Source organism: Oncorhynchus kisutch, linkage group LG10, assembly GCF_002021735.2.
Source record: "Oncorhynchus kisutch isolate 150728-3 linkage group LG10, Okis_V2, whole genome shotgun sequence".
Taxonomy (NCBI): domain Eukaryota; kingdom Metazoa; phylum Chordata; class Actinopteri; order Salmoniformes; family Salmonidae; genus Oncorhynchus; species Oncorhynchus kisutch.
In genome coordinates this window covers 55,133,196-55,277,374 of record NC_034183.2, presented here as the reverse complement: position 1 = coordinate 55,277,374, position 144,179 = coordinate 55,133,196, and the positions used below count along the sequence as shown (strand labels likewise).

General features: G+C 42.2%; 5 protein-coding genes across 9 annotated transcripts in view; 2 read left to right on the top strand and 3 right to left on the bottom strand.

The window, feature by feature from the left end:
* Positions 1 to 36,408: 36,408 nt before the first annotated feature.
* On the bottom strand, positions 36,409 to 45,004 carry mrm2 (mitochondrial rRNA methyltransferase 2). 4 transcript variants are annotated; one of them, XM_031834078.1, is made up of 4 exons: positions 44,590 to 45,004; positions 38,061 to 38,339; positions 37,394 to 37,473; positions 36,409 to 37,222 (listed from the first exon to the last, which is right to left on the bottom strand). In XM_031834078.1, exons 1-4 carry the CDS (start codon positions 44,888 to 44,890, stop codon positions 37,130 to 37,132), a joined length of 753 nt encoding a protein of 250 aa, XP_031689938.1. In that variant the 5' UTR covers positions 44,891 to 45,004; the 3' UTR covers positions 36,409 to 37,129. The 4 variants fall into 4 exon arrangements, with proteins under 4 accessions (XP_031689938.1, XP_020342152.1, XP_020342153.1 ...); XM_020486563.2 differs by having other exon boundaries at positions 37,437 to 37,473; positions 37,910 to 38,339; positions 44,590 to 45,003; XM_020486564.2 differs by having other exon boundaries at positions 37,910 to 38,339; positions 44,590 to 45,002.
* Positions 45,005 to 45,850: 846 nt separating this feature from the next.
* LOC109893363 (7,8-dihydro-8-oxoguanine triphosphatase-like) lies at positions 45,851 to 47,011 on the top strand. Its single transcript, XM_031832810.1, is given in 5 exon segments — positions 45,851 to 45,994; positions 46,256 to 46,309; positions 46,311 to 46,331; positions 46,333 to 46,397; positions 46,589 to 47,011. Coding segments are annotated over 5 exon segments (438 nt in total). The 5' UTR covers position 45,851; the 3' UTR covers positions 46,744 to 47,011.
* A 4,077-nt stretch (positions 47,012 to 51,088) lies between these two features.
* On the bottom strand, positions 51,089 to 67,375 carry snx8a (sorting nexin 8a). The gene is made up of 13 exons (XM_020486560.2): positions 67,125 to 67,375; positions 61,727 to 61,854; positions 60,914 to 61,043; positions 57,749 to 57,939; positions 57,120 to 57,240; positions 55,368 to 55,504; positions 55,148 to 55,228; positions 54,894 to 55,054; positions 54,522 to 54,651; positions 54,368 to 54,436; positions 53,899 to 54,048; positions 53,239 to 53,388; positions 51,089 to 53,049 (listed from the first exon to the last, which is right to left on the bottom strand). The coding sequence occupies exons 1-13, from the start codon at positions 67,144 to 67,146 to the stop codon at positions 52,960 to 52,962; spliced, it is 1,560 nt and encodes a 519-aa protein (XP_020342149.1). The 5' UTR covers positions 67,147 to 67,375; the 3' UTR covers positions 51,089 to 52,959.
* Positions 67,376 to 69,305: 1,930 nt separating this feature from the next.
* Positions 69,306 to 129,537, top strand: LOC109893361 (protein tweety homolog 3-like). 2 transcript variants are annotated; one of them, XM_031834077.1, is made up of 14 exons: positions 69,306 to 70,366; positions 87,813 to 87,982; positions 102,415 to 102,526; positions 102,764 to 102,984; positions 104,071 to 104,166; positions 108,054 to 108,126; positions 108,696 to 108,771; positions 111,754 to 111,809; positions 113,041 to 113,133; positions 114,111 to 114,203; positions 117,203 to 117,339; positions 119,405 to 119,581; positions 120,217 to 120,295; positions 120,761 to 120,868. In XM_031834077.1, exons 1-14 carry the CDS (start codon positions 70,241 to 70,243, stop codon positions 120,842 to 120,844), a joined length of 1,593 nt encoding a protein of 530 aa, XP_031689937.1. In that variant the 5' UTR covers positions 69,306 to 70,240; the 3' UTR covers positions 120,845 to 120,868. The 2 variants fall into 2 exon arrangements, with proteins under 2 accessions (XP_031689937.1, XP_020342148.1); XM_020486559.2 differs by lacking the exon at positions 120,761 to 120,868 and adding an exon at positions 125,852 to 129,537 and having other exon boundaries at positions 69,308 to 70,366.
* Positions 129,538 to 139,289: 9,752 nt separating this feature from the next.
* The window catches only part of LOC109891936 (beta-1,3-N-acetylglucosaminyltransferase lunatic fringe-like), an 8,012-nt gene continuing 3,122 nt past the window's right edge, over positions 139,290 to 144,179 (bottom strand). The window contains exons 2-7 of the mRNA XM_031834076.1: positions 142,266 to 142,314; positions 141,854 to 141,956; positions 141,584 to 141,737; positions 141,192 to 141,443; positions 140,994 to 141,079; positions 139,290 to 140,855 (exon numbers count right to left, since the gene is read on the bottom strand). Coding sequence (XP_031689936.1) covers positions 140,789 to 140,855; positions 140,994 to 141,079; positions 141,192 to 141,443; positions 141,584 to 141,737; positions 141,854 to 141,956; positions 142,266 to 142,314 — 711 coding nt within the window. The 3' untranslated portion in view covers positions 139,290 to 140,788. The remainder of the gene's footprint in view (positions 140,856 to 140,993; positions 141,080 to 141,191; positions 141,444 to 141,583; positions 141,738 to 141,853; positions 141,957 to 142,265; positions 142,315 to 144,179) is intronic.

The window sequence follows — 144,179 nt, the reverse complement described above, 5'->3', positions numbered from 1 at the left end:
GGCAAACTTTAAATGACACTTTTTATGGATATCTTTAAGAAATGGCTTTCTTCTTGCCACTCTTCCATAAAGGCCAGATTTGTGCAATATACGACTGATTGTTGTCCTATGGACAGAGTCTCCCACCTCAGCTGTAGATCTCTGCAGTTCATCCAGAGTGATCATGGCCTCTTGGCTGCATCTCTGATCAGTCTTCTCCTTGTATGAGCTGAAAGTTTAGAGGGACGGCCAGGTCTTGGTATATTTGCAGTGGTCTGATACTCCTTCCATTTCAATATTATCGCTTGCACAGTGCTCCTTGGGATGTTTAAAGCTTGGGAAATCTTTTTGTATCCAAATCCGGCGTTAAACTTCTTCACAACAGCATCTCGGACCTGCCTGGTGTGTTCCTTGTTCTTCATGATGCTCTCTGCGCTTTTAACGGACCTCTGAGACTATCACAGTGCAGGTGCATTTATACAGAGACTTGATTACACACAGGTGGATTGTATTTATCATCATTAGTCATTTAGGTCAACATTGGATCATTCAGAGATCCTCACTGAACGTCTGGAGAGAGTTTGCTGCACTGAAAGTAAAGGGGCTGAATAATTTTGCACGCCCAATTTTTCAGTTTTTGATTTGTTAAAAAAGTTTGAAATATCCAATAAATGTCGTTCCACTTCATGATTGTGTCCCACTTGTTGTTGATTCTTCACAAAAAAATACAGTTTTATATCTTTACGTTTGAAGCCTGAAATGTGGCAAAAGGTCGCAAAGTTCAAGGGGGCCGAATACTTTCGCAAGGCACTGTAGCTGCCACCGATCCATGTTTCAGTTTTCCTTTTGTTTTGTCTGTTTTACACACCTGGTTACCATCTCATGATTATGTTCCTTATTTAACCCTCTGGTTTCCCTTTCTGTTTTGTGCGTGATTGTCTTTTGTGTGTTGGAGTTCGTATCCTGTTTTGTATTTGTTTTATAACGGAATTTTTGTTCTGTTCTCGGATGGAGTAATACAGTGGTTTTTACTCTTACCTGTGTCCTGCGCCTGACTCCTTCGCTATCCTCTAGATAGACTCTGACAGCGGTATGCAAATTCGAGTGGGTCTAGGGTTTCTTGGATAATAGTGTTAATGTGAGTGCTACGGGTCTGTAGTCATTTAGGCAGGTTACCTTAATGCTCTTGGGCACAGGTTCTATGGTGGTCTGCTTCAAGCATGTTGGTATTACAGACTCAATCAGGGACATGTTGAAAATGTCAGTGAAGACACCTGACAGTTGGTCAGCACATGCCCGGAGCACACGTCCTGGTAATCCATCTGGCCTAGCAGCCATGTGAATGTTGACCTTTTTAAAGGTCTTACTTACTTCGGCTACGGAGAACATGATCACACAGTCGTCCGGAACAGCTGATACTCTAACGCATGCCTCAGTGTTGCTTGTCTCGAAGCCAGCATGGAAGTGATTTAGCTCGTCTGGTAGTCTCGTGTCACTGGGCAGCTCGTGGCTGTGCTTCTCTGTGTAGTCTGTAATAGTTTGCAGGCCCTGCCACATCCGACGAGCGTCATAGGCGGTGTAGTACGATTCAATCTTAGCCCTGTATTGGAGCTTTGCTTGTTTGATGGTTCGTCTGAGTGTATAGCAGGATTTCTTATTAGCTTCCGGGTTAGAGTCCCGCACCTTGAAAGCGGCAGCTCTACCCTTTAGCTCAGTGCGAATGTTGCCTGTAATCCATGGCTTCTGGTTGTGGTATGTACGTACAGTCACTGTGGGGACGTTCTCAATGCACTAATTGATAAAGCGATGTGACGGATGTGGTGTACTCCTCAATGCCATCGGAAGAATCCCGGAACATGTTCCAGTCTGTGATAGCAAAACAGTCTTGTAGTTTATCATCTGCTTCATCTGACCACTTTTTTATAGACCGAGTCACTGGTGCTTCCTGCTTTAATTTTTGCTTGTAAGCAGGAATCAGGGGGATAGAATTAGGATCAGATTTTCCAAATGGAGGGCGAGGGCGAGCTTTGTACTTGTCTCTGTGCGTGGAGTAAAGGTAATCTAGACATTTTTTCTCTCTGGTTGCGCATTTACCATGCTGATAGAAATTAGGTAAAACTGATTTAAGTTTCCCTGCATTAAAGTCCCCGGCCACTAGGAGCACCACCTCTTGGGGAGCGGTTTCCTGTTTGCTTATATCCTTATACAGCTGACTGAGTGTGGTCTCAGTGCCAGCATCAGTCTCTGGTGGTAAATAAACAGCCACGAAAAAAGAGAACTCTCTCATCAGGCAAGCAAAAACTCTACATCAGGCAAGCAAAATCTAGAGACTTCCTTAGATTTCATGCACCAGCTGTTATTTAGAAATATACACAGACCCCCCCCCCCCCCCCCCCCTCGTCTTACCGGAGTGTGCTGCTCTATCTAGCCGGTGCAACGTATATCCCGCTAGCTGAATGTTTTCCATCATTCAGCCACAATTCGGTGAATCATAAGATATTACAATTGTTGATGTCCTGTTGGTAGGATATTCATCTGAAGTACATCCTGTGCATCCTGCTTGTTGAAGAAGAAAAAATCTTAGTCTTATCCGAGGTGAGTGATCGCTGTCCTTTGCCGTAAAATACAGTGGCAGAAACAACAGCTAAAAATAACATGAGCGAAAACACATAATAGCACAATTGGTTAGGCATCCGTAAAACTGCTGCCATTTCTTCCTTTGTGTTTGAAATTCACTGCTCTCCTGAGGGACCTTCCAGATAAAAAAAAATGTGTAGTCATTCAAAAATCAATGAGTGAGTCCATGCAACTTATGTGACTTGGAAGAAATGTTTTACTTCTGAATTTATTTAATAAGCTTGCCATAACAAAGGGGGGTTGAATATTTATTAACTCAAGACACTTCAGCTTTTCATTCTTAATTAATTTGTAAAAATTGTGAAATACATCATTCCACTTTGACATCATGGAGTATTGTGTGTAGGACAGTGAGAAAAAAATCTAAATTTGTCCCAGTTTAAATTTGGGCTATAACACAACACAATTTGGAAAAAGTCAAGGGGTGTTAATACTTTCTGAAGGTACTGTACATACAGCAAAGTCATTATAACATTCCTTATAGCCAGATGTATAATCATCACATACAAGAGTGATGGACAAACTATTCACTTTGAAGATTATCCAGTTTGATTTTATTATTAAAATATTAGAAAACAGATTACAAATTCAATTCTGAGCCCAGAGGTCAAATTCCCTGGACTCTTATGATAGGTTTATGTACTTTCTATACAGTATGCATATTGCCCTCGGTAGTCCTGGGTAATACCAGGAGCATTAACACTCAATTGATATGTCAATGGGGTTTAATAGCGTCGTTGTATAAACCGCGAGGTTCAAAGTGTGGGAATAAAATAGCGGCTTATAGTCCGGCAATTACGGTAGTATGCTGGAGTGATGGAATTCCACAATGATCCTGGATTTGGGTGTCAGTAAAATGTAAACAGTATTGGCAGTGTAGCATGACTATCTCTTTGGTAATTCAGTAACAAATAGTGAACTCAACCTATGGGCAGGCCTGGAGACAATGAATGCCTTCGATGGGGTACTCTGACTGATGCAAAATTCTGAGCTTTTGGAAAGACTAGGTAAGTAAGGACATGGAAGGAGTGTATTTCATTAGAACTGTGTTTGAAACATTGCAGAGCTCACCCGGGCATAGCAATTGTAACATCCAACACAACGCAAGTGATACTGTTGTGCAGAGGAAAGATTCAGCTATGAAGAATAAACAACTCCAATCGATCAAGGTATTGTCAGGGATAAAGAAGCCAGGGCCAAAAACAACCCCACGTGCAGAGAGGGACCCATGGAGCTTCGACCACTTGATAAGTAGGTGCTTTTTACAATTCTGGTTCAGCTTGATAGAGTAGCCCAGGCCAATCAATGGAGCACAGAACAACAACAAGCACAGGTAAATCCACCACTGGCTGCCTCAATGACGTTGAGATTTCAAACTTTGTGATGAGGTCCAGAGTTTCAACTGTCACATCAGCACTTTGCACTGGACTAATCAGCACAAACTGCTTTGTTAACAGCTGTCTTGGGAGGTGCAACGCTCAACTCTTATTTCATTGACCTCTGATTGCAAGGTTTAATTAACTCTGCAGTCCTGATGGTGTCTCCAAAGAGTTCTTCCAATTTTTATGTGGGGAGTGCTTGACAGACAGATTCACTTGAACCTAATTGGTTTTGGCACGATTGCCTATTAGCGATCATATGATTGGCATCAGATAACAAAGTTACTTAGTCTTTTGAGTGATTCAGATCTATCTCTGGGCCTACAATACGTCTTCACATGCCAAGTCATACTGCTGCTCAATTTCAGAATGCGTTGTTATGTCCTCTGAGGCACATTTCAATCACTTTGTGGTTGATGGCCAATATGAAGGAGTCTTTAACCTATACTGGATGTAGGGTCAGGCTATAATCTAACATTTACAGACGCATTTTCCTACTTTGTATCTTTTGAGGAGAGCGACATCCTGACAGACACTTTGATATGGACAGTGTACAAGTGGAGGCAGACAAAATGCATCATACAGGAAGTAGCAGACGCCCTACCTGAGTTTTCTACCAAATAAGCTGGGTAAATACCTTTTGTGTTTGTCCAAATCCCTGCCTTTGGGTATCTTGAAATGCACTTCAATTAAAATGTTCATTATTGATTAAAATATGATTTTGTTTGGGTACGGTTGGCTTTTATGCACAAATAAACCCATCACTCACTGAACTCCCACGAGTGCTCCTGCTGTCTTTTCTGCTAACAGACACTTTGTAAATGATCACTCAGCAACGTAATTACCTAAATCCGGAAAGCGTTTCACTAACGAGACAAATAACTTTTTGAAACTTTGATTCATAGCAACTGTCCCTCAAACCACGCGGGGGAAGTAATAAAGTAAGGAAGCAGTTTAAAAGTTGGGATGTTCTGGTAGAAGGACGCGTCTGACAGAATCTGCCTGAAGGATGGTCGTCCGTAAAGCGGAGTGAGCGGACCTCCCTGGAGGCTGCCGCTATCTGCTGTCCGACGAGCTCTACTGAGAGGATAAGGATAACGTTGCCTGGTGATGCCTCCCTGCACGCCTCCCCCGGGATGCCCTGTGAACAGCCTGTCACAAGTACTGGGCACAGAGGCTCCAACTCACAAATGTCTCTCTTCCATTTACACCAGCCTTTAATATGCATACATTCCATCGTTTTCACAAGATGTAGTGTTCTCTCTTTTGGCTATTTTCAGAAAGTTGACACCTCTATAGCTCACCACCTGGCTGGCATCAGCCATTATATTTTGGTGTGATGATGAGAAAACCTTACCATGGAACCTGATAAACAGGGTGCATCATTTAATTTTCATTCACCCATGTTTACCTGTCTACAAATGGTTTTGCCAGAATATGTGTCTGTTATAGTATGTCTTTGACACTAAACCATAGATTTCACTGACACATACAGTAATGATTGATTCAGGTGTACTGTTGAAATTGTGCTTTAGGTGGGTAAAACAACAACATAAATCTAACTCCCAAGCGTTCAGATCTTGCCTCCAGTATATGACCAGTGAATTGCTTAATAAGGAAAGATGTGAAAACTACCAGATGCCCTAGTAACAGTCCCAAACCCCCATCATATCCACAGCCAGGGCCCAATTAGGGCAGCTTTAGTGACAGGTCCTGCATTACTGGGCTCCACAGAGGAAAAAGAGATCTCCTGGACTGTGTTTATCTCCATTGTCAATTCTTGCTTCCTTGACACCATTAAAAATAGCCTTTGATGGTCTATTAATAAGAGCCAAAACAACATAAGCTGCCTGGCCAATGCATGTTCAATTAGGATTATCCAGAGGAATAATTTATGGGAGTTTGGAGTTCATATCGGAGTTGAAGCTTGTCAAACTGCACAAACTTCCATAAGGCTTTTAGGGGTTCAAATTTGCAATTAACTCAAGCGACAGCGAGGAGAACAATGCACCTACCCAGGTCAGCCTCCCCCTAAAGCTTTTCCATTATTTTAACAAGCAAAACAGCATATTGTGTTAATAGATTTCTTTCCCCAGTCCTCTGGAGCTAGAGTTTCCTGTTGTCAGTCTTCCTGATTATAAAGGAAGACAATTTGAATTAGAGACACTACATTAGTATTCACAATATGTTCCCCAGTAAAACAATGTCTATTCCCCACAATGTCGCACCTTCGACTCACCCCTTACCCCATCTTAAATGTTCACAATACAGCCATTAATTCCCAAATGACTCGCCCTGTTTATAAGATACAACCCGCTGTAAAAGCAACACATCATTGTGTAATCTTGTTGTGAACATTTGGGACTTGTTAGTCCTAACATATGATAAGAACGTTTGGTTTGGTCAACAAGTTGTGTATAGACACACTGTGTGGAAACTTGATCTAAAATTGTATTTTTACATTCAGGGAGGTATAGAGAAAAATGAATGTATAGCATAGCTGGTAAATAAACCCAGCAATATGTTGGAATCTCTCCAATAAGGCTTTCATTTTGTATGATGTTAGCAGAGTCTCTCCGTATGTCGTTGTTCATACAATGAGTCATCTATAGTTTAGCTAGCTTCATGCTGGAAACCAACCCACTGTCAAATACAATTAGATCCCCACAATTCATTTGAATTAATAAGACTCATGGAGAAGCCTGGACTGTGTGACACTAGCATTTCTTACTGTGGTGATGAAACGTTGCGTCTATCGCTCCACTTGTTGTTGAAGCAGATAAGAGCTTTGGAGAGGGGAAAGATCAATCTGAGTGGCATAAACTGGCTCCCAATGTTGGGAAGATGCCTGGTTGTGAACCATGAATCATCAGAACACAATGCTGCATTTAGTTGAGCGACAAGGCAATCCAGTGGGCCTTCAGGATGCCTGCATGCAACCGCTTCACCTGCAATGCTCCTGCCTCATCCTTCACAAGACAACATTCAACAACATGTGTCCTGGTGATGAATCTTTGCAGTACACAAGCAAATGAAAAGGGCCATGATTAATCTTCCGTTTTGAAGTTGGTGAAGTGAGGTTGGTCTGTACTTTGTCCTCATAGTCACTGTTGTTTTACTGTAATTCCACCTGCTGAAATTACAGGATACTGCGGTTTATTGCAATAACCACAGTTACCTTCAGCTGCTACCTACCAGTCAAAGCTCAAGACCCCTGCTGTCAGCCAAAGGCTCCTTCCACGGTGGAACACATTTCACAGTGGGGCCGAGCAGATTCCACCTCACCTCATATTATCTGCGAAAATCCAGTTAACAGCAACAAAAAAACTCAGAGCTTGTACAGTTTAAAAAAGCTATTTGCTCCAAAGCCCACATTCAAAACAAAACCTGCTGTAAATTGTGTCCTGCTCTCGACTCCTCTCTATTCGACTACAAATTCCAGACAACAGACATTGGAATCAACTGGCTGAATGCTAATTTTGCTGCCACTGTTAAATTTGCTATTTGCTAACAGAGAGAATTGGCCCTCTATTTGAATTTTGATGAACACAACCTGTTGGTTTGTGAAGGAATTCCGCTGCATATTTCCCTTACTTCAATCAACGGGCATGTTAGAGTACACCATCCTATAAACAAAAGGGATGTGAATGTACAACTCTGCCTATTGAGACAGGAAAACAACACTTTTACCTGATTTGAAGGAGTCAGAACAGATCTGCTAAACTCCCATTTGAAACCCCGTGGGCAGTCTGGGCTCATTTAACTCTAGACAGCAGCTTCTCATCTAATGTATGAGGATGTACCAACCTCCCGTTAACCTCCATCTTACTGTTACTTTTCATTTAGATAGGAAAACAGACCTAATTGAACCTCCAGGCTGCAGTCAGTACAAATCAATGAATTGTTTAATAGGCAAACAGAGATCACTGATACCGCTCTTAATGGTGTGTGTTGCAACAATAGGGTGGGAAACGACATTGCCGGTTGAGGTGCAAGTCAATCCAGCAGATAAGTGAGTAAAACAAACAAAGAAAATGTTTTCCTGCCTACTTTATCTGAGATGCAAAAACCTGCCTGAAATTGCATAAATAAATCAGTGTTGTAATTACACAAATGTATCCTTCATAACAGCCCTGCATATTGAACACTCCACCCACCAATATTTCGAGCAATATTTCATAGCAGCTCGGTAGGTTGTAACAGATGTTTACATTATTCTCAGATGAACACAGATGGGTTCCAAAAGGGCTCAGGTCCCGTCCCTCTGCAGTATCTCAACTGAAGAGAAATAGTCTCAGTGTTTCGGCCACACAGCATTTGTGAGTTATATTCTTCGAGAATAGATGCAATGTAACTTAAAGCAGGAAAACTTTCAGACGCATGAACAACTGACTTGATCCAGCCATTCAAAATTGACATGAATTATTTAAAAGTTCTGGTTGTCATGTTGTCTGGTAACCTTTGTGTTGACTTGGCGCAGTCTTAAGCAATGACAACATTCTCAACTGTTGGTCTCACCGTTGTGCACATGAGATGAATGTTGTTACCTGGTTCCATCGAATGCCACCTGGCTGAGTTCCCTGGGGACAGTGAACAGAGGGGCGTTTAATACTTGAGCAATTCGCTGAGAGCACAGTCAATTGAAAAATGATTATGTCCCAGCATCTGCAACTTGCTGTCACCATTCAAACAGTGTTACAGCAGCTGGCACGAGGACACCTTGTTTTACAGCTGTGCTTGGAACTCAGAAAGCATTGCTGTCTTTTTGTGTGCATTTGATGAACAAAATATATCTGTAGTCCTCAGCAAATTAACCAGCATATTTGATTACACAACAATCAGCCCTGCATGTTGTAGACATTACATTTGAGTTGTTTTTTTTGTTGAGACATAAAGCCCTTCTAGTGCCTATTACAAATATTAAGCAGAAATACATTCAAGGTAATGCGATGATGGTGGGGCAACTTTCCCAATGGGCACAGACGTCATTTCAACATCTATTCCACGTTGGTTCAACGTAATTTCATTGAAATGACATGGAAACAACATTGATTCAACCAGTGTGTGCCCAGTGGGTTAGCTCACCTAAGCAAGGTCACCCTTTCCACCAGTCAAAGGGGAGGGAGTGTTCACACATCTCCTAGGGACATTTCAAACTGCATTTTTGTTTAAAATACAACACAGAGTGGACAACAAAACAGGATCCGGAGGACATCTCTCATTTCCTTCCTAAGTAAAATGAAAGCCCAACGTACCAGCATTATAGGGCAAGCATTGAAATCTGCTTTAAATGTCAAGAATAATCTGTTTGAAATGGTTTGGAGATGGTTTGGAGGCTTTTGTATCTTCTAATCGAAGGACTTGTATTGCTCCCCTTTGGCTGTCCTTCCACTACAGCTTTGTCATTGTGAGTGACAGGGAAATTATTACACGGTACATAAAAGTGTCTTATCAACCTGAGAACAATTGCCTGCCGAAGAAATAACTTATTTCATGGGAGGAAAGTCGCATGTGATCTCACTTCCATCATTGAACTTAAACTTGAGGAGATGTAACTCCTGAGCCCTCTGTCACCCTTTTTTCATGGCACCTGCAGCTGGGGCCCTGAAATTACTCCTATGTCTTTAGCAGCTCAGGAAGTCTATTCTGCGTTAACACAGCAATCAAAAGCAGAGTAATTTCCATCCCAGGGTTCTCTATCAATCAACAATTCTACCTGATTACTATTGTGTTTTTTTGCATTGCATTTCAATGTGTTCTTTTGTGGAGTCTGCAGCAACGGAGAATCATTTGACACAATTCTGAAGATTTCTATGGGTGTCTGCATGTAGCTGATTCTCATGTCATTTCAGTTTAAGATGCACCAAGTGTCTTTGTATTGTACATCATGCCAGTCTTCTGTTCAAGTCATCAGGACACTGACACATCATAATGGCATGACAATGGGGCTGCTTTTGCTTAAATAAGATCTACTCAAATCACTGTTACTTATCCCAGGTCTCCACAAAGCAGGCCTTGAACATTGGTTTTGAGTTGTGAATAACAAACGCTCATATTTGTATTTTAGGCAGGTGGAAATAAAGGACCAATCTGAGTTTTGGTGTCAGAATAATGATTATATAACACATTTGTCTGTCATGCGTCATACTTCAGGACAGGAGTGGTAAATTAAAACCCATCAAGCATTGCAGCAATATGACAGACAACCACCTCTTGAAGAGCTTAAGTGCTCAATGCAATATGTATGGAAAATATTTTCCACCAGAAGAACATGATGAGCTTTTAAGCAATGGAAAGACATTGAGAAAGTATTAGTGGTTTATGAAATGAGTTTTATAACTGAATACATTATTATGTTTATAGGGAGCAGATGTGGGGATGAATCCTTAACTGACATCCTCATGTCCTCCATTTGCCATGATGTCACTCTGGCATAAGAACAAAGGGAGCCAAGTACTAAGTGTTGACCTCTCTCAGTAACAACATGTACTAAGTGTTGACCTCTCTCAGTAACAACACGCACTAAGTGGTGATCTCTCTCAGTAACAACACGTTCCCCGACCACAACAGCTCTCTCATCAACCTGTACAAAATAATGGACAAATACAGACCTAATTTCTCTGCAACACATTATTATTCTGTAAAACACATTTCCTTAATGTTTCCAGGAACATGACAATATCTCCAACCCTGAAGGAAAGGCATAGACAGTTTTACAGATGGTTCAATAGCCATGTAACAGAGGGGATTGGTGGTGTTAAAATGCATCCATATTAACATTCTGGCTTCTGTACATCCTTCTTTGAGGCATAGAATCTATTTTCTATTCTGTAGCTTTCTCACAGGCACAGCACAACATACTTGTTAATGCATTATCCTGCCAACAACAATAACATGCAAGGTGGGAACATTATACACCAGGCCAACAGCCTAAATTCTTGTGCTGACACATTGTCTATTAACACCTTCTAGGTACTAAACCTCTTTTTACACCTAGTTAGTACTGGACCATTTGGAATCGACAGCGATTGGGCAATAGTTGCTGCATTCTCAAACTATATTCAGCTAAAATTATAATAATTAAATACAGTGTGCAATTTTCTAAAAATATATTTAAGAAATATGTTTCATGAAATACAAGATGCATTTTCATACAGAAAAAAAGGTGTGCACTTTTTAAAATGTAACCTTTATTTAACTGGGAAAGTTAGTTAAGAACAAATTCTTATTTACAATGACGTCCTACCCCGTCCAAACCCTAACTCGGATGACACTGGGCCAACTGTGCACCGCCCTATGGAATTCCCAATCACGGCCGGATGTGATACAGCCTGGAATCGAACCAGGGTCTGTAGTGATGCCCCTAGCACTGAGATGCAGTGCCTTGGACCACCGCGCCACTCAGCAGCCCCCACTTAGAAATGTCCACTGTGCTCTGTCCACATGTACATTTCAAGTGCTAATTCGTTTTTTATCCCACAGTCTGTACCTTCCCTTTCATTTCTCTGTGTACATGTTCAGAAGAGGAACGACAGAGAAAATATATACAAACAGAAGTCAGTGGTGTCTGGTTGCTTCCGAGGTGTATTAGCATAAGCCCATCTGATTGGAATGGAAGACAACACGTAGGAAGAGGCATGGGAAAGATGTGGGCTGTGCCGGTGGTGGGCGGTTGTCAGAAGATATAAATGGTAGTGCGAGTAAGAACCCTTAAACCCTGTGCACACTGGCGGCAGTGGAGCACAAATATAATATATGCAATTCAATGGATACACTTCCACTGACAGAGGGATTACACCGCAGACAAGCCCAGCAGATAGCCTGGAGAGCAGTACTTTCACAGTATTGACCAGTGACTCTCTCTGTTAGCTCTGTCAGTCACCGGGCAGCTTTGCCAGGCATGTGACATCAGTTATAAATTGTGTGACGAGGCATCCTCATGCTAGATTCTATGCCAGATGTAGCATGGTAGAATGTCAAGTGACGTGACTTCAAATGTGTTTTATGAAGTATGACCTTTGTGTGGTTTTGCATTGCAACTCTTCATTTTCACTCATGCTGTAAAAAAGGAGGTCAATACCTTCTCAATATACACAAAATTCCAATCACATATTATAAGTTTACAGGTATGTAGCTAAATGCTTTTTGCTGTCAGATATTAATCACATTTAGAGAAATAGACTTACCTGACTTAGATTTTCCTAACTAATTAATAGATGTCTTATTGGAACAGACACGTATACAACTGAGCTTCACAGCCAATATACAGAAAATACAACTTGAGGTTCACCTTGAAATCCTGACAGATAATTAAGAGTTGTCTCATGTTATTAAAGGTCCAAAGCAGCTGTTTTCATCTCAATATCAAATCATTTCTGGGTAACGATCAAGCTTTAACTTCCTGACTGATGTCTTGAGATGTTGCTTCAATATATCCACATAATGTTCCTTCCTCTTGATACCATCTAGTTTGTGATGTGCACCAGTCCCTCCTGCAGCAAAGCACCCCCACAACATGATGCTGCCACCCCCGTGCTTCACAGTTGGGATGGTGTTCTTCGGCTTGCAAGCCTCCCCTTTTCCTCCAAACATAACGATGGTCATTATGGCCAAACAGTTCTATTTTTGTTACATCAGACCCATGTGTAGTTGCAAATGGTAGTCTGGCTTTTTTTAATGGCGGTTTTGGAGCAGTGGCTTCTTCTTGCTGAGCGGCCTTTCAGGTTATGTCAATATACAGTGGGGCAAAAAAGTATTTAGGCAGCCACCAATTGTGCAAGTTCTACCACTTAAAAAGAGAGAGACCTGTAATTTTCATCATAGGTACACTTCAACTATGACATACAAAATGAGAAAAAAAATCCAGAAAAACACATTGTAGGATTTTTTATGAATTGATTTGCAAATTATGGTGGAAAAGGTCCTTTGCTGTTGTTCTGTGATTGATTTGCAGTTTTCGCACCAAATTACGTACATCTCTAAGAGACAGAATGTGTCTCCTTCCTGAGCGATATGATGGCTGAGTGGTCTCATGGTGTTTATACTTACGTTCTATTGTTTGTACAGATGAACGTGGTACCTTCAGGCATTTGGAAATTGCTCCCAAGGATGAACCAGACTTGTGGAGGTCTACAATATTTTTTTTGAGGTCGTGGCTGATTTCCTTTGATTTTCCCATGATGTCAAGCAAAGAGGCACTGAGTTTGAAGGTAGGCCTTGAAATACATCCACAGGTACACCTCAAATTGACTCAAATTATGTCAGTTAGCCAGAAGCTCCTAAAGCTATGACATAATTTTCTGGAATTATCCAAGCTGTTTAAAGGCACAGTCCTGTATGTAAACTTCTGACCCACTGGAATTGTGATACAGTGAATTATAAGTGAAATAATAACCATTTGAAAGGAAACACTTTGGAGTTTTGGAGTGCAAATGTGAATTGAATGTAGGAGAATATAACGCAATAGATCTGGTAGAAGAAAATACAAAGAAAAAACCAACCGGTCTTTTTCTACCACCATTTTTGAAAGGCAAGAGAAAGGTCATAGTTCTAGTCATTACTCTGGTTGTAACTCCGATAGTGTCCACAAGTGTCAGATGGATAACTTGAAGAATGAGTAAACAACAAGACTTTCAGTGTAATGTCCCAAGGTACATTTGGGCAAATCGTGAAGGAGACATTCGCATTCATATTCAGTATCGTCAAATCTGTATACTTGGACTTTGATTTAGCTTTCCAAGTATCAGTAGCCATATTATAAGTACAACATTTGCAAAATATCCAGTTTTCATTTATAACTCTGAATTTCCTTATAATTTTTGTCCAAAATGAAAAGTCGTACAAGGTTAGTAGCTACATTTTACGGCATATACATGGTTTACTGATACTCCCGTAAAGCCCAGCTCATTGGCTATCTAGCTAGCTTTGTTTGACCCCGATTGATGCTTATTTGACAAAGATACAGTCGTTCAAGTGATGGTCGCCCGTGTCATCGGCGTGCCATGAATGGCGTCGCTCTCTGACCAAATATGGTGTCCTATAGGATATACTACACCCCTAATGAAATAGTGAAGTCTTGTTACCTTCTAGGATCTCTGAGGAATACATACAAACATCATTTGACTTGTTGAAACAACGTTTAGGGTGAGATTTTCACAGATTCCTTTCTTTGCAAATTGAACGAGTGGAAATACAAAATCGATAATGCATGCTATATGGATCTTTTTAGGATATGAAAAAGGATTTTATCTAACAAAACGACACTTCATGTTATCTCTGGGACCCTTTGGGTGATAAATAAGAGAAAGATTTCAGAATGTAAGTACACATTTCACCTTCAGATGTGAATTTATCAAACCTATCGCGATGAAAAAGTATTCTGTTAAGAGCTCTCCTCAAACAATAGCATGGCATTTTTTCGCAGTAATAGCTCCTGTAAATTGGACAGTGCAGTTATATTAACAAGAGTTTAAGCTTTCAGCCGATATAAGACACTTATATGTACCGACATTTGTTATTTCTCAAAAAATCTGCAATCTTGACAACGCGCTGCATGATTTACAACTGTCCCGTTGATGGAACGCCGATCCTTAAGAAGTTTTAACAAGAAATTTGTGGAGTTGTTGAAAAATGAGTTTTAATACACAACTTATGTGTATGTAAACCTCCAACTTCAACTGTATATAAAATACAGGAAAATCACGTTTTTGACTGAACTGGGCCTTTAAGCTTTGTCGTTAGTTGAGTAGATACTCAGAGGGATCTTAGCAAATGTCAATTTGCTGCTAATGTTAGACTTCAAGATTAATTAGAAACGAACGGATTCTGTTAGTGTCGGTGTTACGGATACAGGTATCCTGTGTGTGTGTGTGTGTGTATGTATCCTGTGTTCTTTTCTCTCCTTCTCCCCTCACAGGTGAAAATCATCACTCCCCAATCAGTCACCAATCAATCATCAATCAGAAGACACACCTCCTCCTGTTTCCTACCCAATCACAGTTCCTTTCAGTTCTTTGCTCTAGAGCTTAATCTCTCTGTAAATGCCATATGTCTGTAGATCACTCTGTTTCACTCTCTCCTACTATGTCTCTCTATCGCTCTTTATGTAATGAGCTCTCTTTTGTTTGAGCACCTCCATATCACTTTGTCCTCACCTGTGAGTATTGTTTTTGGTTATGGTGTTTGTTTGCTGGTGGGCAAAGGGGGAACCAAGACAAGTCGCTCATGGGCATACACTACCCGTAGGTAAACTTTGTTAAAAACACTAGTTAGAACTGGACGGACCACCCACTGTATTTTTGGTTAGTTAGTTAGCTGTTGTTGAAATAGGCTAGTCTAGCTTAGGGGTGTTTTGGTGCTTATAGTTTCTTTCCTTGGGTCCAGCTCATCCCCTTTTCCTGCCCCCCCCCCCCCCCCCCCCATTACCGTGTTTTCTAATAAACCATGTGTTTGACGGTAATTTAGTTGTCTGTGGTTATTTCGTTCTCACTAACTTTTTCACTATTTATAATTTGCATGAGTTATGTTACGGGTCTCGTTATCATCTCCCCTAGACTGTCGGGCCAAAAGGGATTCATAACAGTCGGCATTAATAACCAGGATCAAGATCAAGATGTCTGTGGCCAGAACATATGTGATATTTTATTTGCAAAAAATAACAAGTAAAAGTTTGTAAAACATTGAAGGAAACCGCATATCAATTAATCAACTAAATGACAGGCAACCTTATAATACGTGAATCATCAATAATAGTTTATTCATACTTAGTGAAAAGAAAGTTATTGAAATGAATTCAACAATGTCAAAGTATCTTGTGACTTGAGATGAAATATGGTAGATGGCAGTGCACCATAATGCCCATCGTAAAATGAAGTGTTTTGGCTAAGACGTACATGAGTATTTGTAACTGGTCTAATAGGTGGAACAGCAATAGCTGGAACAGTTCATTTTTTATAAACCATGTCTCTCATAGTGAGTTTTTCTGATTTTCTTAGATTCTCTGGGGAAGGGTCAATCAAAGCAACTTCAATCTTCATATATGAATGTTCTGCATGAGCTGTGCCTATTAAAAGTCATACATAATGCATTGAAAATATAGCTGCAAAATTCTGAGAAATAACATTTGAAAATTAGACCGAAGGTCAAAATGGTAACATTGATATAATTTGATGCAGAAATGCTTAACTTCAATTTGAAATGGGAAATATCCGACTGAATATTTGCTTGTGCGTATGCATATGCTGAATAGAAAATCAAAGGGTGCAGTAAGCATGATGAATATAGAAGAGATGTATATATGCCTGACTATTTTCCACCCCCTATTTGTGAATGACCTTTTTTGACCTTGTTTTTCATTTCGTTAAAGAATAGGTCACCATATTCAAAGGGTAGAGACCCCGTTTAAATTAATAATAGCTTTGGTATATTGTAGTTCAGTACAAACTCCTCATTCCACCTTTTTTGACACTTTTCATTTTGTCTTGTTAGAAGGTAGCACAGGTGCATACAAGGGTCTTTACTATTTTATTGGTTGGTCATCTTCATCGTTGCTCAGTCTCAACTAAAGACTCTTCAAAATGAACATTTTGGATTTGGTTCATGGTAGCCTAAATGACCTATTGGGGGCCGGCATAATAGACACGGTATGATATTAGATGATGTCAATCCTGACAACTGAATCATAATAGTTTTCAAGTTTGCTATGTCACTTTCAATTGCCTTGCACCTCACTGCACAACTGTGATTGTCTTGGATGGGAAAGTACTGTTTCATCACCTAGACCGAGAGACAGATTGTTCCCAGCAGGGTATGCAACCCTTTTGCTCTTACCAGCCACAGGGAGAACTAGGCTTTGGTAAAGGGACTAGGATACTACCCTGACATAACCTCACCGATTTTATCCGCACAATTATTGACAGTTATTTATCAAATATGTTTTGTTTCTCTCTGTGTACTCCCCCCACCCCTCGAGACATTAATCCATCCTAGAATAGACAGTCAAATGTTAGATGAGAAAGTTCCCCAGTAACCTAAATGTCAGGCCACCAGTGGTCTAGTTTATTCTGTGTGATATCCTAAAGCATAAAGGAATATAGACTTTAAAATTGAGGTCAAAGTGTCTCCAACTACTCTCAAAGAGGAACTTGGATATATTCTTATCTCAAAGGAGGAGTAGCTTGCACAGCCAAAGTAATGGGGGAAAGGATGAAGATAAACTACAGCTTGTGACCAAAATATACTGTAGAGGTGAGACATTTTCATTAAGATTGGTGTTTTTCATTTTAAAACCACGTAACCACATCCTCTTAAAATAATGGCAGTGCATTGGGAAGATACAGTACTTAGTGTTCCTTCATAAAGTTGACAATATAACAAACATTTATCCTAATGTTCTAGGAATGCCATTTTTTCACTTTTGTAATCTTTTACGTCTGCATTCCTCTTTATCCGAAAAGAAGAATCTGTCCCTGTCTGACGCATTATCTCATAAACAATATGTCATTTATTACGGGTTACATCACACCATAAGAAAATAGGCAACAATATGCCATCAGCTATAAACATTTTCCCTAAAGTTAATCTTCCAAAGGACATGTTACATTTGAGTTGAGACATAAATTAATGTGGTCCTAATTTAGGAACAAAAGCAGCGTAAACTGCTGTAGGACACATTGTTTCGGTCAGCTCATTAATCGGCTGGCAATTAAGGGAACAATTCCCCCCAGGAAGTTTTTTTCTTCAGCAAATGTACAGTATTTCTGCGTCATACTGCACTCTTGGATCTATTAGTCACAGTGTTGTGTGTCAAACAAAAAAATGGCTTTAGCTTGAAGACTTTGATAAGTCAGTCATCATTTCAATTCATGCAAGTAAATTGGAGGCGCTTTTGTGGATTAAGCCAGCTAATGTGTGCAGTGTTCCTCCACTGAGAAATAAACAGAACAAAAAAAAGGTGAGGCGTATCAGACTATATGATTACTAATACGAGCTCCCTTTGGCGATGAACTCCTATATCGATGCCAACATGAACAACAGTATCCAATTAACACCAAGACAGCAAGCACAGGGAACGAGATGGCATTGGCAGGAGAGTATTGAGTGTCCAATGGATCACATTGTTTTTCATTTTTGGCTTTCATTCGGAGCCAATTGGACTTTAATAACAGGGTTTCATTGCAGGGAAATTAAACCCGAAAGCACCAGAGGAGTGGAGTCTGAAAAATGATGAAATTAAATCTGTGAAATTGGTTGACAATTAAAGTAAACAGTGAGCCAAGTCCCACTCAGGCCTTGTTATGGGGAAAGGGCAGTTTGTTATGTGGAATTATATTCCACATTATGGGGAGGCAACTTAAAATCAAAACACCACTAATTGACTACTCTGTGGTGTTGGAGTATGATAATAGTAGCATGTCAGTTCTTTCTGCAGCGATCTTCAGAGGTGTCTATCACCATTTTTGTTTCAGACTCCCTCGACGGGACTTTTCTATGTTGATCCCACATTTGAGTTACGACCGTCTCGGTATTCACTCTGTATTTACTCCTTAAGTGAAAAGTGAAGGTGTGTCAAAACAAAATGTGTATGATAAACTTTAAACCTGTGGTTCTCAATCTCGAAAGAATAAGAAACAAATACAGCTGCAACCCAACTCATCAAGTTATGCTGGAACACTTAATGAGAATAGTTTTACAATAAGCATGCAATTTCACATACTGTAGTAAATGAGAATATGACACGATTTTAATACAGTTCCATGTTTCACATTTGACTATAACTGCGATCCATTGGAGGTACTGTATCACCCTCAGCCCCCTCTCAGTCAATGCCTCAGCATTAGTATGGAAATAGTGAGAGGATCCAAGGATATGACATTTGACTAGAACTGCGATCCATTGGAGGTACTGTATCACCCTCAGCCCCCTCTCAGTCAATGCCTCAGCATTAGTATGGAAATAGTGAGAGGATCCAAGGATATGACATTTGACTATAACTGCGATCCATTGGAGGTACTGTATCACCCTCAGCCCCCTCTCAGTCAATGCCTCAGCATTAGTATGGAAATAGTGAGAGGATCCAAGGATATGACATTTGACTATAACTGCGATCCATTGGAGGTACTGTATCACCCTTAGCCCCCTCTCAGTCAATGCCTCAGCATTAGTATGGAAATAGTGAGAGGATCCAAGGATATGACATTTGACTATAACTGCGATCCATTGGAGGTACTGTATCACCCTCAGCCCCCTCTCAGTCAATGCCTCAGCATTAGTATGGAAATAGTGAGAGGATCCAAGGATATGACATTTGACTATAACTGCGATCCATTGGAGGTACTGTATCACCCTCAGCCCCCTCTCAGTCAATGCCTCAGCATTAGTATGGAAATAGTGAGAGGATCCAAGGATATGACAAGCAGGAACGTCCCTGTAATTAACTCTAATCCGCTTTAGACCTGCTCGCCAATCTGTTCCCCAAGTCTGGTTGGTACATCCAGCATACAAGCTAGTCACAGCAACCTGCACATTTCAACAATGATTTGAGCATGATTCATACAACACAGAAAGCTGCGTACAAATTGTAAACATGGGCAACTTGTTCACCCTTCGTATCTGTGGTGTGGAGTCTGCAATAACTAGGTCCTGGGCTTAATGAGAACAATAGCAGGATGTTCAAGATTGCACCATATATATACTACCTTGGCAACATTGAGTTCCACTGATGATTGTTCGTACATAACACTTCTGAAACGCAAAATGTTTGTAATTAGCTGTTGTTGACAGAGACACTGGCTGCTATTTTTTTCTTCATAATATTTTTAACACTGGCACTCAAAAGACTGTTGTTTGTGGCATTTGAAAGTACCCAGGACATGGACCTTCTCAAAGCCATATTTATATTTAATCATAGGGTTCCGTTAGAGGTGAAGGTGTGTAGAAATGCCTAGCTCCTAATTACAGACTGTGAAAGCCCCGTAGCACCTAGATGACACTAGTGTCGTTCACTGTTAGACATAATTAGAATTTAGCAAAGGCAATAAAGAGGGCCTGTACGTCTGCCCAAGTTTCATTTGGTTTGAGAAAATATGGTTGGGTTCACAAACCCAACACGTTCAAATAAAATTAAAACATTTTTTAAATAAAATATTCCATCCCTGTTTCCTTTTTGCATTCTACAGACTAAACATCATCATCACCATCATCAGTGCCTGCAGGCCGTTGTTTATTTCAACCACTCTCTTGTGTGCCATCGCTGTATTAAGTATGTTTTTAGGTCAACTACTGCCGTAGTGTCTGTGTGCTTTATTTTAGGACAAAGGTGACCACAACCTCTACTTTGACAGGGTGAAGAGTGCAGTGCTTGTTGGCCCACTTGGTCCTCTGAGCCCGAACAAAGTGCATGGCTGTGGAGCCTGAGATGTAGTTCCTGGATGATACATACGCAGGGTGAGGCAGGCATTCATTATAAACAACCTGCTGTATTTATATTCAGCAACAGAACATTATTCGCTCATTGTTTCCTCTCAAATCACATTAATTCACGCGCGATGTTCAAAATCAGATATTGACAATTGTTTCAGGAATATTGACATTTATTTTTTTCACACACCCTTAGGCATTAACGCACAGGGCTACAGTTACAGAAAAACTAAGTGAGTGTGCTGCGACGAGCATGCAATTCACGCAGTCAAACATCACTTCCTCCTCAGGAAAATCAGATGGATACATATTGACAGAAGGGAAATGTGTCCAGATTGAGTGAAGGAAGTGAAAATGAACTCAGATTCTCAGATGAACTCCCATTCAATGTGAAGGCCAACAAACACTTCTCACATTTACTGCATACTCTTGTCAGAAACATGGGTATTTTACAACAATGGGGAAGTACAGCTTACAATTCGCAAAGTGAAATATCTTTTATACACGTTTAAATGCAAATCAGGATATCAGCCACAAGACGGTTTTCAGCCATAGTATAGAAAAGTAGCTATATCCAGCTATATGCAAGTCATCCAACCAGAAGGGATTTGTTTGTGTTTGGCTGTCTATTTTCAACCAGCATCCTGATGATTCGTTATTCATCCATTTCCACTGTGATTGCACATCCTGTGCGACAATATAGACTGAGCTCATTTCAATTTTGTCATGGATAATGCTACTTCAATTTCTGCCGCTGAATCACAACAAAACATCCATCAAACTACCTTCATAATATCATCCCTGACAAGGCATTTAAAAACAAATGCAGAAAACACAGGATAACTCGCAATGCTTTGGAAGTGCATTTGACTCAATCTCAGCATCAGTTATTGGATGTTAAATTCACATTCAGCACCAGCTATTCTCTAAATGTATCTCCATCATTACCCAAGATTATACTGATTAACACTGACATTTCATTTCGGTTCTGTAGATGACTTGCAATTGCAATGTTTCTGTGTAACTAAACAAATGTGCACAATACAATAAAGAGCACAGACAGGATTATTGTGTCATAAAAATCCATATCTTGGGTCTTTGTGTATGCGTGGATCACTAGCTGACAACTGAGTACCATTGGTGCATTTTTGACACAGCAAGCAGGAATTTGGAATAGATTTTGCAACACTATATGGTTCTAGAGACCAGAATGAGAAACCACCCTCAGCTTTATGGGCCATGTTTGGATGAATATGTAGAATCATGGTTTCGATAAAGACTGATGCAGCCATGCCTTGCAGACAGATTTGCTGTGCTTCTTGTCTGAGAAAGCCAAGGCCTCTGTGTACGCATAAATCAATAAATCTGAACTAACAACTTCTCCTGAAACGAACCTGAATGACTTGGAATAATGCAGACGCCCTGACAAGAAGGAAGAGCAGTACACTGCCTTAGAAGACACACACAGATAAATGCTCAATGCCTGTCTTGTAGCTAAAACAAGATAATAAGGACACTGTAACATATACACTAGGACTCATTTAATAATGAGTATAAGCAGCTAAACAAACCAGGAGACACATACTGAATGTGAACAAAAGCAATACTGATGTAAAACTGAGGGCTAAATAAAGGGGAAGTAATCAAGGTAATGATGAATTCCAGGTGTGCGTAAATTGGGTTGCCTGGACCAGTGGTTAGTAGACCGGCGACGTCAAGTGCCGGAGAGATGGACTGGGAGTAGGCGTGACAGAAACTCAGCCTATTGACATAATTAATAATGTACAGTAAGGCAAGCACATACTCTACTGCATATGGAAGCACATACCAACTGACACAGATATATGTCATGGTAAATAAGCAGCACCATCAACTGTTTCCCATGTATATCTACCTAATAGAGCAGGTGTTGTGCCTGATAAGAAAATTAAATATTAGCCAATAACTCACAATATTGGCAACCAAAGCTGGAGGCTTTTTATTTTTGATTGTATAAAATGTATATTTATAACTGAGGCCTAATATGGACAAAGGCCCAGCGGTTATAATTTGAGGAAAACCGCTTTCTTCTTGTACCTACTTGTCTCCCCTCCACCATGTATTAATAGATCACGATAAAGTGCTTTGGCTCTCTCCGGATCCCTTAGATATCAATAATAGGCGTTTTAAAGTCAAATCAATAACTTAGAGCAAAATGAATATAATTGCCTCCATGTTATCATTTAAAACAGACCCTTGAGTCCAGCTACATAATTCAGCTCAAACAAACAGTGTCCAGTTCTGTACAGTGTAGAGCTAATATAGCTAATCAAGAGGTTATTGAAGGACATAAATTAAGAACTGTATGTCTTTGTCTCGTTGCCCGTTCGATCTTGAGCTTTAGCTACAATCATTTTCTACTAAGAGAGGAAAAACGAACAACCAAATTACCAGATCCTGTTAAAGGACTAGTTCACTATTTTACAATTTGATGTTAGATGGTTCCTTAACCTGAAAGTAGTCTATGGACCAGGAGAAACTGTTATCTTTAAACAGCCATTATGAACTTTAGCCACCGCTAAAAATCTATGGAAGTGATGGGGGTATATGAGCATGTTTAGAAAAACAACGCTCAAATCAACTCCATATTTGGTTTGATGTTACTTAATTAAAGTTGATTTGGCCATAAACAAACAACAATTTCTCACAAGCCTCCCATCACTTCCATTGATTGTTAGTTAATGCTGGCTAAAGTTAACTCAAGTTTGTAATATATAAAGAAAACTGTACCCTGGATTACTCCCTCCCTCCAGCGCTCCACGTCGCCGGTCTACTAACCACTGGTCCTGGCAACCCACATTGCGCACACCTGGCAACAATCATTGCCGCACACCTGCTCCCATCACTACGCACACCTTCTCATAATTATCTCCTTGATTACTCCCCCTTTATTTAGCCCTCAGTTGGTATTGTTCTCTCTCACGTTCAGAACACTTCTTATGTTTGTTCTTGTTTATCCTTTCATTATTAAACTCACCTGCTTCCTGGTTATACATAGACTACGTTCAGGGTGAGGAATCATCTAACATCAAGTTGTAAAATAGTGAACTACTCCTTGAACAATAGCCACATAGGCTAATAGTGGAAACTACTACCCTGTGAAAACAGGGGTGCCCTGTCAAAATGTAAAATATATGCCTCTTATTTATGGAACATCGATAATATGGACGTTCTGTCTGCAACTTGGCCCTTTGATTAACTCACTTCATTTGGATCATCTCTCTGGGGCTTGCCCTCCGACCCCAGCTTCAGAATGCACTGCAAGCTGGCTATTTGTGGCTTTGCCCGTAATAATCACTTTTGCAATGGCATCGGTTAGAGCTACATAATGCACATCATTAACTTATTGTAGGCATTTATGAGAAACAAATTTCATAAAAATATGAAACAATATCATACAAAACGTTTTAACCATTTGTTATTCTTGAACTCACAATGCCTGATGTTGTTGGGCCAGACGACCAACAAGGGCAACGACAATACAATGGCAGTTTCAAGGGTAACTTCAATAACAGAACCAATGAAAGTATAAAGCAAAATGTCTCCTTACTAAGAACGTGTAACCGAAAAATGCAGCAGATTCCAAAGTAGAGAACATAATAGACCTTCAATCTTCTCTTTACAGAGGCAACCCTAATGACTCCTCGTCGATACGAGGGAGGATCCTCTGAAGCAAAATAGAGTAATTACTAAGAGACGTTCTCATCATTAAAATAGCTACCTTTGACATGGGCACCTTCTTTATTGATCCCCTGGCCTTGCAGACTGAACCACTTCAAAGTCTAGGCCTGGTGAAAAAGCAAGATGTGTCAATATTGTCACTTATGGAATATTTTGGGGGATTTTTCAATGAGAATTCCTGTCTCCTTGTTTAACTTTATCACGTTTATGCAAGACTAATTATCTGTTACTTTCATGCATCGACAGGGAGAGAGCCTTTGAATTACTTGCTCAACTCTTGTCAAGCTTGGTCTATCAAGAGGCAACAGCATGCATTATTCATCTCTACAAAACTCCCTGTGCCGTGTCAGAAACTACATCAACAGCTTATGACTAGTCCTCTGATAGCTACAGTGCCTTCAGAAAGTATTCATACCCCTTCACTTTTTCCACATTTTGTTGTGTTACTGCCTGAATTGAAAATGGATTCAATTGAGATTTTGTGTCACTGGCCTACACCCAATACCCCATAATGTAAAAGTGGAATTATGTTTGTACACATTTTTACAAATGAATTTAAAATGAAATGAAAGCTGAAATGTCTTGAGTCAATAAATATTCAACCCCTTTGTTATGGCAAGTTTAAATAAATCACATAATAAGTTGCATGGACTCACTCTGTGTTCAATAATAGTGTTTAACATGATTTTTGAATGACTACCTCATCTCTGTACCCCACACATACAATTATCTGTAGGGTCCCTCAGTCAAGCAGTGAATTTCAAACACAGATTCAACCCAGAGGCGCCTCTTCACCGTTGATGTTGAGACTGGTGTTTCGCGGGTACTTGGATTAGCTAACACAACGTGCCATTGGAATACAGGAGTGATGGTTGCTGATAATGGGCCTCTCTACCCCTATGGAGATATTCCATCAAAAATTAGCAGTTTCCAGCTACAATAGTCATTTACAACATTAACAATGTCTACACTGTATTTCGGATCAATTTGATGTTATTTTAATGGACCAAATATGTGTTTTTCTTTCAAAAACAAGGACATTTCCAAGTGACCCCAAACTTTTGAACGGTAGATTTGACATAAATGCTTTATAAATTTGACAAAAATTGTACAACCCCCCCCCCCCCCCCCCATCTACATAACAACACTATAAGTCTATATCTATTCAGCATTCATCTTAAAAACACAACACTTATACAAATTCAACAAACTTTGCTTGCCTCTCTCTCTTGCTGTTTAATTGTAAATGTGTTGAGGTCTCTAGACATTGATGCTCACATAATGTTCTTATGTGTTTAATGTTGCTTTGCTAACGTTGTGTGTTTGCCATCGTAACCATGCAAATAGTTTTTTATTCAATGAAGATGGTCTTGTATAATTAACGGGCATATATTCTGTGGAACTGAATGTATTATGATGACTTGGCCAGTAGAGCCTGGGTCTTTTACATTAGAAGGTGCAAGCTTTTCCCAAGTCATCTGACTGTCAGCTCAGCTGTTGTTACCATGGCACCCCTGGCTGGTAAAGGAGGAACCACAAACTGATGCAGACAGCAAATGCAAGAATAGAATAAGAATAGAGAAGAATGGTTGTGTTCTTTGCATAATTTGGAGGCCATTTTGTGAAGAATCATGAGTACAATGTGCCAAGTCCAGTTAAGTGAATTCACCTCAAAATGTGAATTTGAAATAAATAGACATGCCATATCTTTGAGACAGAACTGTTCAAATTATGTACATTACACAGTTATTGTATCCAACTTTGCAACATCATTTGGATAATTGTGTCAAGATAAAGAGAGTATATAGTAGATAATTAAGTTCCGAGAAGGGCAGGATATGAATTGAAACAGGCTATCATAGAGAAACCTTGCACATTAAAGTAAATGGAACTTAAGAAGAATAGAACAAAATAATAACTGGCTTATTTCATTAAAAATAATGCATTAACAATGATTTATTTCTGTCATAAATGTTTTTCCTTTAGCTAAAATTCATTAAGGGAATACAATTCAATTACAGCTGTAACAGTTTAGAATCACAAAGGACAACAATAAAACAGAATTATCTCAGAACCCAGTCTTTGAGAATACTGCTGAAACGAGAGATTCTCCAAGCCCACTTTCTTCGCCACATGTGTCTTTGATAGACATGGTGCTGGATCCAAAGAGTTAGGGAGCTTTTCACCGGAGTTTGAGGCAGCTTGTGGAAACCATTTATTATGTGGAAAGTATTGGCAGCTTCCCCCCCCCCCCCTCGAGGACTCAGCAAACTTCTCCTTAATGAAGGGGAAATATCAAACACCATCCACATCAGTACTCATTCCCTGTAGAGGCTTTCACTTGTTGTTTCACAGCAGTAGAATTACAGTGGAGCTTTTTAGTCTCTTACCACCAGTTAGCAGTGTGCATTGCACAGCGCAGAGTGTAACACGTCTGCGGGGTCGAATTGAAGTCCGAACAACAGATTGTCTTTGCTCATCCTTCCAGGTGGAGTGAAGTACGCAGTGATCTCAATGTCAGTCGCTGGAGCCAAAACCTGTGTGCGGGTAGGGCCCTGTGAGTGTGTATAGAGACAGTGCAAAAATAAAAGGTCAATAAGGATACAAGGTTAACTCAGTCTGTGTAGCTATTTTGTTAGCTATTTATCAGTCTTACTACTTGGGGATAGAAACTGTTCAGGAGCCTGTAACTGCTTGCCGTGCGGAAGCATAGAGAATAGTCTATGGCTTGGTGGTTGGAGTCTTTAATGATTTTCCGGGCCTTCCTACCACACCGCCTGATATAGATGTCCTGGATGGCAGGGAGCACAGCCCTGTGATGTACTGGGCTGTCTGCATCACCCTCTGTAGCGCCGTGCAATCAAGTGCGGTGCTATTGCCATACCAGGCAGTGATGCAGCCAAATGCTCTCAAAGGTACAGTTGTAGAACTTGTTAAGAATATGAGGGCCCAAGCCAAACTTTTCCAACCTCCTGAGGAGGAACAGGCGCTGTCGCACCATCTTCATGACTGTGCGCGCTTTTGGACCATTTTATGTCTAGTGATTTGGACACCGAGGAACTTGAAGTTCTCAACCTGCTCCACTGTTGCCCCATCGATGTAGTCCACAATCAGCTAATTGGTCTTACTGACATTGAGGGAGAGGTTGTTGTTCTGGCACCACACTGCCAGGTCACTGACCTCCTCCCTATAGGCTGACTCATCATCTCCAGTGATCAGGCCTACCACCGTTGTGTCGTCAGCAAACTTGATGATGGTGTTAGAGTCGTGCGTGGCCAATCAGTCCTGGGTGAACAGATGGGGACTAAGCACACAGCCCTGTAGGGCCGCTGAGTTGAGAGTCAGCGTGGTGGAGGTGATGTTGCCGACCCTCACCGCCTGGGGTAGGCCCATCAGGAAGTCTAGGATCCAGTTGCAGAGGGAGGTGTTCAGACCCTGAGTCCTAAGCTTGGTAATGAGCTTGGAGGGGACAATAGTGTTGAATGCTAAGCTTTAGTCAATGCACAGCATTCTCACATAGGTGTTCCTAATGTCCAGGTGGGAGAGGGCAGTGTGGAGAGCAATTGAGATTGCGTCGTCTATGGATCTGTTGGGGCAGGATGCAAATTGGAGTGTGTCTAGGGTGTTTGTGATGGTGGAGTTAATGTGTGCTATAACCAGCCTCTCAAAGCACTTGATTACATGAATACAGAAGTGAGGCCAGTAGTCATTGTAGCATGAAGTCTTAGAGTTCTTAGGGACAGGAATGATGGAGATCATCTTAAAACATGGGGATTACAGACTGGGACAAGGAGAACATGGAAAATGACCGTGAATATGCCTGCCAGCTGTTCTGCGCAAGCTCTGAGATCGCACCCTGGAACACCGTCAGGCCCCGCGGCCTTGCGGCTGTTGACCTGATTAGAGACCTTTCTCACATCGGCCTTGGAGAGCGAGATCACCCCAATCCTCTGGGTCGGCGACGGCCCTCACACCCAGCACGATGCCATCGTTGTCAAAGCATGCATAACATGCACTGTGTTGGTCTGGTAGAGAGGCATCGTTAGGCAGATCACAGTTGGGTTTTCGTTTGTAATCCGTATTAGCTTTAGCCCCTGCCACATACGGTGGGCATCGGAGCCTGTGTAATATGATTCAACCGCATTCCTATATTGTCCTGTTGTTTGTTATACCTCAGATTTACATCACTCTATATCATCCATAGGTTCATATCCATACGCATTAATGAATGACTTGCCTCGTAAATAATGCAGCAATATGGTTAATGCCCTGAATGTTAATAATGTTCACAACTTTATAACACTCATGTGTGACGCAAAGGCAAGCTCATTTGACTTGCCAGTTGTCATTGACTATCACCAACAGTGTTCTGTTAAGCTGTGATTTAAAGGCCCAATCTGTAAGATTTCCCACTGTTCAATGGCAACTTAATGACATATATATATATATATATATCAGCAGGATCAACCTGTTGAAATAACATTGTGCCTTTAGGAGGGATATCTGGATTCCTCAGTAAGGGCTTCATGGTGATTCCCTTGAGTGAGAGAGACTGGTTTGATTCTCATCCAGCTCATTCCTGGCATTTCTGAGTGTTCGGCAGCCCCTTATGCCTGTCACCCATCCATCATTTCTCGACAATCGATTACAGTTAAAGTTCAACGTAATTAGTAATTATTCTTAACGTTTGAGCTGAGAATAATAGTGCATCTTAACCCTAATGGAAGAATGTGCCATCTCAGACAACCTTTCCTGAGTGAATGCATGCGTCATTCTCACTAATGCAGGATAAAAGGAAACAGTCATTTGTCCACTCAACTTGTTTTGTTAAAAAAAGTAACACACTTTTCCCGATTCCCCCCCCCCCCCTGTTTATTCAACAGTAATAAACAAATATATGGTGGATGCTGCAGTATGGTGCTGGATGCTGTGGAGCAGATATGATTTTTATGGGATGAAAAAGTTTTCAAAGATTTCATGAACATTAAGATCATGCCTTAGATTGTTAGCAAGTGAACTTCAAAGCCAAACCCGAATGCCTTTTTTTTGTAAGTTCCTGTGGCAATTAGACAAAACAAGAAACATCCCCGAGCAAATCATGTTTATGCCACTCTGTATACACACACTTTCAGAATATCTTATTAAACACCAGTTGATTATTTTCCCGAGGATAAAACGGGTTTGAAATTGAATTTCTCTGCATGTTTTATTTATTTTACTGCATATATACATTAAGATAATGTAGTGATTTGCAGTTATCCCCTTTTCCTCTTTGCAAATGAATCAAAATATCCTTGGCAGAGGCAATGCAACAGACAGATTAAGTTGAATTAAATGCTCCATTTGGTTAAACATCGGGTGAATAAAGTAGCGATACTTCTTCATATTGAGCCATATGCAGTGTGATGACAAACTGGTACTGCATATCCTATGGTGTTGGCACATTGACACATTCTGATTCTGAAGAAAAATCGGTCATGCCATGTTTAAATTCAATTCGGATTCAAGTGAAGTGCTGTACCTCAGAAATGCAAATCTTAAAAATAAAAAAAGGCATAGCTAAACAAGACCAAAGTGTCATTTAAAACAGGTCACATGTATAATTCAAAGCTCTTGTGTAACAGCAAGAAGAGTCGTTTTCCCCCTTCATTTGTAGACCTCCCGCTGCTTTCCCTTCTGAGAGAAATGTTAGATGTCTTAACAAAAAGTCTTGTCTCCTGCTGCTAGCCTGAGAACTATCACCAAAGGTGAGTCAACAGGAATGACCAGCAGAGCACCGTGGGAGCTCTCTGGTTCTCCAGACAGCCAGTCAGAACAGTTTAGCAACCAACACCCCTCCATAAACACAGGGGAGGCTGTTACAACATACACCTCTCTATACTGACTCGGGCCATATAGTGGAACTTACTGTAGTGCTGTGTCAAGCTCTGCCTTCAGCATCCTTAGAGAGATGAATGGCTACATGTAGTCCAAAAGACTCCCTAGTTTACACTGTGAGTTCCTAAGTAATCCTGGAGAGCATCCAGCTACAACCAGAGACGCAAAGTGAGGGAATTTCTCTTCAAAAGGGTTTGGATTTGATAGGCAGGGATCATTTAAAGCAATTAAGACTTGGCATGAAGGTCTGAAGGGGATGAACATTTGTACGCTTCAGTGATTTGTCAATTATATTATTTGGGGGGGGAAAATAAGTTCTCTTAACCACCAGTGAATTTTAAACAGGAATATTTTCAACTGTACACTTACTTACAAATCAGTCAGGGTTAGAATAAATAATCTGTTCAAATATTTTTCTTGCCCTGAGAGGTCTGTTCTATATCATGTTCAAATGACATGTCATGGGCTAATTTGTAGGAGATACTTAGAAAGTGCAGATAATAAATGTACTTGGTCCGTTTTTGTGAATAAATCATCAACACCTCCCATGTTTTCCTTGTAGTGGGACCCAACTAATTTCCCCTGTCTGACAGGTAACGAAGCAAGATGCCCCAGAACTAGCCCTTGCACCATCTGTCTCACCACACGCTCCATTCCAGCAGTAACTTCTCATTTACACTGTCCACCAGCCTGCGATCCAGCCCTGCAACCCCAGAAACCAGTTACACACCTGTCCCTTGACAAGTTAATTAAATGAAAGGAATAATTGGTCCATGGCAGAGGATCCTAATAGCTCTGTCAAACTGTCATGCAATTAAAAGAGAAACCTCTAATGGGGACTGTATGGAAGTCCATGTGGCGTATAGGTACTTTATACAGTAAGAGCATATGGAGTTTCAGATACTACCTGAATTAAAGAAGAAACTGCCCTCCATCTCTCCAAAGATGGAATTCAATTGATCTGCCTTAGACTAGCTGATGAGGAAAGCTAACCCTTGAGTACTCCCGGACGGGTGTAATTGTGAACATTTATGCTAGAAAGAGAAATGTCTAATTGAAGAGTGAAGTCTGGACACCTGTCTGAAGTCTTTTGCCTGATTTCAAGACTTCATGGTGTAGAGAAAGCTACTTAAGCACCTACTGTTGTATATTGGCAACCTAATGCCTGAACAGTTATGAATATTCAATTGCATGCCTCATTGTACCCTCCCGCATCCTTCAGCAGGGCCTGCACCTAGATGTTTGCAGACAAGTCTCTCAGTGTGTCCGTGCCCAAATGGTGTAGCTGAACCATCAAAACTATGAACTGTGTCATTGATAACACAAAGAAAGACAAACATACATCAAGAGATTTCTGGATAAGAGTATCTGATTAATGTGTAAAATGTCAATTCAAGTTCATTTAACTGTCAGTGCAGTTATGAATGCTTGGCCAGTCAACCATAATTTGTGCTTGCTTATAAAATTGGATAAGTGGATAATGGCCTAAAAGTCTATTCAACAAGCTAGGGGGTGTGTGTTGGTAATGTCGTTTAACTTCATCCACTTTTTCTTCCAAGAAGTGAATGCAGCGTCCTGATGCAGTGAACTGATTATTGAGTCAACTGTGTTACTCTAATGCAGTCACATTTGATCTTATGCTTTCTTTGATGTCATACAGATGTGAGCACTGTGAATCAATGCTCGAAAGTTATTTTTTTTCTGCTGTGTCAAAGCAAGATGAGGTGACTAGAAAATAAATACTTTTTCCAGATTTTGTATTTTTTTACTGTTAGCACATCAGAAGTTTAACATTTTGTTAAGCAAAGGTAATCCTTCAACAAATAATAGCCAAGTGTCAGGATCTGCATGCAATGCTTGGTTGGCAACTTTCTTCATCCTTCTCTAAAGGCCGAATCATAACTTGTCAAGCACCAATTTCTCATGTGTCATCCAACTCAAATGACTGCAGACAACATCACTTTACATTCAGGCCCAAGCCACTTCCTGAATTTAACCACTAAAAGAGAGGCTCCTAATCTCCCGGATACAGGCTTTTAGCATAAAAGCAAATTAACTCATTGCTGACGGAGCCAGGTAGCCACATCTATTAACAATCCCCTTGGGAATACATTTCCACCACAATCCATGATAAAGTTTATTGGAAATCCCTGCCTGAAAGAAAGGAAACACATTAGAAAGTTAACTTCAAACAGTTCCTCTAAAGCAGTGGAAGTTTGTTCACCAGCCAGATGATTAAAGGTGATCTCATTTCCATAATTGAATTTGAAGGAATTTATAGTGCCTCCAAATGATTCTTATTTTTGTTTTTGCTAAATTGGCTACTATTTACATACAAGCCACCAGCTGTCTCCACAAAGGTAAATTAACCCGCAAAGGCATTATGCCTGGCCCTTTCAGCAACAGCAGTAACAAGTGCAAAGGGATTGTAGGATTGCATCTAAATACGTGTCAGCAGCACACAGTGTTTAGGGAATAATATTAAAACGTGATCTGAATACCAAAAGAAGTGGATGATCAACAAGTAATGGAGGAGAAAACAAAAAATGGGTCAGCTTTTCACATTTCTCTCCATCAACGGAAGAAACAATTGGGATTAAAGAAGGTTTCTTCTTTATTAACATCATTTTAGCATGGCCAGAAATGTGTTCAACAACGTATACTCAGTCATCACTCCTAAAGAAAGTGACAGGTTGCCTAAAGGAAACCAAATAAGCAGATGTAATTAATACATTAACATGAACTATCTATTTCATTGGTGCCATAAATACATGCAAATCAAGTCCAAATTAGGTTTAAAAATTCCATTTCATGGGATAATCAGACTTCAAAAAACTCCATTTTAGGTATTAATCAGATTTCAACAAGGATATTAACTCGGTGGTAATTTGAAGGGCATTTATTCATGTAGAGTATATTCAGCCTAAGCCTGAGAGCAGTTGATTAATTAAATCAAATTAAAGCGTTGAGAGCTTTTATTCAGTAGAAATGTTAAAACACTGTTATGCTAAAAGAAAGATGTTTTGTTTCAACAATTTAGTATGAACAACCCCAATTGAAAGTAAAATGTCTGATTTTTCAAATAATTTGAAAAGAATAGGAATTTAAGAGGTTATCTTCTGTTGTGACCCATAAAATACTTATATATCTCATTCTTTTGCAACTTGTAAAGGCTGTATAATTCTGAAAAGCAGCTGGTAGACATTATACTTGGGGATGGCTGAACACAAAAGCTGGCATCAGAAGTCGTGTCGTGTATCTATTGAATAGCAGGACTATCTTTACAAAGATAGCAAAATGGCCATTTATAAACTGGGAGGTTTGAGCTCTGAATGCTGATTGGCTGACAGCTGTGGTATATCAGATTGTATACCACGGGTATGACAAAACATTTATTTTGACTGATCTAATTATGTTGGTAACCAGTTTATAATAAGGTACCTCGGGTGTTTGTGATATATGGCCAATATAGCACGGCTAAGGGTTGTGTCAATGCACCGTGCATAATTTTATAATTGGGATAAAAAATTTAAATATAGGACAAAACACACATCACGACAAAGAGCGACAACACAACACTACATAAAGAGAGACCTAAGACAACAACATAGCAAGGCAGCAACACATGACAACACAGCATGATAGCAACACAACATAACGTGGTAGAGACACATGGCAGCAGCACAAAACATGGTACAAACATGATTGGGCACAGACAACAGGACAAAGGGCAAGAAGGTAAAGACAATAATACATCACACAACGCAGACACAACTGTCAGTAAGTGTCCATGATTGAGTCTTTGAATGAAGAGATTGAGATAAAACTGTCCAACTTTTATTAAGAACAGCCCTTAGCCATGGTATACTGGCCATATACAGTGGGGCAAAAAGGTATTTAGTCAGCCACCAATTGTGCAAGTTCTCCCACTTAAAAATATGAGAGGCCTGTAATTTTCATCATAGGTACACTTCAACTATGACAGACAAAATTAGAAGAAAAAAAATCCAGAAAATCACATTGTAGGATTTTTTATGAATTTATTTGCAAATGATGGTGGAAAATAAGTATTTGGTCAATAACAAAAGTTTCTCAATACTTTGTTATATACCCTTTGTTGGCAATGACAGAGGTCAAACGTTTTCTGTAAGTCTTCACAAGGTTTTCACACACTGTTGCTGGTATTTTGGTCCATTCCTCCATGCAGATCTCCTCTAGAGCAGTGATGTTTTGGGGCTGTTGCTGGGCAACATGGACTTTCAACTCCCTCCAAAGATTTTCTATGGTGTTGAGATCTGGAGACTGGCTAGGCCACTCCAGGACCTTGAAATGCTTCTTACAAAGCCACTCCTTCGTTGCCCGGACGGTGTGTTTGGGATCATTGTCATGCTGAAAGACCCAGCCACGTTTCATCTTCAATGCCCTTGCTGATGGTAGGCTTTGTTACTTTGGTCCTAGCTCTCTGCAGGTCATTCACTAGGTCCCCCCGTGTGGTATTGAGAATTGAACCCTGTGGCACCCCCATAAAGACTGCCAGATGGTCCGGACAACAGGCCCTCTGATTTGACATACTCTATCGGAGAAGTAGTTGGTGAACCAAGCGAGGCAATCATTTGAGAAACCAAGGCTGTTGAGTCTGCCAATAAGAATGTTGTGATTGACAATGTTGAAAGCCTTTGCCAGATCGATGAATACGGCTGCACAGTAATGTCTCTTATCGATGGCGGTTATGATATTGTTTAGGACCTTGAGCGTGGCTGACGTGCACCCATGACCAGCTCTGAAACCAGATTGAATAGCGGAGAAGATACAGTAAGATTCGAAATGGTCAGTAATCTGTTTGTTAACTTGACTTTTAAAGACCTTAGAAAGGCAGGGTAGAATAGATATAGGTCTGTAGCAGTTTTGGTCTGGAGTGTCTCCCACTTTGAAGAGGGGGATGACTGCGGCAGCATTCCAATCTATGGGAATCTCAGACGATACGAAAGAGAGGTTGAACAGGCTAGTAATAGGGGTTGCAACAATTTCGGCAGATCATTTTAGAAAGAGAGGGTCCAGATTGTCTAGCCCGGTTGATTTGTAGGGGTCCAGATTTTGCAGCTCTTTCAGAACATCAGCTATCTGGATGTGGGTGAAGGAGAAGTGGGGGAGGTTTGGACGAGTTGCTGTGGGGAGCGCAGGGCTGTTGACCAGGGAAGGGGTAGCCAGGTGGAAAGCATGGCCAGCCGTAGAAAAATACTTATTGAAATTCTCAATTATTGTGGATTTATCGGTAGTGACAGTGTTTCCTAGCCTCAGTGCAGTGGGCAGTTGGGAGGAGGTGCTCTTACTCTCCATGGACTTTACAGTGTTCCAGAACTTTTTTGAGTTTGTACTACAGGATGCAAATTTCTGTTTGAAAGGAAAGCTAAGGCTAGCTTTTTAACTGACAGTGTATATTGGTTCCTAACATCCCTGAAAAGTTGCATATCACAGGGGCTATTCGATGCTAATGCAGAACGCCACTGGATGTTTTTGTGCTGGTCAAGGGCAGACAGGTCTGGAGTGAACCAAGGGCTATATCTATTCCTGGTTCTACATTTTTTGAATGGAGCATGCTTGTGGTGAGGAAGGCACTTTTAAAAGAACAACCAGGCATCCTCTACTGACGGGATGAGGTCAATGTCATTCCAGGATACCCCGGCCAGGTCAATTTACCAGAGCCCTATCAGCGCTCTGGTGAAACTCCAGGCACTTCATTTACACTACATTACAGAAACTAGTGAAACTCAGCATGTCCCTGAAGCTGGAAATTGAGGACTCTTCAAAGACAAGAACGGGAGGGCAAATGATTAGACACAAGGTAGCCTAAACTACATGGAGACTAGGAGAAAGATCTGGATCTTCTTACCAAGGCAATGCACCAATATTGTGTTAGGCCTCTACCTTTCACCTCTAAACATGTCTAGTTTACTTCAGAAGTTATTTGCACACTTTCCTGCTGGAGCAGGTGAAACCTTCACACGTGCTGTGGTTAACCGTACCACAATGACCTCTGCGTCAGCAGCAATAACAAATCGAACTTGAGGTTACCACGGCGGTGGAAAGAAATCTGGACAGCATATCAGCTCACAGTGTACAACGTAATCTATTATGTCCCCCTCCTACCTACACACAATGCTTGATGGTAAAGGTGACTGGCCCCAAACCACTCTATGGTGGAACTTGTATAGCCGGTGCTAGTCTCATTTATGGCAGTGAGGTTGAAGGAGTATTCAATAGAAATGCCTTGCTCATTCAGTCGGTTCCAAGACATTTAACTGGACATTATTTGTGTCTTTGGTCTTCAATGATTTGTGAAAAGTCGAGGCATTTGAAAAACATAATTCGAGGTAGAGTTCAGTGGTCGATACCATGTAGACAACGTTTAAAATGAGGTTTATTTGTCACGCACGTACCTAATATTTTTGTGCAGGCTCAGATGTCCACATTACTATTCATTCTATGTGCTGTGTAACACAAGTCATGTGGAACTCAATACGCCAACAATGAACCCTTTACAATCTAGCTGCTGATCACTTATATAACTGAGGAGATAACAGGGAGGTATCGATGGCTTGAAAGTCACAGCTCACTGGCTAATTGTATGAAGGTTTATAATAGCGTCATGGAGACAGGGCCCCTCCACCAATGTATGGTATCAAATATATGAAACCTTCCATGTGCATCTTTATGGTGAGGTTATTTTCATCATATTCTCTATTTTAAGAAACATTTGTATCCGTTTCTCCTTTCCCCATCACATTTAATTGTGTTCTCAGTCTATTGCACAGTTCTGATACATTTGTTTCTTTGTTCCTGGTCAAATCAGCAGAGTACTTTCAAACCCTGAGAGCCACATAATTACAGAAAGTAGTCAGTGACAAGAGAGACAAACAGGCAAAGTAAATAGTGCCAAATCAACACTACTGTGGGCCTTCATCCCAAGGTATTTAGCTCTGTATCTGAGGGAAATCTCAATCAGTGGCAGTCCACTTGGCAAAAATAATTCAAAACCACATCATTTCAAGCAGAGCATTCAAATGCCAGCCTGATGATGTATTGAAGAGCACATCCCCGCTCTCTGAGAGCGAAGACCAACACTATTTATAATGCACGGCTTCAGTGGCATCAGCCTTTTCATTAGTCATGGTGTCCGTGGCTCTTTCATCCAGCCTGTTTTCCCTATACAAGCCCTAAATGAGAGAATGATTACATGTTACTACATGGCTGGCAAAACAGATTATAAGCATTACAAATGGCAAACTGGAATACTTATTATCTCACAAATACCAAATGTACTTTGTACTACTTCAGACATGCCTGACAAAGGAAAAATAATTGTTCTGACGTGCACAGAAATTTACTTGAGGAACACGGTGGCTCTGATGACAAGGGCTTGATACATACAATACATTCTGGCCCGTAGATGTTGATATCACCTTGTCTGTGGGCAAAGATGAAAACAGCCAGTAACAGAGAAATTGTTGGCCTGCAAATGCACAGCTTATTGATACCTCAAGGGTGCCATCTTCTGGTAGGCTAAATATTTCAGCTCGAGTGAGAAATGAATGATGCATGCTTGTTCCAAATTTCTTGTTGGATTTACAGATGTGGCATGGATGTGACGTGTCCTTATAAAGTATGTCTAAAATATTTGAGGGAAGGTTTCAAGAATTGTAGATGTTGACTAATGTTAATCATTGTAGAATATCCATCGATTTTAATGAGTTGGGTAAAGATATCATAGCACACTATAGATTTTTTTACAAAAAAGTACATTCAGGAAGGAGAAATAGAGGGGCTCCTCAAGTGCTTGAGCACCTCAAGCCTTTCTTTGCAGGTGAACAAAGCTTACGACACGCATTAAAATATACACTCACACTATTTTATTTTCTCTGTACGACCGGGCAAGGAAAAACAACTCGGACGACTCCTTTCGGCTGGCTTTTGGTTTGACTGTCCTGACGTCACGGAACACAGCTGAAAGCTTCTGCTGAAGCTGGTGCGCCAATGCCCCGTCCCAATACTTACAAATGAGAGAGCCACCGGTCTGCAACACCTTCGCAGCCAAGTCAATCAATGACAATGACATTGTGATGAGTTTTTCATGGTCCATCTCCTTGAAACCACTGGCATTGGGTGCCATATCACTCATGATGACATGAGCCTGAGCACCAGGGAGAAGTTGAAGCAGCTTGGCATGTGTGACTGGGTCGGTGATGTCATGATTGGACAGGAAGTGAGCTCCATCTAGAGGTGCTATACGCAGAAGGTCAATTCCAACCACAGTGCCACGGGGGAATTCTCCGTCTGGAAGAAACAAAACATGCAAGAGGTCATGAAGTGTGGAACTACTGTCATAACTCATTTTCACAGCTTCTTGTGCTAAAAGGACATTGGATAACACTGTCGAGCCTTGACAATTAATTTCACTGATGTTCTACAGATGATCCGAATGCTTGTCACACAGCTCTCCACAAGACCAGCAATGAACTTAAAATGTCAGAAAAGAGAACAATGAGGCAACTGTACATTGATTCCACCCCCAAAAGTAACATTCATATTTACTATAACGGTACTTAGACGGTTCAAGGTTCGGTGGCCAGTTTGGATCAATTTGTCCACTACTTCGACCAAATAAAACCTCTTGTTGCTAAACTTAAAACCTCTCCACTGTCACTACCGACAACAGCCTCCACTCCCTCTGTGCCCTAGTATGTAGTCCCCAGTGTCGCTCTTCCTCCCTTGCCTGCAGCAGACACAGCCCTGAGCATGAATCTCTCACGCGTGACACCAGCAGTACCACAGCATCTTCTAGAGGAGGAGAGCAGCCTGGTGCTTCAGCATCGGGATGAGGTTTGGGAGCCGCAGTGTGCAATGAATAATGTTGAGGAGGAAAACCAGGCTCTCAGGATGGAAGTGTGTAGACTTAGAGAGGAACTGCCCAGCACAGTCAACACCAGCCACATGCACGACCTGCAGAAGGAGCTACATGAGCTAAGGCAGGAATTTCTCAGTCACAACCATCCACTCTACAAAGAGTCCGACAAAAACCAGGACAACAGCTGAATCAGAACCCACCAACCCAACTGACCACTCCATCCCCAACTCACAGCCTGTAATTCTCCAATCACTCCTGCCATCCTCCACAGACCTGACGAAAAACCAGACATTATATTAATCATGGACTCAAATGGAAAATTTATATGAGAGAAAAAACGTTTCCCAAATAAAGACGTGTCAAAGTTATGGTGCCCCACAACAGAGAGAGCTTTGGAGATAATGACTGTGGCCCAGCTTGTCTCCCCTAGCCATATCATCATTCACACTGGGACCAATGACCTGTGTGCCCAACAGGAGGGGGTGACCACATCACTAAGGGGAGTGATAGAAAGGGCCTCCACCATCTTCCCCTTCGTGACTATAGTAATATCTACCCTGCTCCAGAGGAGAGATTTCCACCCGCCACCATCCAGAGGGTAAATGCCAGCCTCTCTCAGGACTGTGTGATAAGGCCCAACGTCAGACGTTCCATTAGACCTGCATCTGGTGGCACCTCACAGAGATTGGAGAACAGCCAGCAACACTGACCCCGCCAACACCACCCTCTACCACTTCTCTCCAAGGAACTGCATACAGACACACTGAGCTATGCCCAAGCCGTACACAGTCAGAGGCCCCATGCAGAGTTTGGAGCATCGCCGGCCACACTGCCCTCCACACCCCCCTCTTCAATCTCCCTCCCATGGTACCAGACCAGGCCCGTCTCAGCACAGCTCAACCAGACCCATCACAGCACAGCTCAACCAGACCTGGCCCATTACAGCACAGCTCTACCAAACCAGGCCCACCTCAACTCAGCGCTACACTGCACCGACCACTACCCTAGGGTCTAGCAAAACACTGTTGAGGGTAGTGCATCTCATATGTATATACTGTACTCGATATCATCTACTGTATCTTGCCTATGCTGCTCTGTACCATCACTCATTCATATATCCTTATGTACATATTCTTTATCCCCTTACACTGTGTATAAGACAGTCGTTTTGGAGTTGTTAGATTACTCGTTGGTTATTACTGCATTGTCGGAACTAGAAGCACAAGCATTTCGCTACACTCGCATTAACATCTGCTAACCATGTGTATGTGACAAATAAAATGTGATTTGATTTGATTTTGCACCACATGATGCAGTCCACACCATGTATCATTCACATAATCAGCCACACTGTCCTCCATACCACCCTCCTAAATTCCCCCACAACCTCCCTCCCAGGCTAGTTTTGGTTACACTCCCTGCTCCCATCCCCGGGACAGGCCTGGGACACTCCTGTCCCCCATAGCAGCTCCAGCCCTGCAAGAGGAGCCACACCAAGGCCTCCTGTGCACACCCAGAATGGAGCATTGGCAGCCTCCTCCTTTGGCGGGAGCTTCATCAGGGTGGACTGAGCTCTGCCAACACTGCTCTCCCAGATCCCCCCCCCCCAGCCCCTGCATCCAGCGACTTGAGGGAGGTCTGTCAAATGCTGTCTACTCTGCTCTCATGTGGGTTGGCCAGAGACCATGGCTAAGTCTCAGCTCACTCAACAAATAGCTGCAGATGACCCTATGCCTGTTAGCTCTTATGGGACTGAGCTGAATACGCCCTCTGACTTTAAATCCCAAGGGTCTTGGGCTGATGCACCTAATTGTGGGAATTTTTTTTTATGGACACAATTAACATTTGGGTGCAGGACTCGTGTCCTGACATTCTGGTTCTCTCGGAAACATGGTTAAATGGTTCTGTATCTGATAAAGACATTGAAGTAAATTATTATAATGTATTTCGATGTGACAGACTACAGAAAGGGGGAGGAGTGGCCATATATGTCAAATCTAATTTCATGGTGTCACAATCTTTAAATATTTATATTCCCAATACATTTTAGCTCCTGGTTGTAGATGTGCCCATTAAACTAGAATACACACTTATTTGTTTCTGGGATTTGCCGCTGCCATGGCGGATGTTATATCTGAGAGTTTAACATCTTTTTTGTCCTCGGAGTTGGTCATTTTAGGAGATTTTAATCTGGATTGGCTATCCCCGGCCTCAAATCAATTTAAGAGCATATACATAGATTAAAATCTGACTCAATTGATCTCAAAACCCACACGACTAAATGTGAAAAACCCTGTTAACTCCTCATTGATTAATTGGATTCTCACTAATAACCCCGAAAATATATATTTTAGTATTTGCTGTATGATCTGTGAAAATTGTTCCATAGTATGTATTAGAGATACAAAACAGCAAAATACAAAATCGGTGTTTAATTAAATTAATTACGTTAAAACATTTTCTCCTCAAGGGTTTTTAAATGACATGTTCTACTCTGATTTAGCCTCTATCTCCCGCATTTTTGGATCTACTGCAATTTCAGAGCACACTTGTCTGAGTGTGCCAGAGCACAGAATAACTGATGAATTTTCAAACACTCAACACCCGTTGAATATGGCAGGTGTCAGTAAACCTCAGCAAAAAGTTGTATTTAAAATTGTTGCCAGCAGCACAGTTACAGTCACCAACCCTCTGAATAACCAGCTCTGCTAGGGTGAGAAAAATGGTCAGAGTGAGGTTCTTTCATTTATGCCTGGAAGTAGCTAGCCTGCTAGCTAACTTAACCAGTGAGCTTGGGTGCTTGACTGCCGTTGTGAGGTCAGAACACTCGGATCAACCCTACTCCTCAGCCAGAGCGTCCAGTGTACACTCCGAATTTACAAACGGACAACGCTCTGAATTTATGAACGCCAGAGCGCACTCTGAGCTCTGTCTGGCAATCCAGAATGAATTTATGAATGCCCCACTAGTAAATCTTTGTTTTACATTGTAAAATGCACTCTGTGATGTGCTAGATGCCTTGCCTAAGATTGGGCTGATATGCTTGATATATTTTTGCTGCAGCTCTCTGCCCCCCTGATTGCTAAATCATTAACCCATTTGTTTAACCTGAGGATTATATCTGCTGCTATCCCCAAGGTTTGGAAGGCAGCCCATGTACTCCCCCCTTCACCAAGGTGGTGACCCTTGTGACCTAAATAATTATCAGCCTATTTCCAAAAACTTTCTTGCCTCGCAAAAATATTACAATCCTTGATTAATTCTCAGCTAAGAATCTTTTAAATGTATTCTAAATGTGCATCAGTCGGGTTTTAGACCAGGTCATAGGACTATCTCTGCTGCATCTCTAGTTATAAATGATGTGGTTAACTGTATGGATAAAAGACAACATTGAGCTGCTCTCTACATTGACCTTTTGATACTGTTTATAATTCACTGCTAATTCAGAGGCTTTCCTCAATCGGTCTAGACCAGGCTGAATGTAACTGGTTTAAAAATGACTTGACAGATAGAACTCAATGTGTATCTACTGATGGTGTTAAATCAGGTTTCCTGGATACTATGAAAGGTGTCCCACAGGGGTCGATTCTGGGTCCTGTACTTTTTACATTAACAATATCGACTTGTCTGTAAAAAAATATTTTACCTGCACTTGTACACCGATGATATTGTTGTGTATGCTATTGCCCCCATGGGTGACCAGGCTCTATCTGAGCTAGTCTTTTTTATTTATTTCACCTTTAGTTAACCAGGTAGGCTAGTTGAGAACAAGTTCTCATTTGCAACAGCGACCTGGCCAAGATGAAGCAAAGCAGTTAGACACATACAACAACACAGAGTTACACATGGAATAAACAAACATACAATTAATAATGCAGTAGAAAAATCTATATATGGCATGTGCAAATGAGGTAGGATAAGAGAGATAAGGCAATAAATAGGCCATGGTGGCGATTAAACACTGGAATGGTAGAATGTGCAGAAGATGAATGTACTGGGGTGCAAAGGAGCAAGATAAATAAATACAGTATGGGGATTAAGTAGATTGGATGGGCCATGTATAGGTGCAGTGATATGTGAGCAGCTCTGACAACTGGTGCTTAAAGCTAGTGAGGGAGCCAGAGTCTCCAGCTTCAGTGATTTTTGCAGTTCATTCCAGTCATTGGCAGCAGAGAACTGGAAGGAGAGGCAGCCAAAGGAATAATTGGCTTTGGGGGTGACCAGTGAGATATACCTACTGGAGCATGTGCTACGGGTGGGTGCTGCTATGGTGACCAGTGAGCTGAGATAAGATGGGGCTTTACCTAGCAGAGACTTGTAGATGACCTGGAGACAGTGGGTTTGGCGACGAGTATGAAGCAAGGGCCAGCCAACGAGGGGGTACAGGTCACAGTAGTGGGTAATATATGGGGCTTTGGTGACGAAACGGATGGCACTGTGATAGACTGCATCCAATTTGTTGAGTAGAGTGTTGGAGGCTATTTTGTAAATGACATCGCCGAAGTCGAGGATCGGTAAGATGGTCAGTTTTACAAGGGTATATTTGGTAGCATGAGTAAAGGATGCTTTGTTGCGAAATAGGAAGCCGATTCTAGATTTAATTTTGGATTGGAGATGTTTAATATGAGTCTGGAAGGAGAGTTTACAGTCTAACCAGACACCTAGGTATTTGTAGTTGTCCACATATTCTAAGTCAGAACCGTCCAGAGTAGTGATGCTGGACGGGTGGGCAGCGATGAAATTAGTAGCCTACTGAATGCAGGTAAAACTAAGTACATGTTGTTCTCTAGAGCACATAAAAATAACTGATGATTTAAGCATATGTCCTTGGGATGGTGTTCATATTGATCTTGTCCTTGCTTACAGGGACATATGAAAACTGTCTTTAAAAAGCATATTGATGAGTTAGTAAGAAGCTTCTTCTATAGAAATATAATGGGCTTCTTCTATAGAAATGGGTCCTGCCTCTCGCTAAATAGTAGCAAGCAGATTATTCAGTTGACGTTCCTATCGGTCCTAGACTAAGGCGACATCTATATGAACGCAGCTGCCACTTCATTAAAGGCATTAGATACAGTTTAATTTAGTGTACTATGCTTTATTACCGGCGACAATTTTAGTACTCATCACTTCATTCTCTATCAGAAAGTTGGTTGTCCCTCTTTGATGTCACATTGCTATGTTTTCATTTAGAAAGCCCTTTTACAAAAAGTCCCACTGTACCTAACATCTTGACTAAACTTTAGACATAGGAGTTACCACACCCGATCTCAGGGATGGTTAACTCTGGAAAGTAACTAAAAGTTAACTAAATGCTGATTTACCTTTCTTGCACCTTATTTGTAGAACAATCTTCTGGTGCCTCTAGGGCAATGCAGAAAGCTGATTTAGGACCATATTACTGATGAATGGGTTTGTTTCGTTATGACCATGTCGTTCTTTCCGCTTGAATTGGTTTTATTTCTATTGCGCGTATTTTCAGGGCTCATCTCTAAAAGAGATCTCGGTCTCAGTATGACTCCCTGACAAAATAAAGGTTAGATAAATAAATGTAAATAAACATGGCAGTCAGAACAATGTCAGATGCAGGAAAATATATATTTGGCCTGGCTGGTCGAATAATTATAAGAGCATGTCATGTGCTAATCTGCCAGTTGGGTAAATACAAGACGTACTCACTAGCCCCAGTTGAGTTGACCCTGTGAACAGCTATCTGGCTCCAAGCACCCGGTGCAGCACCACAATCTATTACGTTGAATCCGGGTTTTAAAAGTTTGTATTTGTCATCAATCTCCAGCAGTTTGAAGGCGCTTCTACACCGGTAGTTGTGCACATGGGCAGCCTTCACAAAGGGGTCATTAAGCTGCCGAACTATCCAACGCTGATCGGCAGTACTCTTTCCTTTCAGATTATGCGCAGCCTTTTTTAGGACATGCACAGAGGTATGTAGATATGATTTTTGTAACACTGAGTACCACATTATTTAGCTAAATGTAATGGCAAAGATGTTCTAATCTGTGCTAATGCTGCTGGCAGACAGCATTTCGTTCGAATTTGTAGTTGCACTTCCTGATCACGTGAATGTGTTGGACACGCTCGATTTAGTCAAAGACAACCCACTCCGCAATTTAGGGCTCCCGGTAGTCCTGCAGGGCGACATTAAAATCATATGTGATCCGCCAACCCGGCGCGCTGTGCGAGCTAAATTGATCGCAACTAATTAATCTGTCCGAGAACGTCAATAATGCACATTATCTGCGCAGATCTACTTGTTGTGGAGAAGTTATAACGCGTGGCAATTATTTTGTTTTCAAACATGTTAAATTATATGAGGATGCGTAATTAAATATGTTACCGTAATACTACAGCAACTGCTATCACCAGCTATGGATTTTTTTTTTATGGTTTGGCATTATACTTCTGTTTCCAGTCGATAATATTTGAGGGTAACACATTTTCACAGATCTTTAACTAAAACGACCAATTTTATCCTTTACCCATGTCGAATGTTACAGGTCAGAGCCCGACACATTGAATACGATCACATGGCAGGCCTTGCCACTGTCAACGCGAGACTGGAGAAATTCGTTATTCATTCTGGATAACTCTAATCTATGAAAACCATTTAAGGACTATATTGACAACCTAAAAGTTGCTATAAAGGCAAGTTACTTGCATGGAGTTTTACTTCTAGTCTACTTGAATAATGCAATAAAAGGCTACTAGTTCAAGTTTGCTGCTGTGCACTGCTGTGATGTCTTGCATACCAGAACTTTTACAATAGTGTTTTGTCAGAAAATAACTTTACAGAATGCTTCTCAATAATCTGCAATGTATCATCTCTAGAGATACTGTAGCTTGATGCAACCAAGAGAGTGAGGTCATCCATGGATTGTGGGTCTACTGATTATTACACACCGATTATGTATATTACAGGTACAATGTTAACCAACAAGCTGCTGACCCTGGTGCAGCCTGGACGGGTGCTACTGGGCATGAAGAAGAGATGGTTCGGAGCAGGGAAGTGGAATGGGTTTGGTGGCAAAGTCCAACCTGGGGAGACTATTGAAGAGGCTGCCAGGCGGTGAGATTGTTTGCAGTCCTCTGTAGATGTCTTGAAAGGTTTCCCTACAGTTTGGCTTAACAATTTGCATGTAAAATCATGTTAACAGATTTCAGCACTGGGCAGCATCTGATACTACATACCCCCATAAATGTCATATTGTGATGTTTGATTATTGCCTGTTATCTGAGGCCTACTATCTATTTCTTTCCTACTCTGGTCTGAAAGCGACACACTATCCTGCTACTTTCTCTCTACTTACAAACGGGTTGTTTCTTCCAGAGAACTGCAGGAGGAAAGTGGCCTCACAGTGGATGCACTTGATAAGATTGGAAACAACATTTGAATTCATCGGAGAAACAGCTGCTTGATGTGCATGTTTTCCGAGCTGACAACTACAACGGGGAGCCAACAGAGTCAGATGGTATTCATTCTCAATCTCATGCATTCTATTTAGGGCCTGGTTTGTGACCAGGATAAACTCAGCCCAATAGACTATAATCATAGACCCCATAGTTTTCCTTAAAAACTGCTGCCCTATACTACATTCCTTTTTCTGGACATTTTAGACTGATGTCTGACGAAGTTCACTAACTTATACCTTTTCTCTTCTAGAGATGTCTCCACAGTGGTTCGACTCGGACAAGATACCCTTTGGTCAAATGTGGGTTGACGATATTCTGTGGTTTCCACTGATGCTTCAAAAGAAGTTCTTTGGCTACTTCAAGTTTCAGGGTCATGACTTGATGACTTTATCGATCACAAGTTAGAGGAGGTAGAAAGCTTTAAGAGCGACTACTGGCCTCGGACTCATTCATACTGTATCAAAGAGCATTCCCACATGTTGTCTACCTGAAACATCCCTGGAGAAATACTGCAGAATTCCTACTGATTCCAGCTACCCTTGAAAGCAGTGTGCTCTTTAGTAAAGAATGCACCTCTTTTTTTGTTTCTTAATGATTTTTTTCTTGGGCCTCTATAACTATATCTACTGTTTTTTTTTGCGAATTGGATTGATCCCCCCCCTACCACACGGAACCCCACTAATCCTACCGACGGAAACGCACAAGGTGGCTAAAAACAGACCTCCATCCTATGCTAGCTTGCTACCGATGGCCCGGCTAGCTGTCTGAATCGCCGTGACCCTAACCAACCTCACTACTCACTGGACCCTTTTGATCACTCGACTAAGCATGCCTCTCCTTATTAATATCAATATGCCTTGTCCATTGCTGTTCTGGTTAGTGTTTATTGGCTTATTTCACTGTAGAGCCTCTAGTCCTGCTCACTATACCTTATCCAACCTATTAGTTCCACCACCCACACATGCGATGACATCTCCTGGTTTCAATGATGTTTCTAGAGACCATATCTCTTTCATCATCACTCAATACCTAGGTTTACCTCCACTGTATTCACATCCTACCATACCTTTGTCTGTACATTATACCTTGAAGCTATTTTATCGCCCCCAGAAACCTCCTTTTACTCTCTGTTCCAGACGTTCTAGACGACCAATTCTTATTGCTTTTAGCCATACCCTTATTCTACTCCTCCTCTGTTCCTCTGGCGATGTAGAGGTAAATCCAGGCCCTGCAGTGCCTAGCTCCACTCCTATTCCCCAGGCGCTCTCTTTTGATGACTTCTGTAACCGTAATAGCCTTGGTTTCATGCATGTTAACATTAGAAGCCTCCTCCCTAAGTTTGTTTTATTCACTGCTTTAGCACACTCTGCCAACCCGGATGTTCTAGCTGTGTCTGAATCCTGGCTTAGGAAGACCATCAAAAATTCGGAAATGTTCATCCCAAACTACAACATTTTCAGACAAGATAGAACTGCCAAAGGGGGCGGTGTTACAATCTACTGCAAAGATAGCCTGCAGAGTTCTGTCCTACTATCCAGGTCTGTACCCAAACAATTTGAACTTCTACTTTTAAAAATCCACCTCTCTAAAAACAAGTCTCTCACCGTTGCCGCCTGCTATAGACCACCCTCTGCCCCCAGCTGTGCTCTGGACACCATATGTGTACTGATTGCTCCCCATCTATCTTCAGAGCTCGTGCTGCTAGGCGACCTAAACTGGAACATTCTTAACACCCCAGCCATCCTACAATCTAAGCTTGATGCCCTCAATCTCACACAAATTATCAATGAACCTACCAGGTACCTCCCCAAAGCCTTAAACACAGGCACCCTCACAGATATCATCCTAACCAACATGCCCTCTAAATACACCTCTGCTGTCTTCAACCAAGATCTCAGCGATCACTGCCTGCATCCGTAATGGGTCAGCGGTCAAACGACCTCCACTCATCACTGTCAAACGCTTCCTGAAACACTTCAGCGAGCAGGCCTTTCTAATCGACCTGGCCGGGGTATCCTGGAAGGATATTGATCTCATCCCGTCAGTAAAGGATGCCTGGTTATTTTTTTTAAATGCCTTCCTAACCACCTTAAATAAGCATGCCCCATTCAAGAAATTTAGAACCAGGAACAGATATAGCCCTTGGTTCTCCCCAGACCTGACTGCCCTTAACCAACACAAAAACATCCTATGGCGTTCTGCATTAGCGTCGAACAGCCCCCGTGATATGCAGCTGTTCAGGGAAGCTAGAAACCATTATACACAGGCAGTTAGAAAAGCCAAGGCTAGCTTTTTCAAGCAGAAATTTGCTTCCTGCAATACTAACTCAAAAAAGTTCTGGGACACTGTAAAGTCCATGGAGAATAAGAACACCTCCTCCCAGCTGCCCACTGCACTGAAGATAGGAAATACTGTCACCACTGATAAATCCACTATAATTGAGAATTTCAATAAGCATTTTTCTACGGCTGGCCATGCTTTCCACCTGGCTACTCCTACCCCGGTCAACAGCACTGCACCCCCCACAGCAACTCGCCCAAGCCTTCCCCATTTCTCCTCCAAAATCCAGTCAGCTGATGTTCTGAAAGAGCTGCAAAATCTGGACCCCTACAAATCAGCCGGGCTAGACAATCTGGACTCCTTCTTTCTAAAATGATCTGCCGAAATTGTTGCCACCCCTATTACTAGCCTGTTCAACCTCTCGTGTCATCTGAGATTCCCAAAGATTGGAAAGCAGCTGCAGTCATCCCCCTGTTCAAAGGGGGACACACTCTTGACCCAAACTGCTACAGACATATCTATCCTACCCTGCCTTTCTAAGGTCTTCGAAAGCCAAGTCAACAAACAGATTACCGACCATTTCGAATCTCACCATATCTTCTCTGCTATGCAATCCGGTTTCAGAGCTGGTCATGGGTGCACCTCAGCCACGCTCAAGGTCCTAAACGATATCTTAACCGCCATTGATAAGAAACATTACTGTGCAGCTGTATTCATTGATCTGGCCAAGGTTTTCGACTCTGTCAATCACCACATCCTCATCGGCAGACTCGACAGCCTTGGTTTCTCAAATGATTGCCTCTGCTGGTTCACCAACTACTCCGATAGAGTTCAGTGTGTCAAATCGGAGGGTCTGCTGTCCGGACCTCTGGCAGTCTCTATGGGTGTGCCACAGGGTTCAATTCTTGGACCGACTCTCTTCTCTGTATACATCAATGAGGTCGCTCTTGCTGCTGGTGAGTCTCTGATCCACCTCTACGCAGACGACACCATTCTGTATACTTCTGGCCCTTCTTTGGACACTGTGTTAACAACCCTCCAGGCAAGCTTCAATGCCATACAACTCTCCTTCCGTGGCCTCCAATTGCTCTTAAATACAAGTAAAACTAAATGCATGCTCTTCAACCGATCGCTGCCTGAACCTGCCCGCCTGTCCAACATCACTACTCTGGACGGCTCTGACTTTTAGAATATGTGGACAACTACAAATACCTAGGTGTCTGGTTAGACTGTAAACTCTCCTTCCAGACCCACATCAAACATCTCCAATCCAAAGTTAAATCTAGAATCGGCTTCCTATTTCGCAACAAAGCATCCTTTACTCATGCTGCCAAACATACCCTTGTAAAACTGACCATCCTACCAATCCTCGACTTTGGCGATGTCATTTACAAAATAGCCTCCAATACCCTACTCAACAAATTGGATGCAGTCTATCACAGTGCAATCCGTTTTGTCACCAAAGCCCCATATACTACCCACCATTGCGACCTGTACACTCTCGTTAGCTGGCCCTCACATCATACTCGTCGCCAAACCCACTGGCTCCATGTCATCTACAAGACCCTGCTAGGTAAAGTCCCCCCTTATCTCAGATCGCTGGTCACCATAGCATCACCCACCTGTAGCACGCGCTCCAGCAGGTATATCTCTCTGGTCACCCCCAAAACCAATTCTTTCTTTGGCCGCCTCTCCTTCCAGTTCTCTGCTGCCAATGACTGAACGAACTACAAAAATCTCTGAAACTGGAAACACTTCTCCCTCACTAGCTTTAAGCACCAACTGTCAGAGCAGCTCACAGATTACTGCACCTGTACATAGCCCACCTATAATTTAGCCCAAACAACTACCTCTTTCCCTGTATTGATTTATTTTGCTCCTTTGCACCCCATTATTTTTATTTCTACTTTGCACATTCTTCCACTGCAAATCTACCATTCCAGTGTTTTACTTGCTATATTGTGTTTACTTTGCCACCATGGCCTTTTTTTGCCTTTACCTCCCTTCTCACCTAATTTGCTCACATCGTATATAGACTTGTTTATACTGTATTATTGACTGTATATTTGTTTTACTCCATGTACAACTCTGTGTCGTTGTACGTGTCGAACTGCTTTGCTTTATCTTGGCCAGGTCGCAATTGTAAATGAGAACTTGTTCTCAACTTGCCTACCTGGTTAAATAAAGGTGAAAAAAAAAAAAAGAAGTGGAATGACAACGATTTTGATTGTTCAACTTCCTGTTTAATTCAATTTAGTATCAGGGTAATTTTGTATATTTCTTTAACCTTTAACTAGGCAAGTCAGTTAATACATTTTTATTTACAATGACGGCCTGCGGACAATGGTGCGCCGCTCAATCACAGTCGGATGTGATACAGCCTGGATTCGAACCAGGTACCATAGTGACACCTCTTGCACTGAGAAGCAGTGCCTTAGACCGCTGTGCCAATCGGGAGCCCAACAATGACACGGGTATCTGACACTTTTTATTTAACATTAAGTGAGATTCAACATAAAACTGTACAATAGTTAAACGTTCCTGTATCTACATCCTTCACCTAATTCAGATGTTCTTTCTCAAAGATCATAAAGCATTTGTTACTCTTAATTTTTAAGACTTGCCAAAAAAAATAAGGTTATGACAATTGTTGACACAATAATAAGAACTTGTGAGGAACCAATTAACAGTTCCAGAGAAGACACAATACTGCATTGAATAACAAAACGTCTAATATTACTCAGTTCTAATTGTGAGACAACATTTTATTACACAGCCTCATTCCTGTACTTTAATTACATGTAAAACACATGCAATTTGCACATCCTGCAAGAAGAGGGTGAATTTTGCAAGAACAGGTTACGTAAGACCATATCATAATTGTGAGTGAAACAAATAAAATTTTCAACACAATCTTATGCTTTCGACATGAAATCAATGTATACTGTTGAATAAGAGGACAATAAATCATTGGGTATATTCTTGAATATTGCATACACAGAAAAATATTCCATCTGGTTTTCTTCAAATCTACATTAAGTAAACACTGAACCACCATTATTGCATCTTAATTGAAACAAACATTGCAAACAGGTCAAAAGCATTAACACAGAGCACATTTAATTTCTACCTGAAATAAAATATTACAGGATAATTACTACTTAATTGCACTAATGACTATGTGGAATTGTAGCATGTTTCTTTGGTATGTTCACCATTGGTCACGTGGAGTGTTATATCAGCCATAAATCATTAATTATTTTAATTTGATCAAACTTCTTCCTCTTGATAGCTTGCTCAGGCGTAGAAACTGAAGCAGCTTTTCACAGTATTGCAACGAAGATTCGATTGAAGCAAGGAATCTGAAGGCCTTTGCCCGAATATCAACACAAGCTAGCAAGCCCAGTTGCACAAGTGTGGTCAGTAGGATGATTAATACTTATGTTGTACTTCACAACAAACCATTGAATAGCATGCGGCTACTACATTTACTTTAATACATATTGGTTTGCCTGTCTTTTTTCAGAAATGAGCCCGTGCCCTGATTAGAATCTTTCTAAACATCTTAAACATTTACACTAGTCATTTTAAACACAAAGGTTACGTTGCCACAACCTGGCTGCGGCAAGGAAATGTATCTTCCCTGTGTGGCAACATCTTCAATCAGCTTAATTAGTGTATTCTTACATGCAAATACATTCTAACATGTGTCTGCCTGCAATAAGACACTACATTATACCTCGACATAGGCGAATGATCCTCCAAGAAGTGTAGGTAAGAAGTCCCTCATATGGTAAAGGCATTGAGCTACAAAATAACACAGAAAGGATCCAGCTTTTCAACAAAATGTTCCCTATATATCAATTATGAAATCCATATTTTCCTCTTATTCAGCAAGGCAGCAGTACACATTCTTCAAAGCACTCTTCTACTTCCCAATGAGCTCCTTTGATCAACCTCTGACATCCCTAGTGAGGATGCACGTACGGTATAATATATCTCGAGCTGCAGACCACATCCATTCATTGAAATCAGTGATGTAGTGGTAAAAAAAATAAAGTGGGTAAACTGTTCGCCGAGTAGCAGAGAAAAAAAGTAGCGATCCCTATACTTCAATGCATTTTTCCGCAAAAGGTGGATGAACTGTCCCACAAAGAAAATGAAAAAAAGGTGAGTAAACTGCATTTACTCACCACTGATTTATACTTAAGGCACAGTTTGTAGTGTTTTTCAAGGTTTTATGAAAACAGTTCACCATCAGTCCCTTCTGAGAGTGACTGTCTTCTTGGCTTGCAAAGCAGCATATTCATCGCTTGTTGAGAGAGAAGGGGACATGGGTGTCTACTTGGGTGTAAGAGGAGGGGATTGCATTTCATCGACACCGAAGAGACACCCAAGCTTCTGCTGGAGATCATTCCACACTGCACCCATCTAGTTATCAAACAAACAACGTAGTCTGTTACAGTGAAAGCATCCTCTGGCCAAAATTACAAGACGATCATCTTATAATTGTATTATCTATTAAAGATTAGAATCAACACACACACATCAACCTAATGAACTGTGTGCTCCACTACTTCAACTCAAACCTGACACTGTATATTTCCAGGTGAGTCTCACCTCTTGGTGACCTTGGACCTGTGAGTTGACGAAGGCTCCCAGGATGTGAGAAGTGATGGGCAGGTATGTGAAGATGAGCTGAGTCTCCTGGTGAAGGCAGAACAGGGAGAAGTAGTTCCGCAGTTCCATGGTCTGAATGGCGTTCTCCTGCTGTTGGGGGAGGATACAAACCATTGCTTCACAAACCACAACCATATGATGGTTATCAAGAGGAACAACCTCATTGATCATAAGACCATGCTGTCATGGCATTGTCTGTAGGAGTCAGTGTTGAAAAACATGACATATGAGATCCATTCTAAAGGCTGAAATGCCAAACTGTCAAATGCAATATCTTCCTAAGATGGTTTAGTATGAGAAATGCTGTGGGACCTACAAGGATATCAATCCTTATACCGGGGTATCAATCAACTCCCAAATGATGGCATCTAGGAAAATGCTGTTCCCTCCTTCCTCTCAATGTCAGAGAGGACACAGTCTCTCCGAGGGAGGGTGGGTTGGCCTGTGATGACATTATTTCATCTTCATTATCCTGACAACAGTGTTGATTTGACGTGTGACAACCCTGAGTAAATGAGGAAGGTAGAGCGCTTTTCAAGCACGGAGAGAGAGAAAGGGGGGGGGGGAAGAGAAGGAGATAGAATGAATGAGAAAGAGAACCTGCACAATACGAGACTCCAGTTGCTCCACTGACACCTGCTCTTTAGGCTGCACTGTGGCACTCATCATCTGCCTCTTCATCATACCGTACTTCTGCAGAGCTCTCTGGTGTTCGTGCAATACTCCCTTCTCATGCCGCTCACACAGATCCTATGGGACACAACCACACACATACGGTAAGACATAACTACCCTATTTTTACATTATAGTATTTAGCAGACACTTGACCAGAACGACTTACAGTAAGTAGTACTTATTTGTACTGGTCCCCCGTGGGAAACCCACAACCCTGGCGTTGCAAGCACCATGCTCTACCAAGTGAGCCACACGGGTCAAAGATATATTGTTAACACTCTAAATTAAGTTGCTGTTATACCGGTGTAGTGCATTTGTAATATTACTAGTAACATTGCATTAACTTGATACAGAGTTCTTCAGTAAATAGATTTTTTACATTTCTCAAACTCACTCTGTATGATTGCAGCAAATCCAAGAATAGATTCAGTTTTTCCACGACATCATCCTCTTCTCTCCTCCCCTTAAGATATCAATGAATAAATAATTATGAGTTTGGCAATACCACAGGAGAGCAGGTGGTACGTATACAGTGAGCTGGATTGTACCTGCTGAGCACCTTTGTCGGCTAGTAGAGCAAACTCCACGGAAAGGCCTTTCAGAGACTGACGGAGAATGCCCCAGGTGCTTTGGGATGAGGCCAGAGAGGGAATGGGTGAACCATCAGAGCCCAGTGTACTGCAACAGAAAGCATAACTAGAGAAGCTGGACCAGTACGATGTCTTGGCTTACAAAAACGATTTGAAGTAAAAACCCTGAAAAACAAAAGAAAACAAATCCTTTACAATTGCCAACATTTTCTTCCCCAAAACTGTTGTATGGGTGGGGTAGCAAGCATAATACGTTTCCTTGGGCTAAAACACTTGTGTAGAGAGGTGCGATAGAGAGAGTTTTATGCCCTTAAATGCTGAGTTCTGTACCTGAGCTCCCTTCCAAACATTAGCAAATCAGTGGCATTTTCCTTGGAGCGCTCGGCCATCTTCTCTGCCCGGTCCCGCAGCTTGTGAAAGCTGTTGTGGATATTCCTGATCAGTTCCCTGCTTGATGAAAACTGGGCCTGGATATCAGCTGGGAGATAATCCTACAGCACAGATGTACCCAGACTCACACTGCTGCGTCTCAGTAGGATTTCAAATAGTTTGATGTACTATTTCATAATAGAAACAATACAAACCTTTGCCAGAGTTGCCATTGTATTAGTCATGAATTCATCTCCCATTTTCTTGCAAGCATCACGCATTTTCACCTGAACGTCCTGAGAGTAAGCGAGAGAGAGAGTAAAGTTGTGTGAGCAGTACAGTCATTATCCATGGCAAGCCAAAGAACAATGTGATCTTGGCGTAGACGACTAGCAGAGATGGAGAAAGGTAGTATTTTCAGTAGCAGAGACGTACCGAGCCGTTGAAGGTGAGAAAGGTCTTGACCAGTTCGTCCTCGGAGAAGAAGGGGTGTCGTGCCACTAGGTTGATGAACCGGCCCAGAGCACGCCGCCTTCCCTCTATAAAGTCCCTCTCAGACATGGAGGTCAGGACTGTAGACAGAGGTCAGTTAAAGAGCCAGCATATTCAGTTGTTCTGCTTCCGTAGAAGAGATCATACCATTTTATGTAATACAGTCAGGGTTGGCCCTTGAAGTAACTAATCAACCTGGATTACTTAAAAAAATAAAAGTGTAATCGGATTACTTACATTCTTAAAAACAGCTAATTACTTTCGGGATCACTTTATCTATCTATACTACTTTGACATCATTGCTGTCATTTAGCGCACCATCAGCACTTCTCACATGCTCTCAGAGATTATATTATTCTGCTGATTGCCCATTAAGGGTGGATGGCTTCTTTTGTGGTTGAATGAATTGGTAAGGCTTCCAAAACATTGACACCTAGCTCACTGGTCAATGCAAATCATCTGGACTACAGAGTTCCTGCTTGCTGCTTTGAAGCAGTGCAGTTTCAATCTCTCTTTCCTTCGTGAAATGCTTTTAGAATGCACAATATTTCCAAATGTAGGCCTAATCATGGGGAAAACACTACTGAATGCAACCAATGTGGTTACTGTTTAAGAGAAAAGGGTCTAAGCTTTCTGGTCTGAAATTGTGTTTTAATATCCAACAAAGGGCACTCATGTTGGGCATTAAAGGTAGGTGCATAAGCATATATATTAAATGTACTGTTAGATATACATTTCACGGCTAACTATCAGTAATAGGCTATATTTTGAGTTAGCGATCTAGCTAACCACTTCCTCATCTGGTGAATTAGCCCCAAATAAATTAGCCTCAAAATATAAATTAGTATTAGTGTCGACAAATGAATATCTGTTGATCAAAAAATATATAACAATTCTGTAAGCTTATTTTCATAGTAAAATAATAACAATTGCCTAGTTGCCAAACCCCAAGTCCATGACAATCACCGGTTTAGGTTGCAATTCAAAATAGCTGGAATCATGCAGTTGTACTTGAACATGATAGAATACACCATGTATTTCTTGAATCATACTGTGTTAGTAGTCTAGTACACCTCTGAATAAAAATGTTGAATACTTTATAAGATGATAAGGCTCCCATTTTTTTCTATTGCGTGACCTCACAGCAATTGTGGTGTAACCAAATCATGGGCTGGTGCCAACAAGTGAAAATGCTAGTATGGAGCCCTGTGATTATGCTCTTACACATAGAATATAACATGAATTATAGGATCTTTAGGCTCTCACCCCATTTGGAAATAATAATGTTACTAAATGAAAAAAATACTATATTAAATCAACATTTTTAAGCATTTTCACATATGTCTGAGTGCTAGAAGTTAAAGTAATGCAAAAGTAATCCAAATGTAATCAGATACTTATTTGGAGTAATCCAAAAGATTATTTATCATGTAACTGTAATCAGTAACGGATGACATTTTTCAAGTTATCCGCCCAACCCTGAATATAGTAATAACATTGGTATCTAATAATGGTAATATAAAGACAGGGTTCATGTCTGGATGTGAGAACATGGGTGAAGTTGGATTAATACAATTGGAGTTCCTCTGGATCAGCGGGACCCCAGCTCTGATGCAGAGTGGAACACTTATTTACAGATCAAAGCCTCACTCTCCTCCTAATAATCAAACGTTCTGACTGACATCCTCCATATACCTCCTTTCAGCATTCTCTTAGGCGGCAACGCAGGCACCATTCTGTAGGCAAACCTCTGCAGCAAGAGCTCGTGGAAGACATCGAAATCACTGTACCGCCGGTAAACAGATATCTTAAAATGCTGAAAAGGTTCAAATAAATATTACATCTGTGAATAACCGAGATGTGCAAAATAACATCATGCTTTGGGGTTGTGAATTCAACAAATATATTGACAATGGATGTGTTGTCATGTGTTGGCTTTAGTTCATACTAATTGTGAATGCTCACGGCACAGAAACAACACCAGCTCTGTTCAGCTTAGGCATCCAGTGTAAATGATGCAATGTACTGTATGTATACATTCATTCTTAGATGGACAAGCATTAAAGCCATTCGTTTCACCAAGCCAAAAATGCAGAAATAATTGAGAAGCCAGGAATAGAGCCAGAGGGAATTACAGAATTTTTATGATCAAAATTCCTATTAATACATGTTGCTTGTAATGCACAAAAGTGACCTATTTGAAGTAACAAGGTAAATGCATGGTAAAGTATGTGCCTTACCTTTCCTATTAATAACTTCCTTGACTGTTCATCTAACAAAGCCCTTTTATGTTACAATCATATGTAATTAAATGCAGCCTTCACCTGGCTGGTGATCTGGTACTCCACGTGTTTGAGGAACAGACCCTTCTTTTCAGGAATTAGCTCCACCTGGACTGTATCCCTGGCAAGCAGCTTGCCCAGGGTCTGGGGCACCGTGAGGGGGCTCTCCTGAGTTGGCTGCATCCTCAGAGTCTGGAGGTCCTTGAACTCACCAAGTTGGGGCTTAGGGAACTCTGTCAAACAAACACCAAGTCAGACATGAGTAAACAATGCTCTCATCGACTCATTTATCTAGTAGGCAATCAGCACATCTATGCTCACAGACAAAGTGTAAACATCCAGCTCTATTGAACTAATAGACATCATTTATGATTTCCTGTAGTGCGGGTTTGAATATAAAACATTTTCCTACACACATCCATTTTGTGTGGGGAAAGCAATCATGTTCCAGTGTACATTTGACATTTCACCTCCCTTAGTGGCCCTCTGATCCTTCAGACACTTGAATTCTCCCATTCACATTTTTTTGCCTACTTTATTTAATCAAGGGAGCCCAATTGAGACCAGTGTCTCATTTGCAATGGTGCCCTGAGGACAAAAACGGCATCAATACAACAAAATATAAAAAAATAAACTACAATTCAGCTATAAATACATTATAACAAGTTATAAGTCAATTGAAACAATTGCACACTTCCGTGAACTCATTTACCAACAGAGTTTTAAACTGCCCTATCGACACCAGGGAATCCAGGTGGAAATTGATCGTAAGGTATTCCAGAACTGTGGTGCGTTAAAATGAAAGGCAAATTTACCAAACTTGGTGGAGACAACCGGGACCTCAAGAGTTAAGAAAACCTCGGAGCGGGATTGGTATCTCATATTGAAATATTTCAACAGGGAAGTGAGGCATATTGGAATCTTGTGGAGCAGAGCTTTGTAAACAAGGAGTAATAAAGTAATCTACAGGATTTTAGTGAGGTCCAGCCAACCTTCTGATACATGATGCAGTGATGAGTACTAAAACTGTCAGCGAAGTGCACTACGGTAGATGGCTTCCAACAGTTTAAGAGTAGTGGCTTGCTGCAGTCTGGTAAAAGTATTTTCCCCCTTTCAGATTTGGCCAATTTTTTGCATATTTTTGATACTGAATGTTATCAGATCTTCAACCAAAACCTAATATTAGATCAATGGAACCTGAGTTTACAAATAACATATATATTTTTTTAAACTTATTTTATTTAATTCACACAGTTATGCAACACCCAATGCCCCTGTGTGAAAAATGAATTGCCCCTTACACTCAATAACTGGTTGTGCCACATTCAGCTGCAATGACTGCAACCAAATGCTTCCTGTAGTTGTTGATCAGTATCTCACATCGCCTGAGGCAGCAAAGCTTCCCCAAACCATCACCATGCTTGACTGTTGTCATGAGGTTCTTACTGTGGAATGCAGACTCTTGGAAGAACGTTCTATGATTGATTCAAAAGTATAACTTTTTGGATGACATGGGTCCCATTATGCCTGACGAAAACCAAATGCTGCATTCCACAGTAAGAACCTCATTACCAACAGACAAGCATGGTGGTGGTAGTGTGATGGTTTGCCTCAGGGCCTGGACGACTTGTCTTAATAGAAGGAACCATGAATTCTGCATCAGATAATTATACAGGAGAATGTTAGGCCATCTGTCTGCGAGCTGAAGCTGAAGCGCAGCTGGATAATGCATCAAGACAATGATCCAAAACACACATTCAAGTCTACATGAAAATGGCTAAGAAGCAATACATTTGAAGTTTTGGAATGGCCTAGTCAAAGTCCAGACCTCATCCCAATTGAGATGTTGTGGCAGGACTTGAAACAAGCAGCTCATGCTTGAAAACCCACAGATGTTGCTGAGTTTTAACAGTTCATGAAAGAGTGGTACAAAATTCCTCCACAGTGACGTGAGACTGATAAACAACTACAGGAAGTGTTTAGTTTGAGTCATTGCAGCTAAAGGTGGCACAACCAGTTATTGAGTGTAAGTTGGCAACTACTTTTTCACACAGGAGCATTGGGTGTGGCATAACTTTATTTATGAAATAAATGTATTAAGTATGTAATTGTTCTGTTATTTGCTCACTCAGTTTCCCTTTATTTAATATTAGGATTTGGTTGAAGATCTGATAACATTCAGTATCAAAAATATGCAAAAGTAGAGACAATTAGAAAGGGGGCAAATACTTTTTCACGGCACTGTATATAAATAGTTAAGAGCACAGGTCCCAATACCAACCCCTGCGGTACACCTTTTGTAATTGAGGAAACTAGACTTGACACCATTAGAAAGCTCACATGACTCTCCCTAAACTCAAATGTCTCTTAAGTCTTTCAAACAATTATGATGGTGTGATTCATGTGATCCTGAATTTAACCCTCCTTGACATTCCACAGAGATATGAGTTAATTGTCCTCCTACAACAACCAGGAAACCAGCTCTACCATAGCTCAGCAGAGAAAACGTGACATCAGTTTCACAGAAAGCAGTCAGCTGCCATATTGGCAGCACTGAAATAACACAGAGGGCCCTAAATAATCATATGAGCTTTGGAACAGAGCTCTAACACAGGGCTGTGTTTAGAGTAATGGCTACCTCTGAAAAACCAAAGACGACGACTCCTCTCCAACTTAATGGTACTGTACACTTTAGCACTCATGCTTTTCTTCACAAAAACCTAGCCACAGAATGTGAAAGTAAACTGATTAATATAATCAAGAAAAACAAGTGTACTTAAGAGAGAGGGAAGAGTTCTTCCTGTAACTTTCATTATGATTTTCACAGAGCTGTTCCAGAGGAAAAAAGGGCAGGGAAAGGTTGTGTGTCTTTTACAGAGACATGGGAAGGGAGCTGGTGTATTCCCGGACGCAATGCCCAGAGGTTAGAGGAAACCAGCCAACAAATACAACACACTCTGATAAAACTAGGACCAGCTTTTTAGCACAGCACATCTGCTTGTTTTGTGTGCAAATGCAATGTGTACTTTAGCTTGTCACATGCATATTCAACTTCACACAATATATAGCGAAGTTAACTTTCTCACACAAGCTGTTCATAGGGGTCACAAAGGTTTTTGACCTTAGATACTTAACAGTCAAGCCACTGATTAAGCTGCACATTTACTGCTGTGTCCTCCCTTGAAAACAACTCGCTAAAAGGCTTACCTTGTATGCAGTTTTCTAAGAGTTTTGGGCTTGGTTGCTTTCCTTGCTGAGCAAGGGCGATCAACGCCAGTGCTTTATATAGGGACAACTTGCTTAAGAATCCATCAGTGTAGTCAACATGCTCAGCAATCTGAAAAAGACAGGACATTACAGGACTCTCTTAACAGGTCATTGCTCAATCCAAGGCCTAATTTCAGCAGTGGTTCACAAGAAAATGCAGAGAACACTTTAGTAATGATCTAATACAGTAAGAAACATCAAACTGAACCATGAGGTCTAAGCTGAAATACACATTATCCATGGAAACGCTTCATTGGATGTAACACGTTGTATTTTTCATGTCCCATGTGCTCTTGAATAACACAACTTTTAAATGCCATCCCCTCAAATACCATCACTTTTGAGTAAGCTTTACTGAAGCAAATGCCACTAATTAAATGGCAGCAAGGAGATAGTTTGCAGGAACCACCCTTTCTAATAACTGGTGCTGGAACTAGTATTGTAATTACCCCCTTAGTACTTAGTGGTAAAACAAATATAGGCTTGAGAGGGTCTTTGAATAGAGTTGAATAGTTTGTATCAAAGAGCGCTAGATGTTTTTCAAGTCTTTTCTGCAGAATTTCTTCCAAGAAGGGAAGAGGATAGAAAACCCATAGATCTAATACATAACAAACCAGCCTGTGCTTCTGTTTCATAACAACAAAAACTTGAGCCTAGAAAAAAACCCACAAACAGCCAGAACTTCCTTTCCACATTTGGCAGGCATTCTAGATCATAGATGTGACAACAAGTAAAGGAAAAGTTGGTGTTCACCTGGCCCTGCACACCACTGGGGAGATCTGTTCTGCTGAGCAACCTCTGGAAGACCTCCACCTGCACTCGTTCCTCTATCTTACTCCGGATGGCCTCATATACCTCCCTGTAGTATGGAGGCACTGATCCTGACAGAGGAGGTGCACAAACCATTAGGCATGGATTTATGTGGATGAAGACATTTCTATTAAATTGCATGATTTGTGGTTAAACATCATGGCAAAATCTGTTTCATTTAACCGAAACAAAGCAAATGTATTGGTCGCGTACACATATTTTGCAAATGTTATCGCAGGTTTCTAGCTCCAACAGTGCAGTAATACCTAACAATACAGAAACACACAAACTACAAAAGAAATAAAGAAATATCAGAATGAGCAATGTCAAAGTACGGATACATAGATATTTTGCACAGTGTACAAAACATTAAGAACACCTGCTCTATCCATGACAGACTGACCAGGTGAAACCATGTGAAATCTATGATCCCTTATTGATGTCACTTGTTAAATCCACTTAAAATCAGTGTCGATGAAGGGTAGGAGACAGGTTAAAGAAGCATTTCCAAGCCTTGAGACAATTGAGATATGGATTGTGTGTGTGTGCCATGCAGAGGGTGAATGAGCAAGACAAAAAAGTTAAGTGCCTTTGAACAGGGCACGTATGGTAGTAGGGGTCAGGCACACCGGTTTGTGTCAAGAACTGCAACGCTGCTGGGTTTTTCACACTGAACCGTTTCTGTGTGTATCAAGAATGGTCCACCACCCAAAGGACATCCAGTCAACTTGACACAACTATGTGAAGCATTGGAGTCAAGAAGGCCCAGCATCCCTTTCGACACCTTTTAGCGTCCATTCCCCGTCAAATTGAGGCTGTTCTGCTCAATATTAGGAAGGTGTTCCTAATGTTTGGTATACTCAGTGTATATGCATATAATGGTTGTGAAAATATGGACAGTATATAAATATAAAAGGTGTGTACAGCAGTAGTTATATAGGATGAGCCTTGACTAGGATAGAGTATATACATACGAAGTGGGTAAAACAGTATGTAAATATAATTAAAGTGGCCAGTGTTCAATGACTGTGTACACAGGGCAGCAGTCTCTAAGGTGCAGGTAGGGCTGAATTCAGGGCTTGTAAAATTATACCTAGGCTAAAAATAAGCCTTCAGCATAAGAGTCACTAATTATAATTATTTTATCAAAATAGATTAACCTGCATTTTTGCAAAGAAATCACTGATCTGGCCTTCAAATCAGTCTACAAAAATGACCTTTTTGTTATAATATAATTTTTTACCATAACCATGCACATCCACTAATAATGACCAACTTCTGGTAACAGGCATTTTAGAAAATTAAAGGTGTAAAATGTAACTTTTTGGGCGACCAAGCATATTCACATAGAAATGTGTGTTATAGATCTGTCATTCTCACAGAACGCAAGTCTAAGAAGCTGTAGATCTGTTTTATTTGTGCTATTTCTATGCGTCCTGTACTTAAGTTTTGTTTTTGTGTTTTTTTACTTTCGGTTTTGTACATCAGCTTCAAACAGCTGAAAATACTATATTTTTTTCTAATGGAAAATATATTTCACAGTGGTTTAGATGGTACAATGATGCTCTACACTATATTTGCTTGTTTTGTCACAAACTGAAATTAGGCAAACTATTCACATTTTAGTAACCAGGAAATGGTGGAGCGATTTCTGCATAGTGCATCTTTAACACAGATCTCAAACAATCTCAAGCACAAGCCCACCTGCTAGTGAGTAGCCAGCTAATCTATATATTTAAAGTCTAGCTAACTTGGATCTACAGTGCATTTTGTTGTGTTACAGCCTTAATTTAACATGTATTAAATTGAGATTTTGTGTCACTTGTCCACACACACACACAGAACCCCATAATGTCAAATTGGAATTATGTTTTTAGAAATGTTAACTAATTAAAAATGAAAAGCTGAAATGTCTTGAGTGAATAAGTATTCAACCCCTGTTATTGCAAGCCTATTGCAAGGTTCAGTAGTAAAGATTTTCTTAACAAGTCACATAATAAGTTGCATGGACTCACTGTGTGCAATAATAGTGTTTAACATTAGTTTTTAATGACTACCTCATCTCTGTACCCCACACACTCTATAAAGTCCCTCAGTCGAGCACTTAATTTCAAACTCAGATTCCACCACAAAGACCAGGGAGATTTTCCAATGTTTCTCAAAGAAGGGCACCTATTGGTAGATGGGTAAAAAAACAACAAAAAAAACAGACATTGAATATCCCTTTGAGCATGGTGAAGTTATTAATTACACTTTGGATGGTGTGTCAATACACCCAGTCACTACAAAGATATAGGCGTCCTTCCTAACTCAGTTGCCAGGGAGGAAGGATTTCACCATGATTTCACCATGAGCCCAATGGTGATTTTTAAACAGTTAAAGAGTTTAATGGCTGTGATAAGACAAAACTGAGGATGAATCAACAACAATTTTGTTACTCCACAATACTAACCTAAATGAGAGTTAAAAGAAGGAAGCCTGTACTGAATAAAATATTCAAAAATATGCATCCTGTTTGCAATAAGGCACTAAAGTAGAACTGCAAACAATGTGTCAAAGAAACACTTTATGTCCTGAATACAAAACAATGTTTGGGACAAATCCAACACAACAGATCACTGAGTACAACTCTTCATATTATCAAGCATGATGTTGGCTGCATCATGTTAAGGGTATGCTTGTCATCAGCAAGGACTAGGGAGTTTCTTGGGATAATAGAAAACACAATATAGCTACAGAAAGCACAGGCAAAATCCTAGAGGAAAACCTGGTTCAGTCTGCTTTCCAACAGCAAAGCAATGTTGCAACAAAAAGAATCCTTGCGACATGTGTCATGGAAACGGCAGATATAGGAGAAACTTTCTCAAGATCGACAAAAAAATGGTTGGCAAGTTTCACCATTAAATTCTTTCAGGTCTACAGGGGTGCAAGTTTTACCATGGCAGCGACTGCAGTGATGCAGTGATACGCTGGTACATGTGACTTATTAGAATATGGCAAATATGAGTAAATGATTGCATTCTACACATGTTGGCTTTTGTGGGCTACCTGAGACATGCAACAGATAGGTGGGAGGGCATACAGGTTGTCGCCAAAAATTTGCCTAAATGGGTAATGGAAACACTTCATCCACTACATTCTTACATCGACACTGTCATTTTTTTGTGTGTGTGATGTCATTACGTCCAGGTGTTTTTATTGAAACGAGATAGTTCAATGGAAACGCACTCTAGCAGGTAATTGTCACATATATTTCCTAAATGTTGACCAAAAAAATAAATCACTGGACAAGTTAATGGAAACATTGCTAGTGAATGTTCCTGAGTGGCTTAGTTACAAGTTTGACTTAAATTGGCTTGAAAACCTATGCCAAGAAAATGGCTATCTAGCAATGATCAACAACCAACTTTACTGAGCTTGAAGAATTTTTTCAAAAAATAATGTGAAAATATTGTACAATCCAGGTGTGCTCTTAGATACTTACCCAGAAAGACTCTCAGCTGTAATCGCTGCCAAAGGTGATTCTCACATGTATTGTGTCAGGGGGTTGAATACTTTTAATCAAGATATATTAGTGTTTTATCATTTAAATAAATTCTTTACCAAATGTTAGAATTTTTCTTCCACTTTGACAGAGTATTTTGTGTAGATCGTTGACACGTAAATGCATTTTAATCCCACCTTGTAACACAACAAATTGTGGAAAAAGTCAAGGGGTGTGAATACTTTCTGAAGGCACTGTACATACAGGTAACTGTCAAAATAAAGGAAATGCCAACATAAAGTGTCTTAATAGGGTGCTGGGGCACCACGATCCAGGCCAGCTTTACTGCACCTTGGCTTAGATTCTACAAGTGTCTGGAACTCTACTGGAGGAATGCGACAGACACCATTCGTTTGCAAGAAATTCCATTTGATATTTTGTTGATGGTGGTGGAAAACACCGTCTCAGACACCACTCCAGAATCTCCCATAAGTGTACAATTGTTCAACCATGGCATATGGTTTACATCGTTTTCATGCTCATCAAACCAATCAGTGGCCACTCGTGTCCTGTGGGATAGGGGCATTGTAATCCATAGCATAGCCACGGTAGCCAAAATAATGGCCTGCCCAGCATTGTTATACATGACCCTAAACATGATAGGATGTTAATTGCCTAATTAACTCAGGAACCACCTGCTTTCAATATACTTTGTATCCCTCATTTCCATTATTCTGGCAGTTACAAGTATGGGCAAACCAGTGCTTAAAATAATATATTTATGTATTTTGGCAGACATGTTTACAAAGTAAACTTAATCATATGTCATTTTCATAATGAAAGAAAATAAATAAATAAACTAGCGACAATTTTCCTATGGTAGTCTGGGTAACGTTACCAACTAACTTTCCACTCCTGTCATTTGCCAAGACGCTGGTAAAAAAAAAAAAGAAAGCTAAACGTAATCCTCTGCTCTCCCCACACCCAATGTTATGTTTACAATGACATGTATTACGTCAGAATAACCAATGTTAGAAAAACATTAATTTAATTCATACATTCTATCAGTCTAATTTGCATAAATATTGTGATTGGATGATAGCTGTGAGGGTTATCGAATCAGGATGAAATCTTAACGATAGAATGTTCACATGAAGATTTCCTAAAGTCTCTTAGGCAAATGGCAGGAGGCAAGTAGTGGAATAGAACAGAAGACAACCAGGCTAGTCTTATGCTATGGAACGTTGAATTCGTGATTTGGACAGGTCATAGAAATATAATCTAGATTGTAAATCTATGGGACAGGTAACATCCACAACAGATGAGAACATGGCAATGAGCAGACCAATGCAAGAGTACAGCAGCCTACCCTACTGTATAAAATACCCCTACAGTTATCTGTCAAATCAACCTTAATTACACCCATCTTATGTTCTTGTCTATTACGGTTCTGTACTTCTATGTATTTGTAGGTTTTATGTGAACCCCAGGAAGAGTAGCTGCTGCATGTGCAGTAGCTAATAGGGATCCTAATAAAATTAAACACCCTTGCTAAACGTGTATTCTAATGCTCAGATGAGTAGCCTGTATTTTACAATTCGCAGTAAACCAACTATATTACTGTTTATGTTAAAGTTGACAGGTTTTGTAGTTACATCACGAATCGTAGGCTACAGTACTTAGCTCTAAACACTTCACACCGCGTTCTCTGAATTCAATCCCAAACATAACCCCCCCCCCCACCAAAAAGAAAACATTATTTCCCCTGTCGCCACGTAGAACGTTTACAAAAAGTCGAAAACACATTCTTAATTACAACATAAAGATGTGGAACATAACATGTATTTAGCAAATTACCTTCATTGAGTTCGCCTGCCATAGTTCAGATTGTCATGTGAGCACGACAGCACCTCCATGTGATTTCCTGATGAGGAAAAAAAACCCGAAGAATGAACTATTTCTTAAAGTTGTAGTGAACTTTGGACATTTTCCAGATTTCAGACCTGTCCAAACATTATTGTAGGCACTAAACAAGACCTGGATTACTGCAAACTGGATTTTAGGAATCCAGAACATAGGAGCATAGGTGAACAAGTGTTATTGTATATGGATCCTCCCCCACAAAGGTTTGAACAATCTCAAATATGCCTCTGCCCTCGAAAAAATTGCTTTCCCACTCTCAGTCCAACTTTGGAAACCGAACAATTATGACATAGCCTAACCGCAGTGGTGTAAAGTACTTGATAAAAAATACTTTTTAGTACTACTTAAGTAGTTTTGGGGGGGTATCTGTTCTTTACTGTACTATTTATATTGTTGACTACTTTTACTTCACTACATTCCGAAAGAAAATTGGGTACTTTTTACTCCGTACATTTTCCCTGACAGCCAAAAGTACTAGTTACAATTTGAATGCTTAGCAGTACAGGAAAAATGTCAAATTCATACACTTATCAAGAGAAAGTCCCTGGTCATCTCTACTGCCTCGGATCTGGTGGACTCACTAAACATAAATGCTTCCTTTGTAAATTATGTCTGAGTGTTGGAGCGTGCCCCTGGCTGTCAAAAAAAGTAATAAAAAAGGAAATTGTGCCATCTGGTTTGCTAAATATAAGGAATTTCAAATCAAATCCAAATCAAATGTATTTACATAGCCCTTCGTACATCAGCTAATATCTCAAAGTGCTGTACAGAAACCCAGCCTAAAACCCCAAACAGCAAGCAATGCAGGTGTTGAAGCACGTTGGCTAGGAAAAACTCCCTAGAAAGGCCAAAACCTAGGAAGAAACCTAGAGAAGAACCAGGCTATGAGGGGTGACCAGTCCTCTTCTGGCTGTGCTGAGTGGAGATTATAACAGAACATGGCCAAGATGTTCAAATGTTCATAAATGACCAGCATGGACAAATAATAGGTCTGTGACAGGTAGCACGTCCGGTGAACAGGTCAGGATTCCATAGCCGCAGGCAGAACAGTTCAAACTGGAGCAGCAGCACGGCCAGGTGGACTGGGGACAGCAAGGAGTCATCATGCCAGGTAGTTCTGAGGCATGGTCCTAGGGCTCAGGTCCTCCGACAGAGAGAAAGAAAGAGAGAAAGAGAGAATTAGAGAGAGCATACTTAAATTCACACAGGACACCGGATAAGACAGGAGAAGTACTCCAGATATAACAAACTGACCCTAGCCCCCTGACATATAAACTACTGCAGCATAAATACTGGAGGCTGAGACAGGAGGAGTCAGGAGACACTGTGGCCTCATCCGAGGATACCCCCGGACAGGGCAAAACAGGAAGGATATAACCCCACCCACTTTGCCAAAGCACAGCCCCCACACCACTAGAGGGATACCTTCAACCACCAACTTACCATCCTGAGACAAGGCCTAGTATAGCCCACAAAGATCTCCGCCACGGCACAACCCAAGGGGGGGCGCCAACCCAGACAGGAAGATCACATCAGTGACATTTACTTTTACTTTGTACTTTTACTCAAGTAGTATTTTACTGGGTTACATTCCCTTTTACTTGAGCCATTTTATATTAAGGTAGCTTTACTTTTACAATCGAGGACTTTTTCCACCTCTGACTACCCATAACTTGATTTGGAGAAAAAAACTAGCCAAATAAATCAAAGAACATCTCTTTGAGGACCATACAAATGTGTATATGATTATATTAGAACCTATTTTAACTTGTTGTTCGTTCAATGGGTTCAGAAGGTCTAAAGGTTTGAAGGGTGATTTGTCTCCTCCAATAGATCCTGAAGGAGAGAAAAAACAGTCAAGTAACAGTCAAGGACCCTACATTGATAATTACAAACATGTTGCTTTTGTACAGTGTGTGTCATCATGATTTCCTGGATAGAGCCCAATAGTTTGTTCATTTATCCCTTTACCTAAGCAGGTCGACTCGACAACTCGCTCTTACTCAAAATATGCCTGGGTGTGTGCAGCTTCACCCTCTTGCCACCAGAGGCCACTAGACACAAATCATTTGCAACGAGGTAGCGGCGCTGCGTAAGGAGTGGGGTTGTTGTGGGTGCGAGCGGGACTGCAATCTGCATCGGATGGTGTGGAGGTTGCAGCGTCGTAGTCCCCTGAACACTTCACCGGATTGTTGTTCATCTTTAGTGAATGAACAGGAATAGTTTACTTTAAACAATTTAGCAATACAGTAAAATACTTGGTAGTCATCAAAGCATTAAGGAAAATTGAAGAAAAGACAAAGGACGCAAATGGAACTGGAGCAACCACGGATATATCCGCTAAGCTCGTTAGCAAGCCAACTAGCCCGCTGCTAACTTGATACATTGGAACTCGAGTAACAATCAACTGGCTATGACTGATAACAAGGAAAGGACAGTCAATTTGTAATCCAGAATGAATTATTGAGAATCAAATCAAATGTTTTAGCTACGCATTTATTCTTACGAAAGTATTTGAATGGATTGGATGCGTTCTGTAGAATTGCTCAACAACAATAGTTAGCCGGCTAGCTAGCTAAGGTTACTTGCATGTTGAGTTGGGAAGCTATCCCGTTAGCCAAATAACGTTACGTCATCTGTACAGTACTTAATAACTAGACGGTCAGGCAACTACAAGGTGGATGGACTGTCATCTGCGTGGGGGTGTTCGTGAAGTTAACGTTAGTTGACTGGGAAGCCCATTATTCCTCATTCGGCTTTTTTCGACACAGTTTAGTATTACACATGACAGAAGTGAACATGGGAGTGTTATAGGACAATGGATATAGTTAATACCGTAGGGAAGAAGTGACAACCGATATATCAGGTACAGTTTAACGGTGGACCACAATGCATTAGGTCTGACGTTCTGCTTTCGGACATAGGACTCTCTCTGGTTTTGCTGGACCGCTTGTTAACAAGAACTTTATGACGCGGGCTCAGTCCATTATTTCATTTTTGACTGACCACACAGGTCACCGTTTCCCTAAAGCGTCCACAGCCCTCATACCATGGCAGCGGTTGTCAACTACTCACCGCCGTGGTGGGTCAACCTGCTACACCGACTCCCTCATTTCAACCTTCAATTCGAACAAACAAGCAGCGATTTTCGCCCGGAGGACTCGTCCTATCAACAGGTAACTTTATGACATACACTTACTTGAACTGTGCTTTGTGAATCAGAAACAATAAATGGCTGTCAAACATTATACGTTTGTAAACAAGGGAGTTGCCAGTGGGTTGCTGGTGTTTGAGGTATGATAATATTCTGGGGTGATGCAGTTGATTGAGGATTTTGGGACAGGCATCAGCACAGACCAATGCAATGTTATACCCCTGTGCACTGACAATGCAATGTTATACCCCTGTGCACTGACAATGCAATGTTATACCCCTGTGCACTGACAATGCAATGTTATACCCCGTGCACTGGCAATGCAATGTTATACCCTTGTGCACTGGCAATGCCTATTAAACTTGTTTGGTGCAGAGCCTTTGTAAGAGTACTCAAGACTCCTTATTAACTGTGGTTCCCTAGGTGGTGTACAGTACATAGATCTAGACCCTACTGAGACTGGGGGGTGACGGACAACTACTCTTGCAGGCTATATTTCTCAAACTGTTATCATGTTGAGTTCCCATTGCAGAAACAGCCACTGTTACCTTCTGACAAGACACGACATGTATGGATTCCAGGGATGGGTGGAGATGGACTAAAGACAGTGGTCTTTAAATCGAGTCATAACAGGGATTCCATATGTCATTAATTGCCACATAATCATAGCTATTCATCTAGGCCTGTTTTCGGGTTCTCCTAATTAAGTGTGTGTGAGGGGCAGCATAATGCCCATTTACTGTGTGGCCTTTATGGCTTTGGCCTGTGCAACAGCAAACAGAAACTATGGACATTTTTAAGTAAGCTAATCACAGGAGATGGGGATTTCCAAAATGAGCTTGTCTACTTCCAAAGTGTATGGAGGAGGACAGGATTAACAGATGGCTTCCCCTTCCCTGTCAGCTGCTGTGGGTATCACGACGACAGTTGTCTCAACAGGCACTAAAAAGAGGGCTGTATTTTCTGGCACTGGGTGTGACTGTCAGTTGAGTGCTCAGGCAGAAGGGAAAGGGAGATTGCCAGAGCTGCTCATTCACAGCTTCTAGGACCAAGATAACCTGTCTGTTATCAGACTTAATACTGGGCCATGCATGGGCCTGCAGTCCAAATGCTTCATCCAGCCGACACATCTCAAGATAACCCCAGATTAAGTCATGCTGAAGGAATTTAATGTACTATCCCTGACCTACATAGTTATTTCTCAAATTTACGGGATAACTCTGTCCTGACCAAAGCAAGCTGTGGGCCATGTCAGTGTGAATGAGACTCAGTTATGTCTGTAATGTGCCATGTGTTAGCTGATGATTAGTATGTTAGGCATTATTTGCATTCTTTTCTGCATTCTTGTCATACTGTAACTCTGTTCCTCGGGTGACAGATCCCAGCACCAATATGTCATTAAGACCTTGAGGTATGACCTTTGACCTGAGGTTGTGACCCCAAGGTCGTCTGGCTGCCTGATTCGACATTTTAGTCACTTAGCAGGCACTCTTATCCAGAGTGACTTAAAATTAGTGCATTCATCTTAAAGGGGAATTTCACTATTTAGGACCCTAATCTGTATTTTTAGGTTCCAGACAGTTTTATTTGCAATTTCACTTGATTTTGAGAAACTTATCCCACCAGCAATTGACTTCCTGAGCCTTCTGGGATTACAAGGCATCCAGAAAACATGAACCGATGCTCCAAATACGTCCTTTTACAAACGGCAAAGCTCTCATTATCCTGATGCAGGTTTTTAGATGTTGTACACATTACATTTTGTCATACTGAACTTTATCCACAGCTTTATAATATATTTTTTAACTCAAGCGATTATTTCTAGTGTGCAATATTGGCGTGCATGCGTCTACTTCCTTGTTCCTCTTGCTTCTGCCTATACCTGCCTATGACTACTGTGTGCGTATAAGCACACTAGCCAGTCCACAACAACGTGTCCACTGTAAACGCAGACCTCTGGAAACTGGTGGTATACCTGTGGCCAATGCCAAGCGATGCCCACTGAAGACAAGTGTCTTTGCTGCGCAGAGTTGGACCTGCTTATACCGGCTTTGGAAAATCTATACTGAACAACAATATATATTGTAACAATTTGCGTTATTGAAGTAAGTTAATTAGGCCCTAATCTATGGATTTTACATGACTGGGCAGCGGCACAGCCATGGGTGGGCCTGGAAGGGCATATGCCCACCCACTGGGGTGCCAGACCCAGCCAATCAGAATGAGTTTTTCCCCACAAAGGGACTTTATTAAAGACAGAAACACTCCTCAGTTTCATCAGCTGTCTGGGTGGCTGGTCTCAGATGATCCCGCAGGTAAAGAAGCTGGATGTGGAGGTCCTGGGCTGGCGTGGTTACACGTGGTCTGCGGTTGTGAGGCCAGTTGGATGTGCGGCCAATGTTGGGGGTAGCTTATGGTGGAGAAATAAACATTAAATTCTCTGGCGACACCTCTGGTGGACATTACTGCAGTCAGCATGCCAATTGCACCCTCCCTCAATACTTGAGACATGTGGCATTGTGTGACAAAACGGCACATTTTAGAGTGGCCTTTTATTTTCCCCAGCACAAAGGGGCACCTGTTACATTTTTCATATGCAAAAAAATATTATTTCTCTCAAATTCTGCCCACAAATTTGGTTACATCCCTGTTAGTGGGCATTTCTCCTTTGCCAAGATCATCCATCGACCTGACAGGTGTGGCATATCAAGAAGCTGATTAAACAGCATGATCATTACACAGGTGCACCTTGACGGGATCCTGAGGCCCATTGTCGTGCCATTCATCTGCCGCCATCACCTCATGTTTCCGCATGATAGTGCACGGTCCCATGTCGAAAGGATTTGTACACAATTCCAGTCCTTCTATGGCCTGCATACTCACCAGACATGTCACCCATTGCAATGTTCTGGATCGAGGTGTATGACATCGTGTTCCAGTTCACGCCAATATCCAGCAACTTCAATGGCTACAGCCAATGGCTACAGCCATTGAAGAGGAGTGGGACAGCATTCCACAGGCCACAATCAACAGCCTGATCAACTCTATGCGAAAGGAGATGTCACGCTGCATGAGGCAAATGGTGGTCACACCAGATACTGACTGGTTTTCTGATCCACGCCCCTACCTTGTTTTTAAGGTATCTGTGACCAACAGAGCTCTGTATTCCCAGTCATGTGAAATCCACAGATTAGTGTCTAATTTATTTATTTCAATTGACTGGTTTCTTTATATGTACTGTAATTCATGAAAATCTTAGAAATTGTTACATGTTGCTTTTATATTTGTGTTCAGTATACATCTCTGTCTAAATGTCCTTATGTGCTGGAGCAGCTAATTGCTAGATGCGCGGGAGTGTAGAGCGCTGTAGGCTATGGCATTAGTAAAAATCATGTTTCATGTGTGGACTTTCTTTTATACAATTCATGTTTTCATTGCTTGCTAGTCATTTATATAAACCAATCTTTTAAAAAAAGGGTTAGATGTGTCTAATTCATTATTTGACAGCAGTCAACAAGGTTGTTCTGGCTCTGAGGCCTAATGTTGTCTAATGTGTTGTGGCGAAGCTGACTTAGTAGCTCTCGTCACGAACGATTATCATTTATTTCCCCTTATAAATTGTTTAGGGCGTTCATGTTTCCACGTATATCTAGTAATTAATTTATTCTAAATGTGTATACTGTTTCCTCTTTTGCCAGTGTCGTGGTATTTACCATGTGCAAGACTAATTATGTGTCGAGGAAATGTTTGGTCGAGTTGCATTGTGACTCGTTTCATATTTAAATGCAGTTAGTAACCATTTTGCAATCCTCCCAGTGGATGCGATGTTCAGGTGCCCACGAACACTTGCTACACTGGCGAGAAAGAAGTTTGTTTATTTCCATATTAATGTGTCCCGTGTTTTGAAGTTATGCGTGTCTTGGAACTCAATGTTTTGTTCGTTTTCTCCATGCATAATGGGAGTGTAACTCCTAAAGTAATGTTTTGCCTCCTGTTGGCCTGCAGAACTATTGTTATGAATTGTGTATTCATTAATGGACAGTATTCCCGCATATTATTTAGACAGATTATTTTGATGTAGGTATAATGAGGATGTCTGTTACATGATTTAATATGCCATATTTGGGTTAATGGTAAGGTTCATAGGAGGGGCCATAGGTGTAAAGGTACCTATTTCACCTGTGAGCTTCAGTTATGTTGTAGCTCTGCTATGTGAGCTGTGTGGGGAGGCTGTCCATATACCCCAACCTGCTATAGTTGGTTTGACAGGGTAGGCCTGATTTGAGGCTTAGGTTTTTGATTCATATTCAAAACTGTATTTTGAGTCTGTTCACTTTGTAAATATCTTTTGTAGGTTATGTACATTTTCATTGCATTTCGTCATTCACCGGAAATTACCTGTCACTGTTACAAAACTAGACACTATTTTGCACTTGATCCTGCTACTGACTGCCCTCAACGCTGCTCCAACATGTGCCTAACGTTGTGTCAAATGGACAAAGAATGCACCAATCCTCTCCAATTTGGCATGGTGAAGTTTGATACGGAATATTTTCTTAATTTATAGACTAATCAACGGTGGTCAGGCCCGGTCCTGGCTGATATGTCGCCCTAGGCGGAACAGCAACAAAAAATACCTCCCTCCTATCCCCGCAAAGTAGAATAGTAGCCTAGGCTATACTGTCGGCCTGCAATTTACCATTTATGTTAATACATGTATTAATACATTTTGTTTGCAGAGTTCAAAGCCTCCTACACTTGTGAGAAACCATTTTTGGTTTATTTCATAACATTATTGACATGCTCCATATGAGCAATGAGTATGTTTCTGGTTTCTCTGTCCTGTTAATGTTGACGGAGCACGCAAAGAAGTACCTGGCTTGCTTCTCGCAAATGTAAAATGTAGGAAAGTGCCCAGCTGGGCTTCTCAGTTTTTCTTCACCTCACACAGTAAGTCAACAAAGTCTGTTTTTAAAAAATGTATTTTTAACATCCATTCAAATGTATAGTAGTTCGTCACTGCATTCGAAAACTCCAACACTCTCCCGCTCGATAATCAGCATCGCTGATAATAAGCTATGGACATGTATCATGTATTTGTTTCTATTTTAATGATGGTCAATTTAATCTTCATACTATAGCAGAGATGTCGCCATTCATATGCTAATTGTCAATTCATTATCTTAGTCTACTTTCTGGAAAGCCTAAGGTAGGCCTAGGTTTTTTAATACGTTTTAAGGAAAGGATATATATTTGCTCTTGTGCCTGACATACGCCAGTGGCTTTGATTGACGGGTGCTTTTACGGGGGTGTGTGAGTACGCCGATTCTCTCTATAGGCCTTTATGTCCATTCAGAAAGTTTCCTAAAATAGCCTGTCTGGACTCCATCTCTTTATTAAGAGTCAAACGCTCCCGTCTTGATTAAATCTTGTAAAAGGCCTGTTTCCTTTAGCTTAGGCTACATTATTTCTCTCATTACAGCGTCCTCTCATTGAAGAACGTATACCACTGCCATCGAATGACAGCAGAAGCAGGATTTGTGACGTTATGTAACTATTACGGGAAAGGTGGGAGAAAACCCATCGGACTTCGCTTGAATGTTTTTGTGCATCGAAATAGGATCTGTATTAGAAAATGTTAAATGACAAGGCAGGCATAGATCTTTATTTTGACTTGTTAATGTTGTGTCAATGTCCTCTCCAACCTGGCATTTCTTAATTTGTTGATTAATATTTATAAGTAATAGCCTGAAATAATAAATAAATGACATGATAATAACAAAGTTTCAATTAGGTTTTTATTAAGTGCATATCAATGTCATCAAGTGTACAAACAATTGTTACCTCCCCTTTTTTGATTACAATTTGTGTGGTGGCTGAGTCGGCACCAGAGTGGGAATGTTCATTTTGTCCTTTTGGAGCGACGGTGGTAAGGGGCAGGAGTTAGAATCCGCTACAATCTGGGCCTTGTCTGGTCTTGGAACACTAGCTATGTTCTTGGGTGGTTGTTTTGGAAGTTGTACATTGGAAAGTGGGACCTTGGACACCATTGTCTTGTGGCACAGCTCTACCAGGTCCATCCGGAAGGTCTGTTTTGTTGGCTTGTAAATGTTGAGCAACCCATGCTTTGTTTTTTTTGGGGGAGAACCATACTGTACCTGGGTCTGCCTGAGGAGAAATGAAACCCCAATTAGCAATTTTCTCACTTCCGCATAAGATTTACACACTAGTCTGCCTGGTGTGTAATTTCCTGAAAATAAGATTATAAAGTATGCACAATGACAGTAACAAGCATTACTGGAAAGAGTGACATTGTGTAACTTTCAAGTCTACAAAGACATGAAAACAATGACAATGTGATTAGCTTCTCCCTAACCCTAGACCGTGTCTCCAGTGACCATGGCCCTGTATAGAATCCATGACCTCTCCATTGAAAAAGCATCACATTTTACCTGCAGCAGTGGTTACCTGTCAGGTGTTTTTGTCCGGGGCTGCATTAAAAATGTGTGGTTTGGGGGGTTACGTGTGACCAGAGTTGGGGAAACATTGATGTAAGGTGCAAATTAGAACACATGTTAAAATCCGAAAAGCTTGTGAGAGTACAATGTAATCCACTGACTTGTGGTGCATCTTAATGGGTTGGTTCTGGATGACATGGAGCAGTGGTCAATAAACTTGAGGTTTCCTGTGACATAAAACCCCCCATAAGCAACAAGACAACAATGCCAAATCAGTCTTTGATACATAAACTCAGCACAAAAAGAAACTTCCTCTCACTGTCAACTGCGTTTGCTGAAAATAAACATGTGTAAATATTTGAATGAAGGTACAACAACTGAGACAAACTGAACAAGTTCCACAGACATGTCACTAACAGAACTTGAATACTGTGTCCCTGAACAAAGGGGGGGTCCAAATCAAAAGTATCTGGTGTGGCCACCAGCTGCATTAAGTACTGCAGTGTATCTTTACCTCATGGACTGCACCAGATTTGCCAGTTCTTGCTGTGGGATGTTACCCTAGTCTTCCACCAAGGCACCTGCAAGTTCCCGGACATTTCTGGGGGGAATGGCCCTTAGCCCTCACCCTCCGATCCAACAAGTCCCAGGCGTGCTCAATGGGATTGAGATCCAGGCTCTTCGCTGGCCATGGCAGAACATTGACATTCCTGTCTTGCAGGAAATCACACACAGAACGAGCAGTATGGCTGGTGGCATTGTCATGCTGGAGGGTCATGTCAGGATGAGCCTGCAGGAAGGGTACCACATAAGGGAGGAGGATGTCTTCCTTGTAAGCACAGCGTTGAGATTGCCTGCAATGACGACAAGCTCAGTCCGATGATGCTGGGACACACCGCCCCAGACCATGACGAACCCTCCACCTCCAAATCGATCACTCTCCAGAGTACAGGCCTCGGTGTAACGCTCATTCCTTCAACGATAAACGCGAATCCGACCATCACCCCTGGTGAGACAAAACCGCGACTTGTCAGTGAAGAGCACTTTTTGGCTGTCCTGTCTGGTCCAGCGGCGGTGGGTTTGTGCCCATAGGTGATGTTGTTGCCGGTGATGTCTGGTGAGGACCTGCCTTACAACAGGCCTACAAGCCCTCAGTCCAGCCTCTCTCAGCCTATTGTGGACAGTCTGAGCACTGATGGAGGGATTGTGCGTTCCTGGTGTAATTCGGGTAGTTGTTGCCATCCTGTACCTGTCCCGCAGGTGTGATGTTCGGCTGTACCGATCCTGTGCAGGTGTTGTTACACGTGGTCTGCCATTGTAAGGACGATCAGCTGTCCGTCATGTTTCCCTGTAGCGCTGTCTTAGGCGTCTCACAGTACAGACATTGCAATTTATTGCCCTGGCCACATCTGCAGTCCTCATGCCTCCTTGCAGCATGCCTAAGGCACGTTCATGCAGATGAGCAGGGACCCTGGGCATCTTTCTTTTGGTGTTTTTCAGAGTCAGTAGAAAGGCCTCTTTAGTGTCCTAAGTTTTCATAACTGTGACCTTAATTGCCTACCGTCTGTAAGCTGTTAGTGTCTTAACTTCTCTAGGGTAGGGGGCAGCATTTGGAATTTTGGATGAAAAGTGTGCCCAAATTAAACTGCCTTCTACTCAGGCCCAGAAGATAGGATATGATTATAATTAGTAGATTTGGATAGAAAACACTCAAGTGTTAAAATAATGTCTGTGAGTATAACAGAACTGATTTGGCAGGCAAACACCAGAGAAAAATCCATTCAGGAAGTAGGATTTCTTTTGTTTGTAGTTTTCTATTCAATGCCATTTACAGTATCCATTGACTTAGGACTCAAATTGCAGTTCCTATGCCTTCAACTAAATGTCAACAGTCTTTAGAACTTGATTCAGGCTTGTATTCTGAAAAATGAGGGGGTAAGAGCAGTCTGAATGAGTGGACCCTGCCGTGTCACAGAGCTTTTTCATGCGTGTGACAGAGAGTGCATTTCTTGTTTACCTTTATATTGATGACGTTATTGTCCGGTTGAAATATTATCGATTATTTAGGCTAAAAACAACCTGAGGGTTGAATATAAATATCGTTTGACATGTTTCTATGAACTTTACGGATACAATTTGGATTTTTTTTGTCTGCCTGTTGTGACTGCGTTTGAGGCTGTGGATTAATGAAGAAAACGCGTGAACAAAATAGAGGTTTTTGGATATAAAGAGAGACTTTATCGAGAAAAAGGAACATATATTGAATAAATGAATGTCTTCTGAGTGCAACCATATGAAGATCATCAAAGGTAAGTGATTAATTTTATCTCTATTTCTGACTTGTGTAACTCTTCTACTTGGCTGGTTACTGTTTGTAATGATTTGTCTGCTGGGCTAGGATCTCAAATAATCGTAAGGTATGCTTTTGCCGTAAAGCATTTTTTAAATCTGACACCGTGGTTGGATTCACAAGAAGTTCTTATTTTCTGAATTTTTATAGTGAGTATTTCTCTATTTGATTTTGGCACTCTGCAATCTCACTGGATGTTGGCCAGATACCCAAGAGAGGTTAACGACTGTTCCACAGGTACATGTTCATTAATTGTTTATGGTTCATTGAATAAGCATGGGAAACAGTGTTTAAACCCTTTACAATGAAGATCTGTAAAGTTATTTTGATTTTTACAAATTATCTTTGAAAGACAGGGTCCTAAAAAATGATTTTTTTTGTTGTTGCTGAGTTTATAAGTGAAAGCATTTTTGGTAACTGTTTTGATAAGCAGTGATCTGATATCTACAAAAAAAATTAAATCATTGCTTTGTCGCATGTGGGGATTGCACATCTGCAAAACATTTTCAACAATATTCAGTAAATAACCTAACAAAAACTACTTCAGTCCCCTTGTCGTCGGCTGGCTGATCTTGAGTGACTAACTGAAAATGTAGCTAGCTAGCTACCTAGTACCTGTGCTGGTAGCACGCCCCCTACTTACACGCCCACAATGGCGAGAGGAACAAGGAAGTACACGAATGCAAGCCAATATGCAAAATTAGCTCTCGAGTTCAACAAAATGGATTATAACGATATGTATAACGTTTGGCATGACAATTTTGTGTGCAACATCTAAAGACCTGCATCATGATACTGGGAGCTTTGCCCTTTTATTAAAGGATTATTTGGGTGTTTTTGGAGTTCATATTTTCTAGACACATTGAAACTCCAGAATGAAGCTCAGAAAGTACATTTCTGGTGTGGTAGCTTGTACTGGGCTGAGCGGGAGCTTCCTTTCGGTAAGAGTGGGAGGGCCACGGAACCAGAGGTGGCAGGACGGAGTGCTCGGGTTGGGGTGTAGAGTTTGAGCATAGCCTGAAGGAAGTTAGGGGCAGTTCCCCTTGCTGCTCCCTAATCAAGGGTCTTGTAGTGGATGTGACCTTTGACCAAAAGCCAGTGGAGTGTGCAGAGGAGCGGGGTGACATGGGAGAACTTTCCAAGGTTGACCACCAGGAGGGCTGCAGCGTTCTGTATAAGATGAGGTCATACTCTATGGATGCTGTAGAGCATGCAGGAGCAAGTTACTGGTTGGATGTTTGCAGAGAACAGTGTCCAGGGTCACACCAAGGTTATTTGCACTCTGAGAGGGGGACACCGTGGAGTTGTCAACTGTGATGGAGAGGTCTTGAAGCAGGCAGGCCTTCCCCGGGAGGAACAGCAGCTCCGCTTTGTCAACGTGGTGCGTGGACATCCACGTTGAGATGTCTGTCAGGCATGAAGAGACGCGTGTTGCCACCTGGGTGTCAGAAGGGGGTAAGGAAAAAAGTAGTTGAGTGTCGTCCGCACAAGGTGCACCTGTGTAATGATCATGCTGTTTAATCAGCTTCTTGATATGCCACACCTGTCAGGTGGATGGATTATCTTGGCAAAGGAGAAATACTCACTAACAGGGATGTGCACAACATTTTTGAGAAATTAGCTTTACATGTTGCATTTACATTTTTGTTCAGTATTGTAAAATACAGATATCCCCCAAAACAACTCAAGTAGTGCTTTAAAGTATTTTTTACTTATGTGCTTTACACCACTGGATGTTAGACAGTGTTAGCAGGCCTGGCTTTATGCTGTCCAGCACACTCTTCACTAGGCTAAAATGTACTTTCAGTCTTCAAATGTCTTTCAGAGTTATGGGACAGCTTTTGTCTTGGGCCAAGTATGTCAGGGAATAATTAGACAGTCGGACAGATTATTGCTGCTGACATTCTTGCCGTCCCTGGTGACTAAGGTCTTACCCTCTCCAACATCCCTCTCTCCAGTCTTTCTTGACGCCTCCTAAAAATATTCTACCCATCTTCTACTCTCCAACCCAACTCTTATCTATACCTACATATGCCATACCTCACACCTGGCTACTGTAAATGCGATTTAAACATACAGTATGTAATGTTTTAGTTGATAAATGTACTAATAGGAATATAATTTACATTTTCGACTTTCAAATGTTACCACATAGCTTATTGGAGATCCACACATCAGAGAATGTTTACTTGAATGGATATAATAAATATATATATATATCCTCCGTAGGAAATCATAGAAATATAGATACTACAATAGGCATGATCATTTAAATTGACATTGCACAGTGGGTGGACCGATGGCCATCTTTGTGGCACTAATTAGAAGTTAAAATTGCAATTCACTTAAAATGTCAAAGGTGTTGCAGTGGTCTGAAGGGATAGGTCCATTTTATGAATTCTATTTCTACGGTTGAAATGACACCCACCCTGTATTCAAGAGCATGTTGTCTCAACCGATGACCGGCACAACACTAAAACGTCAGAGAATCTAAAGTAGAGTTCAAGCCAAAAACGTATGCGAATATTTTTTTTAAATCTGACTTTACCCATTTTTTATTCAACAAATAGCAAATCTAGAATTTCTGAAAGTTTGACAAACCTGTTTTGTTAGCTTTTAAACAATATCAAACTCAAATATTTATATTTTCCAGTGATGAAGACATGGATCTCATGATATGGTGGGGTATGCAGAACTTGGATGTGTTGGCCTTCAGGTCCAAAACGTCACTTTCTGACCACTTCTTCCATGGGCAAACATGTATGGAAAGTTTTTTTTTGTTTTGAATCAAAAGAGATGCTGTCAGAAAGTGATTGCGTTTATATGGATTTACCCTAAGGTCATTTGCATGCACGAACTGCCCTGGCTATTGCCCATCACCAAGTTCCACTACCATCGATTTAGAAGTTAAGCCAATGAGTGTGTAGTAGAAGATGAGTGAGTGCAGCAGCCCAGTGCAAGCAAGCTGCACAGCTGAAGATTGGGGAGGGGAGAACCCCTTCTGCACTCTGCAGCATGGCACTTGTTCAGAAGGTCAGAATTAATGGATATTCTCAGCTCATTTAGTTGAGGGTTTCACTCAACTGTCCCTGAAGTAAAATCCACTGTGTCCTTGATGCACTGATCAGTGAACTTTTTCCCATTTCCTCTTTTTAGCGGCAAGTGCTAAGAATTTAGTGTTCAAGTGGATTTGAAAATGAGAGATAATTGCCAGTCTGTCGACAGGGTACGACAAAAGCCAGGATTTGTTTTACCCCCCCCCCCCCCCTTCAAGTGTCCACAAATTTTGAGTAGGCCTATGTTGCCAAGTATGCCAATTCTCCCCTTAACCTCTGATTTGGCCCACAAAGGAGATCTATAGGCCTAACCAGGCATATATGCAACATTTGTCCTGAGGCATAGATACAGTAATCACACCTTTCATTCTGATATTTAATGATGATGCATCGGTGAGAAACGAGTGAAGATGGCTGTCTTGACAAATTCCTTCTCGCCAGATGGACAACATGGATGGGGGTTGTCAAGGGGCAGCTTTTGTAAGTTGTGGACCAGAGCCAGGGTTGGCGAGGTGGAAGAAGAGAGGCAGTCTGTTGCCATTGTGATGGATAGGAGTGGGACTGGAGCTGGGTTTGTTTGGGTGTGGGCAGACTGGGGTGAGGAGAGTAGACAGAGCCAGCATGGTTTCAGCCTCCTACCTGGGTCAGAGAACCAGGAGAGAGCCCAGGCTAGCCTCAGGAGTGGGAAAATATATATTCTTTAGATGTAGACCATACTTAGCTATAAATATATGTTTTAAAGTAGGCTACTTTGGTCAGGGCAAATATGTTGACATCCACACTGCCGATAGCACAGTGAGATATAGGTGTATGAGAGAACCGATTTTTACGTACCTGGTGTGGTGGAGTGTGTTGCACATGTAGCCAAAAATGATATGTTCATCAAGCAGTTCATTTTGAATGTGGGGAATTTGACCTGGAAGTGAAACCTGATTGTAAAGGACAAAGTGGACAGTTGAGCCGGCATGTGTTACTTCCTCTCCTCTCTTCCCTTCTTGTCTTGTGATTTGGGTCTGCTATTCTTTCATGGCAATGTGTCTAATTCAAAGCCATACTTAAGTGCCCTTTAATGGAACACATATGTATCACGATTTGCTCTTTTGACTACCGGTATGTGAAAAACGGAACTCCATTCCTGATATTTGAATCGCAACACAAAACAAGGACCATTTCCTTTTCTTGACAATGGGGTGTGAAAATTAAAGAAATCTAAAAGGTAGAGAAGGACTTTTAAATTTAAGGTCATTATTAGTCAGCATTGAATTCCCATTGTCTTGGATCAGAAGCTGGGAAGATGAGAAGGGGTTGTAAAAATGCCAGCATCCTGTTCACAGGATGGTACGGCTCCTCTCCAGCCCCTTTGAACTTCACTTAGTCAGACAGTGACATTGCCTATTTTCCATTTATTTAACCACTCGCAGTATGAATTTTCCATACTTGCATTTCAGCAATTTTTTAAATGTTTGCACAGTGTATCCATGAAGTAGTGGTATAATATCACTAGGTAACACAGATGGCTGCCCAGGAGATGGAGCTCAGTGAGGTACTGTAATTTGAGTTCAGATATTGTTTCTCCAGGGTGAGGAAACGGTCTTGATAAAGCGCTTCAATGGAGAGGCCTCTATTCACCAAGAGCCCAGGGGCAGCCTGTTAGGCTGATCTTACTGAAAAATGCATATGTTTAGAGAACCAGAGTGCCGGTATTTTCCTGTTTTAATATATCCGCTACTAGGGGAAGAAAAACGATCTGGATTGAAATCTGTGTAATTACAATGAACTCCCAGCCTGTGTGAACTACATATGAAGTGCCTGCCCTCTCCCCTATGTGCTGCAGGCTGAAGTATGGGACTGGTGCTGGACCTACAGTACTCCGCAATAGACCCGTTTCTTTAGCACAATACCTAACAGGCCGTGAGATGCATTTGATAGTAGGTGTTATGCTGTTTCTGTTTGATCATATTTAGCCTAAGCTGGGTCACTTAAGCTATTCAGTTTGTTAGTTCACTCGTTCACTCACTGACACGCCTTTTCATTACTTAAACACCTCGCATTTTCGCTTGCTCGTGCTCTCTCTTCACCTTTTTTTCTTTCTTTCTTTCTAGCCTAGTGGTTAGAGCGTTGCAAGATCAAATCCCCGAGCTGACAAGGTAAAAATCTGCCGTTATGAACCTGGCAGTTAACTCACTGTTCCTAGGCCGTCATTGGAAATAAGAACTTGTTCTTAACTGACCTGCCTAGTTAAATAAAGGTCAAATAAAACAATTTGATTCGAGAGGCTTCATTGGCATGGAAAACATATGTTACATTGCCAAAGCAAGTGAAGTAGATACTTTTAATTGTTTATTTCACTTTTGTATATTAACAGTAAACATTACACTCACAGAAGTTCCAAAAGAATAAAGACATTACAAATGTCATGCTATGTGTGTATATATATATACAGTATTGTAACGATGTACAAATGGTTAAAGTACAAAAGGGAAAATAAATCTCTTTGAAACACACACACGTTCACCCTAAGACTTCCAAGGTTCAGCAGATGGGCGCCTTTTCACATCAAAGCTCTATATCGTAAGATCTGATCCCAGACCATATGACATCTACCTTGCAGCCTAGCCAGGACTTTATGTCAGTATTGAACCCACTTTCTTATCATTTTGATCCACTTTACCTGTGGGTGAATAAAGTGTCCTACTCCTACATTAATTGTCTTGCTGATATGATTTTACACCAAGTTGAGAAGGCTACACTGCCAATAGAGAAGACAAGCTCTTGCTATTCTTTCGACATTAGGCTAAATCAGGGGAGCAGGCATATCTTCATTGACACTGGCCGTGCTCTCAGATTGGCTTGTTTTAGCTGCATTCCTGCTCAGTTGCAGCTTTCCGTTTCCCGTTCACTTTTGCCTTTTAAACCAGTTGGCAGTTTCCACATAGAACCTTGTTTTCTTTTCCTTGTTCTGAGAGATGAGGCGATGTGAGAGGTTCATTTGCCACTAGCACACTCCAAATCATGTCTTGATGGTTGATTCATGCTTTATAAAGCTCATAACTAGCTCTGCTCAGTTGGTTACAATTATCAAATCTAACTTTATTTGTCACATGCTTCTTAAACAAGCATGAAATGCTTACATACGGGTCCTTGCAAACAACGCAGAGAAAGTAAAAAGAGACATTATAGGAAAACTTGGGTGTATACACTGGGTGAATGTGCAGGGGTACAATGTAACTGAGGTAGATATGTACATATACGTATGGGTAAAGTGACTAGGCAGCCGGATAGATAATAAACAGTAACCCGACACTCATTTAACACCATCCAAAATCATTTGTTAATTTAAGCAGCAAGGCACAGGGGGGTGTGGTATATGGCCAATATACCACGGCTAATGGCTGTTCCTAAGCACGACACAATGCGGAGTGCCTGCCAATCAGCTGTCAGCCAATCAGCATTCAGGGCTCAAACCACCCAGTTTATAAAAACTGATAGTTACCTGCTTCTGTGAATATCCTTTTTCATTTAAGGACTGTGAATTTTTTGTTTTCCAACAATCTTTACTTGGCATACAGTTGGCAGTATGAAGTCTATTTTGTTTTTCCTGTGCAAGAATTAATGCCTTTTTGCCTGAGATTTGCTAAATAAGTAAATGCATCTAAAAACTCATTAAAGTTAAGAAGTCTTAATGGATTTACTTCGAGAGCCTTCATTTCCCTTTATCTACTGTTCCATTTTAGGGAGAATGCTTTTTTTTGTTCGCTTTTCACTGTCCGCACGCATGAACAGCAGACTGGAGCCCAGGCAGCGCCTAAAATTAGATCCTTATTTAGCATTTGCCCAAAGGAGCTGGGCTGTCTTGCATTTTGGAAATAATTTCCTATCTCAAAGGAGCTCAGAGCGGCTGTTGTTGAGGGAATGTGCGGTAATACTGGATTAATTCTCATTTTAAAGCGTTACAACAACAGGAAAAGGTGGAGACGAACAATCCAAAAGACCATTTCCTATGCACATTTGTTCTCAACTTGATATCCATGAGTAGTGAAGCCAAATAATTACCACTGCTATCTGGACATTTTAATCATATACAGTATTGCAATGGGCGATTCACTGCAAATGTACATCTGACAGCAGTAAAGAGCGAGTGAGCGGTGCTAAGCCCAAACAACAGTGGCTTTCCCCTCAGTCACACCAGGGCCCTGGTCACTCAAGACTTTGACTGTGTCACTCCACTCCAGACATTTCTCTCTTCCCTCTGGTGGAGAAGTACTCTGCCTCCTCACACGAACCCTGACTCTCTTTTACCCCACTTCCTATAAAGTCACAAGCTCTCTGATCTGGCCTGAGCCGACACAATGCTCTCTCCAGCACCCCGTACTGTATGCCCACACAGAGTAGGTGAGACCAACTTTGCACATGCTGCAAGGGAAACGATGGCAGCTTGTGAGCGTCAAAAGATTCCAGTCATTTTGAAGTGCTCACATGGAAACAGGAGTTCACTGGGTCCACAAAAAATCTAATTTTTTGATATCGAGCCCAAATTTCTTACAGGATATATCCATTACGATGAATCATGAGACTGAAGTTACTGTACAGCAGACAGATTGGGAGCATAATCTGCTTTACAGTAACTTCTGTTTTCATGATTCATCGTAATGGATATATCCTGTACGAAATTTGGGCTTGATTTGAAATAATTGTGGCCTTCCCCTATATTATGAGAACTGGCTTTAAGTGAAACTTCAAAATGAGGCCAGGGAAACACACACTTTATTCATGTGTGATGACGTTCGGGACTAGAATTATATGGTTTCTATGCGTTTCAGTAGGCTTTGTCAGAGTATGCGTCTTGTGGTGGTGTGTTTGTGCTTGTTCATGATGGGGAGTTTTAATGAGGCTTGAGGTTTTTCTCCTCTGCCATCTACGTTATTCTCAAAGTTATGACGATAACCCTTAATTAACTGTGATCTGGTATAAATGAGCTATGACGAGCCAAAGGGCATAGCTAATAAACAGAGACCATCTCATTACCATGTGATTCCTCTGGGTGGTCAGAGTGTGTATCTGCTTTAATAGCCTCTCATTCCTTGCAGACTGGATGCGCAAGATAGCCTAGCGGTTAGAGAGTTGGGCCAGTAACCAAAAGGTTGCTGGTTTGAAGCCCCGAGCCGGCAAGGTGGAAAAATCTGCCGTTCTGCCTTTGATCAAGGCAGTTAACCCCCAACAACAAATGCTCCCCGGGCTCTGATGATGTGGACGTCCCCCGCACCTCTCTGATTCAGAGGGGTTGCGTTAAATCGGAAGACACATTTCGGTTGAATGCATTGTTGTGCAACTGACTAGGTATGCCCTTTCCCCCAATATCATTCCAACAGGCAACAGCTATGCAGTAAAAATAAAAATAATAAAATAGTCTAAATTTGTTCTAGGACAACAAAATGGATCCTGGATGCTTGGCTCCTGTATCTCTCTACATTCTACATAGTCTCTCTGAAAGCTTACACACATACAACAGCGGATGTATGTGTGTAATAACCGCAAAGCGTTCCGTTGCTATGAGTCATTATATGTGTGAGATGACGTCTCATCGCCCTCTTGTTCCCCCCTCAGTCCATCCTGCTGCTGGGAGGCGTGGCTCTAGCCTGCCTGGCCCTGGACCTCCTCTTCATGCTCTTCTACTCCTTCTGGCTGTGCTGCCGGCGGAAGAAGAGCGAGGAGCAGCCCAACGCCGACTGCTGCTGCACCGCCTGGTGTGTCATCATCGCCACGCTTGTCTGCAGGTGAGTCCCGCGTGGAAAGACGTAAGGCTCTGATCACTCATTGGTTCACTACCCAAAATACAGGCCTCGCTGTAATGAGGTGGGTCATCTCTAATTTCAACATGTAAAGCCTGGGACTGCAGATAACAATGCAAGGATTAGCCATGTTCACCATTACCGCTTAACCTCCTCGGATTAGCCATGTTCACCATTACCGCTTAACCTCTTCGGATTAGCCATGTTCACCATTACCGCTTAAGGGGTGCTGGTGAACATGGCTAATCCGAGGAGGTTAAGCGGTAATGGTGAACATGGCTAATCCGAGGAGGTTAAGCGGTAATGGTGAACATGGCTAATCCGAGGAGGTTAAGCGGTAATGGTGAACATGGCTAATCCGAGGAGGTTAAGGGGTGATGGTGAACATGGCTAATCCGAGGAGGTAAAGCGGTAATGGTGAACATGGCCAATCCGAGGAGGTTAACTTCTTGCGTCGAGCCATCCCGGATCCGGGATCGTGAATACAGCCTCAAGCTCATTACCATAACGCAACGTTAACTATTCATGAAAATCGCAAATGAAATGAAATTAATATGCTAGCTCTCAAGCTTAGCCTTTTGTTAACAACACTGTCATCTCAGATTTTCAAAATATGCTTATCTACCATTGCAAAATAAGCATTTGTGTAACAGCTAGCGCGGCTAGCGTAGCATTTAGCGTTAGCATCAGCAGACAACATTTTCACAAAAACCAGAAAATCATTCAAATAAAATCATTACCTTTGAAGAACTTCAGATGTTTTCAATGAGGAGACTCTCAGTTAGATAGCAAATGCTCCGTTTTTCCTGAAAGATGATTTGTTTAGGAGAAATTGCTCCGTTTGGTGCGTCACGTTTGGCTACCAAAAAAAAACGATAATTCAGTCTTCAAAACGCCAAACTTTTTTCCAAATTAACTCCATAATATCGACTGAAACATGGTAAACGTTGTTTAGAATCAATCCTCAAGGTGTTTTTCACACTTCATGTAATATCGTTCGTTGAAAGCCTTCTCTCTCCTCTCAATCACTGGATGACTGCGTGCAGCTTGTAGATTACGCACCAATTTAGACAAAGGACACCGGGCGGACCCCTGGTAAATGTAGTCTCTTATGGCCAATCTTCCAATGATATGCCTACAAATACGTCACAATGCTGCAGACACCTTGGAGAAACGATAGGAAGGGCAGGCTCATTCCCGGCACATTCACAGCCATATAAGGAGACAATAGAAAACAGAGCTTCGAAAATTCTGCCCATTTCCTGGTTGAAGTATCATCTTGGTTTCGCCTGTACCATGAGTTCTGTGGCACTCACAGATAATATCTTTGCAATTTTGGAAACCTTAGAGTGTTTTCTTTCCAAAGCTGCCAATTATATGCATAGTCGAGCATCTTTTCGTGACAAAATATTGCGCTTAAAACGGGCACTTTTTTTAATCCATAAATTAAAAGAGCGCCCCCTATATCCAAGAAGTTAACCTCCTCGGATTAGCCATGTTCACCATTACCCCTTAACCTCCTTGATTGGCCCTGTAAGCGTATTTCATGCATGATGGAGCAGTTTGTGCCTTTTTAATCTCCTTGATGCCTTTATCTAACACATTGCCAGCAGTCTTGCTCTGAGATCAATGAGCACCACCCACAGTGTCATATGTGACTGGTTTTAAGACCTCACGCATAGACTGCTGGAGGGAATTTATTAAGGGTTTAACGGTACATGTATTCGTACCGAACCTTTAAAAACACAGACATACATCTCTTGAGTACATTTCAGGCTATTCCATTAAAACAGCTAGAGCCTTTGCTCACGTGTTAATCAACATTTAAATTTGAATTGGCGCATATCGAACTGTCCTTTTCTGAGACGCTTAAGTGAATTATTTTTGTATGATGGCGAGTGGTGGGGTTGATTAACCAGAATTGGAGGGTCTTCATTCATCGTTTAAATCTCCAGTCTGGGAACATTTTGGCTTCCCAGTAGATTCCAGCGCCAATGGACAGAGAGTTGTGGATAAATGCTTAACAGTATGTCATTCTGCTCAAGGAGAATAGCCTATGCAGCTGCCAACACCTCATGTTGACACCCCAGTATACCGGAGCAAGACAGTAACGCTAAGAAATAACAACAACATCGTCTCCCCTCTGCATTCAAGCATTCTTTGGCAGCTGATTCTGACCTGGCCAAAGAAATTCCAAGAACGATTGGTAGACTGTTTTATTTTTTGCCGTCTTCGGTTTATAACCCCGGACATGCGCCCATTCACGGTGGTTGAGAATCGGGGGTTTCAGCCCCTCTTAAAAAATGCTCGAGCAACTATCATGGTGCGTTCATTACCAAGAGGGAAGGGTACATTTTATATTTACTGGGAAAAATCCACTTAAAGGGCCCTCCAACTGGTAATTAGTAGTTGGAACATTGTGAATGCTGAACATTGTGAATAGCATTTAATGTTCCCGCTGTACCGAAACCAAACTTAAACGTGACTCCAAAACCTCAATACGTACCGAACCGTGGGTTTGGAGGACCGTTAGACCCCTAGAATTTATGGATAGTTTACTCTGCCGGAGGCTGAGCTCTAAGGAGAGCAGAGCTGTGACATAATGGACTCAGGAGGTATTTGACACACACACACACAGACAGTCTGATGCTGCTTTTGTTTTTTACACCTCTCCCCTTCTGAACTGAGGATACAAGAGCAGACCTTCATTTGACATTGGACTTCACAAACGATGGGTTGCATGCTGTGGTCTGGGGATGACAGACAGGACCCCCACAATTCTTCTGAACTTTGACCTGTAAACTTAATCCCGTTGAGAAATTATTATTTTTGTGTAGGCAAACAACTTTTCTGCAGTGGAAGGGATGTAAGTGTTTAAGTTTGTGGTAGAGTGTAGCGTCTGAAAGCTGCTGGTTTAGTGTCTAACTACTGTGGTGAGATGGTATTCTCCTTACTTCATTGGAGCTCTCAATTGGAGGGTACTTGGGCACTTGCTGCTTTTCTTTAACCCCTTATCTGGTGTTAAGGATTTTTTTTAAACAATCTTGCATCTGTAAAATCTACTGAAGCAGAGAATGAGAGGTGCACAGGGTTAAAAGGCTTGAAACCACAAATCCCTCTAGGTACTTTCTGTAGTCTGCCTCAAATGAAATAACCCTCAGTCACTGATACTTTTTTTATGTCTAGGCTATTAGCTTTCCTTTCTTAGTCTAGGTTATCTAACTATTATACTTATATATTATATATCAACAGACAACGCTGCAATAAAAATCACATATGTTTAGTCTAACTAGGCCTAATCAAGGATAAGCCAGGTCTTTCTGGGATTCTCAATTAATTTCTTATGACTTCCTGGATTAACATATGTGGATTAATTATAGTGGGAGTGGTATTGATTTGTTTAAAGCTGATGAAGTGGTTGTTGTCTGACTGAGAGACGCTGTTATGAAGATGAGGACATATTTGATTCTATTTCTGGAGTAAATTGATGCCACAGAACACTGAATAAGTGGAACGAGGAAGTTGGTGAGGCATTGTTGTGTCATGTAATCTGTATGATTATGAACAGTGAAGAGTTCACAGAACATTTTTTGTGGTCATGTGATGGGTCTCAGCTGTTGAACGGCTCTTAGCTGTTATTTTTATTTATTTTATTTAACTAGGCAAGTCAACTGTTGAACAGCTCTAGACTGAACCACAACTTGTTTTAATGGCCAGCCATCCATATTTAGGCTTTAGTTTGCGTCATTGGTATACGCAAGTTCCTGTGCTGCACTGCAGTCAAAATTGCCATGGAATCATGGCAGTTTTCAGCATCTCTGTCTGAAATGTTTGTTCCTTACCAAACACCATGCCAACGTCCCTATGCTCTGGGATAGACATGATAGCCGTGAGCTTGTGAGGCCTCGTCTCTGCAGGTAGTCCTCAAGCAATGTACTGGAAAGTCATGAAAAAGTTAGGAAAACAAAGGATGTCCCACATTCAAACTGTGACAAATGAGCCCCCACCGTAGTTTCCATGGCAACATTCTCTCAGAGGCCATCTCAGGACACAGAAGAAGACCCAGAGGACTGGCTCAGAGCAGGCAGAGGGATACTCAAGGACTCAGGTCGTTTGGAGTTAGAACCCTTTGAATGACAATAAAATGGTGGTGCATTTTCAGGAATTAGGCTACCCCAAGAATTCTGCAAAAGTGTCAATCTTGCAGAGCTAATCACACTAGATGGCCTACTATATAGTATTCAAGATCCCAGACATTTTCCATACGCACAAAAAGCTTATTTCTCTCAAATATTGTGCGGAAATTTGTGTACATCCCAGTTAGTGAGCATTTCTCCTTTGTCATGTCAAGAAGCTGATTAAACGGCATGATCATTACACAGGTGCACCTTGTGCTGAGGACAATAAAATGTGCAGTGTTGTCACACAACACAATGCCACAGATGTCTAAAGTTTTGATGGAGCATGCAATTGGCATGCTGACTGCAGGAATGTCCAACGGAGCTGTTGCTAATTTCTCTACCACAAGCCATCTCCAACATTTTATAGAATTTGTCAGTACTGTGCTGAGTATTTATGTCTGTAATAAAGCCCTTTTTGTGGGGGAAAAACTCATTCTGATTGGCTGAGCATGGCTCCCATGGCTGCACCCCTGCCCAGTCATGTGAAATCTATAGATTATTGATTTATTTCAATTGACTGATTTCCTTCTATGAACTGTATCCCAATAAAATCTTTGAAATGTTGCATTTTATATTTTTGTACAGTATACTTCAATGGGATGGCAAAGTATCACATTGGGGTAAATGCTAAGGACAGTATGCCCTGTCACTATTAAAGAGTAGCTCTGTGTCTAGTACAGTGGGAAACCAGACCAAACTGTTGTCTGTTTCTGAGTCCTTCCTTCCAGAGTCCCTCCCAACCAATGATTTACACGGCTGTCTGGAAGAACGACAGGCGAGTCCACCCGCAGTCGCACAGACAAGCTTTGGAATCCCTGGGTCTCACAAAGGGTCATGTTCTGAGTGACAGATAAGTGAATGAACAGTGCTGTCTGTCAAAATAATGGACCTCGAATTCCTAGAAAAACCTTCCTTTTTTGATTATGCAGCCCCTTTGTGAGTGATCTCTGAAGACAAAGCTATTGGCCAGAATGGCCACTCTGGAGTGTCTGAGGTCTGGGGCACAGCCCCGTATTTATGACTGATGAAGGGTTTTTCGTCTTCTCACCTCAGTCTCCATCCGTCTGGGATAGGCACTTCCCAGCCTTCTGTTTCAAGGCGCTGGGACCCAGATGGAGGATGGTACCTCTCCCTGAACTGTAATTGCATCTCTGGCTGAATCTGAATGATGGATATCTCGCCTCCCTGAACCCCCAGTGAGTAATGACAGTCTGCATCTGCTGCTGCCATAACAGTGAGCTTCTGGAGTCTCTCTGCCTGCCTCTCTGGCTCTGCCCCTCCTGTGAGAACGAAACCATCCACATGATGCAAGTCTCTGCAAGCCCAGGCAGCTGAAAATATTTCTTCCCGGCTGTGGGAGTCTTATCGACTCCCATCTATGCTTGTAAGGAGAAGAGATTCACCGAAAACTCACTTCGCCCTGCCCTCCTTTCACAGGCTGAGAGGGTCTCTCCCCATTGGGAAGGAGCACAACCCATAATAAGCAGCGGAGGTATCATGAATTGAGCAAGACTACGCTCTGTGCTTAATGCTTTTGTATAATTAATGTGGTCTGTGCTAGGGAAGGGTCCGATTTAATCGCAAAAACGTTAGTTTTTGATCATTTGTGAGTGTACATTTTTTGCTGCAAAAAAGGTATAGGCCTATTTTAACATTGAAAAGGCTTTGCCTGAATTAACTCATGATGATCCATGATGTGACATTCCTACATACAAGTATATACCGTGACATTCAACATTCTTCATTTAATAAAACACACTTTTTAATATAGTTTTTATGATGTGTGCACTGTAAAAAAAACAGGGCGTGTAAATCGGTAGCCGATATGAACAAAACCTTTTAAACAGGTCAACATTCACAAAGCTGCTGGGCCAGACGGATTACCAGGACGTGTACCCCGAACCCCTCGCCAACAGCCAATGAAATTGCAGGGCGCCAAATTCAATCAACAGAAATCTCATAATTCAAATTTCTCAAACATACAAGTATTAGACACCATTTTAAAGATACAATTCTCCTTAATCCAACCACAGTGTCCGATTTCAAAAAAGCTTTTCGGCGAAAGCAAAACATATCATTATGTTAGGTCAGCAACTAGTCACAGAAAGCATACAGCAATTTCACGGTAAAGTCTACACTTGTTTAGTCAGCCACCAGTATTTAGTCAGCCACCAATTGTGCAAGTTCTCCCACTTAAAAAGATGAGAGGCCTGTAATTTTCATCATAGGTACACTTCAACTATGGCAGACAAAACGAGAAAAAAAATCCAGAAAATCACATTGTAGGATTTTTAATGAATTTATTTGCTAATTATGGTGGAAAGTAAGTATTTGGTCACCTACAAACAAGCAAGATTTCTGGCTCTCACAGACCTTCTTTAAGAGGCTCCTCTGTACTCCACTCGTTACCTGTATTAATGGCACCTGTTTGAACTTGTTATCAGTATAAAAGACACCTGTCCACAACCTCAAACAGTCACACTCCAAACTCCACTATGGCCAAGACCAAAGAGCTGTCAAAGGACACCAGAAACAAAATTGTAGACCTGCACCAGGCTTGGTTTGAAGAAATCAACTGTGGGAGCAATTATTAGGAAATGGAAGACATACAAGACCACTGATAATCTCCCTCGATCTGGGGCTCCACACAAGATCTCACCCCGTGGGGTCAAAATGATCACAAGAACGGTGAGCAAAAATCCCAGAACCACACGGGGGGACCTAGTGAATGACCTGCAGAGATCTGGGACCAAAGTAACAAAGCCTACCATCAGTAACACACTACGCCGCCAGGGACTCAAATCCTGCAGTGCCAGACGTGTCCCCCTGCTTAAGCCAGTACATGTCCAGGCCCTTCTGAAGTTTGCTAGAGAGCATTTGGATGATCCAGAAGAAGATTGGGAGAATATCATATGGTCAGATGAAACCAAAATATAACTTTTTGGTAAAAACTCAACACATCGTGTTTGGAGGATCAAGAATGCCCGAGTTTGCATCCAAAGAACACCATACCTACTGTGAAGCATGGGGGTGGAAACATCATGCTTTGGGGCTGTTTTTCTGCAAAGGGACCAGGACGACTGATCCGTGTAAAGGAAAGAATGAATGGGGCCATGTATCGTGAGATTTTGAGTGAAAACCTCCTTCCATCAGCAAGGGCATTGAAGATGAAATGTGACATGGTCTTTCAGCATGACAATGATCCCAAACACACCGCCCGGGCAACGAAGGAGTGGCTTCGGAAGAAGCATTTCAAGGTCCTGGAGTGGCCTAGCCAGTCTCCAGATCTCAACCCCATAGAAAGTCTTTGGAGGGAGTTGAAAGTCCGTGTTGCCCAGCAACAGCCCCAAAACATCACTGCTCTAGAGGAGATCTGCATGGAGGAATGGGTTGAAGTGTACCTATGATGAAAATTACAGGCCTCATCTTTTTAAGTGGGAGAACTTGCACAATACTTTTTTGCCCCACTGTATATATATTATATTATTTGAATAGTGAAAATATTTAAAATGCCCATCCCTAGTCTGTGTACATGGAAGCCTTTTTGGAAGGGGAGAAAACAAATCCATTCTTCCATTAATGATAGAAACAGTAACCAACGTAGTGGGTGGTTTTGTAACAGAGACCTGCTGTGGAGCCAAAGTGAATCTTAACTGTCATATGCACTTTGTGTTGTGTGTTTAATAATCTGCCAATAAAGATTTGGGAGGATGAGGAAACGGCTCCTTCAGCTTTAATTTAGAAGAGCTTTGTGTTGTGGGTTCAGCCCCCAGACCACCCAAACAAGTAAACAGTTTAGTCTGTTTCCTCTATTTGTTTAGTACTTCTCAGGTCATGGCATCATTGTCTACACAGAGGCCCAGCCAGGAGTCTCAAGGCGCTGAAATGGAAGTCGTTCTGCTCATCTAGGGACGCACAGATGGACACACACACAGACAGCAAACTGTAGACAGTCACTGTCTGTAGCTCGTACATAGATGATCAAAGCGGAAATAGGAAAGCAGCCGCAACCGCAGAGAAAAATGGCCTCGTGGCAGGAGAAAGAAGGAAGGACAGACAGACGGAGAGATATTAAAAAGGGCCGATAGCTTCTGCTCATGATCTTAGTCAGTGTTTTCCTGTTCGCCTGTTGACCACATGGAAAAAGAGGCCTCGGCTCTTCACGGATCCACCCAAATAAATGCAATAAGTCAGTTTAATGTATTGCGCTGCGTTCAAGGACACCTTTAAGAATCCAACCATCTGCTTTGTGCAGTTTATGTTCAGCATTGTGGAGGTGTGAACACAGCCTTAAAAAAAAAATCCAAGCAAAGCCTATTCTCTCATGTATAGATGAGACCATCATTGTAAATAAGAATTTCTTCTTAACTGACTTGCCTAGTTAAATAAAGGTTAAATATATAAAAAATATCTATAATAATTACTATTTAAGTAATCCTCTGGAATTTGACTGTTAGGCCAGATACTTGTATAAGCATGCAGTCTCAGAGGAGTCATGAGAAAGGGAAGAACAACATGAGAGCAGAGCGAAGAACTCCCACGCATACAGAAAACTGAAAAATGTCTTTACAAATGGAGGATGCCCAAGAGAGAGAGAGACATTAAAAGCTTCCATATCCCCAATAAAGAGTTAATTTATATGGGAGAGCTTGTGAAATCCAAGCATGAGCTTCTTTGCTGACTCAATTGTGGAATCTTCCTGTTTTTGTCACTGTAACACTGGGCTTCGCCGACTCCTGTTTTCACTTCCCCTGAGTTGGATCAGTTCAGAGCCATCTTGTTGGATTCAGCTGAAATCACTGCAGAGCGGCGCACAAAAGCATGGAGACTTGATGAGCATGTGGGCTGCATGACAATTACTCTCTCCCTGTGTGTCGTCGACTGTGTCGTCGTTTTGTGTGTGTGTGTGGTGAGAGCGCAAGCAAAGTGGGATTAGAGCAGTGAGTAAAAATGCCCTGTGCGGTATGTCAATTCAGTTTAATGCAACATGAATGACAGGCAGTGTAAGTTTATGGTCCAACTGTCATGAAACTTGAGAGAATCTTGATGCATTTTTTCCCCTCTTTTTTCTGAAGTCTTGCACAACGCTCATGATTTGAGGGAGTCCTCACAGTCACGTGCCCATCCTCTCTCACTCCTGTTACGTTTTGGCTGCGTAACTTGAGGTTGTCGAGATTAAAGGAGTTGTTGCTGCTTGCCTAATTTAAGATGATGGAAATCCCAGGCAATAGCCTAGGAAGCAGAACTGCCTTTCATGTAAATCCGTTTTTAGGCTTGACATTGAGTATGCGATAACATCTCTCTGGTTTGTCTTCAGCCTGCTATAAACGCACTGTGCTGGTCGATGACAGGGAGATGGAACTCATATGTCATTTCTGGCAATGTCTTTTTGAACACCCAAACGTAAAGCACTTAAAAAGTCATGTTACAAACTCAAACTATCAGGGCTAGAGGTCGACCGATTAATCGGAATGGCCAATTAATTAGGGCCGATTTCAAGTTTTCATAACAATCGGAGATCTGTATTTTTGGACACTGATTTGGCCTAATTCTATTTTTTTACACCTTTTTATTTAAAATGTATTTAACTAGGCAAGTCAGTTTAGAACACATTCTTATTTTCAATGACGGCCTAGGAACGGTGGGTTAACTGCCTTGTTCAGGGACAGAACGACAGATTTTCACCTTGTCAGATAATGGGATCCAATCTTGCAACCTTACAGTTAACTAGTCCAACGCTATAACCACCTGCCTCTCGTTGCACTCCACGAGGAGACTGCCTGTTACACGAATGCAAGTCAAGGTAAGTTTCTAGCTAGCATTAAACTTATCTTATAAAAAACAATCAATCATAATCACTAGTTAACTACACATGGTTGTTGATATTACTAGTTTATCTAGCGTGTCCTGCTTTGCATATAATCTGACTCAGCATACAAGTATCTGACTGAGCGGTGGTAGGCAGCAGCAGGATTGTAAGCATTCATTCAAACAGCACCTTCGTGCGTTTTGCCAGCAGCTCTTCGTTGTGCGTCAAGCATTGCGCTGTTTATGACTTCAAGCCTATCAACAACTCCCGAGATGAGGCTGGTGTAGCCGATGTGAAATAGCTAGCTAGTTAGCGTGTTGCGCGCTAATAGCGTTTCAACCGTCACTCGCTCTGAGACTTGGGAGTGGTTGTTCCCCTTGCTCTGCATGGGTAACGCTGCTTCGAGGTTGGCTGTTGTCGTTGTGTTCCTGGTTCGAGCCCAGGGAGGAGTGAGGAGAGGGACGGAAGCTATACTGTTACCCTGGCAATACTAAAGTGCCTATAAGAACATCCAATCCAATAGTCAAAGGTTAACCTCTAGTGACACCCCATCCCGTGAACGGGACCGTTGTCATCATCTGACACGAATTAGCATAACGCAACAGACTTTAAAAAAAAAAAATATTCCTATTCATGAATATCACAAGTGAAATATATTGGAACACAGCTTAGCCTTTTGTTAATCACCCTGTCATCTCAGATTTTCAAAATATGCTTTACAGCCAAAGTTAGACAAGCATTTGTTTAAGTTTATCAATAGCCTAGCATAGCATTGTGCCTTGCTAGCAGCAGGCAACCTTGTCACGAAAATCAGAAAAGCAATCAAATTAAATCGTTTACCTTTGATGAACTTCAGATGTTTTCACTCACGAGACTCCCAGGTAGATAGCCAAAGATAAATTTTGTAGGCGAAATAGCTTCGTTTGTTCTTCACATTTGGCTGAGAAATCGACCGGAATTTGCGGTCACGACAACGCCAAAAAAGATTCAAAATTAGCTCCATAATATCGACAGAAACATGGCAAATGTTATTTATAATCAATCCTCAAGGTGTTTTTCAAATATTAATTTGATAATATATCAACCGGGACAATTGGTTTCTCAGTAGAAGAATAATGGCTACCTCTGTATTTTACGCAAGAATTTCTCTGGGAGCATCAGGCGACCACTTGCGCAATGAAGCCGCCTACGGGTATTCTTCAACATAAATGCGTAAAACTACGTCACAATGCTGTAGACACCTTGGGGAATACGTAGAAAGCGTAATCTGGTTGATAGGGCATTCACAGCTCAATAGGGACGCATCGGAACGCAGGGCTTTCAAAAGATGAGTCACTTCCGGATTGGATTTTTCTCAGGCTTTCGGCTGTAACATCAGTTCTGTTATACTCACAGACAATATTTTTACAGTTTTGGAAACTTTAGAGTGTTTTCTATCCTAAGCTGTCAATTATATGCATATTCTAGCATCTTGTCCTGACAAAATATCCCGTTTAATTTGGGAACGTTATTTTTCCAAAAATGAAAATACTGCCCCCTAGTACCAACAGGTTAATGAAATACAAATGGTATAGAGGGAAATAGTCCTATAATTCCGATCATAACTACAACCTAAAACTTCTTACCTGGGAATATTGAAGACTCATGTTATAAGGAACCACCAGCTTTCATATGTTCTCATGTTCTGAGCAAGGAATTTAAACATTAGCTTTCTTACATGGCACATATTGCACTTTCACTTTCTTCTCCAAAACTTTGGTTTTTGCATTATTTAAACCAAATTGAACATGTTTCATTATTTATTTGAGGCTAAATTGATTTTATTGATGTATTATAATAAGTTAAAATAAGTGTTCATTCATTATTGTTGTAATTGTCATTATTACAAATAAATAATAAAAAATGGCCGATTTAATCGGTATCAGCTTTTTTTAAACCAACAAACTAGTGGGGCTGTTGTGTATTTAATCCCTGCCTGTTTTTCCTGTTCGAAGTTTCCACCACAGTTTACCAGTCCCCAGAGGGAGATGTGCTTTGTTTGCCCTGATCACAAACCCATAGCTCCAGCTCACCTTTCCATCCTTCAGAGTACGAGAGGAAGAGATTGCCCTAGTTAGCAGCAGATCAGGAAATTGCCAATCCCATCCACTCATTTGATGCAGGGTGAAGAGGAGTGGACTGGCTCCCATTTTAACAGGAGGTGTTTCTCTTGTCAACATGCCATTTGATTTAATCCCCTCTGATGTCAGATGCTCTTGTGTAAAGAGGACTGGGGAGAGGGACTGGGGATGTTATGTCACAGGCATGAAGGGGGGGTGATTTTATGCAGGGGGTGATTGAAAGTCTTTCTCCAGGTTTGTTCTGAGGTAGTTTACCTTGCCGTGTGTCTATAATGATTGACTCTGCTTCTTTCTCTCCTCCCTGAGGTAATTGTCGTATTGTACAGCTTTAACTTTGCTCAAAAGTGGTTGCCATGGCAATGTCATAAGTCATTGATGGTGCGTCAATGTGATATCACTGTTGCTGTGGCTGAATCGTAGAATTCAGTTCGACTCTGTGTTTAGAGATATTCTCATCTGTCGTTGAAGATGCTCTACTTCAACTGAGACACTATGTTGAGTAAGCCTAGTGTCTGTTGATGTAGCCTAGTTATTGCTGCAGCCTTAAATGCATGACACTCAAACTTCTCTTTTGAAATGTTCAAGGTTTTGTTTACGACTACTGCAATGGCCTGGTCTTGGCTCCATTGGTGCTGAACAAGCTAGATGTTTATCAATGCCAGAGGAACCCTTTGTTTGGCCTTACCCCAGACTCACACCCTATACAGATCATCCTGGCAGATGTACTGCCTTGCAGGAATGATGGGAACTCTGCTACGGCTGCAGAAAACCATGTAACCATAGCCTTAGGAAGATCAACTGAACGTACCTGCTGTTAACATACTGTAGGATAATGACAGTGAAGCTTTGACATCCTGCAATACAATGTTAAAAGCCAGTCTGTTTGACCAGAACATCTCTTTTGATACACTGCCCTCAGACCTTCCATCTTGCTTGTACAGTCCCTCCAACTGCCGTATAATGATGTCATCATGATATCGGCCTATTTGCTTTAGTTTATAGCGCTGAAGGACTCTCTGTATGGAGCCTGTCCTCCATCTGATGTCACGTGTTTGTGAACTGTAAATGGACTATCCTTCACATGGAACACTCCTCCAGTTTGCATGTGTTCAGCTGAGAGTGGCCATATGGTCAATAGGCTATTGTTTGGGCTGGCTGTGTGGCTCGGCAGTCTCTCAGTTAGCAGGGAGGCCGTGATTGTGACGCCTATTCAACTGCTCACAAGGGGACGGAATTAGAGAATATTGATTATTATTTTAATTATGTTAATATTGTAAATCTCCAAAGTAAGCTTTGGCAATATGTGCATTTTTACGTCATGCCGATAAAGCAAATTGAATTGAGAGAGAGAGAGATATAGTGACCCCTGGTGGTGAGGTATTTGTTTCCCAAAGGGGAAAGAGGTTAAAAGTAGTGACAACTCCTCCTTAGACAAGGATACCCCCTGATATCATTCTCATTGTTGATACAAATAATGACCCCCCCCCCCCCCCCCCCCCCACACACACACATGTATTGAGCAACAGTCTCTCTCACCAGGTCTTCAGTTCCTTACGAATTTCTTGGGTTTCACTGTTGAGCAAAATTCAATTGCATTCTAATCTAAAGGACAACACAGACTTCTAAAAGCCAGCTGGTAGTAGTTTTTAGTAGGTAGCTAATATTTGGAATGTTAATGTAAGTAATTAGATATTCAGTGTTGGATATTGCCACCTCTAATGCATTTGATTCCACTTGTTTATAGGTTAGCTCATTGGTCCCCATGCCTGTCTTGACCAGTGGTTCCCAACCTTTTTTGGCTACGGTACCACCATCTGAATTTTGCTCTGCCCAGAGTACCCCTGAAGTGTCCCCTAATGTGCATTTTTACCAGTAGACCTATGGTCTCACGAGTCTTCTCAAGTACCCCCTGTGGATAGACCAAGTACCCCCAGGGCTCCTGGTTGGGAACCACTGGTCTAGCACTAGCTGGGAGGCAGTAGGTCTTTGTGATTGCCAGGGCGGCTCCCCCTATAATCTCCGACCTCCATGAATGGGCAAGGGTTGATCTCCTGTGTCAGTGCAACCTTTGTCAGCTCTATGGTGGGGCTCTGGGCATTGCTGACCCATTCCTCTTGGTTGCTATGGATTCTGTATAGAGAGGCTTTCTGCTGGAGCTCAATGCTGCCTGTTCAGTGGCATCTATCCCTGGCAGGAGTTGACGCAGGGTTCACATGCCTACCCGCTTCGTCTGTCTGTCTGCCGTGCTATGCCGACCTCTCTTCCTCCTCCTAACTGCTTCCTCTCCTCCCCTTTGTCTCCTTTCAGCGCCGGCATTGCTGTTGGTTTCTATGGGAACGGAGAGACCTGTGACGGAGTGAACAGGCTGACGTACTCCCTGCGCCACGCCAACCGCACGGTGGCAGGAGTGCAGAAACTGGTAATGCTCAGAATTCTGATTGAAACAATGACACCCCAGCAAAATCTCTACTGTCACAGCCATAACATGGGCTGGGTCCACCATTCAGTCATCATACTGTTGGTCACTATAAGAAGCAGTGATTCCCCTGCTAACCCCACGTAGATACGATATAATAAACACTATTGATTTTGTCTATCCCCATAAGGAGTGGGTTGTTTGTGACTTTGGGTGTCCCTCCCTGTGCCTACTACCTAGGTATCAGATGGCACGGGCTCCCTGAAGCAGACGGTGGATGGCAGTCTGGGGCAGCTGGAGGGCCAGTACGCCAAGCACACAGACTATCTGTCTATCATCCAGAAACTGCAGGGTCAGCTGGACGAGCTGGTGAGGCAGATGGTGGAGATCCCCTTCTGGGGCAACAGAGACATCTCCCTGGAGGAGCTGGCCGTCAACATCGAGCTCTACGACTGGTACAGGTGAGAGATGGACAGACTTGGGAGGCTCAATATATGACATCTCAGGACATAAAATGTATATTGTTCACCAAAACCGTTACCAGAACTGAGGCCTGTTTGTTTTAGTACATCGTTTGTCTATTGTAGGTGAATGTAGTTGGAGTTTGTTTTCCTGTCTTATTGTATTTTTCATTGCTTGTATTTCAAGTTGGGGATGAGGGAGTTTTTATTATTACCGTAGCTACTTTTGCTGCTGCCTCATTTACATACAGGAGCTCACAGCAACCTGGGTTTAATGGAGTGTGAACAGAACTACACAGCTTCTACTCTGAGAGGAATCCTGCACTACAGGATTAGCAATTTACACGACCAGTACGTCATCCCTCGTAGATGTATGTTTATGCTGGTGTCGTGCTGCATAATTCTACTGCCAGGCCTTTTAGAGAGAGAATCATCTCAGTTGATACTCAGAAAAAGCTAATATGAACCAGATCAGAGCTCCGATTTTTCTGGGAAAACCCTTCGAATGAACCACGTAGTGGGAGGAGACACTGGATGAAACACACAACACAGTCCTCCCTCCTGTAACTCGTGTTAACAACCCTGCAGTGTAAAAGAGTTTATATATCCTCAGTACATTTCACAGTTAGATAGTTAATCTCTCTCCTGGTGAGGCCGTCCAGCCAGCCAGTCAGTGATGGTTGGATCTGTATGAATGTCGTTAACGGAGACGGCTGCAGTCAACAGTGGAAACGCCTTTACAGTTAAATCAGTCTGATTCAGCAGCCGGCTCTCCCTGCTACTTCCTCTCGACATCTCAAACACTTCCTCCCTCAGCATCTCGCAGGGGAAGTGGTCTTCAGATCACATATTTTTGTTTGATGTATGTTTGAAGCCATCCCCATGTTTGTATCCTTTTGATTTCTTTAGCAGTACCGATGTAATTTGTACACTGGTCATAGATAACGTCTCATTTTTTTCTTGCTGTACTGTGCTGCATTTGTCAGCAGGTGTTGGGGTTTCTTCAGTCAGTCTGTCTATAGTTCTGTTGTGTTTGTGGTTGAGTGTTGGTTTCGTGACTGTTGTTGTTGTTGTTTTCCACCTCAGGTGGCTGGGCTACTTAGGCCTGCTGCTTTTCAATATCCTCATCTGCCTGCTGGTGCTGTTTGGCCTCATTCGCAACTCCAAGGGAACACTTATTGGGTGAGTCCTACCATGTGAGGGAGTGAACCAAAAAGAACTGTGGGGAGCGGGACCATATTCTGCTAGGTCATATATTTATAGCAATTGTCATGCTATTGAAATATTTAAATCAAATGAAAGCCTCCAATGTGTCAGAGGTTTTATCTCATGTATCACTTTGTACGCCCGTTGCAAATTACGTTTGACTGTACGCTGAATAACCTTGTCATTGCGATTATGTGAGACGAATTCACGCTTCATAAAGTGTCAGCCAGTCACAGTCCATTTGGCACGTGCTTTAAAACTAACCTCTCAGAAAAGTCCTCTGTCTCAACTCTTGACAACTCTGCAGGACCGTACGTTAGATCCTTTTTAAAAGGCATCAAGGACACAAGCTCAGCGCTGCCTGCCCTCCTCTACAGTCCCTCCCCTTCTATTTAATTTAATGATCTGTGTCTGTGGATACAGTGGGGTCAGTTTGGGTGGCTCATTGTCATGTGAGTCAGTTCCAGAGCATTGGGCTTCATGGTTCCCCCAGGTCCCCCTCTCCTATCCCTCCTATGTCCTTTCATCTCACACATCCTCAGTGAATCATACCCAGGTCATCCTCAAGCCCTGCCCAGAGACCAATGAAGGGGTACTTCCTCTGACATAATTAAACCTAACTCTCCTTGTGAGATGAGGGAAACATTATCCCAAGTCCCTGTGGGTGTTTAGGGTTGAAATCAAGGTTTCCTTTTTTATAGCTCAACATTAAACCCATCAGCATTTTATTTAGATCAGTCAAAATGTGTAATAGCCTTCGTTTGGGGTTAAAGCTAAGCAACTCCCAGTCCCAGGCAATGTTCCCAAATTTTTTTTTGCGGCATTGAGAACATTTTTGTCTCCTTGGTGCAAACTTGAATGTTTTGAAAATTCTGTGCAACTTCCAGTGCATTTTTACTGTGTGAACTGAGGCTGTACCCAGTTTTTTTGGTTAATTTTAACAGTGGCCAAGTTGGGCTACTTGTGGCCTACTGTCGCTGTTTGATCATAATGTTGGCCTACCAGAGTGGCCTACCATTAAAAAAAAACTATGGAGAAAATGCATCCCATAACATTTTAGCATGGAATAACAATTGAAATACCTGTTCTATCATACAGGCCTACATTCCATGAGACTTTTGAAAACATGCAGGGCTTGACATTAACCTGTTTTGGCTACTTGTCCTTCAGACAAGGAGGTGTCTGGAACTGTTGTTGTATTGTGTTTGATGCAAAAGGCCACTTTACAAAATAAAATGGATTAGACAAAAATGTATGCTACCCTCTGCAATATTGCCTACTTAGCTTATTCAAGACTGTCTTAAAATACAATATTGAAGCCATAAAAAAAATGTGATCTTTACCTGACTCGCTTTTGAAAGAGTGCTAGAAATGTACACATTTTGTGAAGGCTGGGAATTGCCAAGGACCTCACAATACAATGTTTCATGGTTAGGTGCCAATATGATATGTATTGCGATTCTCACGATTCTATATGTATTAGTGATTCGATACTGTCATTTTATTGCGTTCAGAACATATTGCTCACAAGGGAGAGCCATGAGAAAATGAGTTTGGAAATAAAAGTGCATAAAACAAATGGGTTCCCTGTTAATGAAGAAGATGGAGAATCAGCTATGAAGGACAAGTACTGGAGTTGTGCAGGTACAGCCAACTGGCGCAAAAATAATGATTGTCAAAACGATACGAAATATCATAAATAATATATCGGATATGTAACTCTATCGATTTCTTTTCCCCATCAATAGTTTTGTGCTCTTGTAGGAAACAATCACTCCTTTATTGCTTACCAAAAATGTGCTACAGTATAATTTGGCAAAAAAACTCTAACTATCAAAGAATAGGCCTATGAACAAATGTGCTAGAGCTATCCCCGACGGGGATTTTTAATTTTTTTTAAATAATAAACGTTGTCGCCCGAGAGTCGTCTGTTCTTTCGACCAATCTATTGTATTTTTCATAAATAGACATCCTATGTGTGTTAATCAAATCAACGATATGCACTGAGCTTGTCTGATGCTTTAAGCACACTGTTTGATTAAATAATTAAGACACACATATGACTAGAGGGAGTCCGACCGCAATTGATTTGATTGTGCCAGACTTGCTGCTCTAACATCAACAGAGTTTATCGATCTGTCCGTGTTGTTGAAGATGCAACATAATTACAACCATTTCTGACTGAAAAGTCTTAAGTCTGTTACTTAAATCCCTAATTTGTTTAGGAAAAACATTCCCTACTTGCTTGACCCTTGCTCTTAACGTGACACGTGTATGCATCGGATGCATGTGACCAATAGGGCCTAACCTATAGCATATCATAATTACATCAATCAATTTGTTATAACAAACTCTGAACACCTTAACACGTGACAGCAAAAGGGATGCAGAGGACATGACAAATAAAATTGAAACAGGAATGTTTACTGGTTGCTCAGGAGGTAAAGGGGAAGTCAGATGTATGGAATAAATGTGACTAGTTGTGGAAAATACTAGAGAGCAAGAAAAAGAAGGTAAGGAGCAAGCACTGAGTGCTTTATTTTATTTTTTAACTAAAATGCTTGATTGCATTTCAAGTAATTAATGACCTGTATGCTGTGCGATGACATGAACAGCTGAATGATTGATTGATACAGTACTGTAGCCTATTTAACTATTGAAATATAGTCCTAAGTAAGTTACGGTATTAAGACTAAACAGGGGGTGCTCTTAGGCAAGCATTCTAATGACATTACTTATTATTATTATAATGATGATCATAATAGTAATAATAACAAGGAGATCAAGAAAAGGGAGGGTTGTTATTATTATGATTATAAATGTGATTTTCCTGACAATTTGGAACTGTGTAAACACTAAATAAATGATAAATAATACCAGAGAGGCTGTTCTAACGGAAAAAAAATATGTAAAGACTTTATTACAGCATAGCAAAGTTTAAAAAACAGCCGGATCTGTGAAATTGTTTATCCGACTTGTTGTGGTTGCGTGAGGCTTGGTGCTCACGGACTCAGTAGGCTATTAAGCAAACACTCAAACAGGCAACAGAAACAGGATCTGTCTTATTTATATATATATATATGGATGATTTATAAAGCCAATCCCATTTAACATTTAGGGCTATTGATTATAGACCTTATTAAGTTTCTTCTCTCCTCACTTTTCTTAGTCAATTAAGGCAAGAGCTGTTTTCTCGTCTCCAAACTCTGCTGCTGCCTCCCACATATGCTGGCTAACATTGCTATTATGCACATAGCAACAAGGTTTAGGAAAAGCACCAATTCAACAGCGTACTGATATTTCAGAACCACGGACAGCGACCACTATCCGACGCGGGAGAAAGCGCATTTGTTGTAAAGTAATATTTTTATTAGTGTTGCACCATTGTTCTTAGGTAATATAACCATATACAATATCAGTAGCACGTCTTAGTGATGGACTGTGCCATCCCCACTGCTTCCACAATGGATTAGTCCACACAGACAGGTGCCAATCAGACAGATGTCTTGTAGACAATGATGATAAATAAAAACGAAAGAAATCCCTAAAATGTGAATCAAAAGTGCATCAACTTGAGGTCGCTGGTGCCTGTCAATGCAATATAGAATCCTCCTCCGATGCACTCTGCCTATAACAAAATCTCACTTTTTTTCCTGGTATGTTGCATTGAAAAGGACATATTATGTTGATTCGATCACAATTCCCACAGTAGTGGGAAACGTTGCAAGTGTAAACTAACGGGGTGATTCTGTCGTAAAGTTGAGTGAAGTTCAATCTCGTGCGCCTCTGTGCGGGCTGGTATGTCTTCTGGGTAGCAGTCCTGTTCTAACCTTTGTCCTCCCTCTCTCTGTCTCCTTCCCCAGAGTGTGTCTTCTGGGCATCCTGGCTCTGGTTATCAGCTGGGCCTCCCTGGGTCTGGAGTTGGCTGTGTCTGCCGTGAGTGTCTCCATGGGAACATGGCTCTATATCTCTATGTTGAGGCTTGGAACCCAGAGCTCAGTCCCAGTAGTGTGGGAGTTAGAACCTGTACAACCTTTTACCTGAATCACTGCAGTGGGCCAGCTGACACTGAACAAAAAAGAATGTTTGGCATGAGCTACTTTTATCAGTATGATTCATGGAGTTAGGTTTGTTAACACTTGCCAAGTTTATCTAGGGACAATTGCGAGGCAGACTAGCTACTACAATTTATAGCTGGTACAGTGTGCCGTTCATTGTGCGCGGCATGCCTTTATCAAATATTTAGGACCCAGTGGGATCTGTCTTTATGCAAATCCCCCTCCCACACCATTTCAAATGGATAATTCCCTCCCCTGCATATGAATCAGAGATGACCCCCTGCCTCGTCTTCCTTCCGGGACACGATTGTGCATGTGATCTTTATTATCCCCTGATATTATCCTACAAACTAAGCATTCTCATTATTCTAACTACTGTGTTGTTGGGAAATGTCCTGTTGTTTGGTTTTTCCCACCGTGTGACTGTGTTTTACTCCCTCTCTGCAGACCTCCAGTGACTTCTGCGTTGCTCCTGACATGTTCGTCACCCAAATGACCGAACAGTATGGAGTGCTTAATAAAGGTATAGATTCATTAAGAGGAATCGCCAGTGTCTTAGATTTGTCACGTTTATTGTGAGATCGATCATAAAGTGAAATACAGACACTGCTCTCTGAGATTCACATCTTACGCTACTTTTTAAGTTGTTTGTGCAAGAACGCTGAGAGGCAAGTGTTTGTTAAATTTCTCGGTCACAAGCTTTCATATCCTGTTTGTTTTGGAGGAGAACCGTCTGCTGACTATGAATTGCGTTCTCTCTTCAACTTGACAGAACACTACATCAGTTGTAGAAAATCGTTGTAGGGGGAAATGCATAAAACTAATAACAAGTCTGGCTCTTAACACTGTCTGTCTGTGATAAAAATATAAGTGTTTATTTTGTTGTGGGGTACTGTCATCTGGATGTTTTTGATAGCTCTGACAAATGATTGGATTCATTCCCTTCAGTAGCATACACACTGGGATATGATGCGGAAATAATGACAGAGCAACGACACAAATGCCAAAAGCGCTTTAATATGTGCCAGACAAGCCCAATCACTGTGATGCTCAATCAATCCCCCATCCCACCCTGGGGAGAGAGATAAACCTGTTTCTATTCTCTGGCCAGTGGTGAAATGTATTGCTTCAGATTTATGGACCAGGGCTGGGGTGCATGAGCTACCTCCTCAAACATGTAATAGGACTCAATAAATTACCCCCAGAGCATCTGTGGCCGGGCAGACAAGCCAGGGGTGATGGGCTGCGCTGCGTTTTAAGTGTCTAATATGGCCCGTGGTGTAATTGGCCAATCTGGTCCCATGATGAGGAGAGAGAGATGGAGCCACGGGTGTGTGAAGTAGTGTGTGTGTGAAGGAGGTAAGACCAGTGGAGGAGGGGGGTGAGGAGAGACATGTTATGGTGCGAGAGGAAGGAAGGCCGGCAGGCTGTGTGTGTGTTTCTACTGCAGTCGACGGTATCTGTGGATAAGTACTGCGTAATTTAACACAGTCACCAGTAGGGCTGGGAATTGCCAGGGACAATATAAGCACGATACTTAGGTGCCTTGCGATTCTCACAAGGGAGCCATGAGAAAACAAGTTTTTATCAGTCATGGAAATAAAATGTGCTGAAAACAAATTGGCTACATTTTTCATATAAGGAAAAAACTGTCGTTTTGGTACTGGTACAGCCAACTAGCGCAAAAATAATAATTGCCATATTGTCAAAACGATACATGGTCAAAAATACCCTTGATATGTAACTGTATCGATTAACAATGTTTTCCCCCCCGACACTAGTGTCCAGTTAGTGTCATCCTCTTTCTAAATCACCACTCCATTGTCAAGTCATTGCTGGAGAGAATAGAGCTCTCTTCCCTGTCATTGTGAATGACTCTCTGTCTACTCTCAATAGGAATACTAGAGGAGGGAGCTGAACATTTATATGGCATTGCGAGATTTTAAATTGTCTCTCTCTCTCTCTTCAACATGGTGCCCAGTACATGTTTGTGACCCCTAAGAATGACCTTGCCTTCCGGCCCTAAGGTTGTTGTTCTCAATTCACAAACGGCAGCCTTTGAAAAGGTCCCCCTTTTCGTTACCTTTATTGGTAAAGGTAACGAAAGTGTCCGTCCTTGACAAGCCATTGATTTTATTACTGCACGCGTAAATGAACCCTACAGGTTATACTTCACTCTGATAAGAGTACAGTTATGAGTCTGTCATCTCTGACGGGCTGCTTTAAACACTATTACAAGCCGTAAATGAGAGGTCTTCTATTCAGCCTGTTGTATCTGGCCATCCAAGGATATCATTGAACGAGCAGTTCATTTCCTTCGTCAGTGCCATAATTACACTGTTTATGAGTTTAGAGGAGCTATGGCAGATAGCTGGCGCATCCATAACCAGAGCAGACTTGTTCTTCTCTCTACCACTCTGTGTGTGCCCACTTGACTGTGTGGTAATCAGTGAACGTCACAGGCCAGTGTGGCATCAGAAATAGGATGCCATGTGTTATGTTGGTGGTGCTGGTGCTATTCTCTGTGATTAATACTGGGGACCAGAAGGAGAGCCACTCTGATTCAAACCTCTGCCGTGCTGTGTTTGAGTCACACACTCCCAAATATCATTATTTATTAAACTGCATGAGTGTGTGTGTGAGAATACATGTCTCCTTCTCACACCGTCCCAGATTGAGTTCCCTAAAGCAGGATACTGTTAATCATACTGGTACAGTGTGCCTGAGCGTGCTGCTAGCTAACCCATTAGCATTGTTTACGGAGCTCTGAACTGTCCCCATCGACCCAGGTTCTGTCCCAAATGGCACCCTATTCCCTATATAGTGCTCTACTACTATTGACCAGGGTGAAGGGTAGGGTGCCATTAGAGACGCAACCCCAATCTCCTCTCCTCACGAGCCGCCGGTCTCCTCTCCTCACGAGCCGCCGGTCTCCTCTCCTCACAAGCCGCCGGTCTCCTCACGAGCCGCCGGTCTCCTCACGAGCCCCCGGTCTCCTCTCCGAAACAAGCCACCAGCTAATCAGCATCCATTGATTACTCTGCAGGCCCTGCCAAAGATCATTATTCACCCTCCTTCAGAAAAGCAACCCCAAAAAATAACCCAATCTCTGTCCGTCTCTCTCTGTCTCTGGGGAAGCTGACCTGAGATGATACCACATCACTGTAGGTTATGGGGTTCACCAGCTGACATTCAGTAGGCTGGGCACTGCTTCAGGCAGTGGCATATAAAGGCTATGGGATGTCAAGGTCAGGGAATAGAAATACCATCCAGTAAGTCACCATGGTGGTGAATGACAGCTCCCACATACTGCAGCTTCTAAAGGACCTGCTTTCACAGGGGAAATGGTTGGAGAGAAAACATAATGGCCTCTGTGAGATTGTGTTCATGCAATTCACCTTGTAGCAGTGACTGTCACCGTACTACAAGAACTAACTAGACTGAGGTTGTCTGCGGTACTGCTCACATCATCTGATCCAGGCCTGTTGTGTGTGTTTTTCCACAGACATTTTGCAGTACTACATGACATGCAGTGTGGGCCAAACCAACCCATTCCAACAGGTAGGCTACTTCAAACAGACTTTTTACTGGCCATCATATTTTAGCGAAGCACTTTGATATAGGCCTCACAGACACCAGGGATGTGTTGGTTTTCTAACATGTTTAGTATTCATATCTTTTTCAGTATACAGTATATGCGTGACTCAGGCTAGCCTGTACCTTTGATGCAGGTTATAATTTATCCGATCTAATGAGGCTGAACCGTGAGGTGACTCATCTAGCTGATGCGTCTCCCCACGTACGTACATTTGTATAATGTATGCACATATCTTCTCTCTCATCTATGACCTCCGAATGACCTCTGCGTGTAAATGAGGCGATCCCATTGGACGAAAGGAAGGGAGATGGTGATCATGCGTAGCCTTTATAGGTTCCTCTGTGGACTTCCGTCCCAGATTAGCATTTCACACCAACACCTCGGACCCAGCGGGCGAAGTTGGTGGAAATGACGTCATTAGAACCTGTTCTGGCTGAAAATACAGTCTTAAGAGGAGTAAGACTAGTCAACAACCGCTACTTCAGAGGGAAAATATTGTCTTTCCACTTAGACTTTGTAGCTTTTTATTGGCTAATTAAAGTGTCGCAAAACGTAGATCTTAGTGAATAAACATATCTCCCAGAAAAGCTTTTTGTCCAAAGAATACTGGTCAAGGCTGCAAGACTGGGTTTTTTTGGTCACAAAAAGCATATTATGACATACACTCACTGTACCAGTCCAACTAGAGAGGAGCAGTCTTGCTGGGAGAGAGAGAGAATCCACTCCCTGTGCCTTTCATCTTTTAGGCCAAATGTCAGCTTTTCCTGGAGGTTTAAATGTACAACTGCGAAACGGCCACTAAGGCCATTGCCAGTGTCCAAATATTAACGTGATTTGAAGACCCTGCCCATAAGACCCTATCCGTGACCTGCTTTTAATGGACTGTAGTATTTCTTTCCTCTTCTCAGTGCAGCACAAGCCCAGCCTAGCTATCACAGGCTGTCAAGAAAAAGGGTTGATACGTAATGAATGTAATATATCTGACGGGTACCAGGGTTGAATGTGCCAACATTGGGTTGAGTGTAAAGGGACATATTTGACTATCAGAAAGGACTAGAGTTTGCTAGCAGGGTTGTTTTTAAAATTTTCTGTGTTAGGGTCAGGAGTTTTTCTTACCGAAGACATTGAACAAGTAGCTCAGTACTCAGTGCCATGTCTGATACAGGCGGTTGTGTTTCCCCTCTTGTGTTGTAGAAGTTGTCCGGGAGCCACAAAGCCTTAGTGGAGATGCAAGACGACGTGTCTGAGCTGCTCCGCTCGGCCACCAGAGAGTACCCCCAAACTAAGGTGAGCGTCCTGACATCCATCACTTTACTTCCTGCTGTGAACGCCACCTGCCAGAGTACTGATACTACTGTATAACCTGCTGGCTCAGTCACGCCACACAAACACACCCAGCCTTTTCCCCCTGGTCTGAATACACCGGCTGTACCATTGTAGCAGTTCTAAGGGTTGAACAGTCCACTGAATGGAACCAGTGGACCAAGAGGCAGAGAGAGGGAGGAGACGAGTGCACCTGGCCACAAAAGGTCTGCTGGCACTTCACCTTTGCGTTCTACTCATGTTACTTTCACTGCCGTCCTCTGTGTACAGCCCTGTGTTGTATTGTCCAGCGCTGATCTTTCCGCTGTGTGCACAGAGCAACAAATGAGGCCTGACATTTGGGACGTGTTGGAAAATTGAGGCAGGCAGGCAGGCCAACTTCAGTGGCAGAGTGAAGAGAGAAAATGCTGAGTTCATGGGAACATTTCACGTACTGTTGGGCTACCAGAGATGGAGAACTCCATCAACACTCATCAGCCCTCGTGTCCCATTTAGTCATTTAAAATAGAGCTCTGGACAGACGCTGTTCTCTGCCGGCCGTTACAGACCATAGGAGAATCCGGACGTGGTTTGTTATTACACCTCGTGCAGACAGACGGCGGTATAGCCTAAGTTTGAGGTTTCGGAGGAAGTACCCTCATTTCAATGGAATGTGGTGCGCACCATTAAAAACATGGAGTCTGTCTGCACAAGGCGTCAGGGTTGCTGACTCTGTTCTGGTTTGGGAGTTTCCTCAAAGTTTCGCCGACTCTCTACTTTTGTTAACGTCATACCAACCTTCTTTACTAGTTTAAGTAGGACACCAAAATTAGGTACTGCCAGTATCTCTCTCATACACTCGCACACACGCTCACTGAGACAGTGGTCTGGCCTAATTTGCTGTGTTAAATGTCGACCTGGCCCTGTTTTAAAGCGTTTGTTTGCTTGTGTGTGTCTTGCAGGGGAATCTAGAACAGATCCAGGGGGTGCTGAACACCACAGAGATCGGCCTGCATCAGCTCACTGCCCTGGTGGACTGCCGAAGCCTGCACATGGTGAGCTGCCTTCCTGCCTGGGACACCAGGGGGACCATGGCTAACATCCTTACTCCACAGGGGATGTTGTATGGTCTCTGTGTTGCGTGGTCACGGTCTACATGTGTACGTATCCCTCTGGGATGTGGTTGTTAGTATGTACGGTACATTACACCGAATGGACCGTACATGTCCGGTCCGATGATGTTGGCAGATGTGTTTGCAAGCTGTGTCTAAACGGTCCAGTGAGTCGTTGTGTGACCCGCAGTTGGCTTTCCCTCTGCCTGTGTGATGGAGAGGACCACGTTCACGGTTCACACTCCTGTGCACGTGCGTCTGTGCTCCGCTCAGCTCAACTCTGCTCCACTGCTCTTGGTTCAACCCTGTATTCAGACCTGCTCCTCTCTGCCTGCAGTGCATCCGCCGCCCTGGGCTGAGCTGCATATCTCTCTGATCTGTAGTAGCAGCCCTCCCTGACAGCTCTTCACGTCCCCCCCTGTTAACCCCTATGTGGCTGGTGCCCTGCCTGGGTCTCACTGTTCCTAATGTCACTCCAACTCTCATCCCCACCACTCACAGCCCTCACAGCGGAGGGCAGGAGAACCTGAGCCAATCAAGCAGTAGCCCAGGAGCTTACATTCGGCCTAAACCAGGGCCACTTTCAGTAGCAGATAGAAATGTCATGACGTGAATAGAGCTGACGTGGCTTGTTCTTCTACAGAGAGGGATGTTTGTTCTGCATCGTATATTTCTTTCTGAACATTGTGCTGAGCGTGGAGGATGGGGTAATGCGCCTGCCTCTACATCACATGTAAACATGCTGTACCTAGAGGGAACAGCCAAGACGTCTCTCAGTGCAAATGTAGGAAGCAGAAGCGGTCGTCATGAAATGTTTTCATTAAAAGCTGGACAATATTATTCCCAACTTACTCTGCTTTGGTCATGTTGAATAGCACTCCCGGGTATTGCGCATGTTGTCACGCTACTTCCTCTCGATAATGACTGTACTTTGCTTGGCTCTGAAGCAGCACCGTCTTGGCCTGCTTTCACTCCTCCACGCGATGTATCATTAAATAGTCATGTCTAACCTCCCTCCCCCAGAATGTGTGTCAGATAGGGCGCTGTGTACAGTAACCCTGTGTAGCGGACAGGCAAAATGTAGCATCTGTTTGGTAGGTTAGTTGTGTTTCTATGACGTGATGTGAACCTCTAGCCTGTGCACTAGTTGTCATAGATACATGTGTATGACATGGCAACCAGACAGCAGTGATGGGAGGAAAGTTCCATGCAGTTACATAACAGGTTATTATTTTTTGAAGGTATAGCTCATAGTTTTCACAATATCGCAATATTATTTTTGCGCTAGTTGGCTGTACCTGCACCAAAACTCCAGTATAGCTTGTTCTCCATCTTCTCTTTAAATAGAGAGCCCATTTTGTTTTCAGCTTTTTTAAGTGACTTGATCAATTCATTTTCTCATGGCTCTGTCTTGTCCCTCTGCAGCAGCAATATTTTTGAATGATCGACTCGCAAGAAAGTCACAGTATCGAACCGCAGTACATAATAGAATTGTGAGAATCGCAATACATATCGTATTGGCACCTAAGTAACGCCCTACTAGACAGTGGAGTGTACTATGTGCAGACAGATCTGTGACCATTTTAGTGGTATTGTATCCAGGCATTGCAAAACTTCACATTTGCACACATTTCACAATTGCATCACTGTCCTGTCATACAGGCCTACTGTGTATGTATGTATGTATGTATGTATGTACATTTCAACTCATTTTTTCTGACTCACAATTCCTGACAAGGCGTCATGAGGAAGGAAAATGTGGATATATTCGCATTCGTATTGTGCCGCTAGAGGTTCTTCTTGGACCGGCCCAAGACGGACGAGAAAAATTTGCCAAGAATGTTTTCATTAATCTGTACGTACAGTTGAAGTCGGAAGTTTATATACACCTTAGCCAAATACATTTCAACTCATTTTTTCACATTTCCTGACAAGGTGTCATGAGGAAGGAAAATAAAGTGGATATATTGAAGCAACATCTCAAGACATGTCAGGAAGTTAAAGCTTGGTCACAAATGGGTCTTCCAAATGGACAATGACAACAAGCATACTTCCAGAGTTGTGTCAAAATGGCTTAAGGACAACAAAAGTCAAGGTATTGGAGTGGCCATCACAAAGCCCTGACCCCACACCTATCGAAAATTTGTGGGCAGAACTGAAAAAGCGTGTGCGAGCAAGGAGGCCTACAAACCTGACTCAGTTACACCAACTCTGTCAGGAGGAATGGGCCAAAATTCACCCAACTTATTGTGGGAAGCTTGTGGAAGGCTACCCGAAACATTTGACCCATGTTAAACTATTTAAAGGCAATGCTACCAAATACTAATTGAGGGTATGTACACTTCTGACCCACTGGGAATGTGATGAAATAAATACAAGCTGAAATAAATCATTCTCTCTACTATTATTCTGACATTTCACATTCTTAAAATAAAGTGGTGATCCCAACTGACCTAAAACAGGGAATATTTACTAGGATTAAATGTCAGGAATTGTGAAAAACTGAGTTTAAATGTATTTGATTAAGGTGTATGTAAACTTCCGACTTCAACATGTCTGTTTGTATGACATCTACTAATGATCTAACGTCATGCACCGTCACATAATGGAAGAGACTGATGCACTGTACCACCCTGTGCATACTGTGATCATAAATAATGTCAGGTACCATTATAAATTACTTGTCTGTTGCTGTGTTCCAGCACTATGTCCAGGCTTTAACAGGGTTGTGTTATTAACTGTGTTGCTGTGTTGTGTTCCAGGACTATATCCAGGCTATAACAGGCTTGTGTTGTGTTTCAGGACTATGTCCAGGCTATAACAGGCTTGTGTTGTGTTCCAGGACTATGTCCAGGCTATAACAGGGTTGTGTTGTGTTCCAGGGCTATGTCCAGGCTTTAACAGGCTTGTGTTATTAACTGTGTTGCTGTGTTGTGTTCCAGGACTATGTCCAGGCTATAACAGGCTTGTGTTATGATGGACTGGAGGGCCTGATCTACCTGGTGCTCTTCTCCTTCGTCACGGCTCTCATGTTCAGCTCCATCGTCTGCAGCCTACCTCACACCTGGAACAACAAGAGGTCAGAACCCTTCTCCCGTACACATCACTATCCTCCAGTACCACATACAGTCCGTCCAATTGGACCTCGATGCTATTTCTGTTTCTATGTTAGTGTTCCATGTCTATGAGGAAAATGGTTCAGAAAATAAACTATGTTTTAAGTATTTCAGGGTTAGAGAAACTGTTTAGAATTGCTTCCAATAGAACTCATACATTAGTAAATAGAGCTTTTGCCTGAACCACGGACTGTAGCCTCTTGAGTCCCATTTTTACATTACACAGAAATGACTCAAATGATAATGATTTGCCTGTAGACAGAGACAATACTATTATAGAATTTTATTGGGGTTTTTTTTCTGAAGAGTTTCTAAACCCCTGACTAAATGTGTTAGCTGCTTTAAGTCTTCCGTTGCTAGTGTGTAGAACACTGGCAGCGTGTTCCATCAGACCTGGCCAGGAGGGCCCAGCTGCTTCCCCAAAAATATCACTTCCTGTTATCCCCCTCTCCCTAATCGTGCAAAGCTTTGCCTAAATCTATTGCAACCATTGCATGGAGTGGTGTAATTTTGGAGGTTGACGTTGTACTTTATGAAATCCATCTGATTTCCCTCCGCTGGGTTCCCCTATCAGCAGCAGATGGATAGGATGAATCATAATGCCTTGTAAGAGAGATGAGAGTTAGCTGTCCCAGGCCACGCCTCCAGTTTAACTCCACTATGTAATTAGCAGAGTTCTGAGGATACTGGCGAATATGTTATGTGCTGCAGTTTGATCTCAGCTCGCTGTTCCTGTTATACAGCAAAGGGTTTTGCGTAGGAATGCATCTTCTAAATGACATAGTTGTTTGAGTAATAACTCATTGTTTTAATGACGCATGTAGTTCATAATAACCCAACATTAAGCTTTACTGCTTTTAATGCCATAAGCCATTCCATTGGTATGTTTTATATATGAACACGGTCATGTTGGAAATAAGTTATACCCCCCCTCCCCACTACATACTCTGTCTTTGTAATGTTCTGTATGGGTGAATGCGTGCTGCCCTGAATGGGATGATGTCATTAATTAGCTGTGTGGAGGAGAACGCTGTGGGTGGTGTGTTGAACACTAGAGGGAGACAAGCACCACCATGTCATCATCATCATCAGCGCTATTCACTGCAGCGCCACAAGGGCTGTTTTTTTTCTTCTTTTGTGGTCCATGTTTTATACCTTGACCGTTGTGCTACAGGGGGAAATGTCTTTGTTTATTGGAAATGTGACAATGTGGGCTTTCAGTGGTGCCCTTGCGCTAGTCACGATCACAGCTCCTGTTTGAACAGAAATAGCAAAGTGAACCAAATCCGTATTGTAGCAGATCAATCTGTAATATTCGTGTGGAAACTGAATACATGTTTATCTTAGTGGAGCGTGGTTTTATTCCTTAAGCTCAGTGGGGATTTGCTCATTTCCCTTTCTCAAAGAGAACACACTTTCGTCTCCCCTTGGGCAGTGAAGAAATTGACTAGAAACGTGGCCGTGGATGAATGCAAAACGTGACTGTGAATGTGCCTGTTTTTGTGCTGCTGCTGCTCTCCCCGTCAGTGGGAGAGGGGCTCCACCTTGTGGCCATTTGTCACTCTGCAGGGTTGTAGTCAATTCCATTTCATTTTGGAAATAAACTGTCATTCCAATTTTTGTCCCCCACGATGAAATTGAGAATGGGACTGTGGATGTGTCCTTGTCTGTTTGTACGTTCGTCACATGCAATAGCCCGAGTTTGACAATTTGGGTGAATGATGCGTCTTTCCATAGAGATCTGACATTTACAAAATGACACTGATTTGCCCAAGGCATGAGCTATAGTAATTAACTGAAATGTGTTAGTCACATGTAATATCTCAATTGGTCCAAGCAGGGGGTGCTGCATCCTTAGGATATGACATGCTTTCTGTTGCCTTTTCCTTTTCTATGAGAAAATGTGGAAGTCAGATTGGAATTTCTGTTTTATTCCTGAATTGAAATGGAATTGACGCCAACCCTGGTAGTATGTGTCCTAGTGGATGTGTGACTCAGCAGTGTCTCTCTCTCTCTGTGTCTCTATAGGAACGAGGCGGACAGCGAGGAGGAGTCCGTGTCCCACGGAGGCAGACTGCAGAACCACGACAACCTGTACCGCGTCCACATGCCCAGCCTGTACAGCTGTGGCAGCAGCTACGGCAGCGAGACCAGCATCCCTGCTGCAGCACACACAGTCAGCAACGCCCCCGTCACAGAGTACATGTGAGTACAGTAACACCAGTCCCGTGGAACACTCGTCTCAAAGAGAATCGCTGGGCAGCGGTGGGTGCACTTCCCCTCCACTTTCTCAGTGTTGAAAGGTTCAAAGCAGGCTGTGGTGGTGAGGGTTGAGGAATGTGAAATGCCATGTGACCCAGGGCTGTACTAGCCTCCACGTTTAGGGCACTGCTGAGAAAGAGAGGAGCGGCGCTCTGCTCCCCCCGTAGAGGGTCACATTCTGGCGGCCATGAGTGATGCAGCTGTTGCTCTCCAGCTGTGGTTCTTTGAAACCCAACAGCCTTATGAATGGACCTCTTAGGATTTAGGATGTGGGCCTGGGGGAGGGGATTTGGTGGTACTCTGGTTTTGGTGGATTGTACAGTACAGTACAGCCATGGATGTTCTGTGGGGTTCTGTGTCTGTGGTGCCTGTAGGGGTTTAAATGGTATCATGAACTATTTGTATATGTGGGTATGTGCTTCTGTGGCATGGAAAGTATATTTTGAGGGTCAGTAAGTCATGTACGTGTTTGTGCACCTGTTTCTCTGTGTGTGTGCGCGTGCGCGCAGGTCCTGCAGCTGTAGTTCCATCCCCGCCTGTGTTTAACCTTGGGAGTGTGTGTTTGTTCTGTTACACAGGACCCAGAATGCCAATGCCTTCCAGAACCCGCGGTGTGAGAACACCCCACTGATAGAGAGAGAGTCGCCTCCTCCCTCGGTAAGTGTCCCAATGTCTACGTTATACACTGATGGACAGAACACCTCCACTGACTGGGTCATTTGGCAGCCATTGTGTAGGACACGATGATAATGAAAGATCTTTCCGACGAGATCTTGTTTTAAAGTATACAGTCTGCCAACAGGGCCTGGTTTTGGAACTGATGTCTCGGTGTAGTCAGTGTTTTGTTTTTGCCTCTTATTTTGACATATTCAAGTTTGGCTCACAGTAAGAGCTAGAGTCAACATGACGATCCTAGCTACCAGTCTCCACAGGTTGTGTGTTGTAAGTCAACCTGAATCCCTCTGTCAGTGGTCCCTGGTCCTCCCTGGCCGGTCGCCCTCCTGTCCTGGAGGCTGAGCCCCTCCTTGGTGTCAGTGTGTCTGCTTGGGCCTAGACTCTGCGCTGTGCATCTTCTCTATACTGTCTTGTCGCTGTTGTTTTCTTTCCTGCAAACCCACACAGTTGTATTTGACTGCCGACATGGACAGTTACAGCCGCAACAGCTGGCAGTTAAAGCCCTCGGCGAGTGAGAGATCGTTTTGGTAACCTCCTCCGCTATGCTAACAGGTACAGACAATGCCCACCCCTCCCACCCACCCACCTTCACTTACTGGCCTGTGTTCCCCCCAAACCAAGTCTACCCCCCCCCCCCCCAACCACCCACGCCCTATCCAGAGTTACCTGCCACCCCACTGCCCCTCCTGTGTCTTGCTAGTGTGACCCCTCACCTAACGCGTGTCCCCTGACTGTTGCCTTGGGCAGCATGCCTTCCCATCCCCCAGCACTGCAGCTGTTTTTAGGTGGTACACGTCACGTTCTTGTCCTGCCTCCAGGCCCACCATGTCCTTTCTTTCAGGAACATTTAAGCCTACGTCCGACAGAAAAGGACATTCTCGTAACTGCGTTGCAGTCTGCCGAGCCCTTCAGACTGTTGCATTCCCCTTTCCACCGGAACCAGGGAGGGTCTGGTAAGGAGTGGACACTGAATGGCCTCTGAGTGGACTTTTTTAGGGATTGACGGTTTTGAAAAAGGAACGAGTTAATTACTATAGAAGAGAACAACTTTATCCAGTTTGTTGCCAGGAGATTCCCCTGGTCCAGGACTTGTACTGGTTCATTTTGGATGTCTTGAGTTCTTCTGTGAGCCAGAACATCTTTCTGCTATTGTCAGGTTGTTCCACCTATGTGTCCGTCTCTCTCCTGGCCTTCAGAGCTCATAGATGAACACTATAAAGGGTAGAATGGCTACTGAGAGTGGAGTGGGATGATCTCCACCTCACTTTACCTCTAAGTCTAAGAGACTCCCATTGAAAGTCATGATTATCTGGCAAGGCCACTTTTCAGTACAACCGTGTGCAGGATATAACGTCTGGTTATATCCAGTTGGCCGAGCATGGCGCTGGCAACGCTAATGATCATAGGTGCACGCATGACTGCAAGTCGCTTTGGATAAAAGCTGAATGGCATGTATATTATATAGGAGTTATAGGCAAGTGGAATAAGTCGTGTTTGTTCTGTAAACCTGTCACATCCTTTCACAGAGTATGTACTGCAAGTGCACCTGGTTTTGTGTCTGCTCCTTCCTTTGCAATAAATACATTGTAATGTACACAGATGTGACAACCCAACCCAATTCCAGTATGGTTTATTATCTCTAAGTACAGTATGATAAGCCCTTACTTTCCCATGTAGAAACATACTATATATACACTGGATAGATGGGTGGGTAGGTAGGTGCGGTAGATAGGTACAGTTGAAGTCGGAAGTTTATATACACTTAGGTTAGAATCATTCAAACTCGTTTTTCAACCACTACAAAAATGTCTTGTTAACAAACTATTGTTTTGGCAAGTCGGTTAGGACATCTACTTTGTGCATGACACAAGTAATTTTTCCAACAATTGTTTACAGACTGATTATTTCACTTATAATTCACTGTATCATAATTCCAGTGGGTCAGAAGTGTACATACACTAAGTTGACTGTGGGAGGGGATAGAAGCTAGAAGCTTCTGATAGTCTAGTTGACGTCATTTGAGGTGTACCTGTCGATGTATTTCAAGGCCTACCTTCAAACTCGGTGCCTCTTTCCTTGACATCATGGGAAAATCTAAATAAATCAGCCAAGACTTCAGGAAAAATTGTAGACCTCCAAGTCTGGTTCATCATTGGGAGCAATTTCCAAACACCTGAAGGTACCACGTTCATCTGTATAAACAATAGTATGCAAGTATAATCACCATGGTAACACACAGCCGTCATATCAGGAATGAGATGCGTTCTGTCTCCTAGAGATGAACGTACTTTGGTGCGAAAAGTGCAAATCAATCCCAGAACAACAGCAAAGGACCTTGTGAAGATGCTGGAGGAAACACGTACAAAAGTATCTATATCCACAGAAAAACGAGTCCAATATCGACATAACCTGAAAGACCGCTCAACAAGGAAGAAGCCACTGCTCCAAAACGGCCATAAAAAAGCCAGATTATGGTTTGCAACTGCACATGGGGACAAAGATTGTACTTTTTGGAGAAATGTCCTCTGGTCTGATGAAACAAAAATAGAACTGTTTGGCCATAATGACCATCGTTATGTTTGGAGGAAGAAGGGGGAGACCTACAAGCCAAAGAACACCATCCCAACCGTGAAGCACAGGGGTGTCGGCAGCATGTTTGGGGGGTGCTTTGCTACAGGAGGGACTGGTACACTTCACAAAAAATATGGCATATTGAGGAAGGAAAATTACGTGGATATATTGAAGCAACATCTCAAGCCATCAGTCAGGAAGTTAAAGCTTGGTTGCAAATGGGTCTTCCAAATGGACAATGACAACAAGCATACTTCCAAATTTGTGGCAAAATGGCTTAAGGACAACAAAGTCCAGGTATTGGAGTGGCCATCACAAAGCTCTGACCTCAATCCTATAGAACATTTGTGGGCAGAACTGAAAAAGCATGTGCGAGCAAGGAGGCCTACAAACCTGACTCAGTTACACCAACTCTGTCAGGAGGAATGGGCCAAAATTCACCCAACTTATTGTGGGAAGCTTGTGGAATGCTACCCGAAATGTTTGACCCATGTTAAACAATTTAAAGGCAATGCTACCAAATACTAATTGAGTGCATGTAAACTTCTGACCCCCTGGGAATGTGATGAAAGAAATACATGCTGAAATCAATCATTCTCTCTCCCGGGGCGGCAGGGTAGCCTAGTGGTTAGAGCGTTGGACTAGTAACCAGAAGGTTGCGAGTTCAAACCCCCGAGCTGACAAGGTACAAATCTGTCGTTCTGCCCCTGAACAGGCAGTTAACCCACTTGGCCGTCATTGAAAATAAGAATGTGTTCTTCACTGACTTGCCTAGTTAAATAAAGGTAAAAAATAAAATAAAATAAAATAATTCTGACATTTCACATTCTTAAAATAAAGTGGTGATCCTAACTAACCTAAGACATGGAATTTTTACAGTTTAAATGTATCTACCTACAGTATCTACCACTAGTATCTACCTACAGTATCTACCACTAGTATCTACCACTAGTATCTACCACTAGTATCTACCTCTAGTATATACATACAGTATCTACCACTAGTATACACATACAGTATCTACCACTAGTATCTACCTTTAGTATCTACCGCTAGTATATACCTCTAGTATCTACCACTAGTATCTACCACTCCTATCTACCTACAGTATCTACCACTCGTATCTACATACAGTATCTACCATTAGTATCTACCATTAGTATCTACCACTAGTATCTACCACTAGTATCTACCACTAGTATCTACCACTAGTATCTACCTACAGTATATACCACTAGTACCTACCTATAGTATCTACCACCAGTACCTACCTATATTATCTACCATTCGTATCTACCACTAGTATCTACCACTAGTATCTACCACTAGTATCTACCTCTAGTATATACATACAGTATCTACCACTAGTATATACATACAGTATCTACCACTAGTATCTACCTTTAGTATCTACCTCTAGTATATACCTCTAGTATCTACCACTAGTATCTACCACTCCTATCTACCTACAGTATCTACCACTCGTATCTACATACAGTATCTACCTCTAGTATCTACCTACAGTATCTACCACTAGTATATACATACAGTATCTACCACTAGTATCTAGCTCTATCTACCTACAGTATCTACCTACAGTATCTACCTATAGTATCTACCACCAGTATCTACCTACTGTATCTACCTACAGTATCTACCACTAGTATCTACCTACAGTATCTACCACTAGTATCTACCACTAGTATCTACATACAGTATCTACCACGAGGATCTACCACTAGTATCTACCTACAGTATCTACCACTAGTATCTACCATTAGTATCTACCACTAGTATATACCACTAGTATATACCACCAGTATCTACCACTAGTATCTGCCACTAGTATCTACCTACAGTATATACCACTAGTACCTACCTATAGTATCTACCACTAGTATCTACCACTAGTATCTACCACTAGTATCTACCACTAGTATATACATACAATATCTACCACTAGTATATACATACAGTATCTACCACTAGTATCTACCTCTAGTATATGCCTCTAGTATCTACCACTAGTATCTACCACTCCTATCTACCTACAGTATCTACCACTCGTATCTACATACAGTATCTACCACTAGTATCTAGCTCTACTATCTACCTACAGTATCTACCTATAGTATCTACCACCAGTATCTACCACCAGTATCTACCTACAGTATCTACCACTAGTATCTACCTACAGTATCTACCACTAGTATCTACATACAGTATCTACCACGAGGATCTACCACTAGTATCTACCTACAGTATCTACCACTAGTATCTACCTACGGTATCTACCACTAGTATCTACCTACGGTATCTACCACTAGTATCTACCACTCGTATCTACCTTTAGTTTCTACCTATAGTATATAGGTAGATACTGTAGGTAGATTTCTGATCTCACACACAGACTGTTCAGAGCCAAATCTGAGGGTCGGGGAATCTGAGATATTCTGAACATATTGCTGATCCTAGGTGTCCACAATAGGCTGTCCAAATGACTCCCAGGGTGACATTCCCACAATGCAAAGCCCCAGTGCTGTATCGCGAATGGACTCTGCTCAGTGACTCAATTTAAAATGAAAAATAATTCATTAATGGACACTGAATTTTTTTATCTTTTGGTGTTGTCATCTGTGATGTGTGGAGCTTGTTCATTCTCCAGCCCTCACAGCCAAACACTCTCTATTGATTTGTTAAGGTGACCTGCTGTTCTCAGCTTGTTACATTAGTCATGCTTTTTTGATGTCAGGGAAAAGACCTGCACTTTCAAACATAGAACATATCAAATATACACCCCTGCGGCAGAGGCAACATGTAAAGACTTCTGTCTTCATTACAATGTTTTCCAGAGGCCCTTTCATGACTTTTTGTGCAGTTCTCTATTGGATGAAAATATTTCATCTGTGAATACACGGGTCATCCCATGCTGTTTTGTTACGCCTACATGTCTCTTTCTCTCAACAGTACACCTCCAGCATGAGGGCCAAGTACCTGGCCAACAGCGGACCGGGTCCCAGTACCTCCACCCCCGTACCTCCACAGCACCCATCACAGCACCAAGAACACGAATCGGCACACCACTCACGACAGCACACTCCACACCGCCCACCACATCACCCAGCAGCGCAGCTCTAGACAACACCGGGGGCGTGACCCACCAACAGACACACCAGTGTGGAACCACCTAGCCTCTGGAAACTCTTCTCCAATGCCCCTCAACATCTCTGTGATGTCATCGCCATCCTCATCCAGGCTACAGTCCCCATCTCCTTTCCTCTTCGCTCTTACTGGCCCTCTCCCCCAGCAACAACTTCAAACATCTGAGCCAAATATGTCATTTGAAGTGTGCTTGATGGCAGAGCAAAGAAAGGAACGCGCAAGGCAGACGCATCGTGTAAATAGTTCTGTCGTCATTACAATGTTTTCCGTAGGCCCTTTCATGATGTTTCCAGGTGGCCAGTCTGAGCTGGGCCACAGCGGAGCAGCTAGCCAGTGCAGGGTGAGGGCCAATGGGAGGTTATTTCCAGCATTGTGTGATCTCTGTCATCTTCTCCATGGGCTGCTAGTGGACTGACTGAGTGGTGGCCCTTGTTCCCCTGCTACCCCCTACCACCGCCTCGCCTCAGTGCTGGGCCACCCTCAGGGCCCAGGGACAATACAGACTAATGAGGCAACTGGCCTCCAGTTCTTTGTGAACGATCTCTGCTCCTTTTCCACTCCTCTGTCTGCTCAGTCCACCAAATATAATCTTGAACGGAGTGATATTGTCTTACGTGAGGATATGTTGCTCAAACAACATCTTTTGGTTTTATTTGTCTGCCACTTGTGGGGTCTCCCTGTATTTGATATTGTATGAAAGAGACATCCACCATCAAATGGTCTCCATGTTAACCACTGCAAAAACCACTGGTTATGGTGCTGTGAAGGAGAGAACACCTGACGAGATAATGAAACTAAACCGCCATTGCTTTGGTGAGGACTGAGACCGTTATGGGAATATCTAGCACTGATTACTATTGATAGTGATTTTGTTCAATATGTTGCTACGTACTGTTCTCGCTCTCTCTCATTGCTGTAGGAGATGTTGAGCAATGCCTTACACAGAGAGCTGTGGAAAGGCCTAGAAACTACTGTTCTCTCTCACCCTTTTACAGAACAAGGCCTCTGTCATGGCAAGTTGGGATCCAGGCACGGTTCCTCCAAAGGTTGGATGTACCTCAACAATACTATGGCCATGATATGTCTGAAAGACAAAGACCAGTGTTTCTCAAGCATTCCGTGTGAGTGTTCTTCATAATAGTGAAACATCTCAGTTCCTCATGTAATCCTGTTATCTGGAGGACTTGCAACACGACCAGTAGAACGCCGGATCGAGGAAAGGGCATTAACATCAGTGGTATTATCCGTTCTCTCAATCCATGTGTCTGATGAGATCACACTGATATATCATTACTACTGTCTAACCAGCTGAGACTGCTGATTTATTATCCACGTAGACATCCGCTTGTTATTGCATTTGTCTCAGACTGTGAGTGGGACCAGTTATCTCATTTCATAATGTCTTATAGTAGTAGGTCTATGACTGGAAAAGACTGGGCTCTCTTAACCCTTACATTAGTCCTGACCTGCATGTTTGTGGCTGTTGTCCCCCCCCCCCCCTCCCCCAGGGGGAGTGATATAGTATGCCACTATTCCTGGAAAATGACTGAAGCTACATGGATTTTGAACTGGAGAGTTTTGCTGCGGAAAAAAACGAGTTTATTTTCGATTCCAGCGTCTGCTCTTGGATGAAGCTCACTGAAGACGAGGAGCTGTGAACGGTGGGACCCGCTGTCCTCTCATCAATACCACAGACCGCTGTTATCAGAACTGTAATTCTCATTACATCCAACAGTTTGGTCAATTGAGGATATGCTTAATAAAAGGTTCACACTTCTATGGTAAGGTTTTGTTCCCAAACCGGAAGACTATTCAGACCAGGAAAGGAAACATTTTGAAACTAACAGAAGCACAAGCTTTTTTTTGTTCAACACACAGATATGAGGACTGTTTCCAGGTTGCTGAGAGACCAAACAAAATAGGAGTTTTCCTCCACCATTATAAGACTCATTTAAAAGATCATTTGCAGTGCTCTTCTGTTAGCCAGGTATCTTGTGCTGGTGTTGGTGTTCGTCTGCGTACAGTGGTCGGTGTGTTTGCTTGCCAGTCTCCTGTCCTCCCAACAGATCTCTGACCGCCTCGCACAGTTCAACCTCTGCTGAACCCTATGGATATAGTCACAGACTGTAACATCACGTTACATCCAGTGTCTGGAGGCTGTGTACATGTATTAGTATGTATTTCTTCTAAAGAGGTGTAGAATTCATGTGTTCTAGTATACGGTTATGCATGTTACAACAGCCAAGACAACTGCAAAATGGACGTCCTAATGCACCAGCATTTCATGGTCACAAAGATGTGTTTTAGCATAAAGAATGATTTTGGAGAGAGAGAAAAAATACAACTGCGGTAGTTGTTTCACAAATGGGTGAATTGAAGGAATGCTGTGACACGGGTTCACTTGTACCATTTACCTTTTCATTGACCTTTTCAGCAAGAACATCCATACTTTCCTGTGGACTCCTAAAGCATGGTGCCCCTTCAAACGTAGAGTGAAATATTGTTGTACGTTGTTGCTACCGACGCTTCTCTTGGCGCCCCTTCGTTCTGCGTTGTAATCGATATGAGAGGTGTGGTCCTTTCTTCAGACTGTGCCAATAACCAAACACAACACCTTACCTTTACTAGGATCTTTTTAAGTGTCTCACGTAGGCCTGTTTGTACAGTTCACAGCACTGCGGTTGCCTGAGCAACCAAACGAGGAGAATGAGCCCTACATTTTGAACTGAAAATGAATTGTTCTTTTATTCTCTGTGTGAAAGACCATTTATTATAGTAACGATGCATTTTTACTGTTTTTAGAGTAGTCATATTCTCTTTGTTAATGTTGTAATGCTAGACCAATGTACAGACTTTAAAGGGATACTTCGGCATTTTGGCTACTAAGACCTTTATCTACTTCCCCAGAGTCAGATAGACCACCGTCTCTGCATCCAGTATGAGTTAGAGGTAGATCTGCGAGCCAATGCGAACTAGCGATGGCTGAATGAGTGGAAGTGTATGGTATCTACTAGCAAATGCACTAACGCTAGTTAGAAACTTCCTTCATACTGCACGCAGAGACAAAAAAATGGAATATACCAGTGCATCGGACTATGGGGCAGTAGATAAAGGGATTGATTGCAAAAATGCTGTAGTATCCCATTAAAACATGTTTGCTAAATGAGCTGGTGAAGTTGACATTTCCTTTGTCATTGTGATGAAATCTTTTTTGCTTCATAAAAAAAAAAAGTAATTTACCATTGATTATTTTTAGTGTTCATTGCATATATTACAATGTGTAGCAAGCAGAACATTTTTGTTGCTTTTATGGGAATACGATATAGTTTTTGTCTTTCATTGCTTTGTTTTGATAACATTTCCCTGTTGATTTACTCATTTTGTTTTCATATTATTTTAAAGCAATTACTAAAATATTGTACATGTTAAACCTGTGGTTTTATTGAGCTTGAACTCAGTGTTTTGAAATTAAACCAACCTTAACTGTTGAACCCTGACTTGTCTTTACATGTAGTGAAGAATAGACCATGTTGATCATAACTGTTTTCAAATGGACAGAAATGCATGATTTATATGAGAGTTTGAGTTTAACTCGGGCTTCCACTGTAAAATAATGTAGCCTATGGGCAGCTACCAATGGTGAACAAAGATAAGATTTCTTGCTCCACTTGGCTGACATTGTCACTAGTAGCACTAGGTAGCAGCAGAACTGCACAGTGTCTCAGTAAATATATCTGCGCTATAGTACTCTGAGGTGATGGTTGTTTGTTGATACAAATATTTTGATATTCAACACAACAGGCTTTGTTACAGGCAGTAATATAGCTCAAATGTATTTCTGGGCTGTGCTATTGTTCTCTGTAGTGTGCAGATTGAAAGGCTATAGGCCTGGATGTCCTGTTGGATGGAGGAGAAAGGCTGTGTTGTCTGTGTAGCCTCACTGGGCCGACGGCAGGCGAGAGGCCAGTGTCACAAACAGGACAGACGTCCAGCATTGTCTCCTTCCTGTAGGGCAGAACGTCAGGCAGCTGCTGTCTCTTCAAGACTGGCGTCCTGTCTAGTCTAAGGGGGGTTGGAGGGATGGGAACGGGGATGGATGAGTGAATGGTCCCTCAATCCTGAATGATCATGAGCCAAAGTACTTTAATCCTAGTATTTTGTTCATACCATTTTGCTACAAATGTGACGTTAGGGACTCAGCCTTTACGATACATGAATTTAACAAACATGACAGAAATGTCCAACAAATCCTTTTAAATCAAATCGGTTTTGTCACGTGTTCTTCCAACATAGTATGAACAAAGAAAACTGGTCAAAACTTCTTCCTGGATCGTAGAATGATGATAAGTGAACAGCTGGAGAAGTAGATGAACTCAGCAGCTGTCCATTCCTTCTGGCCACTCACTGCACTGTCATCAGTTTGGAAGGTCCATTTAGTATCTCGCACCAGATGTGAACTTTGGTAACTCTTTAGGGTATATGTTAAGTATGCATGGAGACAACAATGCATATCAGATTATCTTATTTTGGTTTTTACATGTAAATGGTTAATGATGCTTACGATATTCGCAAAAAAAAGAAAACATTTGCTAATTCTTGTCTGAATATGTAGCAATCACATCTACCTCCTTCCTTCCCTGCTTCTCAAATGTTTCAGTTTGACTGAGTAGTAAAGAAACTAAGCAGAACGGTGTTTAAATAGTCATGTTTCTCCTGAAGAGGCAGCCAAGTTTTTCGCAAATGCACCGGAAATGTATTCAGCGAGAAGGAGCGCGCTAATGAAATTTCACACAGTCTTACTCTTGAGGAAATTGAATTACTCCCCATTGTTGAATTGGAGGAATGCATTGCTAATGCATTGAGGTGGAGGGCTGAATGACTGAGCAGGGCGAGATGGTGCCAGGGCCCTCTGACCCCCAGCAGATACTTCCTGAGTCGGGCCTGGGCGCGCAGCCAGATGCTCCTACACTAGCACAGCTCTCTCTCCTCTGGAGGATTCTAACCCCAGCTATCTCTCCTCTGGAGGATTCTAACCTCAGCTATCTCTCTTCTGGAGGATTCTAACCCCAGCTATCTCTCCTCTGGAGGATTCTAACCCCAGCTATCTCTCCTCTGGAGGATTCTAACCCCAGCTATCTCTCCTCTGGAGGATTCTAACCTCAGCTATCTCTCTAGGACTCTGAGCAGCTGCATGACAGACCAGACAGAAGAAGCCTATTAGTGTAGATGCCTCTCTAAATTGTCATCCATTTTAGCTTGAATTAGAAAAGTCTAATTCTAGAGGATGTCTCTGTATTCTGATTCACTCTTTTTTAACACAATGTACAGTAGTGTCCTGTGGGACTGAGCCAGGCAGAGAGCAGTGAATGCAGGTCCCAGGCATCTGACTGGAGGGACGTCCTACCAGGCACATTGTAGTTGGAGTCATGGGAGGGCCTGGGAGTCAAGGAGACAGGGTGTGTTGCTTGTCCCTCCTTTGTGGCTGGACTCAAAAGAGAGAGGCAGCTGTATCCTGGGGGGGGGGGGGGGTGTCTGTGTTACTCACATCCCAGCAGCTCTTTTACACACATCCCCCACACACCAGGAGGGGGAATGAGGGATCGCTAGAGCTACCCTGTTGCCCCCTCCCTAACCTTTTATTCCATGGCTGTGCTCAAAGCCAGTCATTTTGAAAAGCAAGCATTGGTATTGGTGCAGGGTAGTTATCTTCTCAAGCAAATCTCCTCCTCCCTCTCACTGTCCTACTTTTTACATTGATCTAAACCGTATCCCTCTTCGTTCCTAGGATTTGAGGAGAGTCTTGCCTCCTGGGCAAAACTACTGTCTTGAACCAATGTTTTTCCACCACCTCCGGTTTAACAGGTTTAACAAGGTACATTTTCACATTAGTTTGCCACACTTGCCGTGAATGTGGCCACGTTCCTCCTGTAGAAGCAACAATGGCTGGAAATGGCATTTACAGAACGAGCTATTGTGTTAGATGGCAGGGTGACTTGTATATCGCTACAAAGAACTGGTCTTCCTCTGTGATGACGATTGTCTTTTTGCTGGTTGGTTGCTGGTTGGCTCCATTTGAAGTGTGGGCACACCCATAACAGTAATCCTAGATCACAGATGCATTAGTTGGATTTGGTATACAGTAGGTTATGAATAAACAGCATTATGCAATAGCTGTAATATACTGTATTTAACTGAAAATCTCCGGACAGGTGGCTATGAGGCATACATGGCAGTAATCAAGCTTCAGTCAACACTCGTAGCTTGGAGTCATATCTCCCTCGAGTGTCAGCCGGGGCAGAGGCCTGGAGAAGGTCCTGTCTGTCCGGATAATTAATTTGCCTCCTGATTTGCATTCCATGAAAAAGCTTGTGTCTCGCACACCCCTAAGACACCTTACACAAGAAAAAACGATTTCTTCAGTTCGATATGTGCTTGAGTCCCTAAGTTAGGGCTGTTTTTCCCTAAATGTTTTCAGGATATGTTCTATTTTGTTGCCTCCACTATCAAATGAACCTTTCCTGCATATCTCTGCTGAAGATCTCTTTGGTGTTCCACAGTAAGAATAGGCCGTCTTCCTTGTGTATATTTCAGAATGTGTTGTAATGGTGGTCAAATTACTTTAGGCGTGTCAACCTAGTGTCCAACTGGTAAAGATGATGGGTCTTCATCTCTCCAACATCCAGCATGTCTTACGCGACACAACCTGGGGTGTAAGAGCTGACGGTGATATTTGCATATCTGAGAGTAGCATCAATATTGAAATGCTGATCTCCTCTGGTGCTACTCGTTATGATGTTAACGCTGAGGGTGTGGGCCCAAGTGTCACTCAACAGCCCTGCAGGTGCCAATGTTGTCACTGTAGATCACTGGACTGGGAAGAGTATTAGGACCCCAGGGCATACAGTACGAGATGATCCTTCACGAGATGATCCTTGTTCCCCAAGTATAATGGAGTTCGTGTTCCTGCCTCACGGTGGAGCTCCCTTGTACACGGAGTATACCAGACATTAGGAACACCTTGAGTTGTACCCCTCCCCCTTTGCCCTCAGAACAGCCTCAATTTCGTCGGTGAATGGACTCTACAAGGTGTCAAGCGATCCAAAGTGGATGCTGGCCCATGTTGACTCCAATGCTTCCCACAGTTGTGCCAAGTTCGCTGGATGTCCTTTGGGGTGGTGGACCATTCATGATACACATGAGAAACTGTTGAGCGTGGTAAAAACACAGCAGCGTTGCAGTTCTTGACACAAACTGATGCGCCTGGCACCTACAACCATACCCTGTTCTAAGGCACTTAAATCCTTTGTCTTGCCCATTCACCCTCTGAATGACGCAATCATTCTTTAACCAATCAAATTGTATTGGTCACATACACATGGTTCGCAGATGTTAATGCGAGTGTAGCGAAATGCTTGTGCTTCTAGTTCCCACCATGCCATAATATCTAACAAGTAATCTAACCTAACAATTTCACAACATCTACCTTATACACACAGGTGTAAAGGAATGAATAAGAATGTGTACATATAAATAAATGGATGAGCGATGGCCGAACAGCATAGGCAGCATAGATGGTATAGAGTACAGTATATACATATGAGATGATTAATGTAGGGTATGTAAAATATTATATAAAGTGGCATTGTTTAAAGTGACTAGTGATACATTTATTACATTCTCCCATTCCTCTACAGTGATTGAAGTGGATTTAACAAGTGACATTAATAAGGGATCGTAGCTTTCACCTGGATTCACCTGGTCAGTCTATGTCATGGAAAGAGAAGATGTTCCTTTATGTTTTGTGTACTCTGTGTATGTTTCTTTAAGTGTAGGAAAGTACTTTGGGTCTAGGGCAGCGATGGTATATGAGTGAGGAATGGGCGGGGCAGCCTTTCATGTCTTTGATGAAATAAGTGGATGTTTTCAGATAATTAATGATTCAATTAGGACAATGTCATGGAAAGTGTTTGAGTACATTATCATTGTCACTCTTAAGACTGTTGGTGGATAATTCAATTACAGCTTGTGCCCACAGGAATGAATTGCCCAGCACTCAGATCAAATAATTCTATAATCATGAGTTACAGGCATAGCCTTTCCGAGTCAATGTGGGATGGATGGGTGAGATCAAGCTATTGGCTGAACACACAGGACCTGTTTTTGCCTGCTGTGGGACACTGTAGAAGGTCCCTTATGTATTACCTTAGCCTCTTGAAAGGTCCATTGGGTATGGTATATGGATGGATCGGTCTGGGAGGAGCCTGCAGCACTCCTCTGAGGCTGGATCTTCACTATAGCCTGTTCAAGGACACTGTCTTCACAAGTAATAGCCACTCTGAAGTTCAAGCGAGCCTTCACTTCTAGAGATATGTGACACCTGGATTATGGTAAAGACAGCCTTCCCAGCTTTTGAGTATATGTTGAGAAAGCGGATTAAGCCCTCAGACAGTTGCTGTCAGTGCTCCCTCCCAGTGGGGCTATACAGAACTGTCCTGCCACTCCAGCCACTCCTAATCCCACAGACACTGTGGGCTGTTAATTGGAGACTGGCTAGGTGGGTGATCTGCAGGGGAAAGCCATGGTGACAGCGTGCGAGTCACCAGCGTCTCCGCAATCCCCGGCGCTCTGTGGAATGTTTGTCTCCTGGCAGTTGTTCCCATGTTGGACGCCTTCCATACCTCGCCAGATTTTAGCCTTGTGCCAGGATTCACCATGAACATCACTGCAGGAGTTTCCTAATCCACACCACCACTGCCCCACCATTGGCCCAGAGTCGTCCTGGTTTGGCGGGTGTATGCCGTCATTATAAATGAGAATTTGTTCTTAACTGACTTGCCTAGTGAAATAAAGGTTCAATTTAAAAAAATACATTTAAAGAATTGAAATGATGTGGAAACAGCGTTGATTCAACCAGTGTGTGCCCAGTGGGTATGAATGAAAACGAGGCAGACCTCCCTAATAAAACATACTTTTTGTGTGTGCTTTGACACATCTGAACCAACAGCAAGCAGGGAGGTGCGAGATGTAACACCTATGAGGCTATAGATTCTCTGAGGTGTTAAAGTGTCTTGTCAGCAGGATACAGACAGTTCCAGATCATCACCGTCTTTAGCCATCTCTGATGTCGATTAAATGATCGTTGGCTTAACTGATGAATGTGTCCACCAAATGAGTCCGAGTGAGTCAACATGCAACTACCTTACCTCAACAGTGTTTAACAGGTTTGCTTTCACATTTCATTATCAAGGCACCAGTTGTTCTGGCCTTTACATTGCACATTTGTGGGGGGGGGGGGGGATTTCATGATTTAAATATAGTTACAGTGCCTTGCGAAAGTATTTGGCCCCCTTGAACTTTGTGACCTTTTGCCACATTTCAGGCTTCAAACATAAAGATATAAAACTGAAGTTTTTTGTGAAGAATCAACAAGTGGGACACAATCATGAAGCGGAACGACATTTATTGGATATTTCAAACTTTTTTAACAAATCAAAAACTGAAAAATTGGGCGTACAAAATTATTCAGCCCCCTTAAGTTAATACTTTGTAGCGCCACCTTTTGCTGCGATTACAGCTGTAAGTCGCTTGGGATATGTCTCTATCAGTTTTGCACATCGAGAGACTGAACATTTTTCCCATTCCTCCTTGCAAAACAGCTCGAGCTCAGTGAGGTTGGATGGAGAGCATTTGTGAACAGCAGTTTTCAGTTCTTTCCACAGATTCTCGATTGGATTCAGGTCTGGACTTTGACTTGGCCATTCTAACACCTGGATGTTTATTTTTGAACCATTCCATTGTAGATTTTGCTTTATGTTTTGGATCATTGTCTTGTTGGAAGACAAATCTCCGTCACAGTCTCAGGTCTTTTGCAGACTCTTCCAGAATGGTCCTGTATTTGGCTCCATCCATCTTCCCATCAATTTTAACCATCTTCCCTGTCCCTGCTGAAGAAAAGCAGGCCCAAACCATGATGCTGCCACCACCATGTTTGACAGTGGGGATGGTGTTCAGGGTGATGAGCTGTGTTGCTTTTACACCAAACATAACGTTTTGCATTGTTGCCAAAAAGTTCAATTTTGGTTTCATCTGACCAGAGCACCTTCTTCCACATGTTTGGTGTGTCTCCCAGGTGGCTTGTGGCAAACTTTAAACGACACTTTTTATGGATATCTTTAAGAAATGGCTTTCTTCTTGCCACTCTTCCATAAAGGCCAGATTTGTGCAATATACGACTGATTGTTGTCCTATGGACAGTCTCCCACCTCAGCTGTAGATCTCTGCAGTTCATCCAGAGTGATCATGGGCCTCTTGGCTGCATCTCTGATCAGTCTTCTCCTTGTATGAGCTGAAAGTTTAGAGGGACGGCCAGAGATGGTAGATTTGCAGTGGTCTGATACTCCTTCCATTTCAATATTATCGCTTGCACAGTGCTCCTTGGCATGTTTAAAGCTTGGGAAATCTTTTTGTATCCAAATCCGGCTTTAAACTTCTTCACAACAGTATCTCGGACCTGCCTGGTGTGTTCCTTGTTCTTCATGATGCTCGCTGCGCTTTTAACGGACCTCTGAGACTATCACAGTGCAGGTGCATTTATACGGAGACTTGATTACACACAGATGGATTGTATTTATCATCATTAGTCATTTAGGTCAACATTGGATCATTCAGAGATCCTCACTGAACTTCTGGAGAGAGTTTGCTGCACTGCAAGTAAAGGGGCTGAATAATTTTGCACACCCAATTTTTCAGTTTTTGATTTGTTATAAAAGTTTGAAATATCCAATAAATGTCGTTCCACCTCATGATTGTGTCCCACTTGTTGTTGATTCTTCACAAAAAAATACAGTTTTATATCTTTATGTTTGAAGCCTGAAATGTGGCAAAAGGTCGCAAAGTTCAAGGGGGCCGAATACTTTCGCAAGGCACTGTATAGCTGTAATGTTTGGAACCCTACTCGCTCTATTATTGGCCTACACATTCTCAAGTAGGTTGTGAGCTTTTTTTAGACAGGAAGCACCCATTAAATGGACCGTCTGGGAAAAGGCGGAACTGAAGTGGAGGGGACCAGTCAAAACAAATAGAAAACCTTTAAGTCTGTGTGTGTTTAAAGTACTTCTGAATTCATGTCAACTGCCACATGGGAATTCTCAGGACTAACTATCATTAAAAGGGTGGCAGAGCAGACAGACAGAGTCTAGATACATCAGCTATTCATGATGACTGACGCCCAGGGTTAAAGCCACAAGTACGGCAAGGGTGAGAGCAGACAGTTTGACTGACACAATTCTGGAGAAGCTAACACAAGGAAGACTGGAGATCGAGTGTCGACTGGCATCAGTGTGTGGAGAAACAACAACTATGCGGATAATTCATCATTTAAAAAACGGAATTTGGATAGAGGACTGGTTTGGTTCCTAAAGCCTTTATCAGTGATAACAGGATGTGGCACAACAACACCCCCGGTTCTATTTCAACATTATGTCTCGTCACCAGAAGAGATTATGTTTACAGGACTGTAGCATCCTGTTGTTGCTCTTTGATAACCCTCTTACCAGTTACATGTCTTTCTGTTTGTCATCTGTCACCTTCTGTTGTGTCTGTAACTACACGTCTATGGTTGTCTGTCTCTTACACTCAGGCTACAGTCCCACTGAATGGAAGTCCTCTCTCTCAAAGCCTATTGTAATCTTTTGAGTCACCCACTTTACATTTTCAGTCATTTGTCCATTTAGAAAACATTTCATGTGAAGGGATGAAGGACCCGTCAGTGAAGCTGAGCATGTGAGACAAATTACCAGAGAAAACATCCAGACCACAAAGCCATAATCGTAGCTTGGCTTGGTGATTATGTAGTGGGAAAATGTAGTGGGAAAAGTTACAGGCCCTTAATGTGTCTGAAGCTCAGTTTCAAACAGACATCTGTCATCAAGCTCTCTCTCTCTGTTCTCTCCTTTCCAGTGACACATGAAATGATAACTGCCCCCCCCCCACCTTTATGGAGGTGTGAAATGTATTATATGACACAGGCATGTTAAAGCCATCACTAGTAACCGTATCCATTTAACCAGTGGATATTCGCTGGGTAAAACTTTATCCAGACTAGCCCAGAAGAAGGAACGGGTTCCTTTACTGGCACTGGACCCATGTGAACAGCATCAAAATGGCTAAAGTATATGAACTCTTGTACAATTAAGGGGTAAGTCGCGGATGTGTCCTCGTAATAACATGTCTTCTTCGGCACCGAGAGCAGTTTGATCTTTTGAAAAACAAAAGTTTTACATGAATAACAAATCCTTAATTGAAGAGTAATGTGATCTCCTACAGCTTTTGAGCTCCAAAGTCTGGTCTGACTCACAGGGTTACAGAAACGTTACCTTGGTCAGTCGTTTCGAAACCTAGAGGGATGGAAACTTCTGAGAAGCTTTTCTGCGCTATAGGTGAGACTGCATTGGTTGAGTGATGGACGTTGGGTCTAATACCTTTCAGATCAGGCAGGGCTGTTTATGTACTGTAAGAGGGTTACAATGCATTACCCACAATTCCTCATTGCCAAACTGTTTTCCCACACTGTGTGATGAATGATTTCCTCCATCTTTTGCATAGAATTCTAATGTCTGAAGAAAAGCAGTGGCTCCATCTGTCAAACACAGGAATGTCACGTCTGATCACAACCAGTGGAATTAGGATTGTGACACATGGAGAACGGTGGTTCCACACTGCGGGTCTGTTTATTTCCTCGCAATCCTTTTCGACCGCAACAATGTCCTTTCCCATACCCAGTGTTGTTGACTAATAAATAAAGTCTGCGTTGTGGCTTTTAAGTGTAATTTACACGCTGGGCCTCGGCCAACATTCAGACTCACTGGGAGAGGTTGTTTGCCCAAATGCTTTATTTAGTGAGACAAGCACAGAGCTTTAGACAGAGTACATAAGAATTTGGGCATTGCCATTTCTATATAGCCCTTTTCTATGGCATGGTTGTGAGAGATGACAGTTTACAATGATAGTTTTTAATCGTCATGCCTGGGTGTGCCTTCTAACAGACGGTTACATACAAAACCATAGCAAGGTATGACACCCCATTTCATCCCTTCTAAATAATGACGTGATTGAATAGGCTGATTTTGGTCACACACACACACACACTAAAAATGACAAGGATGGTTTATTCCATTCTAACCTTTTATGTAGAAGTCGATCTGTAATCTCATGCTATGAATGAAAACAAAATACGAAATAAAAATTGTTTCTCAGTGGTTATCCAACTTTATTTCAAAGAGTCATGTTCAGGCACCACAGTGGTGGCTTCCCTGAGAAGCAAACAGAACCATCCAGACACTGGAGGATAAATAACAGCCCTTTAGCGCAGTTACAACAAGCAGTAAAAAAACATGTCCAGGTCGTCAAAATCATTTACATTCTAATCCGCAATATACACATTTAGCATTTCAACAGAAAAAGCCACAGTACACAAGTACTGCTTTATAATCAACATATACAAGCCGACCCAATATGGGTCATTTACAGAGGAGGAACACCTCTGTGTGTGGAAACACTGGTGTTGCTCTTGCAAAGCTCAATACCAAACCTACTCGCATACTCACTGAGGTATAAATTACACTATAGTGTACATGGCTCTCCGTCAATCCATTTTGTGCAAAAAATTATTGGAGTATTACATGTGTAGATGGTAATCTAAAAAGTAAATAAACTCTCAGTGGAAGAGTTGGAGGTAATTTAGCTACTTCACAAGAGCAAGCAAAAGTTAATTTGAAACCCAGCTGTGCAATTTTTCAACAAGACCATCTTCAAACAAATCAACAGTTGATTGTAACAGAGAAAAAATGATATATCTTTGCTCTATATTATTTTCCCTGATTCTATCAAATGCAAGGAATGTTCTTAAATACAATCAAATCTAGAGATATTGATATTTTTGGGGTTATATCATTACATTGTTGTTTTTGACACAGCTGTGAAACATATGACGTCAATTCATTCATTTAAAACTATCAATAAGGGAGAAAGTGCTTATTCCGGATATACCTCAGATTTTATAACCTGACGGAACAGTCGGAAAACTGCCTTCTGCCAGCTCAAATCATATTAGTAATAACACTGACAAATCATTAACAAAAATCACCAAAATATCTTCATATTATTGTTTTTGTCCGGAGTCTGAGATGAACAAAAATATAAAACTACAACCAAAAATGCCAAAATGAAAACCATTTCCTCCACAATCTCAGACATTCTGACCGTCTGATTATTTCTATAGAACCTAAAAGGATCGTCTTGAATGGCTTCCAAAACCCAGAAGAAACTAAAAGAAATTGAGCAATAAGGGAAATAATTCCGCAGAAATTCAACAAATGAATCATGTAAAGCTGGCAAAAGGCTTGGATATATAGGTAGTATATTCTATAAGAATTGCAAATACATTTACAAGCAACATTTAAAACAAAGCACTGATTGCCTGCAAAGCCATAATGCTGAAAGCTCCTTCCCACTAAGTGCCTGCCTGGCTCCTCTGCCCCTATGCCAGGGGAGGAAGCCAAGACACCACACAGGAAGGAAATGTCCCAAGGCGGGCCGCACAGCAGCCCAGTAAAACTATCAGAGTCCGTGTGCCACTGAAACAAAAATACAGTGAGATCACAGTCCGATACCAAACACGGGTCCCCACCAGCCTTTCAGATACCGAGGCACGGCGGGGACGAGGATACCAAAGGAGCCGGTCACCTAGTAGGCAACCTGAAGCGGGCACCAAGGGGTGTCTGGGTACAGCAAACAGTGCACAGACTTAAACCTGGAACACAAGGAGAGAGAGACATGGAGGTTAGATTAACAGAGAAAAAATATATATACCCTCTTTACAATCAAGATAGTTCAAGTAGAGTAGGATCGCCATTTGTGTATTAGTTGTCATGCAGAGGTCATGTCTCACCTTGATGGGTCTTCCTCCACTGGGAAAGCCCCTTTCATATTGATGATGTTCCTCTTGTTCTCAAACATTCCATAACTCAATGTGATCTGGAATAAGCAAATACAAGAAAGTAATTAGCACCCCTGCCCAATAAGTTCAGATAAATGCTGAAACTCTATTCTCACAGAAACAACAGACGGACACACGTGCCCATCTCACCTGTTTGTGAAGTTCAGATCTGGACACCTGTTGCAGGTTCTCCAGATGGGAGTGGAAGAAGTTGCTGCGGGTCAGAGGCACCCCCAGCACTGACTCGATGATGTAGCCGATGGTGCAGTCGTCAGGCAGACGAATCTTCTCTGCCGTGTTCATAAAATGGCCGCCACTGGCCCATGGGCTCATCTTCAAAGCCAGGCCTCGACTCACACAGAAGCCGGCTCCCCCAGTAGCAAACCAGAAGTTTACTGGTCGCTGGGGAAAAAAAGAAGAAAAAAGACAACGAGCATGTTAAGTTGTTGTTATGCAACCCTTCTGAAGCATCTCAAACTTTTAATAGCCAATTGAAAAGTTGTTATAAGTTGTTATAAGCCAGGGGGGCTAAGTCCACCTACCATCTTGTTGTCTCCTAGCCTCTCTGTGGCCTCGATGGGCCGGTCCAGGCTGGGCTTGCCAATGTACATGTCCTGGGTGTGGGGGTAGTGGGACAGCAGCTTCACCAGAGTCCTCATGTTAACGTAGTTATCATCATCCACGTGACAGAACCACCTAATAGGGGAAAACACTGTTAAAGCTTTCTAATATTTCAATTAGAACAATAATCACTATCAAATCTAGAATGACATACAGCCTGGGTAAATGCAGCACTTTAAATAGACACTTACTTTTTCCCAGACTCAATGAACTTGTCGTACTCCACAGCCATCTTGCAGGATAGAGCTTGGCGGCTGTGTGCTGCTGAACAGTTGGTGTTGATGGCGTGACTCCCTGTAGGAACAATGAGGGAGGTGAGTTAATAGTGAGGGAGGTGATAGTGAGTTACAAACTAGTACCTTACAAGCTAGCTAATGCAAGTAATTGTAACTATAGCGTTGTTAGAGCCTTAACCCCATCTGCCACTAAGACTACATGCCCCAGGAGCTCAAAGCAACAAATTCCATGGGGATTAAAATAGGGGCTTGGTTTCTCACTATCAAATCAGGACATTTAATGGTGAACTATAATCCCAGCTACTGTTCAGGTTAAGACAAATATAAAATTATAATTAAAATGTTTCTAAAAAAATCAAACACTCACCCATTTTCTTCTTCAGCTCCTCATCTTCTCCATCTGTGAAGATGTATGTCTGAAAAGGAGGGAAAATACATCAGATCACATCGTGGGAGTGGAAATCCATGAAATCAAAGCCCCTCACAGAACAAGTGGTGGCACAAGAGTCAGCTGGATTCCAAACTACAGTATGTCTGATGTCCTTGTTCACCATACAGCGAATTCAGTGTGATGACCATCCATCAGCAGTCTTTTATGCATGTGGAGAACACATGGCGTTAAACAAGCCCCATTCTAATAAAGGCCTCTTATGCAATGTTCCCCTCTCTCCATAGCAACTGTGCAGACCCCCCCTCCCAGACAGAACAAAGAGGGAGGCAACCCCCCCCAACCCCCACGGACCCCCAACATCCTTAAGACCCTAATCCATTCTGGATCTGTACCCACTCCCTAGCTCCAACATGTTGACTAGAAATAGAAATCGATGGCCATCATACAGATATCAATGGGGACATCACCAACGATCATTTCAGCACCACCTGTGTGACACAGAGTAAGGTCTTGGCAGCCAAAGAATAAAGCTGTGAAGGATAGAACGCTGCAGGCTGGTGTTTAGTTAACAACAAAAGGCAGCCTCAGTGGCACACTTAAAAGAGCAGGTAGGGATTAGGAGTTGTTTTATGGTGGGTAGGGCTTAGCAGGTGCTAGGCAGCCCTCCCCCAGTCAGACAAGGCTGATGAAAGGGCCCCCATGGCCTGTTTGTGTCTGCCGTTGTTTGTGTGCGTGTGTGTGTGTCTGCCCGTTGCCCGTTTACTTTTCCCCTCGTGAGACAGCACCTGCCTTATCTCCGCCGCGTGCCCCAACACGCCAGGTAGCAGCGCCCACTCAGCCCCACTCCCTCCTTCCCTTTCTCGCTGCTCGCGACCTCCCAACAGCTAATGACAACTGAACCAACCCCACATTCCCACTAATTGATTGCTGCCTCTGACTGTTGAGCGGCAACAGCCATCTGAGATCTGTATCTTAACCGTGGGGCTGGCTGAGTTCGTGCCAGAGGGCGATAAGGCAAAGACATTCACTTTTCTTATAACTCCCCTCCCAGTTCTACACTTCAGTACTATCTGCCCTCGGTGCCAAAGCTTTATCTGATTGGTTTGCACAACAAACTGGGAGCAGATGTTGTGCGATGGATTCTGCAAGGCCCTGGGCCTGTGTTTGTTTAAGGAAGGGTGGTGGTTTCACTGGTAAAGGGATCAGAGGCTGGCGCTGCTTGCTTTAAGTTCCTTCTGAATGGACAGCCTAATCACTGAGGCAGCTGCCAGAGCGGCCCGGGTACTGACAGAAAGGGGTCGAGAGGGGCTGATGGAGAGGGGGGGGTGGTGGGGGTGGTCTCGTTGCTGATTAGTAAAATCGAAATCTGTGTGTGGTCATTCACCCCCACTTCAAGCCCCTAACCATCCCCCGTTCTCACCACCCCATACGCTGGCCCTCTTCAATAGAACAATGCCGGGTGTTTCATGCTGGTTAAAGTCCTCCACTGGGTAAATTCTAACTATGTTTGCTTGTATTTGCATACAGCTGCAGCAGTTAACTAAAAGAGAAGTCTCCAAAGGGCTAAATGGCTTTTGTCTTAACTGAAACATTAAAGAAAAGTAGTCACTCAAACGGAATACTAATTCATTTCCCCCGTAGTTTGAGGAATCCTGTCCCGTGAGGAGAATAGAAAATTTGTTTTATGATGACTGTCTGAACCACAGATGAGGGCTGGGGGGAGGGGGGGGGGGAACTGCACTCCTCCCCACTAAGGAAAGGCCTGGCACGACCCAGTCTGAGCATGGTGCCTGGCTGGCTGTCTCAAGATCCCCGGGAAGGAAGGGCACGGATTACACCCCCCTCCACTCATCTCCCTCCAACAACCACCTACACCCCCCCACCCCACCC

Excerpts from the sequence above, each read along its gene's own strand:
- mrm2 (XM_020486562.2), bottom strand. The coding sequence starts at position 44,890 with ATGTGGTACTCAGTGTTACAAAAATCATATCTACATACCTCTGTGCAT. Across the intron at positions 38,340-44,589 it reads GGTCAACTCAACTGGGGCTA|ACGGAGAATTCCCCCGTGGC; the intron begins GTGAGTACGTCT and ends TGTTTCTTCCAG. Across the intron at positions 37,474-37,909 it reads TACAGAGAAAATAAAATAGT|ACAAGGTGATATCAACATCT; the intron begins GTGAGTGTATAT and ends CTTTGCCCACAG.
- snx8a (XM_020486560.2), bottom strand. The coding sequence starts at position 67,146 with ATGGCAGGCGAACTCAATGAAG. Across the intron at positions 61,855-67,124 it reads GGCAGGCGAACTCAATGAAG|GATCAGTGCCTCCATACTAC; the intron begins GTAATTTGCTAA and ends CTCCTCTGTCAG. Across the intron at positions 54,652-54,893 it reads ATGTTTGGAAGGGAGCTCAG|TACACTGGGCTCTGATGGTT; the intron begins GTACAGAACTCA and ends TTTCTGTTGCAG.
- LOC109893361 (XM_020486559.2), top strand. The coding sequence starts at position 70,241 with ATGGCAGCGGTTGTCAACTACTCACCGCCGTGGTGGGTCAACCTGCTA. Across the intron at positions 87,983-102,414 it reads ATCGCCACGCTTGTCTGCAG|CGCCGGCATTGCTGTTGGTT; the intron begins GTGAGTCCCGCG and ends GTCTCCTTTCAG. Across the intron at positions 108,127-108,695 it reads TGGAGTTGGCTGTGTCTGCC|ACCTCCAGTGACTTCTGCGT; the intron begins GTGAGTGTCTCC and ends CCCTCTCTGCAG.